General features: G+C 38.4%; 5 protein-coding genes across 10 annotated transcripts; 2 read left to right on the forward strand and 3 right to left on the reverse strand.

Moving 5' to 3' along the window:
- Positions 1 to 439: 439 nt before the first annotated feature.
- LOC140232415 (DCN1-like protein 3) lies at positions 440 to 50,985 on the reverse strand. 2 transcript variants are annotated; one of them, XM_072312546.1, is made up of 3 exons: positions 50,868 to 50,985; positions 36,181 to 36,273; positions 440 to 2,436 (listed from the first exon to the last, which is right to left on the reverse strand). In XM_072312546.1, the coding sequence occupies exon 3, from the start codon at positions 2,274 to 2,276 to the stop codon at positions 1,329 to 1,331; it is 948 nt and encodes a 315-aa protein (XP_072168647.1). In that variant the 5' UTR covers positions 2,277 to 2,436; positions 36,181 to 36,273; positions 50,868 to 50,985; the 3' UTR covers positions 440 to 1,328. The 2 variants fall into 2 exon arrangements, with proteins under 2 accessions (XP_072168647.1, XP_072168648.1); XM_072312547.1 differs by lacking the exon at positions 50,868 to 50,985 and adding an exon at positions 50,567 to 50,786.
- A 12,167-nt stretch (positions 50,986 to 63,152) lies between these two features.
- LOC140232224 (uncharacterized) lies at positions 63,153 to 69,744 on the forward strand. The gene is made up of 2 exons (XM_072312358.1): positions 63,153 to 64,217; positions 69,595 to 69,744. The coding sequence occupies exons 1-2, from the start codon at positions 63,153 to 63,155 to the stop codon at positions 69,742 to 69,744; spliced, it is 1,215 nt and encodes a 404-aa protein (XP_072168459.1).
- A 631-nt stretch (positions 69,745 to 70,375) lies between these two features.
- Positions 70,376 to 78,224, reverse strand: LOC140232416 (oxidized purine nucleoside triphosphate hydrolase-like). Its single transcript, XM_072312549.1, has 5 exons — positions 78,129 to 78,224; positions 75,868 to 76,043; positions 74,509 to 74,654; positions 73,237 to 73,420; positions 70,376 to 71,103 (listed from the first exon to the last, which is right to left on the reverse strand). The coding sequence occupies exons 2-5, from the start codon at positions 76,020 to 76,022 to the stop codon at positions 71,097 to 71,099; spliced, it is 492 nt and encodes a 163-aa protein (XP_072168650.1). The 5' UTR covers positions 76,023 to 76,043; positions 78,129 to 78,224; the 3' UTR covers positions 70,376 to 71,096.
- A 2,324-nt stretch (positions 78,225 to 80,548) lies between these two features.
- On the reverse strand, positions 80,549 to 103,196 carry LOC140232412 (uncharacterized). Of its 5 annotated transcripts, none has more exons than XM_072312543.1 (19): positions 103,038 to 103,196; positions 102,123 to 102,228; positions 100,314 to 100,471; positions 99,635 to 99,846; positions 98,973 to 99,139; positions 97,213 to 97,335; positions 96,580 to 96,756; positions 95,619 to 95,753; positions 94,628 to 94,735; positions 93,929 to 94,025; positions 93,299 to 93,365; positions 92,791 to 92,874; positions 89,601 to 89,719; positions 88,643 to 88,847; positions 87,745 to 87,820; positions 86,935 to 87,001; positions 84,177 to 84,257; positions 83,347 to 83,426; positions 80,549 to 82,067 (listed from the first exon to the last, which is right to left on the reverse strand). In XM_072312543.1, the coding sequence occupies exons 3-19, from the start codon at positions 100,429 to 100,431 to the stop codon at positions 81,950 to 81,952; spliced, it is 2,034 nt and encodes a 677-aa protein (XP_072168644.1). In that variant the 5' UTR covers positions 100,432 to 100,471; positions 102,123 to 102,228; positions 103,038 to 103,196; the 3' UTR covers positions 80,549 to 81,949. The 5 variants fall into 5 exon arrangements, 4 of the variants coding, with proteins under 4 accessions (XP_072168644.1, XP_072168645.1, XP_072168643.1 ...); XM_072312544.1 differs by having other exon boundaries at positions 102,965 to 103,196; XM_072312542.1 differs by lacking the exon at positions 103,038 to 103,196 and adding an exon at positions 102,375 to 102,444.
- Positions 103,197 to 110,817: 7,621 nt separating this feature from the next.
- Positions 110,818 to 137,550, forward strand: LOC140232414 (splicing factor U2AF 50 kDa subunit-like). Its single transcript, XM_072312545.1, has 12 exons — positions 110,818 to 110,898; positions 122,396 to 122,546; positions 123,105 to 123,211; positions 123,799 to 123,992; positions 126,520 to 126,636; positions 127,319 to 127,457; positions 127,903 to 127,982; positions 132,830 to 132,952; positions 133,877 to 133,966; positions 134,905 to 135,031; positions 135,845 to 135,948; positions 136,627 to 137,550. Exons 1-12 carry the CDS (start codon positions 110,874 to 110,876, stop codon positions 136,756 to 136,758), a joined length of 1,389 nt encoding a protein of 462 aa, XP_072168646.1. The 5' UTR covers positions 110,818 to 110,873; the 3' UTR covers positions 136,759 to 137,550.
- The last annotated feature ends 575 nt before the right edge of the window (positions 137,551 to 138,125 follow it).

Below are 138,125 nucleotides of genomic sequence, written 5' to 3' on the forward strand. Positions count from 1 at the left end.
CACATCAAGTACCATTTTCCTCGCTTGTTTCACATTTCTCATTCAGTTCTCAAAGATGATGACTTCACTGAAAAAATGTTTAAACTAAATGCATTACGGATACAAACTATCCTACATCAGGTTCAGTACTGACATTCCAACAATGCAGAGTGGTCACAAAGCATCCCTGAGGGACAGAACTACACCGCTCCTTTTACTCACTAAAGAGTCTCATAACTACAAAAGGGTCTACAAGGTTATCAATATTTTCTTGACCTCAATGAGAAGCTATGTAGGTCAAGGAAGGTCAATATAGAAACAGGTCACCAGCAAGGACAAGAGTGATTGTGATTTGTGTGTATGTGTGTGTGTGTGTGTGTGTGTGTGTGTATGTGTGTGTGTGTGTGTGTATGTGTGTATGTGTGTGTGTGTATGATCTTGTCCAACACAAAGCCTCAGAATGTGATGGCGCTATTGGTCCCATATGATTTGCACACCAAACTCCCGTTTTATAGAAGCACTGATCAGAGCCGTTGAAGGTGACACCAAATCTCGCTGGGAGACGGATGGTGCACATTGATGAAGGCCACCAGAATATATAATCATACACGGCAGGGCTATGACATTTCAGCTGATGCAGTTTCAAGATAATACAAGAGCAACACACGACTATGTGCTATGTGACACAGGCCTAAAGTACAAGTTACTGATTCAATTTACAGAATAACACTGACTTTTATTCATTGTGTGCTTTCTATACTTTTGTGTTTTCACATGGCAATGTCATATGTTGCCTAGATTGGCATTTATTTGAAATTCAGCACTTTAGTACAAGATGAAAATTGAATTGAGGTCAATAAAATTGTCCATGTGGTGTAGGATTCCAATAGTCAACCACAACTCATTTCAAGGCAGCATAGTTCTCCATCCCTAGAGTTCCAGTTTTGAGATGGACAAATATACCAATCAGGAAAATGAGACATCTGGGAAATAACAACAAATGGTTGATCATTTAGCCTTTAGTATAAATCAGGAAATAATTGTCAAAATACTACAAATGTGAAAAATGACAAAATGTTTTAGGGTAATCTATTCACCTGTAACAGAAATCCATTGCCCAAATAGAAATCAAAAGGAGAAAAAAATTGTAATGAAAGAAACATGGAAATGATTAGTTTTGTGAAGTTGTACCATCGTTCCGAATCAGCTACGGCATCTCTACATGACTGCTCTCACACATTCTGTAATAAATAGTAATGAAACGGGTAAGTGCTACTGTAGAGACAACATCGACACCTCTGTCAAAAGAACAGATCAAACACTGACTAAAAGTCGTCCCTACACTTGTCCTACACTAGATGAGATTCTTCTGGGTTTTCTTCTGAACCTGCCGGTTCCTCCGCGCCTTTCAACCTGTCGTTCTCGTACTCCACAAAGTCATCAAAGAGGCTCGGCCAGGCTTCGTTGTCATCGTAGTTGCTAAGATTGTCCCCAATTACTTCCACAAAGTGCAGAAACATCTGCCACGTGTCCCGTGATATGCCCTTCACTTGATTCTCTGTCAAAAAATTGCACCAGCGGTGTAGAATCGGCGGCTGCCGGTAGTGGAAGACGAGCTCCCAAAGCGGTATTGCAATTTCACACGGTAAAGTCCGCTGTCCGCCTTCCATGTCCAGTCCAAAGCCGAATGTGTAGCGATAGAGATCTTTGAACATGGCATCGTTATTTTGAACTTCGGAACGCAATTCGGGAAACTTTGATTTGATTCCGCTGATAGAGTCAGCACGAAGAGTGCGACATCCCTGAACAAATTCGCTGCGTGTGAAGCGGCACATGGTTGCCGCCTGGAATTTCCAAGCGATCACTAGTACTATGAAATCATCCGGGCTCACCTGTAGATCCTGGCAGAAGCGCTCTGTGCCCTCCGCTAGGATAGCGTCCTCTGCACTGTCGCGATATTTCTCAAAGAGTTTGTTGGCTTTCTTCTCAGAGAAGTCCGACTTCATGGCGGCCGTCGTCTCTACTCCGTTATGATGGGGAAACTGTCTGGAGTTCTCGGCACTGGGTCTGCTCTGCGACCCGTTGTTCACGTCACCCGCGGGCTGGTGGCGGTGGGTGATGCTTCCTCGCAAGCTGGAGGTGTCGATGCGCTGCGCGTAGTGGGGATGCTGGCCCAGCGGTCCAGGGCTTATCTCTTGCTGCACCGTTTTGGGTGGAAGTTGCGATGTGCTCTTCTTGCCATTATGCGGTTCGTCACTGGTTGAACTTGTGCGGCACGCAGAGAAGCACTTTCCCATTAGTGTTGATTTTGTGGGTGGCGCCGGGCAGGAGAGCCTGGATACCGGAGGTGAAGCAGCGGGGGGTAGTATGGGTGGACCTGAGAGGTCACGGCAAAGAGCTTCTCCTTATGGCACCAGCATTGAGAAGGGAACGTGGAGCACTCTCTCAAGATGGACCCTGCACAAACATAAGAGAGAGAAAGAACGTAGAAATGCTCATTTCTCAACACCTTCAAGCACTGAAAACATCAAAATTAAGTTCATGCCTGTATAGTACATGGCGCTTTGAATCAACATCATGATATTCTAAATAAGGGTGTGATTTAACAGACTTAATGCAATATAGTGCAACCTGAAAACAATGGCAGGATGACCTCAAACTTGGTGGCAATTCTGTCATGCTAATTAGTCATTTCCAAACTCATGTACACAATTAGCATGCTGGCCACACACACACATGCACATGCACACGCACACACACACCTTCCCCCCCCCCCCCCCCCCCCCCCCCCCCCCCGCACGCACACATACAGTGACACATACGCGTGAAAGCAACCGAGAGAACCCATCCAATCCACATTGGCAGGCTCATCACCATTCGCACGAAATTTCAATTCACGAAACTGGCCGCTGCCACCACGACACAACGCAACATGACAGCCCCTCCTTATCCTGGTAGCACATGCATGACACGCTTCTGTTCTACGAGAGCATCCATCGCCCCATTGACATTCATTTTGGCTTGCGTATGACTCGTGCGTGCGGCTCCAGCATTTCTGCAAATAGCCGACCTTGCGTCACTGTCATTCATTATCCCTGAATGTGCACCTCGGGAGCGGGAAACGTCCCCGCGATAGCCTGTGCTGAACTAAATATTTTCCAACAGTATTCTCACAGAGTGTGGGAGAGTGATGATAATAATACTCCTCTGTATTGGGATAAAGCAGTGAGGTGATATGAATACACACAAACACACAAACATGATACACACAAAGTGTTTCTACAGGAAAAGTTTACAATAACAACCCTTGATCCATAACATGTTCAAATCACCTATCAACTAGTGACTATGTATGTTCATCAAACATTCTGCGCGGTTTCAGCACAGCACACACTAATATTCGCATCGTGGCTAGAATCTCTTCCGTTCTCAACAAGCAAATTGACTCATCCAATATATAAGCACAAGCATACATTTTGTCATGATGCCAGCGTGCAGTGCTAATAATGTAAACCACACAGGCATGCGGTAAGGTCAGGTGCGATTGTTCAAAAGATATTTATAGTTTTGCTGCAAAATAATTCTATACATCAAAGAGGTCCAGTGCCAGATATAGGGTAATGACGTTTGAGAGATCGAAAACACAGCATCTAAGGTATGCCAATAGCACATCTGGAAAACATGACTGAAGCTTTTGGCTGGATGATTACATTTTCTGGAAACAAAGTGACCTATGACCTCTCATCCTATCATTTTTAAGAATATACATTGTAATTTTCTCTTTTTTTATCTTCCTCCCTACAGGCATCATAGGACCAGTACACAATCCACAATGTTTGCTGTGGCTGGGAAGTGACATTTAAAGGACATGTCCACCTCATGTGGATTGAGTGAATGCAGCAATATCAATGGAACACATTGGTGAAAGTTTGGGGAAAATCAGACAATCCGTTCAAAAGTTATAAATTTTTAAAGTATCTGCTCAGTCACTGCTGGATGAGAAGACTACTCCAGTGTAGACATCACATGCATAGAACAATATAAAGAAAATGTACAGGGAATTTCAAAAAAAAAAATTTTTTTTTGAAAAAAAAAATGCAAATTTCCTCCTCTTGTCACTATACATACAATGTATGTTAAGAGTATTTATTCCCGCCTGCCTTCTGAAAGAGGCAAGTCAAGCATTCTTTTATCATGCGAGAAAAGTGATGAAAATATGTTGAATTTTCTTATATTTTCTTTATATTGTTCTACACAAGTGACATCACAAGCTGTAGTATTCTTCTTATCCAGCAGTGACTGAGCATAATCTTCAAAAATTCATCACTTTTGAATGGATTGTCTGATTTTCTTCAAACTTCAAAGGTGGACTTGTCCTTAAGCTAAAGATCTGTGACCTTTGACTTTGAGGTGTATGTGTGTGTGGAAATTCAAGGCACAAAGGCCTTGTAAAAGGTGCTGTCCTCATCCTTAAGTTGTAGTCAATTTCACACCAAAATCCAAGCTCTGTAAACAGCCAGTTGTTGCTTTAAGCTGGCTTTCTGCTCTTCGATCTCTGTGGTGTTAATTTCTCGGTCATTGTTTTTGGTAAGGTTTTTTATTGACTTGCTCAGTAGAGGGTCCATTGTAATTATTGTGTAGATTGCCTAACCAAGGTGTGAGCACACATACATTGTAGATCAATGCACTGCATGATCAACAAGAAACTGATGCTACATCCATGTACAATCTATATCGACTGCACTGCTGTAATCCTGTAGATGTGATGTACGTGCGTTTGATACCAGAATACCTGTGGCGCCTTGAACACGGCATGCCTGCCTGAATGTCAAGGTGAGAGATGGCAGAATTTAACAATTGAGTCTACATCGCTGGTACATCAGGCTGATCTACTACAGGCTACCATACATGAAGCAGAGATAAAACGATGCATAATTAAATGATTTAATGTGTCATGATAATGTATGCATACAATGCATTGTACCATACCGGTACTGTACATGCATCATATTGTAGATGTACAAGTGCATGTTTGAATGAACACTACAAGTACTGCCAGTTTCCATTCAATATTTCAGGTGTGATATCTATCAACGGCATGCTTAAAACATGAAACACAAGTTGTTTGTTGCGTCAACAGAGATTCCAGGTAAAATAAGTGCAATACGGAAACACTGTGCAAACCCTTGGTTAAGATACCGGTATTTTGGCTTTATTGCTATTTGCAAACAAACAATCAAAAAAGCCTTGCTGGTCCCCTGAAATTGGATGATAGTGAACCACATTTTGTGTTCAATCAAACACCAGAAAACCCCTGCAGTAGTGCAATGGATTCATTGCAGGGTTGGTGTTCAATAAAAAACCAGAAATAAATTGCAATGGACTGGTACAGTGATGCCACGTTCAAAAAATTTTTATGAGTGAGATTTTCATGACTCGGCTTCTCGGCGCTCGCACGCATGCACGCGCGAATTAGGGGGTGTCTCCCTCCTATGGTAGGGAGCTTCTTTTTTTTTCTTCAATTATTAGCTCTTAAAGATTTCATTTCATTTCATTTCATTTCATTTCATTTATTTCCATATCCAATTTAATAATACAAATTTATTTATGATGTGATGCGATCTGGTGCATACTTAAGTAACTTTTTCCTACTTTTTTTGAAAGACAAAAGGGAAATATACCTTCAATTGCAACTATCACTTTAATCCTTTTAGCTATGCTCCTTATTTTTGGCCCAAGTTGCAGACTTCACCCGATACGTGAGAAAAATGGGTGCCATACGTGAGATCGTGAGACAGACCGTAAATGCTTGAGTCTCACGCAAAATGTGTGAGACTTGGTAGCTCTGCTAGTACCGGTAGTGTTTGGTGTTCAAAAAAACACCAGAAACCCCCTGCAGTGGACTGGTAGTGTTTTGCATTCAATCAAACTCCAGACATCCCTTGCCATTTATGGGTTCATGGTGTTTAGTGTTCAATCAAACACCAGAAATCCCCTGCACTGGGCTAGCAGTCTTTGGTGTTCAACCAAACACCAGATTTTCCCTGCAATGGGCTTGTAGTATTTTGTGTTCAATCAAACACCAAAAATCCCCCCAGATTTGTAACTTTTAAGCTTTTTCGACAGGCTTTTCTGGTCAGTGTGGTTTGTCCAGCTCCAGACCATGGCAATTGTACTGTTCTTAAAGTTGGCTCAAATTCAAAAGCCAGCCATGACGAAAAATAATGATGATAATGCCAACAAATGACACTGCACAATGTACATCTGTGGATTTGATTCATCAATAAATCAATTTTAGCGTGGGGGGGGGGGGCAGTTGTTTGCGATTCATGCACACAAGCAGTGCCATTGCATGAATGCAGGCAATTATTCATAAACATTATACACATAGTATATATGTAGGCCTACTCTCCTGCCTGTTTCTTGTGGAAACATATGGCAAGCATGTGAACAAGTGCATACAAGTCAACACTCCCATCTGTACAAACATGAGACGCTCTGCCGAATGCACTGAATTGATCTAATGGAGGCAAATTGCCACTAAACAATCAGGTGCCTCCCTCTCTCATAGTCTGAAAAAATAACATAGGTAGTATGCTAGGTCTCTCCCCCCTTCAACAGACTTTTCAGTCTCCAACTGCGGCAAGAATCCTCAGGTCAATTGAGTATTATGCAATCTTCTTGTTCAAGAATTAATGGTTCCTCATTATCGCTGTTGTGAATAACAGCATAACATGGTGTTTTCAAGTCCATTTCGATACAACTGCGAAAACAGAAGATCTATAAATGCCACTTCTAAAGCGCAGTTACCAATAGGTGGGTTGACGGGGATGAGTCACAGAGCTAAATAGGTTCTTTGGGTGAGATAAAGGGAGACAAAACTTGAAATCAACTGCAGCTATCCACCCACAAGTCTGCAAACCCATTTCATCTATCACTAGCTCCTGCACAGTGAATCCATATTCATGGTACAACAGAAATATGGGCACGCTCCCCTACAGCTACTTAGCCATTTCTTTTATAAATCTATAATAAAAGAATGCAAAACACCAAGCCGTCATTCGAGCTACCCTTTACTGGATCTGAAGCAGACATGTGGGTAAGAAAAGCTCAAATTAATGCCTAAGACTGCTGAAACATGATAAATGCTGGTTGGTACACAGCTAAAAAATCAATCTCGCTCGACTGCACAGCGCACAAACACACATGTACGCAGACGTTGCCATTCACTGGAACGGAAACACTAGCAGCTGGTTTTGACCTGCCGTGCAGTACTGCACACAAAAGGAGCTTGTCGTAACGCACCAGAACCGTTTTCAGATCTGCAGACCGGAATTGAAAACTGCTGTCCAAGGAGTATGGGGAGCGACGTGACCTCATGTGCACACCGTTGCCATGGTACCCGTCTCTCTCATCAGCTGAGCAATTCTGAGGCGTGATGATAATGTCTTGTGCAAGACTGACAGCTAACCAACAAGGACGCAGTCAATTAAAATCTGCATTATCTCTGAGTTCAAAAGGAGGGGGGGGGGGGAATCATAGCTCAAGAGGCCAGCAAATGAAGTTCATCAAATAATGCTCTATGCACTGACAATGTGATGTAACCATTCAAATTCCTCTTTCCTTTCCAGGCAAAACAGACAGGTAACGGGTTTCTTACCATTTTTGTGCAAATGGCAATGCACATACTACTTGCTACCTGGACCTACATTGCCTATCAATGTAACAAACCTTTTTTTTTTTCTTATCACGTTATTTCTAGACAGTAAAAGAGGAAGCAAAGCGCATGTTTTCTGAAAGGTATCAGACATCAGTCATTGTGAGAATGGAAAAGGAAGAGGGGGATAGGGCCTATCATAGAAAGGAGTCTACATTAAATGTGACATAATGGTAGAAACTGCAGAGATTTCATGAGCAATCACTAGATGTCAACAAATCACATATATGACAAGTAAATTTATTTGTGTTAAACTGAGAGAAAGGCAATCAGAAGTATAGATACACTGTGCACTGTGTCCACGAAGACTACAAACACACTGGCGTGCTGTATAAGTGCAGGCGCACGAAGGAAGTGTAGGATGAACGAGTTCACGTTCAAACAAAGAAATATAAAACCAGTGATTTGTTATCCCCATGATACCTGCCAATCCATCAACTCCAATTACTGGTCAGACGTAAGATTCAGAGCTGAACCGGCAACTGTTATTTTGTTCTCAATGACAGGCAACATGCTTGGCATTACACCCATTCCATGTAGGAAAAGAAATTCAGTGACATCTTGATAGATTATGTGACAGGTTAAACTGTCATCACAGAGGCATCAACTCTCCATGGCAGATGAAAAAAAAAAAGTAGGACAAAACTGTGGATCTACATCAAGATTCTGAAGCAAAAGCCAAGAGGTTGGACACACTGTGTCTTTGCGTGTAACTTCAGACGACATGTCCTTCTCGATCCCTTTGGTCACTGCGGAAATCGCATCCCTCTCGCCAACATTTCCCATCCGATCAGATGGAGAGTCACTCGCTATCCTCATCCGAGTAACAGGATACCTGTCTCCAGGCTCCAGCACCGGCCTTCATCTGCCTTCTCCTGACAAACATAGGTGGCTGCATCCAAGGTTTAAAGGTGCCTGTCTTCAGCATAATGAAATTAGGATGTGTAGGAATCCAGCAGTCGATACGGCTAGGAATGGCCATGTCAGCCTTGAGGCACGTGAAGTGCTAAGTTCCAAAGTTTCGGAGGCGACTATTCATATCAATCCTTGGTATCCTCTGAGTTCTACGTTCGAGCGCCAAATACATGTTAATGATGCTGGCTCATTAGTGGCCGGGGGAAAGGTGAATCAGAGGTACACTGTGTGGAGTAAAACGATATAAACTGCACAGAAAGGGGCCCCCATGTGATGCTATCAGTGATGTTCATACCACTATGTTGACCAGCACACTGTTGGCCTTCAGTGATCATAACAAGGCTAAATAAAAAAAAGAATGTTGCATTGGCGCAACCCGCCCAACTCTAAAAATTCCCCCGACCCTATGTTTTTGGGGTTTTGGGGGTTTTTTTTTTTGTTTTTTTGTTTTGTTTTTTTTTTGGGGGGGGGAGGGGGGGGTTTAAAAGAGAAGAGAACTTGATAAGACCTTTGACTTAGGCGATTATTCGACTTATGCAAGTTCGATTTGAAGGCAAGGTTCACTGTACTAGTTTTTTTTTTGGGGGGGGGGTGGGGTTGGGGGGCAGTCGCCGACAAAAAGGGGGGTACTCAAGCCGGGGGAGATTTTGGGAGGGATTTATTTAAAAATAAAAAAGATTTAAAAAATCCCTACCTACCTACCATATTTTTCAGAGACCCGTTACTCCAATGCAACATTTTTTTTTTTTTTTTTTTTGCCTAAGCAGGTCACTTGGTAATGCGATGATATCATCATAATATCATTACTACTACTACTGCTGCTACATACAACTACTACTACTATGACTAATAATAATAATTATAACAATAATAATAAGTGATAACAAATGGTTTTGATTCATCCATGGAAGTTTAATCAGTGTTACTCACACTCAACTTCCCATGATGCATCAGAGAGAGTGCTATGATTTCCCAAGCATAGACTGGTACACGTACATGAACTTCTATGGCTGAATCAGGAGGGGATATTGCAGGTACAGTCAATACATACAACAGCTTCCCCACGGATGCACACACCGAACAGCAAGTGAACTCTGGATCCACAGTCTTGCCCATCAAAGCATGGGTGTATGCAAGGGGGGGGTCGGGAGGGTCGTACAACCCCCCCCCCCCCCCAAATTTTCAAAAGGTCCACTTTTTGTAAAAGACATTTTTGTTTCTCGAGGGATTTTTACCCTATAGATCTATACAACAGGAAAAAAAGTCACTTTTGTATGCACCAAATGGCCCCATTTTAAGATATAAAATTAAAAAACTCCCTACCGTCAAGGTGGGAGGGGGGGACACCCCTTCCCACACCCTTCCCCCGCTCGGTCGCTCCGCTCCCTCGCAAAGGTAAAGGTCCAAAAATTGTGATTACGACCCCCCCAGAAAAAATCCTGGATACACCCCTGCAAAGTTCAGATAAAATTCACTCTCATGTTCACACAATATTGAATGGAAGTCGGACGCACAACCAAAAGGAGTCTGAAGCCCTGTTTTAACAGGTCTGACCAGGACAATGTCGCGACAACGTCCAGAGAACAAGATTCCTTGCCCCTCACGCAATAAAACCGCACGAGAGAGTGAGGGGTACCGTTTTAACAGACAAACACTGAAAACCTTACTTTTGGGTAGGTTTCCACAAAGGGGGGTGTGTCCACTGATGCGACTACCCCACCCACCAGCCAGCACTGCTTATTGTTAGATTGTGCACATCTAGGTAGGCATCATGTTAGGAAACGAAACATGGTTACATTTAGTTAAATCTCAACTACCTAGAAATCAGTCTTGTTACAATCCATGCATGTGATCAGCCCGTGGCGTGTCAATCGTTCTCTGTCTGCAATGTTGCACATATGCGTATTGAGTACAGTTCGACCTCGATTACGCGGCCTCCTTTTATCTGGAAATCTCTATTATCCAGACGCGTTCACTTTTTTTTTCATCCAAAAATTGAGAAAAAACAGTGACTTTAATAGATCTATTTCACTAATTTCATAAGATGTGCATGATAGGTTTCTCAATATCTAATGAGGTAAAACACCTAAGATGATTTTCACAAAAAGATATACTTTATTTTTGTGAAGAAGGGACTACAATTTTGCGCAGGTTAGCATAGATTACACCATCGTTTCAGGGTAGGCTACCTGCCTACAATTGTAGCTGCCAGTGCAATGGGACGGCAGCTTGGACGGCAGCTATATACATTAACATTGTGTCTCCCATATCCGTCCAATTCCCTTATCCGGATGAGCGCCAGTCCCGACATGGCCAGATAATCGAGGTTTAACTATATATCAAAGGAAAGTTACCAAAGTTGCATTCTAATACAAGAGTTGTTGGGATAATGTCACAGTTATGTCAGGGTGATGTTACGGTAATTACTCAAGCTGCTTCGGGGTAGAATTTGGCAAAAGTTAGTGCGACAGCATCAGAGCACCATTTTGCAGGAACCATTTTAATTTATAACAGGTAGGGTAAAAAAATTATTACCCAGACATTACCTGGACATTGTCGTGGTAACTCTGGTTTGAAAGGCTCTGCTTTACGGGGCTTTAAAATGGTTGATCCCTGATTAAAATACATTGTATATATTTGCTGGCATTACAGTAAATAGCACAGCAGGGTGAATAACCTAGTGCACCACCAGGACAAGCTATGTTTGTCTCTACAAATCCTCATGATTATTAAACCGAGATGTCATATGAAGGGCAAACCACTATACAGTATGCCTGCTAAAAGAAGAGTACCCCAGTAATATGTGGCTACATTTAACTAATGCTATATGTGCATTACTTCTGGAACATTACAAGTGCAGTACCTCTGGGAGTCATGTGTTGGATATTGCTCTGGGTGAATCTTACGGGATTGGGTTGTTACCCTACTTTGTGGGGCAAAATTAGTCTCTGTAGGAGACAGAGGCTCCATATGCATTTCTTTTTCATTCTCTCTTCAAAGAGCTCAGCTACATGTTCAGTTACAAAATCTCTATACACCAGCACAGAATATATGGCCTATGCCTACTTTTCAATATTATTTTTGAGACATTGGTTGTGTCCTTTCAAAAGTTATTCACTTTATGTATGTATGTTTCTACTTTGGGTCTGATTCTTTCTTGAGCTTTTATTTGAATTCATATTGTTCTACACACTGTACTTCTATTCTGCCCAATATGATAGATTACAAAATATCATGAAATAGTTAATACTCACTTGAAAAAGTGAAATTTGGGGAGCCTTTTTTTATATATACAGAAAATTACATGCATAATTTCCTGAAAGCGATTTCCTTTCAAAGTAAAAAGGATACAAGTGGGTACCTTTAAAAGACATAAACTGCACCCACAGATTCTATACATCCTATATTGCAGTAGCACTCTCAGAGTCTATATGCCTTGCTCATAAGCATGAATTATGGCACTCTGTCCCTATTTTGACAAGCCAATTACACAAATAACTTGCAGAGGAACCAAAGGGGGGGGGGGGGGGGGCTGAAACAAAAATATCTTGCTTGTACATGTAGGTCATGGAAAGGAATAGACTATTCAAAGAGGAAAGAACCCCCCCCCCCCCCACACACACACACACACATACATACATGTAGGCCCTGATTTCTATATCATACATAGGGCCTATAAACTATAATACTCTGTCTAAATATTCTGTCGCTCTTTTATGGCTGGAAGAAAAAGCTCCAAAATGTTTATTTATGCATAACATGCTCAAAGTTTATGTATATGATCACATCTATACAGACTTGAAAGGAAACTCTCAAATGACTTCTCAATTGCACACACAGAATGGTCAATTTTGGCAAAGGTTTGTTGACTGAGAGGAAAAACCAAACAAAACAACAAAATTCTTCTGCTCAATTTGTGTGTGTGTATGCAACTATGGAACATTTAGTCACAAATTCGGTTCTGCTTGTAACATATACATTGTACGTATAATTCTCTTGAAACTTATCAGATCTAAGGAACCACATCTCCCTAGCTTCACTATTCACTGTTAGTAGTTCGTAGGGATGAATTACAACTTCTCTTTGGTTTGAGCATTCTACTGTAAATGTTGATACGTCCGTGCAATTAATTTCTAGCGCTGAGGAGCACGAAAACATAATCTTGGGTTCTTGAATTTGCACTGCGCAATTGCCAACACATTCAATCTGTGCTGAATAAAAAAAAAAAAAAAATTGTAAGGATATTTTTGCAGGTTTTAGAATTTGTGCTAGCCTCTAATAAAAGAAGCGCAAAATACGCAGAGATTAATGTACCGCGAAATTTCCGCATTTAATACAGTATCATTGTTTATTTCACTTGCAGAATTATTAAAGGCCTCAACAACACTAAATGTCAAACTACCATAGTATTAAAGCCTTAAATTGACAACACGCATTACAAGATTTAAGTTCATGTTTGTCTAATTGTGACAAATATTTGTTGATTTTTTTTTTCTGATTTTGTGCATATTTAATGATTCTAAGTAGCTCCATCTAATCTTTTTGTAATATACGACACTAGTAATATTCAGAGTTGCAAGTTCAATGAAGACCAGGGGAAGCTTTCAGCAGAAAAATGACCCCATGACTTGGTAGGATCAAGCACATCCCTCCTACTTAGAAGCTTTAAGATCTTCATTTCTGGGTGACGTACAGAGGCAGGATGATTACGTAAATGTAATACTTTAAAGGTAGGGAATCCCATTTGCATGCCTTATTGAAGAGTTGTATAAATACAGTGGCATGTTGAAGAGAGTATCATAATAGAAACTCCCATAAAGTATTGAAAGTGGAAGGTAATATTTAGTACATTTTTATTGACCGTTAGATTTTGAATTGAATTTTTTTTCGGGGCTCACCGTAAATTCCAGTACATTACTAGGCTACCTTTGCAGACCCGTGCACTGCATGTGTGTCCATCATGTATATTTTGTGAAGAAAGTTCATCAAAACTTACAAACATTTCTATATACATTCTTGCCACACACTCTATATGTTATTACATCAGCTCTTATACTTTTAGATTTGTTCATAGATAAAAAACAATACAGAAGACTGCAACAAAAAGGCTTACAGTTCCTGTAAGTGTGGCTGACACACAGAACTACTGAGTAGTTGAGTTTTGTGCATTATTCCAATTGTAGATAACTGTTGACTACCAAATTTCTCAGCAGTGGCTTAAACAAGTCCCCTGAGGTTCATATTTAATGTTTTGCTGCATTTTGGGAGGTCTGTAAAAGGTATCCCCTACCTTTAAATCCTTTCACACTGACAGTGAAATTTTAAAAAGAAAAATGTGACAGGAGGAAAATGGCAACCATGTGGGGGTGGTTGCAAAGCATCTGTGCCAAAAGCCACCAGAGAAATCACACACTAGAGTGCAATTTTTTCAATTTCGTTTGAAGTCTCCTGTCACAGTTCACATTGTGAACTGTAGTCTTGGAAAACTCTAATAACATTTCAATTGTATGTGTGTCTTCCACTCTTTAGATTACTCCCTCCCCATGGTCACATTTTTGTGTGTAGCCAACCTGCCTGGCTTTATGTTCATGTCACAGCATTAAATCAACGTGGCAGACTGCCCAGCCAACTGCACGTATGCACATTGCGCCTGCAAAACTCATGACTTTTCCCCATGCATAGTGAATGGAAAGATCTATTGTTGCTGTTCATGTCGCTATGTTTACCTCGATGAGACATACAAGCACCATTTAATTTTTCAGTCTTTTATTGGGATGCACGTGTCCATTCATGTTGCAGCTCTTACGAGCGAAACCCAGCGGCAAATCACTGACACTGCTATCTGTACATACAGTGTAGTTGCGAATGGTGAGGTCAGACCACGGTCACCTGGAACATGGCTGAGATGGAACAACGGCGCATGATCAGAAGGTATTGAAGACCCTGAATCTGCAGAAATTGTTCATTAGCAGTAAAAACATGAGCAGTTGATTACTCACTGATAATTCTCATAATGATCACTGATACCACAGGCTGATTGGTCCTGAGCTAGTCAAAATTATGGATTCTCAGATGGACCAAGTAGTACTTTTTTCCCACCTAAGGGGTTAATGGACAGGGGGCAAAGCAAAAATAACAACAACAAATATTAGAATCCAAGCAGAAAATTCAAGCCAGTACAGAAATACCTTGCAAAGAAAGAAAAATGTTCACCCTCATATTTTTTACTCAATAGTTTTTCACAAATCATACAGAAATAAAGCAGGAAAATTTTACTGCCTAATGCACAGAAATTGCTAATGGAGCTGCTGGATAATATATGGATATTGGCTGATGTCATTATTCATGAAAGAAAAGATCAAAGATTATGACAACAGACGTATCTGCTATTAACGGATGGCGAACTGTTATTACTCCCCATGTGAGCCGAATTCCTTGGCTGATCCTTGCACCGGAAATTTTCAATGAGGGATATAAAATGACTTTATGATGGCAAAGTTATGACTACAGTTTAAATGAACATCAGAATGAACCTGTAGAGAAAATATGCAGGCTATTTTAAATGGTTATCTGGGCTGTATCACATTGGCACATTAAACTGGTTTCATTCGTCTCTTCTGGCACACAGATACATACATAAAACTGGTCTGTCTTGCATTTTATTGCAAACATCAAACTCTTTTCCTGTCTGGGACTGTGTCGAAACTTTAAAGGGATGGTATAGTTCTGTTTGAGATGGGGATACAGGTGTCAACGTTTTGCGAAATAATTCTGAACCACTTAAATATGAAATATCAAAGAGCATACAATTCTATGAGGAATTAAAGTTTACTTGATGAAAATCGATTAGAAATGACAGAGGTAGATCCAAAAGCAAGGCAAAACAAAATGGTCCTAATAAAAGGTGGGTTCAACCTTTTACTAGGACCTCTTTGTTTTTGGACATCTCAGCAAATTTCAAAACTAATTTTCATCAACCTTTAATTCCTCTTAGAGTTGTACGCTCTTTAATAGTTCATATAAATGGTTTTTGAATATTTTGCAAAAAAAAATCAAAGCCCAATTCCCCATCTCAATCACAACTATACCATCCATTTTATGCAGTCAATAGGTCAATTCTAATCAAGGTTATGTCTACAGTTTGAAATAATGTATCTCTCTTGATAGGCAACATGTGAAGTTGGTGATATCTTCAATAAGCAACATATCACAGAATACACATTTACTCTGGTTGGGTCTTTTTTTTTAAGGTGTTCATAAAATTTGCAACAGGTATGCAGTAGTTCAAAAGGTCAATACTATCAAGTTATATCATGCCATTAAAAAGATGTTTACAACATTTACTTCTGTAAAATTCAGTGTAATTCTCTCATGAAAGCAACAATAATAGACTAAAGTTTTGATAACATGCTCAGAGAGTCCTAGTCAGCAAATTTCTAGCATTCTGAAATATAGAATATTCTGTGTGAATTATGTGGTATTAGTGAATCTGCATCCTCATAAATGATAAATGTGTGACCGATAAAGTAACTAAATGAAACTACAAAATCTTTAAAATATGTGTTGAAAAAAGTGCACACCGTTCAATTCTTTATGTGGCATTTAAGAGAGATGTACATATAATTGTGTTCACTGCACATTATCATTTTCAGAAACTTATTTCTCAGTGTACAATACACGACATGATATCACCTAGCCCTAAAGAAAGTGCTACAGTAGGTGTATGAGAAACATACACTTGTAGATGTATTGACTGGTGCATTAATAGTCTACACATCCCAAATAAGCTGTCTTAGTACTGTAGGACTTGAACTTTATTTATAGAATTGTAAAGAGCTACACAATGTGTGCACCAGCCACAATAGATACAATAGGAGCCAGCTGTTCTACAGGCAATGAAAATGAAAGGCTTTTAGCTGGGATCTAATGAAGCTTCCTGGTTTGAGCACGTCCTTGATAACGCCTCCTTTCCAGGAAAAACCCCATTGGCCTGTCTGAGTGGAAGGGGGCACGTAAGGTCGTATTGTGACTGAGAATGCTGTCGAGGCTCCCAGACATTTCCCCTTTTTGTGCACTCTCTCACATAAAAGCCGATAAGGCAAGGGTGTGCTTCATTCACAGCACCACTTATTTGAACCTCTCGTCTTGGCTGGGGACAAGTTTACATCACAATGCCTTCCTGTGTTTGGGTGAACACGGGGCATGGCTTTCGCTATGGGAAACACACACATTATTGTACATGTACATCGCAATGTATACAGCCTCTGCTGCTGCCATGTGCCTCATTACTAGGCATCTCTTTATGGCTACCTGTAATTTCAAGTTGTTCAAATCATGCGGTTACAAAATGTAGTACTCCATATCACTTTAATATCAAGCGGCAGCATTTCTGGGATTAGAAACCTATCTTCTAATAATAAGATGGGATACTCTTTCACTGTTGCTATGCGTCCAACTCAAAGTACATGGCACATTAATTGGCCAAGAGTTAAAACTGATTGAAAAAAAAAAAAAAAAAAAAATCACATTAGGGCACTTGTGAGAATTGAACTTTGACCTCTTGGGAAGTGCAGGCTGAGAATGAAATGCGTCCATACTGAGTCCAGATGTTTTCATACTGTGGCCTCATTGCTATGACTTGGTATTGGACTGACGCAGCCTGTAGGGCCTATACTGTAACTTTGGATTTTCGGCTCGGGTGCAATATTTCTTTTTCTTCTTTTTTTCACCTCTACCATATTTTTGTCTGACTGTATCCTGTTAGCCAATATCAAAGGCAACTTGAGTATGGTGTGGGAATTGCCTACTGTATCAAACCTGTCCCAGATCAAGAATGGACCTGTTCACATCAGGAGGTGAGCCACATTGGAACCCAGCCCCATACTAAAAAAGACTCCATCATCAATAACACTACAAAGTGGGCAGCATGATGTTACATGTACCTGTTGATTCATCACAAGGCCAGCATGAACAGCTATATATGGGACTAGGAAGATTGCCTTGTATGAAATGCTCAAGTACCAACGGTATGGCTGACTATACTACAAACAACTGCACTTCATGAAGCAGCATTCTGATCCACCAAACCTCATTATGTCCACCGTCCCTGTCTTGCGGGACTTGCTGGGCATGACAAATCCGTACACACCCAGAGGGACAAGCTACCCATGGCATGTCGTAGTCTGTACGTTTAGCACCAAACTGTAATACAGCCATTTTTACATGCGGTGTACCAGTAAATTGAATGGCATGATTGTCCTGTTTACAGCAACATTTGGCTCCAGTGCGAGGAAGCCATACCATGAGTATGATGGAGGCCTTCACAGAGACTCCAACCCAAAGCACCTTCTGATCTTGAGATTCTCCCGCCTGAAATCCCTAGCAAACGGGAGACTCCAAGTTGATGTGTGCGAAGTTCCTAGGGTTCTACCATGGAGCTACTAACAAAGTAGCTCCATGGTTCTACATGCTCCCTGGTGCTATCTAAGGCTTATTTTTTCAACATACAATAGCAATAAGTAAGAAATCCTTTCCAACGGGAGACACAGAGCCAGGGCGGGAGAAATTAAATCTCAAGCGGGAGAACGGGAGATTTTGCAAAAATGGATTTTCGGCGGGAGATATCCCGTCGAAAACGGGAGAGTTGGAGTCTCTGCCTTCAATTACTGTTACTTCTCAGCACATCTTGCTTGAACTACAACTACAATGTGAATCTCACGTTCAAGAAACCCAACTCTAATATTACCACACAAGCCAAATGGTGCATACATTGAAAGCTGCATTTCCAATGCAGCATACAACTAGTTATGAGTAGTATCTCTTTCTGTCCTTAATAAGCCATATTTTTGTGGCTCACATTGTTGTTGTTTTTTTTTTTTCCATTTTTACAGGAGATGTTACATCTGTGACTATTCTGGAGATCTGGCAAACATAAAGGAAGATTTGAATTCCCTCACACAAAATAGACAGAAAACGATCATACAACGTAGGCCTACATGCATTTAATGTACAACACAGAGCAATGTAAAACAAAAAACTACCATATACACATCACCACAGTTTATGGATTTGACCATGATGGGTACATTTATATCAGATCTATCCGCTGTATTTTAAAAGTGACATACTGTACAGCTCATGGTGAATTTCAACATACCTACTTGCTGGATTATGCACCACAAACTTTCCCTGACTGTCTGCTTTAAATTTCACAATTAAATCATTTTTCTATAATATTGAAATAAACTCTTGTATTGGTCGAGGTTTATCTCTCTCTTTTTGTTTTCTTCAAATTCCATATCTTCTGAGCAAGCATCTAATTAGAACCAGAGAAGCACAATGCCAAAGATGAAAAAACAAAAACAATAACAATAACAGATCTATTCCTTTCATTTCATTTCATTTATTTCCACTTTCATAATCGGTTTACAAACTTTGCATTAAAAACAAACAGACAGACAAACAAACAAACAAACAAACAAAAATACATGGTGTCAAATAATGATAGTGGCGGAATCACGACAAGCACAAAGTAGGCTTATTGAAAATGATCCCTTAAGAAATATTGTGATGTAAATATGTGTAATCATTTATAATCATTTGTAATTGAATTGAAACATCTGTTCTAGCTGTTTGTCTTCACACAATGCAAACACTCGACAAACTCAGTTTTCTTGTACACTTGTGATGCAAATAATACAATGTACTCTGAAATCATTCCCTTGCCATTGGCTTTGGTACAGAGCAGTCCTCCCAAATTTGCATTCAGAGCAGTGGCCCAGTCTCATCAGAGAAGTTTCAGCAAAACAAAACAAAAACAAAACAAAACAAAACAAAACAAAACAAAACAAAGCAAAACAAGCATTAGAAGAAAATAAAGAGAGAGAGAAATTTGATCTAGAAGGCAGCTGACTGGAGGAGGTATGTACTTTGTACTAAGCCTACGCAACAGGAATCAGCACAGCTACTAAAATGGGCAATTAGTGGCTAATCTACGTCCCCCATGAAATGGGAGTGACCTGCTCCCTAAAGAAGAGGTCAAAGTTACTGCCAGCTCTCAAATTCCATTTCACATTTTTCATTTTCATCTGTTGTGGGGGAGGATTTCATATTCACCATGAATTTTCCCCCATCTGATAATCGTAGCATGCTTTGCAGCTTTTTATTTACCCGATTCTAGTTAGTTTGTTTAGTTTGTTTGTTTGTTTGTTTTTTTACTAGAATGTTTTGCTCACTTGGACAACATTGAAGTCAATATTATCATTTCATTTTTTTTTTTTTTTTTGGGGGGGGGGGAGGCTAGGGGGAAGGGAGTAAAATGATACCTGATATTCTTAGGGTTGTGAATTGTTTTTCTTGTGTGTATGTGTGTGTGTCAGCAGAGAACATGATGACATCAAGCCTTGTGTGACAGTATCATAAATATAGCTTCTACATCGTGAAATTTATTGCGCCTTCTGATCTGTTCAGGAATACAGCCCTGCTGCACCGGCTCGGGCAATTACGCAGAATGTGGCATCCCATGCGTCATTTTCATAGCTGATGTTGGATTGCTTGAACAGGCTTACAGGTCAAATGCTTCCATCAGTTTGCAGTTAGTTCTTGGGTTGGTAATGGCCTTTGCTCAGCATATACCCTCACCCCAATAACTGACCCCAATCACAGAATCCACAGCATCACTGCCTTATTGAGGTTAATGAATACATTGTATAAGGCCAGCAGCCACTCACCAGTATCATAATTTCAGGGATACAGCTAGGAGAGCTTGGAATATATACTCGTTCCTCTTCAACATAAAAGAGGAAGCAAACTTTCTAATTTCATTTGCCCTTATCAAATCATCTTTTTACATTCTCGAATAGCTAGTCGGAGATCAGGGGCTCGCAGGACCTAAAATTTCAAAATTTCAAATATCTACTTCATAGAATACTTGTTTAATAGTAAATTCCATAAAGTTTGGAGAAACAGAGGCAAATGATATTTCAAAAGCAGAAAAAAATTACCCACGATTAGTGAGCGGGTTGCCTCGATCAATTGTGGCACACATGCAATGTAGGCATGAAGGGATGTATTGCACTAATTTCTTGAGACAAATTTACATTATCAAATAGTGCGCTAGTTCGCAAATTATCCTGTTTTTTCAGAAATTTCCTGAGTTTGGGTCAAGAAATTTTTTTGAGCTTAGCTTTCAAATTAGCATGCTATTCATAGTTTGAATTCACACTTTCAAATAACACACCATTTTGTCACTGGGTTTTGAAAATCCAAGCTTGAGATTCTCAAAATAGTGTGCTATTTCAAAATATCGGGCAAGTGAAAACACCTATAGATATTTCATAACAAATTCATATTCATTTGAATTAACAATCAGTATGCTTCATCAACATGATAACGAAGAGAACGAAACCGGTTTAACTCTTGCAAGGAATGGATGATTTTGACAATTACACATGTAGCTCCATGGAAGGAGGTAGAAGTACATGTACTACTAGATCCAATGGTAAAAGTACCTGGAATATTGAAATGATGGTAAACATTACAATGAAATGCGTAACTTCCTATATAATCTGAATTCACCATTGATATTTGTATAAACTTTAGAAGCATCTCCCTCTACCTACACTGTAAGGCAAGAAATTTAAGCTACAAGACAGTCATTAATTGGTAAACATAATACTAAGTTTCACATCCAAATACAATGTTTTTAAAAGCATAACATTTCCTTCTGGGCAATAAGACTTTTGTAATGTGAGAAATTGGCAGCACTTCACTGTAAAAAGTGTAAGCTGAGGAGACACTTCCTCCTGTAAACAGATATCACTTTATTTATGAAAATATTGGCTTTCTTGGTTTCGTGGGTACTTTCAACATGCAAAACATCAATGAAACTCTGACTGCAGTGTGACATACCGTATACGTAAATGGACATAAAATAAATGTACAAAATGTACATGTACATCAATATACCCGTGCACGATGCAGAAATGTACAAAAAACACAAGCTGCTGCCCAAGCAGTCCTCTGTGCTCACACAGGCAACATCCCGACGATGCGTTCTTGCCAACAATAACCCCAGGGAGTCCGGGGGAAAAACATTGTTTGCTGTGTGGCCAAAGTTCAAATGCAAACGGTGACATACGCATGCACGCATTCGAGATTTTTTCTTTTTTTTTCGATCTAGCATTTCATGAGATGATTTGAGCAAAAGCGAGAAAAAGAGGGTATGTTTCTTGATGTACGGCACCTGCACACTCCCCACTGCAAGTTCAATGAGACTACATTTGCTGAAGTCACACAGTAAATACAAGGATTGCTTATAGACCAAGGTACTGCATAAACAGAGGGGGGGGGGGGGGGAGAGCAGAGAAAGAGGGAGATGAGAGAGAGAGAGAACAAATACAGCTTAGATTATATATTTTCCCTCTCACTTTAAAGACAGGAATCTTCATCATGATCTTGGGCCTGTGTTGGCAAAAAAAGCAAGTTCCACTCACTATTACAGAAGAGACTTTGCATGCTTGTGTGTCTGCGGAAATATGGCATCATGAATTGCAATATCTCTTTGTGTACTCGCATTACAGTACTTTGCTTTTTTACATGTAGCCAGTGTTGAATTTAAAGGGATCGTATAGTTTTGGTTGAGACCTAATTTCAGGTTTCTAACATTTTTTGGTGAGATAATGAGAAATCTCTTATGAAATATGAAAGAACATGTAATTCCATGAGGAATTCAACGTTTATTTGATGAAAATTGGTTTTGAAATGGCTGAGATTTCTAAAACAGAGCGATTCTAATAAGTGTGGGACCCACACTTTTTTTTTTTTACGATCGCTTTGTTTTACTTTGTTTTTGGATGTTCCAGTCATTCCAAACCTGATTTTCATCAAATAAACTTTGAATTCCTCTTAAAATTGTATGATCTGTACTATTTCATAAGTGTTTTCTTGGTATCTCGCAAAAAATTAAAAGCCCAATTCTCATCTCCACCAATACTGTACCATCCCTTTAAGGCAAAACAATGTGGCATTAATGCTCCTTCTTTTCCTTATTTTATTTTTGTCAGTTGAACACATAGAGAGCTGAAAATCATAATTGATGACTAGAACTCCTCCCCCCCAAAAAAAATAAATAAAATGACTGTCACTGTCAAAGCGAACTATAATTCACTAAAAGGAGAAAAGAATTTGTTCGTTTTTTCAGCTGCAATGAATTCCGACATTACTGTCACATACATTTTGTACAACATTGCATCTGCGATCTGATACTCATCAAAAAAGAGAGACTTTATGTGGGGGGAAAAAATCAATTATTTTGCATTAAAATGACTTTAAAGAATGCAATCTCCCTTTTGGACATAGATGTTGGAATACCTGTTAAAAGACAGTTGAGTCATTTCAGTGCCATTCTTTTTTTAATGCTTCAAGTACTCCTTGACATAATTCTCAGAAAAAAAAAAAAAAATGTCTTTACATGTAATAGCATACAATGTAATTGGGCATTTCCGTGAGTTGTGCGACATGACCACCAAAATTTTACCCGCATATTTCAGGACAACTGATAATCTTACTTTGTTAGCCATAGTTTGAAGTGTGTGAAACCAACTTTACCTTTAAGAAAAGTTCCCTTTTGTGCATTTTTATACCTTTTGAAACCAGAAAGCATTTTTTGACCTAAAAATACCTAAAAATGCATTTTTGTTGCTCTTTGTGATTATTTTTTATATTTGAGGCTCATTTTAAACTTTGTTTGGTTTTACAAATCAAAAATATATTAATCTAGCAGTAAATAAAGTGGAGACCTCGATATAAGATATTACTTCGGACACCAGCGTGCTCTTACATAGCTCGAGAAGCTGCTGTAACGTGAGTTACCGAAACATGAACTTTTTAACCTAGCAATTTTACTATGCCCAACTGAGACATGGTATTTTGGATTATCAAATAACTATGCAGCACACATCCAAGAAATATGATGGGACTTATAGTCGTTGCTTCAAATTCTCATAACAGAGGTCTTAAAATTGTAACGTGAGTTACCATGTAACGTGAGTTACCACAATGTAACGTGAGTTACCGACATGATTTTTCTTTAATACCAAGAAATGATATGAAGGTTGTGATTGTAAGTAACCAATGAGTACATGATTACTGAACTCTTGTATTAAGATTCTATTTCCAGTAGATTGTTATTCTCTTGGTCTCTCTCTATCACCAAACCAACTGGTCTACATGTACAATGTATTAATTACACATGTTCATCACATGTTAACTTCTGAAAGAAACTGTTCCATATTTACTATTTAATATTGCAGTGCATGTATACTGATCTGTTACGAAAGTTGTTAAAAGACATTTCTTCTAAAGCTGCATGGACCCTGTTCCAGCAAATTATCAAAATTTTGTGATAACTATTAATAGCCTCCTGATTGGGATAATCACTGCATGATTACTCTTGAAAAGTTCTTGTTTTTGTAATTCAAGTGATTACTATTTGACATTTCATAGTTTATACCTACCTGTATAGACCAAAGCCATTGTTTATGAGGCTGAAACATTTACATGTATGAACAGAATTTTAAGATTGGAGCTCGCTTCCTGCTGTTTTTTCTGAGATTTTTGAGAACTGAACATTGTGAATTTGACACGCTTATGTGTTTTATACTATTCTACTCTGAGGTTTTAGCTATATTGTTGCAAAATCCTACAATGAAACTTTTCCATGTTTACTGTAAATTACTTTACATGCTGATCTATTACCAAAAACTTGTTGAATGTGAACCTCATTATCAGACATTTTCTTTAAGAGCTGGACAGTCATGTACCTTAAAGCAAACTATCAACATTTTGTGATATTAATAGTTAGCCTTCTGATCACAAAATATTTACTATTCATGTTTTTCATTGGGAAGTACTGCTTCAGTCTGCTTGATTACTCTAGAAAATACTGGTATACTTTTTACATGTATGTACAATTTAAATAATGGCTACTTGACATTTCATAGACCAAAGCCATTGTTTTTTAAGGCTTAAACATTTATGAACATGTTTTATTAAACTGATCAATACTGGTAGCAGATAACTAAAATTTATCTGCAGTTTATGTAATTCAATTCTAATTTCTGTACCAGTTTAGTATAAGAATTTGTAAACAAATCAAACATACAAACAATTGATTATTGAGTTATTCAAACAATTATCAAATAATTGGAATATAAATTGCTTTGTTTAAAAGTTAAAAGATTTATTGAAATATTCATTTCTGAACCTTTAAACTCTCCACAGACTGGTATTGTACAGGTCTCTAGTCTTGTGACTCAGTGTATTAAATGGAATAGTTTATGGATGACTTGTTTTATCTAGATAGCCTTAAATCCATTTAAATCTAGTAAAATAAAAAAACAATCAAATCAAATTCTCAATTAAATCCTCAATTTCTGATGCATTTGTTAACTGGAAAAGAGTGTAATTTAATGAAATAGACTCTGTTTCATATCATTTTGTTGAATACAATTTTTGTCTCAGTACAAATGAAAGCTTGGAAAACGACTCAATAAAAAATGAAATTTATCTTCAAGTTGGTATTCTAAATGTAAAGTTTCCTGCCTTTTGGTAATCTCATGGATAAAATGGGATTAATTACTGTCAGATCAATGTTCAAATCAATTTAGATTCTTTATTCATGGAGTTTGTTTGTGAAAAAAAGTTGTCTTGGTAAGTTTTCTTTGGATTATTAAGACCAAAAAATCGTCTTGTGATCATGTGGACAAAGTGTAACGTGAGTTACCGTAACGTGAGTTACCGCTTCACATGACGATACCTGGAGAATGTAAGACAATTTGAATTTTTACCATACTCGGTGATGTATGCTTTTAGTCCATGACTTTGACACAATAGACTTTAAAGTCCCTCTGTTTCTTGTTTGAGGAAACTTTTGAATATAAGACATGCCAAATTTTTGCATGTCCAAATTATGTAACGTGAGTTACCGACATTTGTAGTATTTTTTCTCATAGTTCTCATAAGAGTTTGTGGATGTAATGTTGCTGTGAGGTAGGATGGAGGTGCATGATACTCATTCACATATAATAACTCATATCACTAATTAGGTTTTAAGGATATTGATCTCAACGACCTAATTCTGAGTTCAAAATGTAACGTGAGTTACCGTGGAAATGCCCAATTACAGGCCAACGTAACTCCAGTTCTTTTGTGTAGATATTCCCAGGTACGCCACACTAAACATCATTATGTCAGCCAGCCTTACAGAAAAGTTGTTTATTAAAAGTGTGGAAAAGAAAAAGGCATCATATTGATGCGTGCTACCAATTAAAATGTGTATGTTGCAAAGAAAACAACCATACAAAAGGAGTATTAAATTTGACACATCCCTGGCAAAGAGTTTTCACAAAGGGTTTTGTAAGGGTAGCGCACAGCACTACTTAAGCTGGAAGATGACTTCTAGGGACAAAATCATGTCTCTTCATGTTATTTGATACATGTTGTGTATGTTCACTGGATACCCTGTCTATAATTTGTTCAGGAGGAATACAATCCTGCTTCAAAGAAATTCACCATTCAGCTGTCTTCTAATGGAAGGAATAATGGGATGTTATTCCAAGGCCACTATTCTCTCTTAGCAACTCCTGAAGCTGGCTGGGGTAAAGGGGAATTTGCAATTCGCACTAAAAAGGAGTTACAGGTCATTGACTTGTCATACTTGGAGTGGCCTTTGAAGCTTGAGAGCTCAACTCCTACTGTACATTAGTCTCCTACACACAGACCCATTTTACCAAAAGTCAGGGCATCAGATAGCATACAGATGCCAGGCAAGTGGATGCCATGTTCAAGATTCAAGTAGGCGGTGTGCCTGTGGAATTCGGCATGTAAGCACCACATGAGTGTGGAAATAAAAAGAGAAGATTCAAATGTCTGTATCTATCAGCCAACCTCTGAGATTTTGATTTCTTGGTACCGACTATCCGCATAAAGTGGTTCTCAATGATACAGCTCCAATGGCAAAAGTGGGCTTTACAAAAGTTAAAAAACAAATTCCCTAGGTTTAACTAGATTTTATGAAGAGAAAAAATATTTAATATTATGCAGATGACAGATATAGGGCCTATTTATTCTGTATCGGGTACTCTCAACAAGTTTAGTTTAAAGTGGCAGTCACTCCAACATTTGTTTTCGTAAATGTTAACGAGAGAAATGCTAAGAAAAAAAAAATGAGATTATGGTTGAATATTTTGACTTGTACTATGTTGACATTAAGACAATGAAATAGTCCATGGAGGGCTAATAAATTTTGAAAAAAAAAAAGTGGGCTGCATGTCTTTAGACTAGGCGCCCAGCACAGTCCGCACAGAATTAACGTAGTCATACAATGTAAGTACAGCTCTGTAAGTGGAAAATAAATGTGGCAGACAAGGTAATTTGCTTGGTGCACCAAAGCCATTGCAGGAGAAGCACTGATTGATTGTAATTTTGATCTGCGTAATCAACGGCACCAGCACAAAAAGTACATGCTGAAAGCAAGGAGAAGCCCCGTAATCAGGAAGCCAAATTCAGCTGTACTCTTGGCTCTAATCACTAATCTCGGGCAACTGCCAAATTGTTTTGATCCTTTCGCACTTTCGAGGAAGCTGCGCCTTCACGACAGAACCAGCAAACAAGCAGGCGAAAAAAAGAAGAAGAAACAAACAAACAAGTAGGGCCTACATAATCGGTATATGGGGGGGGGGGGGGGGTGTTGGAAGGAAATGTACAATGTAGGCTTGTTTGGCAACATTCAGTTGGTAGCCCAGCTTAGGGCTTATGAGTATTTTCACCCCCTTCCCCTTCCAATGTATCCCTCTCTGGAACAATGAGCTCAGATCTCATTAACATTGTACGTACAGTAAGGCTGAGTTTATCTCAACTTGAGAGAGAGAATCACGTTTCAAAACATGTTTGGAATGGTGTTTGCGAATGTGGTTTAAAATGCAATTCTCACGGTGCAGCATTTGTCTAACCATCATACAATTGCAATTCAAGTGTTGTCACTGCACAGCTACTTTGGGCCATTCAACCCGGGAAGTAAAGGCCAACTGTGCACCACCAAACATGCCTCATCATTCACACACAAATAATGGGTAGAAAAAACAACCGGAAACAGCTGGAAGTGTCTGACCTTGAGATATTCATGCATGCGTTTCAGAACAGCATTGCGTTTATCTACTCGCAGAAAGGTGAACGTATTCTCAAATGTGTTTCAAAACGCCCCTTGAATGGCGTCTCAAAACGGCGTTTCTAAACGTGTTTAAAAACACGGTTGCAGACTAACCCCTGAAAATGCCTCAAATGCGTTTTGGATATCTGCCTCAGAAATTTTTAGATAATCACAGCCAAAACATATTGCCCACGGACTGAATGACTTTAAAACCTCCACTTGCAACATTCATCCGTCTCATTCATACTGTCACAGAGAAAGGCTGTACCATAAAAATTAATTACTCTTAAAAAGAAATACAAGTGTACGGTAGTCTCAACTCTTTTCATTGCATGTACATGTACATGTTCCCATGTTTGACCTGCAAAACAAACCAGCAACATGCACGATCACTGAGCATGGGGAAACCCCCTTTTAAGAGAAAGAAAGAAAAACCATTCTGATTCTTTTTGGAGTCCTTGGGTATCAACGACTGATTGCAATTTCGGCAGAAATGGGTCAAGTCCGTATGGCAACCTACCCCACCACAGAAACAAGAATTCCTGCTGCTAGCTGCTCTGGATACTTCTTTTAACTGCATAAAAGGAACTACGAAACAGCCTCTGTTTCTGGAAATCTCCCTGATATCTGTATGTAGATTGTGCATGGGCACCGCATCAAGTCGCCAAATCAAGGAGTTCCTGGAAAGGCTGATATTCATCCGACACGCTTTCTAGTTTCGAGGGAAAAGAGCAATGTTCCGGAAATTGACACAACAAAATGCTGTATACTGAACAGACCGTTGTTTTTGTCTGCGAATCTTTCCAGACTTCCAGACATGATACGGATGTATTACCGTCCCCTTCATGTACAGTTGTATGCATGCGCAGTGTATGTATGTATTTCACAGTTGGGAAGTGCTAATAATATGTATAAATCAGGAAGTGAATAGTGTTGTGTTTGGGGTATCATGCAAAGGGGGGGGGGTTACTTACATTTGTGCATACTGTGGCACAGTTTATAATAAACATGAAATGACATCATAATGCTAGTACAATGCCATCTTTTTTGTCAAGAAAGACTTTATCCTGGAGAATCATAGATACATGTAGAATGTGTAGAAGTCTGTGAGGCACAAATATCGACTTCAATGTATAAATTGTAGTTTCTACCAGACAATGAGAATACATTGCACATGTGTACAAATACTAAAGTTGTACATGCGGTGCACCAGAGGACACTGTTGTGTGGCTTCTTCAAGCTCAAACCATAAATTATCATACTCCCACATTCTAAAGGGTGTCTTTAGGCAAATTACGACTTTGGATAGGAACTTATGTCTGTCTAGAGCAAGTCTGGATTTTTGCTTTCATTACCAAATTCAACATACAGTTTGTAGCACCCACACCAGGTTTTCTTTGGACTGGATAAAAGGTAATGAATACAACATGTAATGGTGTATTTTACAAGGTACAAGTTGTAGCTTCTGGGCAAAATTTTACAGAGGTCAACATCTATCATAGCGGAATGAAAAAAAAAAAGAATTGGAAAACCAGTAACTAATCATAATGCCATATTACTTGTGAAAACGTGTGAAATGTTGCCCCAATATTTCATTGGGCCAGTATCCAGTTTCAGTATGATTCCCACCTGGAAACATGAAAAACGTGGGCCCGTGATACCAACTGCTGCATGCTGCCACCACCTGGAAATCAACATCCATTGGGATTTTCCTGGAATCCCCTGTCCACTCGTCTTCCTTGGCCCCTGATTCCTGTAAGTTCCTCTAGACGTATATTTACATCCTCTTTCTAATCAAACCCATAACACCTGTCATAGAAACTCTGGGTAAACATCCTCCTGTCATAACTCCACTTACAATGTACATTTGAACACTTTATCTCAAGTGACAGATAAAAAAGTGTTGATGCTGAAAGATACACAGTAAAATGACACATTCTTGGAACAAACCCATCAATACTTTTGAATTTGAAGACTTCTTAGTCTTCAGCAGAAAAAAGTCCATAGTATGTAGATTTTATTACCAGTATACAAATTATTTTGCCTACAGGACACACAATTGATGGAATCAAAATGAACAACAGAAATAACAACTGCAATGTATCTTTATAGAACTACATATTAAACAACTTGATACATTTATGCAATGCAATACAATGTGTATCATTAAAGGGAAGGTAAACCCAAAGAGCAATGTGGATTGAGTGAAAGCAGCAACATTAGTAGAACACATCAGTGAAAGTTTGAGAAAAATCGGACAATCGATGCAAAAGTTATGAATTTTTAAAGTTTTGGTGTTGGAACCGCTGGATGAGGAGACTACTAGAGGATATGACGTATGAGTGGACAACAATACAAAGAAAATATAAAGGATATTCAACAAAAATTCACTTTTCTAGAATTATGAAAGAGCAGTGGACCAACCGCTTTCAGAAAGCAGGGGGAATAATTGCTACCCTTAACATATGTCAATATCAAGTTGATGGAATTTGTAATTTTCATGAAAAATGGATTTTTGTAGTATTTTCTTTATATTTTCTTGATATTGTAGTCCACTCATACGTCATAACCTCTAGTAGTCTCCTCATCCAGCGGTTCCAACACCAAAACTTTAAAAATTCATAACTTTTGCATCGATTATCCGATTTTCTTCAAACTTTCACTGATGTGTTCTACTAATGTTGCTGCTTTCACTCAATCCACATTGTTCTTGGGGTTTATCTTCCCTTTTAGCTGTTTTGAATGAGAACAGTTTACATGCAGACTGGGAAATCTGTACAAACTGAATATTTTCATGTTAAATATAGGCCAGTAGAGAAGCTAGATGCATGCCATGGTGACAAACTTTTCCGAGAGAATCTTTATTGGGCAATACAGTAGGTCCTACACATAACGGTGTATGTATACACTAAGTTTCAAGAAAATACCTTTTGGCATTGCAAAGATATGGAGGAAATAGTGAAATTTTCAGAATCTGGCCATGATTTTTGACATTTGACCTTGAGAATGTACACCCAAAGTCGATAGGCACAACTTCATCCACTCGTACATACACGTACGTCTGCCAAGTTTCATAAGGATACCTCAAACGGTTTTAACTTACGCTGTCCACAAAATTGATTATGGACGGATGGAAGGGCAGCCGGACGGCCGGACAGTCGAAAGGACAGATGGACGGACAACACAAAACAGACCTTCGTCAACACTATGTGACAGAGGCATAAAAATCAAAATCAGGCTAGACCGATTTTGGCACTTGCAATGTGGCAATCACCGGAGTCCACCGTTTGTTTGTTTGTTTGTTTTTTTATCCAAATGCAAAAATTAACTGTTTTTGCATTTCAAGGTTGCAAATCTTACAGGTTGCAAAAATTGATCTTCAAAATCTGTTAATTTTGGGTACATGTGAACAGAACTTGTGTGCAATTGAAAATTTTCAGTTGATCAAGCATATTTCCAGAGGAGTCTATGGGCCAGAGGGGGTGGCATACTCTCTATTCCTGGAAAATCACAGAACCTGAGTTGAGGTCATCCAGACAAGGATATTGCTAAAACTGTATTCTTGGCAGTACATTATGCATTCAACTGTCCTGGACTTTATTCAACCATTGACAGTTTGGTATTCACTTTCACTTGTTAGTTCCTCTGTGCATACAATATTAGCATACAAGTATGTGTTTATTTATTTTTTAGTATCAATGTTTCGCCTTCATGTATTGCATTATCTAAACTTCCTTGGAACCACTCATTTGATTTCTGTGTAACACTGGACATGTATGAAATGTCTGATTAAATTTCCGTTGTGTGCATTCAGATTGAAAAAAAAAAATATCTACTTTTGTTCAATTGAACAAAAGGTTTCGTAAGGAAAAAAGAGTGCATGAGTGTACATGTATGTGTGTGCATGAAAGCATGCTTGAAGGAAAATGTACATTGCAGTAGTCCTAGTTTTTAGAATTTTTTACTCACTTTTTGGGTGTTTGAAGAGAAAGAAGTTAGATACACTGCTTCAGTCAGTAATTATCAAATTAAATGTAGTGAAGAGTGGAATTCTCATCAAATTGATGGTACATGTACAAAATGTATGTGGCACGGGTATGTTCTTGTCACAATGTACTGGGTAGAAGAGAAATAAACTTCACTGCTTACTTCAATAAGTAATAACAAACACAATTCCACACAAGTTTGTGGCATAAAGGGTGTATCCATTTTTGCATGTTCAGAACACAATGTGCCTGAATACATCATTGTTTGATAGTCACCACACCCAATCCACTGAACATTGACTTCATTAGAAATACATTGCTTGTCATTTTTGGATGGACTGCATTTTGGATGGACTAGATCACACAAAACTGAACAGACTGTGAAGTGTGTTGCAGAACATTACCTACAGTGTTACTATGACGAAAGGGGGAGACACAAAACATCACTAGGTTATGGTATGGCTCTATTTGTGATTGGACAATATTCCATCTCAAGGACATTGGCCTTTGCCCGTGAATAATGGAACACTAAGTCCACACAGACCGCTGTATTATTTTTCGCCATCCACACCACTTTGGCAAATACACCTTTTTCTTTTCCTTGTCGAGCAACGCAATGCAAATTATTGCAATGCGCAAACATACATGCTCAGATGCTCACATGATCAGCAAGTATAGCGTATAATGTGCACTTTGCCATTGCCTAAGTTCATACATGTATGTATGCCAGGCAAAGACATTTGCAGATGGCTGGTAATATGAGCAAGACCAAAAAGAGCAGCTGATGTCTGGATCATCTCATCCAAAAATCAGAAGAATTTGCCAAAATATCTCAACCACTAAAGACCAATTTCAAAATTGATATACAGCGTGATCCAGCAAAGTAATACTCCGCAAAAGTGAAAACACAAACCAGCCCACTAAACAAAACTCGACAAACGCCTCCCCCTCCCCTACACCACCACAGTTACTAAACCCTCCCCACACATTCTCAGTACGAACACTCACACACACATTTATGTACAGTTGACACTGGCACTAACACTAAACACACCTACAACTCTTATACACTCATAATGTGAACTAGACTCGGAATTTGTCAACACTGACAAATTAGGTGATCCGATCTACTGGGAAATCAATGATTTGAGTCCTGATCCCAATAGGCATAATCATACAGGTTTCATCTGTGTTGAGGGGACATTGGCCATGTGATGTTTGGAGTCTCATTTAGAAAAGGGAGTCAGACCTGCCATCTTTGGTACCGAACTCCGTATGCACTAACGAAGATACAGAATGAAGTATATTTGACCTTTGACCCCATTTTGCACACCAAAGATGGCATCTGAGCAAAAAGTAGTTATTTTGTGAAATGATTCTTGTAACATGGTCTTTGCGTGTGCAAAATATGGGAAAGATAGGACAAGTATTCACCAAGATACATGATGAAACATTTATGACCTTTGACCCTAATTTACATACCCAAGATGGTGTCCGATCAAGTAGTTGTTATTTTATGAAATAATGTACGTGACATGAACTAAACATGTGCAAAATATGTGGATGATAGAGGCTGTTTTTCTTGAGTTATTGCAAAGAAAGCTGCAGAAAGAAAGAAATATCTCAATACATCGAAGATAAGCTTTAATTTCAACCAAGTTTTTTTTAGCATGATCCAGACATCGTATGAAAAAACAAAAGGCACATTACTGATAGCACAAAGTCTCAGCTACAACATATTAAAATCTGGGAGAAATTCACCGAAGAGTAAGTGAGCTAGTGCTCGATAAAGACCGTCATGTCAATTTTTGTTTCCAGAAAAATTCCCTCCCATAGAGATAACACGTAAACTGGTTAAATTTGACAAGGTTACATTATATCCATTTTCACGAGGTGAAGACATCATCCGATTAAATCTTTGATGAACAAAACTTAAAGAGTATTAAATTGGCTACAACATACTAAAATCTGGAAGAAATTCACCGAAGGGTAAGTGAACTAGTCGTCGATAAAGACAATCATGTCAATTTTCACATCTAGAAAAATTCCCTCCCATAGAGATAACACGTCATAACGAAGATACAGGAAGAAGTACATATGACCTTTGACCCCACTTTGCACAGACAAGATGGCATCTGAGCAAAAAGTTGTTATTTTGTGAAATGATCCTTGTAACATGGTCTTTACGTGTGCAAAATATGGTAAACATAGGACATGTATTCAGTAAGATACAGGATAAAACATTTATGACCTTTGACCCTAATTTACATAGCCAAGATGGTGTCTGATCAAGTAGTTGTTATTTTGTGAAATAATGTACGTGACATGAACTAAATATGTGCAAAATATGGTGGTGATAGGGTATGTTTTTCTTGAGTTATTGCAAAGAAAGTTGCAGAAACAAAGACATATTTCAATACATTGAAGATAAGCTTTAATTTCAACCAAGTTTTTGGACGTGATGCCGACTCCGTATGAAAAAACAAAGAGCACACTTACGATAGCCCACGGTCTCAGCTACAACATACTAAAATCTGGGAGAAATTCACCGAAGCATAAGTGAGCTAGTGCAAAATAAAGATAGTCATGTCAGTTTTCATTTCCAGAAAAACTGCACTCCCATAGAGATAACACGTAAACTGGTCAAATTTGACAATGTTACTTTTAATCCCTTTTTAAGAGGTGATCCCGTCATCCAATCAAAATGTTGTTATTATATGACTGAAAGACCATTTAATAAGCTACAACATATTGAAATTTGGATGAAAATCAACAAAAGAATAGGTGAGATATGCTTGAGTGAACTTAAAATTCGATGACGTCATTTTGAAAATTTACTTTTTTTAGTTTATTAAGAAATTTGATATCTTTTCATCATTTTTCCAGCATCGCCAACCCATGAAATGACATGTACAGCTCATCAGCTTTCAGATTATGTAAAAAAAATGGGGGGTCACCGTCCATCTTGACGAGTAAAATCGGATTCAAAATTGGCGGTTTTTTGGCATTGTTGCACTGTATATCGCCATTAACGCGCGCGCGGAATTTCAACTTTGACGGGCCCGTATGACGTCATATTGAATCGGATTGACTTGAAACTTGGTAGAAATATTCCTTGACATTTCAGGCATCCGATAAGTGTAAAAAAATGGGAAATTTCTATTGCATAAGAGCTGTGCGTACGTATATGTGCGCGCGCGTACGCGTCCGTCCAATTTTTTCAATTTTTCAAAAAATGCTCCGATTGGTCTGAAACGTGTGCAAAAAAAATTTGAGCTCGATTTGAGCATACAAATATTTCAACGCGCGCGTACGCGTACGTTTTAAGAGAAAATATGAATTTTGATTATATGAGTAGAATGCGCTTGACTTGAACTATATGTGACGTAAATTTCATTGAAAAATTCCATTCCATTAATGAGATAGGAGTGAAAATGTGTTTTCATATAATGACGTCATAGTGACGTCACGGTCGACTGATCACTATGATTTTATAAAATTTTTCGTCTTTGGGACATGATACATATATGGTATGAGTTTGAAGTTGATACTCTGAGTACTTTCTGAGTACGTAGATACACAACTTTTGTCCAGAAATAAAGAAAGAAGAAGAAGAAGAAGAACAAAGAATCCGTACAGATACAGAAGGTGATCCGAGAGGATACTCGGATCACCTAATGATGGGTAGTGCTGGTCTCCCTCGATCCTTTGGTCTACACCTTGTACTTGTAAGTGAATCACCATAACACTTACACACTGATACTGACACTGACAAAGACACTGACACTAAAACAGACACAAACACTGGAAACTGTACGTGTACACACTCATACCTATGCAAGAAGGTTGGTGTGGTCTTCCACAGTCCTTGGGTGCGTTCGAACGCTCTCCTAAAGCAAACTGTACCGTACCGTACCCGCGCCAGAGGAGCGCTCGAACGCTCCTAAAGTGTATCGTACCGTACTGTACCGAGCCAAAAGTGGACCACTTCCCAATGTTCTCCAAAAGTGTACCAAAAGTTCGCTGTAAAGCATGCGTGTATCATGCGCATGTCACAATGCAAAGACACCATTCTCTTTGTTCGGGACAGCTGTAAGTAGTTCAAGCGCCAGGTGAATGACATTCTTGCTACAAACAAGCGTGACCTTTTCTAAAAATAACTTGTGAGGTACACTTTCTCCACAGAGCGCTCAAACGCTCCAAAACTGGCACAGTTCGGTACGGTACGCTTTGGTTCGCTTTAGAGCGCTCGAATGCACCCTTTGTTTCTCTACAAGTGTATCATCATGGTGCCCCCCCCCCCCACACACTCACACACTCTGACACTGACACTAACACTAACACTAAACACGAATCCAATTCTTATACACTCATACCTATGCAAGATGGTTGGTGTTGGTCTCCCTCAGTCCTTGTTTCCCTACAAGTGTATCACCATGGCACCCATACGATATCATCCATGTTGTAATCTGTGCCAAGAAGATAAACAGATGGAAAACACACAAAACATTACGAAAGATGCCAAAACGAACTTATTTTCAAATCCTGCATGTGGCTTTCATGCAAACATATGATTCAGTGTTATGAAAATAAGATGATTACCGGTACCAAGGTACACTGTAACTGTGACGCATCTGCTACACAACTGCCATGCCAGAATAAAATATGTCACGCAAACATCAAACTCTTATAATGGACATACAATGCACATTTTACGGGTTTCCAGCTTATTTCAAACTATTAAATATCAAAAGCAAACAAAGGGAAAATGAAATACTATGTATATAATCTATAAGTGAATCATTGAGCAAAGAAAATCTGACTCCATCGGATGGAATTCTGTTTTCTTTGCTCAATTATTCCCACATTATGTGTACACTGCAAATGTATGAAGTTTTACAATCAAGTATAAATCTGCATATACCACACAGAAAAACATCATAACCAAATCTTTCTTCCAGTGCACACTGTTAATGTTTGCAAATGATCATCCAGAATAGCTTCACTGGAAGTGAAAAACAATACATTTAAATGCACATAAAACATACTGTACTACATGTACGTACATATTGTATAGAGTTCAAGTTCATCTATTTTCAAATTCTCATAAAAATGAGTAGGTTTGCACAAAGAAAGAGAAAAAAAAATCATGATATTCTAAAAGCAATGCATTGAAGGAGCAATGGAATGGCAACATTCAGCATCATTGACATCTGATGAGTAACTGAACATATCGAAAAAAACATAGCTGTTGATAGAATTCGAATACAGTGTAATCCAGACCAGTCAGAAACATCTGTAAATGTAAGCAAAGGCAAACTTCACAAAAAGGGAGGTTATGAAATGGTATTAAAAATAAAACCCACCCCCAACAACAGCAACAACAAAAATTACAAAATGCAGAATAGGAATACTGAGTCAAAGTGTTTTCACAATAATGATAATGATAATAATAATAATAATAATAATAATAATAATAATAATAATAATAATAATAATAATAATAATAATAATAATAATAATAATAATATTTTATCATATTATTATTATCATCATCATCATCATAATCATGATAATTATAGCACTTATACATGTATGAGCACTTAATACTGATGTTTCTAAGCGCACAACAGTTTTTTGCTAGCTTAATTTCAACATTCTTTTCAAATGGTGAAAGTGATGATATGTATTGTTTCACGTGTGTGAATCTAAATCATTCCATATCTCACGTCAACTAAAAAACAGAGCTCTGTGGTTATCTGTAGTGAGAATCACCAGAGAAAGTTTGTCTCAGTTTTCTGGTCTGATAATACTACAATATAGAGAATAAACATAATTATAATCAGTGAATGTCACATCCAATTTTATCAATACCACAAGTTTATTTCCCTCCCCAGGACTTCTAAAATATGCTCTATATTTATATAATTCTTTGGTCTTTTGATACGTTTTGTGGCTCCAAGACAGGTTCTACCTGATTTCCCATCTCTAATCAATTTGGGCCATATGATATGTCCCAGCACATTCTGTCCAGATTCATTCCTATCATAAACTTGGAGCACATACTGAGCAGTCTTGAATGCATGGATATTACTGGGCAATATTCATGCACTATGCTACCTACAATGTATATTGCTGATTATCCAGGAACATCAAAATCAATTTTTACGAACTTCACCCAGCTTCCTCTGCCAATTTTTTGCTGTTACACTGAGATGTTATAACAATAATTTCTCCCTCTCCTCAATGTGTTCCTCATCATGATCATCTCTCTTCTTTTTTTTTTTTTTTTTTTTTTTTTGGGGGGGGGGGGGGGATGAGATTCTGTATTTTCTATCACAATCGCAATACATAAGCTGACTTCAGATTAAAATTACATGAGATGGAAGTCAGCACACCTACTCAATTAAAATCAGTTCACTCAATTAAATTCAATTATCATCTAAATGTGGAATGTCTTTTGACAGACATGATTACCTTATTTGAGAAATCATGTTTAATGCACATATCACTGGTATAGCCTTGCCTTTAAAGCAGAAGTGAATTCTAACAAAATCTGTGGGCTAAAAATAATAACAATGCTCAAGTTTGGAAATCTGGTTTAGCAAATGTCAACATCCCATGAATACCTTTGACCTTATGTATTATACCTTTGACCTTCACTTTCAATTTTAGCCTGTCATTTTAGGCCTGTGATTGTTGATCACTGAGTCTTACCCAGGAATATTATTAACGGATATTCCCAGATAAATGATACCCTGCCTACCAAAGTATACCATCACAAGACATTCTCAGATGAAATTACAGCTAAAAAATATATTTTCAGCCTAAGTCTGGCATCCTTGAGGAATTTTGCCAAAATCTAATTATCAACTCCTCAAGTGGTATAAATGGGTAAGACAATCAAAATTCATTATGATACAGTACTTGGGGCTGACAGACAGATGGATGGACATCCTAAAAATACAATGGCCTTCACATGAAATATATAATTAAAATGTTCTGTTGCAATAACCTCCGAGTTTAAGGGACTGTACAGTGCTGGTTGAGGTGGGGATTCAGGTTTATAACATTTCTAAGTGAGATAATGAGAAACCTCTTATGAAATAGGGAAAGAGCATCCACCAATTTTAAGAAGGATTCAACATTTATTTGATGAAAATTGGTTTGCAAATGGCTGAGATATCCAAAAAAGTGATAATAATAAAAGGCGACAGGCCACGCCTTTTATTAGGATCTCTTTGTTTCACCTTGTTTTTGGATATCTCAGCTCTCAGCCATTTCAAAACCAATTTTCATCAAATAAACTTTTGATACCCCTTAGAATTGCACGCCCTTTGAGTGGTTTCTGAACATCTCGCAAAAAGTTAAAAGCTAAATCCTCACCTCAATCAGTACTGTACAGTCCCTTTAATTATGACTTTTGATGGGGGTAAAGGATGTAGGCCTACACTAAAACTGTAGTTGCTTGCAACCCAAACATGACCTGTATAAATTTTCGTTGCACAATCTATTCAAATGGGTGAGTTATGAGTTCATGAAATCATTATCTCAGCTATTACCATAATCTGCATTGTGGTTTCGACTAATACCAACATAATAGTAAAAACCTCAAAAAGTTTGGAATTCATCAACTTTCTTTAATACGTCTTAATATGTGCAATTCTAATGATACTTGTACCATTCTGTGCATCTGATTTCAATGCATTCATAGAATCTATTTTGAACTTGGTCTGAAATTGCACTTCAATAGTATAATTTAGCTTTTTTTTTCTTCTCAATATTATGCCTCACTGATTCTTTCAACACTGATCATCATCATCATCATCATCATCATCATTATCCTTCTCATGATGGGGAAACAAATGTTCACAAGTCAGAAGAGAGTTAATTGATGAATCTGTTGGTAACTGATTAGTCAGCTTGCTGACTTCATTGCAAGGAATTATCTTTCAAAAAGCCTGTGACAAGGTATGTGGTTTCTCATGCCTTGCACATAGGCCTACATGTACAGTACACCCCAATTCCAGCTCGAACATAATCTTTAAGTGTACTGAACTGCCTGTGCTCTCGGTATACGGAAGAAAGGTTTACGACTATCGATGCTAATTTCTTGGTCGCTGCTGATATGTCTATCAATTTTCAAAGAATCAGTTTAATGAGTATGCACTCAGCAAGGTATGACCGCTCCTACTGCTGTGAGCATCAGCATTCTGACCCATCAGCATTCCCTACCACCTCTCCTCCCCTCCCGCTCCCCCTCCCTCCCTCCCCCCCCCCCTCCATCCCTTCCCCTCCTCTGCAGAGTGAGTGATCAGCGCCTAGAGCGGGGCATTCACAGCAGCCCAGTAAAAACAACTGAGACATGACTCATCTACCTCAGACTATTGAATATGACAGCATCGTAGGGTCAGGCTCTGACAGTACAACACAACGCCAGCCATTCCTTGCTCTCCCCTCAGGCGGCTTACGATTTAACGGTTGTCGCCCCCACTTCTGAAACGTTGTTCGGGTCTCTTTCGAACACACACACACACACACACACACAAAAATGCCCTCAATGTAGCATAAAATGGCTGCTTATCTGGTCAACACACCATAACAGTCCATTCATAGCCAGATTAGCATTACTCATTACCTTTAGTACGACCTGCCTTCTGAAGATAATTGTCCATGTTACACTGAAATTCACCCAATAATCACTGTAATTTAAACACACCAATTCTCCCTCACTGTGTCACAGAAGGCAGCTTGATCTAAACTTTCATTTAAATGTGTATCAGTAGGAAAGCAATTAAAAACAAAGAAATTAAAAGAAGAACGAAACAAACAAATTTGCATATATCTGAACACAAATATCTCTAAAAAGTGTGATCAGCATTGGGCACCAAATCACAAGAAATCCAGCGATTATTTCAAAATTATCGCAACTCTGAGTTGAGAAATAGCGTGATAATTTTTATATAATCTGCCGATCCATACCAACTCTACCCTAATAACACCCCCAGAACACACACACACACACCACACACACATTAAAAAAAGGCATGTTCCATAGACAGATAATATTGCAATGATTAGAGAATAATGCTCCATTCAATAAAAGAATCAGTGAGATGTGGTCCTACGACTTGACACAAAAGAAATCCTCTCAGTTTCACTACTTTATACAATGAAAGTGGTATATTGTGCCTACATGCCCTGTAAATTATAGATCTACAAAGTAGGCCTACTGGTAATCTACAAGTACCTGGTATTGGAGGCTTTCCCAACACAGGAAGGTATGTGCTCTGCACACTAAGAAAAACCTGTGGCCACTTACTCACCAGCTCTGTGGCTTTACCAGCCTCCATGGAAGTCATTCCGAGATAAAAAGCCATTGTTGGTTTCCCCAGAAAGCCTTCCGCTCATGAGAAATTTAAAATGCATACAAAGAAGGCTCTGGGTATCTAGGATACAGAACATACATTGTCCATGTACCACCCAACATATTGCTTTGTGCCCTTATCACAAAAAACAGAAATTCTTCCTCTCAGAATTTAAATGTGTTGACCCATCACATCCTGGCGTTATTTTGCTGCAGAATTATAATCATCTTTTCCTCTTCAAATTGGCAATTCTTAATTTTATTGCAGAAGACTGTAAAAGTGGAAATTGTAGTGTGAGGAATTTTTTTGCACTCAGCCAGAGAAAATTAATTTCATGTGTTTTTAATTCCCCAGAATGAAAGAGATTCACACCATTATTACAAATCACAAACGAACATATTTGTGCACTTTTCTTTTCGCGGTAGTTTCACATTGCACAGAATGCATGAAAATTTCCACTTTTACAACTTATACCTATAATCGTTTTATGTTTATGATTGGAGAATGATGACATAGAACTGGCTATTGACATGCATATTGAATCTGTACAAAATGAGAAAACTATCTAGAATTTGTGACTTTTGCAGAGAAGCAGGGACTTAAATCTTCTATAAAATACGTTGTCAATTAAAGACTCCAAAACATATTTGGGAAATCAGAAGAAAGGTTTTGAAAATTTTGAAAATGAACAACAAAGGACGAGATGACAGGAAGTACTATCACAGTTCAATATACCTAGCCTGAGAGGTTCTGGTTGAAACTATAGTGAATGTGCATGAGGTGACGTCAATAGTACATTGTACTAAATTTGGAGGGGAAGTTCGCTGAGCACTCTTTACATGGTGTCAGTAACACAGCGTTTCAGTATTCTTGGAAATTGTGGAAGAAAGACACTCAACACCATGTTTGGTAAATGTTATTCCAGTTAGGTCCCTTGTATAAATATTTCCCATGATGTGTTTTATTTGCACAAAGTCTTCTCTTTGTTTGCATCGTTCAAGGATAGTTCACAATAATTCACAAGTTTTGATCTGATTAAGCCTTGCCTTGAGAGAAAAAAATAGAAGGCCTAAAGGTTCCTCCAATACCCCCCCCCCCCTTTCATGGTTTTTATTGACTTACAACATGCTGTACTTCACAATGGCTAGCAGCGCTGTAAACTCTTGATAGTGGGCAAAAAATGAAGTGTACTATTGGTTTCCATGCATGACTTCTACAGTAAAGATATCAATGATACATTCGGCAAGCACAATAACAGACATTACAAAATATGGTTTCAAATCACAAAATTGTGCTAGTGTGGATATTTTACAATGTATACGGTTCTTCAAGCCAGTATAAAATAGTATAATTCTGAACTAGCATTAGCAATTTCTGCATTAAAATACTAACTCCACACCAAAGTATACATTGTACAGAACCAACATCATAAAACTTTTGTTTTTGTCTCTTTGTCTCCCATCCAGACTGTACAGAGTTGTGTATGCTGCTAACAAGGCTGTTTATATAATGACTCATACCACAGGGATACGTCACACAGTTGTCTGCCTTTTTTCTGTCCACTTGTGACTTCAGAGAGGTGCAACAAAGAGCAAAGAGCAGGAAGAAAGAATAGAAAGTAACCCATTGTGTTTTCTAATGAGTGAACCGCAGAAGGTCATGTCAACACACCAAAATCCCTCAAAGCACACACACAAAACCATCCTGCCAACTTTGATAACATTACCATATGAAAAACTTTCCTTAAAGATACTGTTGGATATGCGTAAATCTTAAAAGGCAACCGAAATCCAAAGATAAATGTGGATTGGTTGAAGGCAGCAATATTAGTACAACACATCAGTGAAAGTTTGAGGTGAATCAGACTTACATAATCAATTCAAAAGTTGTGAATTTCAGAAGTTTCGGTGTCGTCATCACTGGATAAAGGAGACTACCTAACAACAGTTCATTCAAGATTCAAGATTCAAGATTCAAGATAATTTATTGTCATGTATAAAATATACATAAAATTTGTTTTCGGACATACATAAAGATAGAGGTGCATAAATGAAGAATATAAATCATGAAATAAGTTAACATGATGTCATTATGCACAACATATAGAAAAAAAAAATCAACATGTTTTCACTATTCTAGCAATATACTGAAGAGCACTTGACCTTACATAATGTACCCCTTTCAGAAAGCAGGGGGAATTATATTACCCTTTACATAAACATATGTCAGTACCAAAGTCGATGGAATGTGTACTTTTCATGGAAAATGAAATTTTGTGGAATTTTCCTTTTATGGACAATACCACTAATAATATTCATACTGACAAAGAGCGATACAGGTTTTTTTTTTCTTAAATACATGTTTGTCGATGGAATGTGTACTTTTCATGGAAAATGAAATTTTGTGGAATTTTCCTTTTATGGACAATACCACTAATAATATTCATACTGACAAAGAGCGATACAGGTTTTTTTTTATTCTTAAAGGGGAAGGCTAGTAACTGATCAGTGGGAATCAGTGGAAATGCTGGGAGATGATTATTCCAATCCTTATGGGATTCATTCAAGAGTTCATTGTATATCTATTGTTGTTTGACAATGATTTGCTTCAGAACGGTCTCATATTCAAGTAATGTGCATATTAATGCTCCGTCACTGACCAGGGACGCTAACCTGGAAGCATTAAACTGCACATTACTTGAATATGAGACTATTCTGAAGCAAATAATTTTCACACAACAATAGCTTTACATTGAACTCTTTAATGAATCCCATAAGGATTGGAACAATCATCTCCCAGCATTTCCACTGATTCCCACTGATCAGTTACTAGTCTTCCCCTTTAAATACATGTTTGGATAATAAAAGCTTTATTTAAAGAAATGCACAGTATGAACTGCTCCAGTTACCCACAGATATACCTGTATATGGGACTGTAAGACTAGTACATGGGTCGCAGTACAAAGGTTACCAGAGATTATGCCCACTCAGACCTCTTCTCTCTATCTACAGTAACTGAGATAGTTTGTGTTTGTGTGGTTTACATTAATCATTTTTTTTTCTACTTCCAAAGGTATTTTTAGAAATGATCACACATTTTTTTTTCTTTATTTCTCTTCTGCTTGTCAGTCAGGTGCGATGAATCAGGAAAAATCAATGACTGTGCAGCATTAATTTCATTATGTGCACACACGGTTTGGCAACGACATCCTCAGCATTGCAATGGGATGCATTATATTGTCCAACTTATTCATGTGGCACATTTCATACACCACATTTTCCTAAGCACAAATTGTGGGTGAGATTTTACATTCACCTGCCTACTGCACCGACTGTACTGCTGAGAGTAATATACACTGAGGAGTAACATGAGTGCCCCCTAAGATGTGGCAATTGTTATTTCTGTCTAATCTCCACATGCTTTAACTTGGAGCTGACTTTATCATGCTCCTGCTCTCTAATGCTCATATTACTTCCCATCAAATACCTCTGGAGGTACGATGTCATTTGCACGGTTCACATGAAGTTCAGAAGTATTGGCATCGCACTTGTATGGGCATAAACTTCATATTCATGCCTAGCTTAAATAAGCGAACAAGATACTGTCAATGAGCCTACAGTGACTGTTTTGAATTCAACATGAACTCACCGCTAAAAGATCCAAGCGCAGCCTTTAAAAGCCAGCGTATTGTTGTGATTCAAGAGCCCATGGATTCCGCTCCCTATAACGTGGTCTATTCAGCTGATCTGTATTCGGTGAGCGAAAATTGGACGCGAGCGAAATGCCATTTGCCAACCTAATGTTCTCTTTCGGCTTGCCCTCACATATACCAGAAGGGGACTCCTTACCAAGGTACATTGTCCATGCATGTCTGCTGACGAGTCATGGAAGTGTCTGAAATTCCCAAACAGGGCCAGAGTCGGGCTCATGAATCATGACAAGATTCCGGCTATAAAGTAGCAAGGATTACGGTCTCAAATGTCCATATGATTACCGCTCCTACACAGTGTGTGCTTATCAATATAACATATTACATGTACTGTATACTGAGTTTCCACAATGGAATGATTTGCACAGATTCCTACATCTGTACTGTACAGGTCTACACACAGCTTTCAGAATACTGCATTCAACATACAGTGTCAGCAAAGTGGCAGAGGAAGATAAACAAGGTTTTAGGGTTTGTTTTGGTGTGTAAATAAAGCACAGACGTACGTTTCCAAATTCTAGCTCAGTGCATCATTGTGCAAAATTTCAATTCTACACTGCGCATTTACTATGACTCTTGCAGAGATTGTATCAAGTACAATGTACTTCATATTGAAACATGCCAGTTCAGATAAAGTACTGGTAGTTTTGTGTGCAAAAGCATGCAAAGTTTAAAGAAAAGTACATGTGTAACATTTGCTCAGCATAAATATCATTGAGCTGTTCAACATTGTATCCTATGGAAGGTACAACATAACTCAAAACATTATGAAACTTGTATAGAATTTGCTCATTCCTACTTTGTACAAATTGTACAGTGTATTGTAGACAAAGTACTTTTTCAGACTACCCATTTGGCAGGACCTCAACAACCAAGATGACCATTAACACACACTCCCACTGAATGTTATACATGTACCCAGTAACTTTCAATGACATTCAACTGGTCATAGCATTCTTGATGTGCTTACATTGTACAAACAATATCTTTGCACTGTAATCTTTGCTTTTCCACTGGACTGTCAAACAATAAGGCAATTTTTCCCATGAGACTTACTCAGAGAGCTGTAATTAAGCTCCACTATTTGCCTGTGCATTTATATTTATAGCATAGCACCTTCTAATTTTCCTTACCTCAATTAGGTTATAGAATAATGGCAAGGGGACAGTCTTGCCCCCTGATTTGATACTCTACTAATTAGTTATTTTTGGAGCAGCCACACTCGCCAATCAATAATTTGGGGAGTTCCCTAGCCCTCCGATCTCTTGGGTTATAAACAATCAGCTGATAAATGATTTAAGGGGTGAGCCAACTTTGAACACCACCTTTCGACAGAGTACACCTGCACTAGTACTGTATGTGTGTATCTTTGGGCATACATGTATCAAAGGGCTATAATATCTCACAATTATGGTAAAGGGGTACATGAGCGCAAGCACAGGCCAGAAACTCATTATGTGTAATGTCAGAACGTGCACAAGATATTAGGCAAAGATTAAAAAAGTTGGCAGATGAAACTAAGTCATCAACAGTAGACAAGCAACAGAAGCTCAGAAAAAAGCATTTATAATATAATGTATCGCTTTTGTAAAGTTCATATGGTAGTATAATTTGCGATATACTTCACAGTCATTTTTTATACATTGTAAACTACACTGTAGTTCATGTGAGTCAATAGAGCTTTTCTTTATGTATGAAAATTCATGGAAGTTTGTTTTCCTACAGTCTAGTCAATGAACCACTCTATTTACCTGCCACCTCCATTTAAGTTTCATAAACAGGAATTCACTTTAGTATTCATTAGTTGTTGCTATATGGGGCAAGCCTTCGGCAAGCTTTGTGGTTGTTATGGCAATCTTCGGTAAACAAAGCCTGCATAGAATTTGAATACACTGCAAAAATGGTCGAAATTCATCTTTGAGAAATTCACAACACGACGACGACGCATTGCCTTCTGGCACATGAGGGCAATGTGTGTTTCACACATGAGTAGTTACCAACACCTGCACAAAGTGCCTCCACATTGCAGGCAGATCTCATCACTTGCACACAATCCGCAGGGACCTACTGACAAACGAGATTCACACACTGCGTAATGTTCCAGTGTAGAGCATATCCGTTTCAATCCGCACAAGGAAAGAAAAATAAACATTGTACATGTATCTCATGAAGGAAAGTTTCTCGCAGACGTGGTAAAGTGTACACTAATGGCAATTCTGGGTGAATAGGTACAATCTGTATCAAACATGGTTTTTATCAATATTACACACAGCGGGCACATGAAACCCAGACCTGCCACCATGTAAAATGTGTCCTGCACAATCAACATTTTACCAACTAACATAATTATCTTATACAACATTGTATACAGCACACTTGCATGCACTGATGCCTGCCACTGACCCACAGCTGCACGGTGCAAATGCACTACAAACTTTGCACTGTCATGTACTCGTACATGGTGCTTGTATCAACAATGGCTTCTTTTGCTTGGTCTTGAAATGATTTAAAAGAATTTATAAACCATCTTTGCAGCTGAATATCAAAGCACACAACTTTGCTTGCTTCCTGAGAAAGAAAAATCTCATGTTTCAATCCTTGGATGTGAGTGGTTCACATTTACAAATTTAACCACTTGTGAAATTCCTGATTTGCAGCCTTGAAATATGCAAAATATACAACACATGTACAATACAGCCTTTATACTGCAACCCCTTTTCTCCCATGCTATCATCACTTGCTTGTTAACGCGTAGGTAAAAGGGGGAAAAATGAGAAATAGCTGAGTAATAGCTCCATATAGGGTGATCCCATGCCAATAGACAATGGGTGTTTTTGTGAGTTTTGTTCTCTCTCTCTCCCTCACATGATATACATCACAACTTCCAGGAAAAGGCAGAGGAGGCACTATGCCTTAAAGGGATGGTATAGTTTTGGTTGAGATGGAGATTCAGGTTTTAACTTTTTGTGAGATAATTAGGAAACTGCCTAATGGAAATCGGTTTTGAAATGACTGAGATGTAAGCAAAACAAAGTGGTTCTAATAACAGTGGGATAAACCTTTCATTAGGACCTCTGTTTTACTTTGTTTTTGGATCTCTCAGCCATTTCAAAACAGAATAAACTTTTAATTCCTCTTAGAATTGTACATGCTCTTTAATATTTCATATGAGTGGTTTCTAATCATCTCACAAAAAGTTAAAACTTGAATCCCCATTTAAACAAAAACTATATCATCCCTTTAAAACCGTATCTTTTGCTTTGTCTCTGCAACTCAACATTTACACAATTGATATGAGAGCAAGTTGCATTGTAGTCACGAACAATAATAACATGGCTTTGTGTGCATTCATCACATAAAAAATCTCCCTAGAAAAACACAATTGAAATATCAGTAACAGTCTGAGTAAAATCATTGGGTGCATTTATCAACTCACTGCTGGTTTTAAAACAACTTCACAGAGATTTGGGCAGTTTATTAACACAAAACTGTTTTGACTATAGGGTTAGAAACACGATTCTGAAATGGCCAAAAAAAAAGTGCAATTGCAAACACATTTGAACCAGACATACATTTCTGTATATTGTAGAGTTGATGCAAAGTCATTTTGAAATGTGTTTTACGGCTGTAGCTCGGACCTGCCGACTAATCATTAATAACTCACCCTTGGTAAATTTTGGCTCCTCAAATAGTCCTTTACTGTCCATATATTGATAATTTTTTGTTGATTTGGTCACAATATTGGTTTCGATGTAAACTGCCATGAAATCCCTAAACTTTGATTGTGTGAAATTCAAGCAATTTGAAACATATCCATATATGCACATGCACTAGCTGGGTCATCACCTGTACATGAGCATCGAAGACATAAACCACAGGGCTCTCTGTTGTGAATTGTGGAAAGAGGATGAACGAAGAAAGCGTCTTTTCAAGACCGTGGGAACAGTCTGGATTACATGTGCATGTTTACCATGGGGTATAAGCTGCAATTGTAGATGTAAAAATTTGTATGGTATAAATGCCAGCCTATTGCTGGTGAAGTTATGTTGTTTCTCAACAATGCAATAGGATGCTACTCATTCAGTCCCCCTCCCACAGAGCAGACACTGAGTTTGTAAATCTACACTTTTAATGGCACTAGTAAATTGACCAGTGTCATTATTTTCTTGGAGTTTGACTCCAGTCATTTTGCAAAATATTCTAAAGCGATAAATTATTCTGTTCAATAGTGAACTGATATGATAATTGATATACTCACCAGGGGTGTGTTTGTGGGTAATGTCAATGGCAGCTTGCGTTGTTACAGTGTGCTTCTGTAGTGTGTGTGCTAATATGTGTCAATTATAGTTTACAGAAAGAAAAGACACTGTCTTGGGGTTATTAAAAGAAAGCCCATTGGGAATTGCCTTCTCACTATAAACCCCTTCTTCATTTAACAGCTTTGTTTTATAACCAATGTCACATTGTCATGATGCATACTATTTTGTTCGTATTATTGTCACACGCATTCATGTTTTATTAAAACCTCTTCCTTCTGCAATCATCTTAGAACCTTCAAGGCCCCCAAACAAGATTCTTTGTCGAATATTCTGTGATGCTCAACGAATGAAGATTAATTCAATCGGGCCAATCATGTCTCCTCAGATTAATAATATTAAATAAAGTTTGCAATGTGAATAATAATAGAGAGACTCTTAGAAAGCACTCATTCTACCTAAAAAGATACTAATCAGGGGGGCGTTTCATCAACGAGTTCGTCGGAGATTTCACCGACAAATTTGCTATCAGCCAATCAGACCAAGGATTTTATTAGCTTTTAACAGTTGTCAGTGTAAATCCTTGCGTCTGATTGGCTGATAGCAAATTCGTCGGTGAAAACCTCCGACGAACTCGTTGATGAAACGCCCCCCAGGGGGGCATTTCATGAAGCATTTTGGTCGAATATTTTTCTGACAAACTGTTACAAGCTACTGAAATCCTTGCATCAGATTCGCTGAGAGCAAATTTCTCCGACAACTTTGTCGGACAAAATGCTTCAATGCCCCCCCCCCCCCCCCCCCCCCCCCCCCGGGGGCATTTCATGAAGGAACTTGTCAGATAAAATATCTGACAAGTCAATTGTATATCCGACAAGTTCAGAGAAATCAGCCAATCAGACTAAAGAATTTCTCAAAACTTGTCGGATATAATTGAATTGTCAGATATTTTATCCGACAAGTTCCTTCATGAAACGCCCCCAGGTCTTTCAAAGTCCATACATTTCCAGTTCATGTAACATTGATGTAGGCCTAAGTCATAAATTTATTTAAAGTAAACGACCACAAAAGCATTTACGAGAAGAGCCAATTATCCATTTCTTCATGCCTCTTCAGCTCAGGACTACACAGAGTAGTAGGCCTAACCCTCAGCAGCACCAGATTGTCATCAACAAATGCAACAAATAACAATTATTGTCCAGCATGGTCGCAGACTAAAACCAGGATCCTGTAAAGATAAAGCTACCATGATGATGAAGAAGGGGGAAAAAATGCAAGTGGGTCAAGTTTGACTCGGGCCAGGCCAGACCGAGTTTCTAACAGTAACAGTAACACTGAACAGTATTGAACTTTGAAGGTTTTGGTCGATCTGAGATCAATGCTAATGATTTAACCTAAGCACAACCATACAATGCTGCAATTTCATTACCTCCAGTAGGGCCTACTGAGAATATATAATCACCACGATTCGTTCCAGGAACGACAAGCAGCACCATGCCCAAGCGCGTTTAGCGTACAGGTCACCGACTATGCAGCCAGACGATTCGGCACGATCGCGAACAATGAACGTATGGCAGCACAGGGGTCAAACGCTACACCCGAATGAATGAAGGCGATCCGGCGAGTGATTTCCATCACAATCAACAGACGTTTTCTGTTACCATTCGAAACAATTGTACACACGATATTCATTTGACATACCACACACTGCTCAAACACAAGTTACTCACCCTTTCATGACAGTCAATTCGAAAATTTCCACAATATCTTACTTTAGTGGCTCTCCACAGTGTCTCGATGGCAACTGCATTGCTCAGAACAATTCCCCATACATTACTACCAACTTTTGTTGCGCCCGACCCGTACCGACCGCGGTGAGGCAGTTACGTGCCACGATCGAATCGTGTGTATGATTCGCGTGCATCATATCGCTGGCGTGCATACATGTACACATACAGGAAGTTAAGTGACGTTTAAATCACGTGACAGGCAATGAGTACCCGGGTCGCGAGGGTCGGATACAAGGTAAAAAATACGATTATGCTGATAAATAAGTGGTGAAATGAAGTTCATAATTAAAGAAGATGAGATGACAAGTGAAAAATAACGATGACCAAATTCCGAACGAAGATGAATGTAGGTAATAAGGCGTTATCACGGAAGTGAGCGCATTCGTCAGTTAGGCAGCACATTTCGCAACTGGCAGAGCATGAAACGCATGTAGGCATACTGGGGATAGGCAGTGTAGCCTGTAGGCCCTAATCTTGATTTTGCTCACTATGTTGAAAACTTTAAAAGTATAAACCGAGCGCCAGTGTATCATACCTGTATATAAAGAGAATTTATCACATATAGGTCCTATAGGCCTACGTATCATAATTTTATGAAGAGTTTAATTGCGAAAGCCGATACATCAATTTTTATCAACTTGAAACATTTGGGATTGAAACTGCTGAATATCCAAGAAAATAATCAAAATGTATCTGATTTTTTTTTAAATGCACATTCCTTCACCTTGTTACTGCAATGACGTATTATTCCCCCTCTTTTTTCATGCACGAAAAGTGAAAGTATGTTGAATTTTCTGTATACTTCTGTTCTACACATGCATGATATTATCACAAGCTGTAGTAGTTTTCTCATCAAGTGATGGCGGCAGAACTTACAGAACTTCAGAACTTCAAAACCTCAAAACTTCAGAACTTCAAAGATTCATAACTTCTAAACGGTAGAACTTACAGAACTATATACAGAACTTCAAAAATTCATAATCTAAACGGATTTTCTGATTTTCCTCAAACTTTCACGCATGATATTGCTGCATTTTCTCAATACACGTGTAGAAGTGAAGGTGTATGAACTTGTCCTTTAACATAGAAAGTGGAAGGCAGTAAATGAAAACTCAGATAAACGGGAAACACTGCAGCTATAATGACGAAAGTAAGAACACGACAGGGCCGGCGGAACTAAACGGGGGCCGACGTGTGGGGCTCACCCTCTGCCCCCCCCCCTTCTTCTTTCACAATACATAGGAATACATGGGATATATACACATAGGGGTGTAACCACTTGCCCCCCCCCCCCACTTTGTTACCTCTGAAGTGGCACCCAAAAGAGAGAGAGAGAGAGAGAGAGAGAGGGACAGAATGTGGTTAAAGTTTCGCCGATTGCAAGAGTCGTATTTGTCAGCTGAAAAAAAAACAACAACTCGGAAGTGTAGTTGATGAATCTCGGAAATGGCACTAGAAATATAAATTGCCCCCTCCCCACACTTTTGAAATCATGGTACCGGCCGTGCAGGAATGTTAGGACATGTGATCGATCTTATTGGAAGTTATGAGATATAGACAGATCTTTCGGTCAAAAGAAAACAATGTTTTGACCTAAATTTCAGTTTCACGCGTCTCTAACACGCCATCAGACTAGTTGTAAGATGACGGTAAGTAACTATTCCCCTCCACTCTTTGCCAGTCTACAGTCTGTTGGAAACACACTGTGAACTAGAGTTCTGTGATTAGAAATGAATGCCAGAGGCTCACCCTCACCTCTTATCCTCTTCATGAAGTACAGTTAACACATAGTGTACGCATAATCAGCTTTAAAAATAGATTTATAGATTTCATAACTGAAGGGTTGAAATGCAAAAGCAGATATATCATTTTATCAACATTTGAGACATAAGAAATAGATAAAATAAACAATACAAAATATTTATGAGAGAAAATAATCTGGCGGCATTTTCGCAAATATTTCATGTTGTATAACGAGTGCGGTATCATTTTAAGATATTCCATTTCTCTATTTGACTATGATCTTACTTTGAAGTTTTGATTAATTCCAACTCTTCAGTTATTTCTCTCCTAGATATTTTTCTTTCTTTTTCTTCGTCAGAGCTAAAAACTAGGGGGCACCTTTTCAGACCATGTCAAATACTATTGAGAGCACCTTTCAAGGTGCAACTTTGCACGTTTCTGGCATGAAAGGTGCAAAGTTGCACCTGTTAGGGTGTTCCCAGTGTGACACTGGTGAAGGCGCAAAGTTGAGCCTAGATTAAGAAGAGTCCGGGAAAAGGATTCTTAAGGGAATACTTCCCTCAACTTTCTACGGATATTTGGTGATTAGGGAGTCATGGACATTACTTTTAGAAGATGTCCGTCTAAAGTTTTGGATAATTCCAAGTGTCACTGTCTCTGTACAATAGTACAACGATGTTAACAATCATGTATCATAACATTTCACAAATTACATTCTTTTTTAAGGAATTCATAAAGAGTACTTTAACAAGCTCATTCAGAAGGCATGGAAAATAAAACCAAAGAGGGAATGTTAACCTTTAAACAAATTTGAACAAATTTCTGGAAATGGTGTAAACAATCAGTATCCTATTCTGATTATTGTCTCTTTTTTTTTCTTCAGATTCTGTGTTTTATCTTGTCGTGTCTATCAGAACTTCGTTCTTATTGTATGTTGTTGTTGTGCTTTTTCATCAGCAGAGAAATTCAACTGTGTCTACATTGTTTGCATCCTCAGCTCGCAATATTTTGTTTGGCTGAGTAATGATTTTGTTGCTGTGTATAATAATCAGTTGGATAAATGAACAATTTCGGCTTTTCTTCATAGTCTATTCTCGATGAATTTAGCACTAATCATTTTTAAGTCCATATTAGTTCCTTTGCTGTTGCAGTGGAATATAAACGAAAACAAATGAAATGAAAACAAGAACATCAAAGAGGCCTTTAGGGGAAGTGCGTTGAGAATTTGAACGAGAAGAATTTTCACTTACATCGATACATTCTCATTGCCTATAAAGAAGATGCAAACTCCTTTCTAAAAAATAAAAAAAAAGTATGCTTGATCCTCAGCATCTTGTGAAAGTATATCGGTGTTATTTTCTTTTTCTTTTCATTCTTTTAAGGCCAGTCAGTTATCTACATAATAAAGACATCTAATTTACATTAGTTCGCATTATCAACGTCATGTAAGAAAACAATTTATCAATAAGCAGCTTTGACTTATGAATTCCACCCAAGCAGTCATGAATCTTTAGGCCCTATCACATTAAAAACAGTGCACAAACGAAATACACGTAGAATGAATCAACCAGCTCAGTCATGCTTAAAATTAATAGCGCCCTCTATAGCCTGCAACATTATGGAAGTTTAGAGCCTGCAACATTGGAAGTGGTTTAGACTGTTTACACATTATGTGACATTATGGCAGTAATATTTTGTAGTGATATACAGCTGCTACAAGTAACTTGCTGTGGAAATCAATAACTGTTTGGAATGGAATGGACTTTTTTTTTTTTTTTTGCTATTCGTGCCACTGAACCGTTGCTAAGGAACATCAAGCGAGACTGAATAATAGACGATAGTCAATCAAAAGCTACATCTGAAGAAGACGAAGAAAAAGAAGATACGAAGAATTATGAAGAAGGAGAAGAAGAAGAAGAAAAAGAAGAAGAAAAAGAAGAAGAAAAAGAAGAAGAAGGAGAAGGAGAAGGAGAAGAAGAAGAAGAGGAAGAAGAAGAAGAGGAAGAAGAAGAAGAAGAAGAAGAATGAAGAAGAAGCAAAGCACTAGATTATCAATATCAACATCTACGTTGCGGTATGAGTGGAAAGGCTTGCTGTCTGCCTGTCTGTTCTTGTATGTTTGTCTGTCAGCTCGCGCTCCCTCTTTATCTCTCCCTCCGTTTCCCTAACTACATCATTAACCTGATTTTCCTTTTGCTCAATCACCTTGGGTCGTCATTCTCCAACTACCTTACCACCCATGCTACAACGCAAACAAACAATAGACCCCCTACTCTAACTGATGGTATATGGGCGTCAAATCGAGAGGGACATGTTCCATAGAGATGTTTTGATTCATTCTTCGAATCCTTACCATGTTATTAATTCAGCAAGGTCACGACGTCACTCAGGCACGGCGAATCGATACTTTTTTTTTCCTTTCTCTTTTCAGCTTGAGTCAATCACTACCGAGCACAACAGCTTCACGTGGTCCGTCAAAAACAAAAAAGCCTCCACTGTCCACGAAATGCATGGCCCATACAGGTTTAGACAAAGGGTGACGTATACGTATGCTCCGCATTTACTAGTACACTCACGTGTGATGCGTTTAGGATAATTAGGATTATGATACTGTAGGTGTTCATTGTTGCGTGGGCAGGAGTTACCACAGCTACTCAATAGAGCATAACTCCCGTTGTCTTTGTTTCAAAGAGATAAAGAGCGTGGATTAACTCGTTAACAATATGATATGAAAAATTAAAGGTGACTTCTTTTGCCATTGTGATATGGGTTTGTAATGATTACATCACGTTCATACATTCTGCAATTAAATCTTTCTCGGAGAGACAAAGCGTGCAATAAGCAAATTATTCGTCGCCCAGACGACCGTAACCTTCATGTGGATAGACAGTAAGTCTCGGTTTTTGACAATCACCAAACAAAAGATCAAAGTCAGCATGTATAAAAACGACTGGGCTACTTCAATATTACCAAAAGCAAGCAAGCAAACAAAACAAAAACCTGCGGGAAATCTTCTGTGTCATATTCGCGCGATATAAGTTGCTGGAGAGAGAGAGAGAGGTAGGATAGTTGTTTCTGTGTACCGATATTTCCACTGAGCACTTGGATGGAATCCGATTCATTTATCCGAATGACTTCTAAACACATTGTGGACACAATGTACACACTCGGAAATGTGCAGCTGTTAATTTACTGTCTTTTACAAATACCAACTTCTCTCAACACACTTTATACGTACATCAAAAATGGCTTTCGCGGCAATTCAATTACATGGCATATTTTCATAGCAGCTCACATGATATGATACTTCACTGGTATTCATTTTGTAATGATTGACATTAATAAATTGTCATTTTTAGCGATTATGTATTATGTAACATTGACTCCACGTTTTCCATACGAGAAAGATATAAAGTTGAATTTGCGGAAAGCAAGTACTGTTCATGTATAACCGCGGTATGAACCAATGGAATGCCACTCTAAAAAAATGACCTGTATTCCTCTATATCGTTGATTTGCATCAATGCTCCTCTCCTCCCTTAAAAGAAGAAGCGTAACCATGGCATTGAGAATGGTGTAAACATATATACACACGGATGAAATACAGTTCTGGTTGAGGTGAGGATTTAGCTTTTAACGTTTTGCGAGATAGTCAAAAACCACTCTATACATGAGATGTCAAAGAGCATGCAATTCTAAGGGGTATCAAAAGTTTATTTGATGAAAATCGGTTTTGAAATGGATGAGATATCCAAAAGCAAGTTGAAAAAAAGAGATCCTAATAAAAGGCGTGGCCTGTCGCCTTTTATTATCATCACTTTTTTTTTTGATATCTCAGCCATTTGAAAACCAATTTTCATCAAATAGACGTTGAATCCTTTTTAAAATTACATGCTCTTTCATATTTCATAAGAGGTTTCTCATTATCTCTCTTAGGAATGTTATAAACCTGAATCCCCACCTCAACCAGTACTGTACAGTCCCTTTAATGTACAGCCCCGCTTAGTGTATGAAACGTCACCTAAAAACTTGGTTGGTTGTATCTCATTGGATTCGATCCGACAACTCTACATTTTTATTTCGGTAGTGTTCTAAAAAGTCGTTAATATATAAGATTATACATTTTTTTTTAATTCCATTTTCTATAGCCTGAACTGAAAAGAATGTAAATTGTTCATATTGCCCGTGTCTTCGTGGTTAACAATAATAATGGGGTGTTTGTGCCCCGACACATTTTTGTTAAATTGAGGAAGCAAAGCCATGGGGCTGCAAAACAAACCGTACATTGTTTCTTAAAAAGTAACTAAAATGCCGGAGGGTACACAGATCATGATCTGTCTATACTCGTAGAGACAGCAGGCTGCATATACCACGTTGTCTCCAATTTTTTTTTTTTTTTTCTGGAGTGCATACTCGAAAATCAATAAACGCGATATCGACTATGGGACAAATTGTACACAAAAAGTCCTAACGGATGACACGGCACGCCACAACGAAGAACGGGGTCATTACGTAATGGTCTCAGCAGCGAACAAAAGGAGATCCTCCCCAGCCCACTGAATTGGAAGCCAGCGATGAAAGCCGCATCACTTCGACTACGCTCACATTTTCTTTCACCGTTCTCGAGAAAGCGGGACCGAACGTCAATATCTGCCGTGTATTTGGCCATTGTTCCCCGGTTGACTTCGATCGATTGATTACAAGTTGTGTGAAAAGCAGATGCCCCCTATATACAACGTTCACTGTGTTCAAGTGCGAGTGCAACATACCGTGAGCTCTGGCGAATGAGCCCATAAATTGTTTGGAAACACTCGCAAATAACATATCTACGGAGTACATTTTTCACAGTGTACACAATAACGAACCTGCGACAAAGTCGGTGAGTATGATAATTTTTATTAGTGCCCCGTCGGTTTAACACTATTCTGATCAGAATGCGAATTCAACGCGAATTAACACAGACATGAAGTCTAAATGAATGAAAACGTGAATATTTGTGAACCACTGTGTGTATACTGACGAAACATGTTTGTATCAAGTGAAGACAGCATACTACTTTTGTATTTCCCAAACGGTGCCAGTGTTTGCATTACTATAAGAGGAGGGCAATGATGTTGTGAACTGTACACTGCAAAAAGTCCGGTGTTAAATGGTGAACACCGAGCTGGTGTTAAATTTTCGGTGCTCATTTATGGTGTTAAATTAACACCTCCGGGTGTCATTTCCAAATTCTAAACTGTTTTTTGAAGAGTTTCTTAGTAACTGCACTTCTTGTTGATTTTTGATTTAAACAAGACAATCAAGAATTTTACACTAAAATACTAGATTTTTGAAAAAATGTGAAAATAAATTTACACCAAAGTAACACCAGCTGGTGTGGTCTCTTATTGAAGCTGGACGGGTGTTAAACCATTGATATTAACACCAACAAATATCAAATCAACACCATGTGGTGTCATTTTTGAATTAACACCAGTACAGTGTCAAAATAACACCAGGTACAGTGTCAAATTAACACCACGAAGTGTCAGGTGAACACTTTTCAACACCATCACAGTGCATTTTTAACACCTGTGGGTGTGGTCCTTTATTGAAGTTTGATCGGTGTTAGATTTAACACCCGTGGTGTTAAATCTAACACCGATGTTTTTACAGTGTAAGTATACTTGAAGAGAGATACCAAAGAGCTCGATCTTCATAGCTGTATCACCCAGTGCTCGTTTTCAAATGTCGTTTGGTTAAACAAAGAGACAATAATATTATGAATACATCTGTCTCTGTCTGTCTGTCTCTCCATTACCGGTGTGTGTGTTTGTGCATACGTGTGGTTGTATGTGTGCGTGCTTCTTTATTTTAACTGACTTTGTCGGTATGTTTCTATATGTAATTTGGTTAACACTGAACTGGTTGTGTCCACAGGTATTGTTATTTCATGGTTGTCATTATTTTGTACGTTTCTTCTTCTTCATCTCCTTCTTCATGTCATATTTTATCATCATCATCATCATCGTCATCACCATCATCAATGTTATTCAAATTCATGAAATTCTTCCGTCGAGATGTTTTCATTGCAACTGATTAACAAATTGCCCTACATCGACGTATGAATTGATCAGTGTTTTTAGTAGTAGCCATGATAAAAAATCATGGGCGTACATACTCGAGCAGGATTCGAACCTAAGACATCCTGATATTTATCATGGCTACTTCTAAACCACTGATCAATTCAGTGCTTATTTACGTCGATGTAGCGCAATTTGTCAATCAGTTGCTATCATCAATGTTGTTGGTATGCAGTGATTACTGTGTCTGACGAGTCGCTCTTATCGCTTCGTCTAATCTCTGTAAGTCTATAAGGATTTTTGTGACGACTCTTCCCTGTTAGATTTTCATAAACTTTCAATATACAATGTACACCAGCGAAGCAATTCCTGATAGCTTTTAATTTCTAACTATTTTAAAGGGAGTAAATACTTCCAGGCACGAAATAACATCCCCAATCTAGAAAGACCTTAGTTTTGGACTCGTATCATTATAGTGGTATATTATTCAAGTGACGGGTCTTGCGCTCTGATCTGTCACAGTGGCAGTGTGGCACCAAATTGTCTGGCTGTACACGGACGGGTACTGGACTCTCCTTGAATTTCATACCAGAATCGAATTCGTGATGGCTGAATGCAGCTCGGAATATTGACTTTCCTCTCCGATCAAACAGAAAATGGAGGAAAATCTATTTTTACTCCTCTTCCAAAAAGCGAGGAAAGAAAGAAAAGGGTCATCGTGCATGACCTAGGCCTCGTCAGGCTTCCCTTGACGACGAGCGGGTTGTCATCCGATTAGATCCAGAGTGAAATCCGAGTAGTAAACTAAAAAATCTTTACAAATACAATGTATTTTGTGCGGAAAGTTTTTCGAGAAAACCTCTGGCTCATAGAATGTGTAGTCTCGTCGGGAATTATAGAGAGATAATCATATTGAGATCCGACATGCAAAATTTCAACGAATCTGCAAAATGCCAGGCATAAACATAGTCATAATACTGTCACTTAATATTACTTCGTTCGATTTCATTGTTGTCATACAGTTGGCATGTTTATCTCGTCATGGCGGGTGAGAGTGACAACGAAAACAATAGCTGAAACATGATGTAAAATATATTCAAGACTCATAAAATGAAGAAAGGAATTGCGCGTCATCACAGTACACAGCAAGCATGCACGAAAACAACAGAATTCACTATATCATAACTATAGGACTAAACGATACAGAAATGTGCTGTAGATTAGAGGAGAAATGAAGAGAATTGATATAGGCAAGTAACTTCTGTGATGAGATCCTGTTAAACAATGTAACTTACAACTGTTTTGGTGGAGTTGTTGTCATTGACGCTGACTTCAAACTCATCATTGTGTGTGTGTGTGTGTGTGTGTGTGTGTGTGTGTTGTGTGTTTGCTTATTCGTGTTTTTGAAGTTCGAACCGCAAAATGTGAAAAAACAACAACCGAAACTATCATTACGGAAGACAGTAGCTATATCAGGTTTATTGGTTTTAATATTTGGTGTCAATTTAGCACTGAGTTGGAGTTCAAGACTGTAAATAGTATTTTTTTTTTTACTTCGTCCGTTTAAAACAAACTGGACTAAGAAAGACAAAATCTAGCGAAATGCGCAGTACCGAATTTTGTATTAACAGTTATTATATTGCATTCATATATTTACAAAATAGAATGCTAATTAGTATACCTAGGTTACATATAATTAGTAGGACCTACTGTATTCGATGCTTCAGTATTAGGAGCTTTACTTCTAAATGAATATATGACTTTTTAATTGCAGTTTACTCAAAGTGTTCAATGGTTACCCGGGTAATATTCTGGTATAATCAGACGCCTGTTAGTGTTGGTGGCTTACAAACGTATCACCAGTGAGTTAATTGTGACAACTCCATAGTATCACCGACGATATAATTCAAATACACACAGACATAACTCGGAACACGCCACAAAAAAAAAAACAGGTACCTAGATGTATGATAATAGGAACAATGGCACTGAATGGGAAGACATAACAAGAATGAACATTAACGTCTTCGCTCCATTCCACGTATTGTGTTGAGAGTTGAAGAAAGCGTGTATCTATGTAAGGTTTCTTTACTCAATAGAAACACCAGCAGGTATCAATAATGCTCTTTGTTCCGCCTTTTAGCACGCTACATGTAGAATCAATGAGCTAGAACCCCGTCTTGGAATTCCAGTACATTACCGGATAATGTGTTGACTTAGTGCAGCTGTTGCAGTCCTTTTGTATATTCGCACTTCTACAAGATCCCAGTAAACTGAAATGTATGATATACATTGTAACAATATGCGCGCTGGTGAGGCCACTGAAATCATTTTCGACTTCAACGATTTTGTATGGAAATTTGGTCTCCTACAAATTATTTCGCCGTATTTTTGTCGGTCAAAAGTCATTAAAGCATTACATCCTCCTCCATGACAATAAGAATTCGATGATGAATAGTAGATCTGCCCATAACAGAAGAGACCAGGGGGTCTCGCGCTCACCCGAGCATCACAAGTCTTCCTTCCACGCATTCTTACCGACTATTACCTAAGAAGAACGTACGGCAAATATGGGGAGCTTTGTATGGGCGAGGAGGTATATACTAGACCTAGCAACCCCTTGGTATGGAGACCTCCATTAGGAGGACGTGGTGACTATATATATATTTTTTGTAAGTTGCGCTCATTGTAATGTTTGTATGTATTTTTATTTACCCTGTGGAAATAAATGAATGAATGAATGAGTGAATGAATGAACATTGGCAATAATACCTGCCAAGTTTGTAGAAAATTTAACGATGCGTTTTTAGAAGAAGATCAAAATGTAAAAGTGACCCCAAATATGGTCCCGGTCCCAAGGGGACCACCTCTGAATCTGTCATAATTGTGCTTCCACTAAATATAGGGGTGCCTATACAGTGTACATTTCCTCAGAATATTTCTGGTGTCATAGAAGAACATTTTTTGCTTTAAAGTAATTCAAGGATATACTTATTCGGGGGCAAGTAGGGCATGGTGCCTACTTGTACAAAATCATGCCAGCAAAAATACCTGCCAAGTTTGGTGAAAATTTGACCCTTTCATTTTCAAAAAGAAGATGATAAAGTGAAAATTGGGCCTCAGATTGGTCACCCCTCCCCCACCTCTCCCTGCTGATGGCATTGTTTCTGTTATGATAAACTGTGCGTGTATCAACAATCGTCAAAAAATGATCTACCGTCGCAACAAGATACGAAATGCCGAGACATTACAAGTATTTTTGAACAATCAGAATATTTTGGAATATGGGAATTACTGCTCCTGTTCTAATATTTCTTTGTCTTTTCAAATAATTTTCATAACATCAGCCCCGTGAGATCTACGAAAAATATACTCTGTAAAGTTTGAGGATGAAGTTAAATTCAAGTATCGGTTTTCAGGGAAGTAGTATTTTGCTTTTAACTATAACGGCAACTCTGTGAACTTTCGTTCATTATCAATATGATTCTGTTCTGTTCAGTCCTATTCTATTCAGTTTTGCATTGATGTGAGATCAGCACGAAAGGGTATGATGTGTTTTTAGACAAAGCATACTGTGTATTGTAAATGTGGTGCATTGTGTGCTTGCGTGCCAATTGCAGTTTAAAGAAAAAACAAAACAAAAACAAAACCCGAAACATTGTAAGTACTTTCCCAGAGTTTTGAGAGGTTTCATTCCCTTCATTTAATAACTTTGTTTTCTCTGTAATATTGTCGTGTAATATCGTATATCATCGTCACATTTCTACGTATGCATGCTTTATTATGTGAAAATAAATGAATACTGAATGTTCTTATTAGAAACACCTGCTTGCACCATTTGCGTCTATTAGACACTATTACAGGCAAGACGGCAAGGTTATTGATTAAACGCTTTGATCGGAATTATTTATCATCTACGCTCGATGAGAGCTGACGCATGAACAATATTTTCCTAACATCTCACCGCTCTACCAGTCTACGATGTGAGATAAATGATTTTCCACTTGAGGTAAAGTATTCAATCTTTGTCCTCACGTGGTTGCGCAAACGTCTAGATAATTATGTACATGATAACTGGTGCACCTTTGATACCCTCATTCGACGAAATCAGAATTATGATTTCTTTATCTTTGCAGGCCCGACCGAGCCGACCTAAACCTATCGCCTATGCCAGCGGAGCCGATCACGCATTCGCCATAAACGTCTCCTCTAGAGCGAACACCTGTGATTGCACATTAATACCAATGATGCAGTAATTCTGTCAGCATCATGTGACTTTACAATATGACTTGCAGAAATAGCTCGACTCAAAACAGTGCAGACGTATTCGTCGGACCTGACCTAACTACATGTATAGTGAGAAGAAAGGGCCCCGGACAGAGTTTGGGATAGCTAGTGTTCGTTTAAAGTGAAGTACGAGATGGGTTTCAACGTGAAATTCGTAAGCGGACCTGTGTCCCGAGATTTGATCTGTCCGTTATGTCGCGGAGTCTTCGTGGATCCCGTGGTTCTCCATCCATGCGAGCACGTCGTCTGCACAGCGTGTCTGAAGGCCTGCACGTCCCGCGTACAACTCCTGCAGTCATGTCCTCACTGCCGGAACCCACTCTTTGAGAAGCCAACCCTGGCGCCTCATCATTTCATCGCTCGTCTGCTCAAGCTGATCGTGAAGTGCCATCGCGAGTGCGGCCACAAGTGCGAACTGAGCGCCTTGCCCGAGCACGTCCTCAACGAATGCATTCTGGGAGTCGTGTCGTGCCCGAACAAGGTCAGGGGTTGTCACAAGGAACTCAAGCGGAAGATGCTCGACGCGCATGTAAAAGAATGCGACTTCCGGTTGGTGACGTGCGAGGGATGTGGGGCGGAGATGGTGTACTCGAGACTCGCGCTTCACCAAAAGCGACGTCGGTGCGTGGAGGGGAAGTTGTTGGGTCAGCGGGTACGGAGCGCGGCGGCGGCCATGCGACAGGTCCGAGAGCACCAGGAACTCTTGCGTAAGGAGGTCATCACGCTGGAAGGACAGCTGATGAGACTCCGCTCAAGCAAACTCGAAGCCCGCGGCAGGTTGAAGTCAGCACCTCCAAGGCTTCCAGGAGGATCGACGTCATCATCGACCTCAACGTCGAGACCAGAGTCTTCAAGGAGTACGGTCAGTATAGCGTCGCAAATGTCAACGAAGAAGAACAGAGGACCACCAAAAGCACCAACAATATTTCTAACCGATGCTACATCGTCTTTCGATGTATTACCTTTCAACGCGACGTCTACATCCTCTTCCAGATCATCTCCTCGCCAAGCCTCGTCCGACCATGAGGAAGATGAGGACTCAATGGCCGTTGCGATGATCGTAGACGGAGAGACGTCATCGGATGAGAGGAGTAGTAGTTATGGCAACCAAGGTGAAAGCATGCTCACTTGCAAAAGATGCAGAAAGACCTTTCATCCGGACACGAACCATGACAGGGCTTGTCGATGGCATCGTGGGGTGAGTAGACTGCTATTTCCCTTTGTGTATTTTTTTTGATCGTTCATCTTGGTGTTAGTTTGCTCACCTTACATTCTAGTTATTTATCATATTTTTTATGACGTGATGAAACCGCTAACGGAGCAATGAACCAATCACCGTGAGTCCTCCCTGCCAAGAAATATTCTGATCTTACGGGATATGGTGGGTCTCACCTTTATAATTATGACCACTTTGTTTTGCTTTGTTTTTGGATATCTCTGCCATTGCAAAACCGATTTGTATCGTTATAAGCTTTTAATTCCCCTATAATAGTATGCCTTTAAATATTTCATACAGTTAAAATCTCAATCCCCATCTCAACCAAAACTATACCAGCCTTTTGAACGATATCTATTTCTTTTTCTATGTACCACTCAACCAAATCGCCTGAATTTTGCTACATTTGTATCAAACTGCGTGGTATGCTTTGCCTACATGAACGCTATATCCAAAACAGTATCAATACCTATCCATTTTTCTCCCCCACCCCTACAGTGACACAATCTTTCTCTCTTTTCTTTTATCATTTTACCCAATTTCCGGTTGTTTCTTGCTCGGTCCATCCTTCGACTTGTGGACTTGGAACATAATGCCCGACTTTCGCTTATGACATCACCGTACAGCCGGTAAGCTAATGTTTTGTTCACCTATGTGAACATAAAGGGGTCTGGAAACAAAATTGTGCCTCCATTTTGAAATGCAAAGGGCAGAAGAGATTTATTTTTAAAAAAAGTAGAAGAAAGAGCAAAACTTTATTTGTTACTGTTATTGTAAAAAAACCAGAAGTCATCACTTTGCAGTTTAGATTGCATCATAATGGTGAGTAGACCTACAATGCCTTATCTGATATTATTTGAACATGATTTCTAGGTGACAGTCAAAGCCAATGTTATCAAAGCGTGTGCATCCAATACAATTCCAATTTAAGTTTGATAGAGCAACCTAAAATGAGGCCAAATCAAACTCCGACATGTAAAAGGCCTCTGAGCACACCCGGCACTTCAGTAGTGCAGGCTGGCCTGTTAATTTGACCACTTTCATTGACAGATCTCATCCATTCAGTGAGACATTCAATTGTTCCATCAAGATAACACTCAAACTTGGAAAAGTGCAATTTGTCAGTGTCTTTAAAGTTTATGTGCTCAGTCATGCATGGCATCTATCAACATGATCAGGTATCAATGAAAAGAGAACGAGTTCCCCTTTCCTCACAACCAATATTGCGCTCTCCATAGCTGACAATTATGAAATAGTAGCCCTCCAAAGTTGGATTACTATTTTTTTTTCTTCTTTAAATACATACTGTAGTTTAGGCGTGATATTTGAGACTGGAGATTTCCGTTGAAGAGTCTTATCTCTTATGTTTATATACATTGTATCTCTTTAACATGTGACATATACCTACCGGATAAACGTTTTGAATTTTCTGTTTTGTTCTTTTGAATTCCATTCCATATTCCTGGATATTCTTTCACCAATGCGGCTTCCACTATTACGTGTCCAACCTTCAATATTTAGATCGTAAGTATCGAATCACACAATTTCAATTGTTCTGCATGGATACATGTATAGTAAAAACGTATTTGATTCAGTGGGATAGATGACAGTCTTAAATGTTTGAATTCAACTTCATTTCGTACACAGGATTGTATAAGAATTCCATAAAATTTACAAGGCGCAAGTCCCGACAGATGGGAAATTAAATCTTAGAATTGGTAGTTAAAACGTCTTTAACGACTGCCTAGCATGGTTATCGCAACTTAACCATAACACAAGACACTAAAACGATACCTACACATGGAATGTTAGGAAATCTTAGTATTCAGTTCTTTTTAAGATGATTTCTAGGTTCCTTAGCTGGAACTTTGACGACCAACCACTAGTAGACACACACCCACGCACGCAAGGACACCTCCTCACAATACCTTATCACTTGAACATTTTTATACTGTACGGTGAAAGAAAAAAAAAATGAAATGATAGTTTGTGTTGCATTGCAAAGATGAATATTGACTTTAATGTAAAATGCTAATTTCTTCTTTCCTTCACTTCTCTCACACCTATGTGCCTAATCCGGCAGCTGAATTTATTTGTAAGTATGCCCTCACTTTTATAAGCAGTATACAGTGTATAACTACAGACTGTAGACATATCGTTTTGCACTCATCTTGTATGTTGCTTTTTATCGTTTGATTCAAGTTTGTGAGAAACAGTTAACTTGTTGCTTTTCAATTTCAGTCACAGGTTTAAAAAAAAAAATATTTGCATTGAGCAATAAACATGTTGGTATGGAACTTGGAGAGTTTATCCAAAAAAAAAAAAAATACATACATGTATGTACCAACTTTTAGCTCTATTGCAGCTGTAGAAAATATATACATTGTACGTACCTCCTGTAGTTCATGGGACCCTCTACATTTAAATGTAACACTATATCTATAGAGAAACTTGCATTATACGTTTCTGCTATTGAAGGTGCTGTTTTCAAGTTTGATGGTGATCTATTAAAGGTGACACGAGGATGACAAATAAAATACAAAAGAAACGTCTAAGTACTGAAAATGTAAACATAAAGCATGAATCTTTTATTTAATTAGTGGTATGTCTCTTTCAGCAACTACATGTATACTACATTGTATTCAAGCAATAAAAATAGATGATATACACCTGTATTTGTATCCTACCATAATACACCGGTATGCATATACTAGTATATCCCTGCTTCAAGGGTGTGTCATTCTGACAAATCACATCTATTGGAAAGATTTGATATATCACACCTTTACCTTTTCAAAATGATTCTTGTCAGTTTCAAGCCATTAACCCAACAATTTCTGTTTTGCTTCTCTTTTGAATTCTTCAACCCTGGACTGACATGGCAGGGGGTAAGTTATAAAGTGGCATAATCTTGCTCAAGTTTGCTGCCTGTGTGTATAAACTTGGCCTCACATTCATCTCAGCAAATCCTCATTTAATCCACACATTTTCACTTCGTAATCGAGTGAACAACACTTCCTAAAACCATCAGATTTGGGGGAAGTCATCCCAAAAATATATAAAGTTTATTTGCTAGAGAAAAGAACAATACACTGTATTTGTGATCAAAATACTGTGTACTCCCGTTTCAACGAACATGATTACAACAAAGTTTCATATACAGCATAAAAATTCAGGTCCCCAAATTATCATCACTAGATTTTTCTGCACATTAGTTGATCAGCTGTAATAAAATCTGGGTAAAATGAAAGAAAACTGCCAGCTCCGAGGACTTCATTATATGTAAATGGGTGTTGCATGTGGTGTGTGTTCACACACTTCTTTTTAGCTGCAGCTTGCACTGGAAGACTCATGACACACAAATGGGGGAATAAAAAGGGACAACATTATCAAAGATGAGGAAGATATACTGACTCTAAAAACTTCGTCTGGTTTCCAGACCCTTTGCCAGCTGGACTCTGTTGCCGCCTTTGCCGAAAAACCACCTTAAACTATGCAAGTTTTCGACGTTGAGGGCGTCAATATTCTGTATTGCAAAATAGTATGAGCAGAGGGTCTGGAAGCCAGACTACTAAAAACTATAATTTTTTTAAATTTTTTTTTATAGAAAGATTAATTGAGACCTTCCACGTTTTCACAAAGTCTTTGATAAGCACATCAATTTGAGGCTGTAGAAAACATTTTGTATATTTTAAAATATCATGTACACAAATTTGAACTAAACCTACATATAAATCTTATGTATAAAGGAATTACATTTTTTATATTCTCATGTAATCTGTTTAAGGTATAAATTCATAAGATCTCTTCAACACAACATACATTTGTATTTTTGTATGGTAATTGTCAATGGTATTCTCAGACTTCTACATGTTTTATGTATCTTGAGCTACCTGAGTTGCATTACTTGCAGACAGCCCCTTCCTCAAATGTGTTAGGCAGCACCATCTATACACATCACAACTACTGCATAAATCATCCTACAACTTGTAGATGTCATAACTAAGCATTATGCTTATACCTCAGTTTACCTCTGCAATGGTTTAATACTACTTTTTAATCTTCTTATCCTGCTTTCATTCTGTACTTGCTGCCTTGTGACTGCTTCATCACATAACAGGGGGTGAGTAGAAAATCTTTTTTGATTTATGAACTATGAGTATTTTATAAGTGGAATGGTGGGCATAAGGAGATAATAAAAGATATACATTGTAGCTGATGAAAGGCTTGGCACTTCTGGAAAGAACAGAAGATACTGGTGTAGTCAGGAAAGCATTTGTACCTTTTGTATAAACACAATTTTGTGAAGATGAAACAGCCAATGATTTTATACTTTTATGTTTGTTTGTTTTTGTTTTTTATAACATGAGACATTTGTCAAACAACGACAGTTATTGCATAGCTTGAGCTGTATCCAGGTTCACACCTACAACTACAATCTTCGAAAGGCACATAAAAAGTCTTTAGTCTCCATAGCAATTTGGATGTGAATTTGAATACATTTTACCACCTGATCAAAAATTGTTGAGGCAATAACGTCAATGAGAATAACATTACATGTACAAACTACATGCTGTACATAAACACATAGCATGTATGAGGGAGAGGAACTACAATGTACTACCGGTAGCTTGGAGAAACAAACAGAGTCCACTCTGTATAATTGATGTTGGGAGTCAAAGTAAAGATGAAAAATGTATGATCAATGATATCAGCTTCTTTTCTTTCAAGGATATACATGTACTGGCTTTTCAGTTACATGTACAGTGGAAACTCGATATAAAGAGATCTGATATAACAAAATGCCTGATGTAACAGACTAATTTCTCTGGACCCAATGAATTTATTTCCTTTGCTTCGTATTGATTATTGACTACTGATATAACAAAATATGATATAAAGAACAAATTATCTTGGTCCCAAGGATCTCGTCATACTGGGTTTCCACTGCATCTCACTGGGCAAAAATAGTTCCCAAATCAGAGAGATTTGTATATCCTCGTATCCAGATGTGGAGAGATATTGACATTTTCAGGAAGCCTCCTACAGAACAAGGGGACTTGGAAAATCTGTTAATTGCCAAATCTCCATTGAGAAATCTCCATAATTCTATCATGGTGTGTCTCATAATGTCAAAATTCTGTAGGTAGAGGAATACCACTAATTCTACTGTGATATCAAGAAAGTGTGTAAACCGAAAATCAATATCTTCACATTCTCTGCCCATTCATGCATGAGGTGTTGACTTTCAGCTACCTATAATTCATGCAGAGTTTCTTAATGCATTGCAATAAGTGTAGTGTATGATTTGCTAAATTTATCAACTAAAAGATAAAATCCGTACATCTTCTCTTTCCAGACGTGCATGATTTGTGGCCAGCTGAACTTCAAGCGAGGCTGTGTTGTGGGATACCACCTTGCGGCTGACCCAAGCAAGACCGTCACCTTTGCACTTCCCGACAAGGAACACATCATGGCGAATTCTGGCTCGATTGAAGTCCAATCTTAACAAACTGCAACACTGTACCTGCCTTATCACCAGACCTTGATCTCAAAGGGCTCATGCTTGAAACCAATTGTCCTTGGATTTTAATTCTCTAATTACACACAAGTACCACACTGGATGTATTTGTGAAAACTGGTCTGGAAATCAATACTGTACTTCGAAGTTCGCTGACAATCAAGTCATGCCCTGACATGTCAAATTTCTGGAGGACCTTGATCTCAAAGGGCTCATGCTTGAAACCAATTGTCCTTGGATTTTAATTCTCTAATTACACACAAGTACTACACTGGATGTATTTGTGAAAACTGGTCTGGAAATCAATACTGTACTTCGAAGTTCGTTGACAATCAAGTCATGCCCTGACATGTCAAATTTCTGGAGGAAGTAGAGTGGACTCCCGTTATTACGAAGTCCTTGGGACTGGCCATTTCTTTCGTTATAACTGAACAAATAAACAATAAAAGACATAGAGTGGATGACATTGCGGCTTGGATTTTTACTTCGTTGTAATCAGAATTTCGTTATAACTATGTTCGTTGTAATGGGAGTGCACTGTACCAGTGCATTTTATGGTAGAAGCAAAAGTGCAATTATGTGTACCTGCATCGCATCTATCATTGCACTCCCGTCATAAAGAACATGGTTATAATGAAATTCCTGTTACGAGATCAAAATTTAGGTCCCAAAATCATCAGTGATACATGTATATGTTTATACATTATACTGTTTGGTTAGAACAAAATTTTATAACGAAAGAAAACCATAGGTCCTGAGGACTTCGTTTTAACAGGAGTACACAGTACTTGGTATATCATAACAAATAATGTCATTCTATCAAGTCAAACAACAAATCAGTATTGCACAATCTGGTGAAAAACGTACTCTATGCAGGAATGTGCTCTACCAGATACAAATAGTATGTATTTCAGTTAATAAGGTCACTCATAGTATAAGTCATCATCATTTTTTTTTTTTTTTTCTGAGCAGCTTATCAGAACAAAACAGCAGCTACAATCAGCATAGCTTACAATTACTTAACATAACAAATCAGCAGTACAGGTACATCATGCTACAAATTAGTCAAAGCTGTATCCTAAAATAAACAAAAGACTTTACATTTGTAGGCTACTGTACACCGACATACAATACATGCATATATGCTACTTAAGGAGAGAAATCCACTTTCTTTTCACATGTATATATTCAGCAGCTGCATTTCTTACAGGAAATCATAATTTGCAGGATGTTAAAGGTCCTGCATTTTTTTTTTTTTTTTTTTTTTTTACAGTTAAAAAGCAACACTGTGATCATACAAGAATACCTTTGCTATCCAGCTCTCGTTTCTTCAGGAGTTGTCACGAGCTGCAAGAAAACAAACATACAAATATGATATTGTAAATATGCTGCAAGCAGAATGTGAGTACAACACACTCGGATTGAAATGGCATCACTTACTTGACCCTTCTCATGAAACATCACAAATAATAAATAAATATAAAAATGATCAAATTTTTGCCACAGCACTATACAGAAAAGATAAAGACATTATTAATGTCCAATTATAGTTTCGCTCTTTGAAAGAAAGAACTCAACTACTTCGGTATAATATCAAATTTCACTATCTATCATTGCTGAGCAAACAGAAGAATTTCAGAAAAAATTGAAATGTATGCATCTTTATTAACATGTACCGGTAGTCTACTGCAAGAAGAGGAAAGTTCATATCAAGTTTCTTTCCAAAGACAAAGGGTTTTGTGATTATAGCATCAAAAGAAGTCGTACATTCTGTGTTGAAAATTCTTTCACATATCTCAACAAACAAATGTTATGTCACAGTCAGTAGAGTTAAAATCTATTTTGATGGCTGTGAATGTGCACACTTGTAATACAGAAAGTATCTGTGTGAAAACATTTTCATACTTCTCTATTCTTCATTTATTCCATACACATCTCTTGCACTTATCTTTCACTTTGCTTATATTTTCTAAATCATTACATCAACACTCCTTCATATTGTATGTCTAAATTCTAAATCTGAATAAAGCACATCTATGTACAGAACACTTGTATTTTCTTTTCATTTAAAAGTCGAATTTTAAAAAAAAAAAATGGGAATCTAAAAATGTTGAATCTAAATATGTTATGTATTCAAGTACATGTATTCTTATTCATTTCAGTTAATATGTTTATCTATGCATTCAGTTGCTCAGGTGTATTATTGTGTTGGTAGCAGTTCAGTGGCAATAGATAGTGTGTGTCGAATCAAAATGATGTAATCTGTAATAGATAAAATATACTGTATTTATATTTTTGTTAAAATATGATGATTGCACTGCCTGTCAATCAAGATTGCAATGATTTCTTGAAAGTACAAAATTAAATATATTTATCAACTAATTTTCTGTACATATGTGTATTATTTTTTTCTATGAAAACGTGGGAGAAAACAAAACAACAAACAAATAAGCAAACAGACCTAATAACAGAAATGCTTCACCGAGGTGGTATTTCCACATTTATCAGTTGACACACACAAATGATCTAGTTGCTGCATTCTGGCACTGCAGTCTGAAAGGGACTGTACAGTACTGGTTGAGGTAGGGATTCATGCTTTGAACATTCCTAAGTGAGATAATGAAAAGCCTCTTATGAAATATGAAAGAGCACGTAATTTTAAGAAGGATTCAACATTTATTTGATGAAAATTAGTTTTCAAATGGCCGAGATATCCAAAAAAGTGCTAATAATAAAAGGCAACATGCCACAACTTTATTAGGATCTCTTTGTTTCACCTTGTTTTTTGATATCTCAGCCATTTCAAAACCGATTTTCATCGAATAAACTTTTGATACCCCTTAGAACTGCATGCTCTTTGACATCTCATAGAGTGGTTTCTGAATATCTCGCAAAACGTTGAAAGCTAAATCCTCACCTCGACCAGAACTGTACACACCCTTTAATAGCACTTGTGCTACCTTACTATGATAGTTATATTGTGTACATTTGGTTTGACAGAAGACATAATATCTCACTAGTTTTATTTCTCCATCATATCAGTAAAACATGTAATGTTTCATCCAAATATGAATTACTCCCCACTAACATAAAAAAAACCCAAACATTCAAATTTGCAAGGAAAGGCTAGAATGATATAATGTACATTGTACAATGCATCTACGATAATCAAATCAGTTTTGGCATAGGCCTACAGTACTCAAATGATGCCAGTTTGACCAAATGCATAATTTAAGTAACAATAATAATAATCATGATGGGGAAATTAATAACAACGATACCAATAATAACATTGGTAACAGAAGAAACATAGTACAGTGTATCAACACTTCCACAGCTCAACATATTATTTCATATCACTGTATGATTCAAGGTGAGACACATTCCATTATAATTTTGCATCCATATTTTGATGAGGGTAAGTGAAATTATTACTATGTATTGACAGCCGGACTTTCATTGATGTTGTGTATGTGTTACCTCTCTATCACTGCACTCTTGTCAAGCTCATCCAGAGTGTAATTGAGAATCTTGTCGTGACCCTCAAACTTGAAGTAACCCTTGAACTTTGAACCCTGGAGCATCATGGGAAACCAGAGGTGGTCATCTGGCCACATGGACTGGAATGGTATGGCATCCACCTCAAACCACTGGGGTCTCATTTCTAGGGAGCAAGATGGAAACAATGACCAACAGGTGAGGGAGACGGTCAAATTGTTACTGATAGTTAAGTGGGTTTGATATTTTGATCTTACAAATTTTGTGACACAAGTAAAAAGTGAAAATACAGGCAACCCTCAACATCATTTGGAATGACATTTTTCTTTGTTATGTCCAAATTCTGTTACAGCTGATCACTAAAATAAATAAAGTTATAAACATAAAAATTTCGGGGACCTGAATTTTAACTTGTTCTAACAAGAATTCTGTTTAAATAACTGTGTTTGTTATAATGGGAGTGCATTACAGGAAACCCAAACCAAAGAGAAATGTGGATTGAGTGAAAGCAGCATCATTAATAGAACATTATCAGTGAAAGTTTGAGGAAAAATCAGACAATCGATGCAAAAGTTATGAATTTTTAAAGTTTTGGTGTTGGAACCGCCGGATGAGGAGACTTCTAGAGGTTATGACGTATGTGTGGACAACAATATAAAGAAAATATAAAGGGAATTCCACAAAAATTCACTTTTCATGAAAATTACGCATTCCATCAACTTGATACTGACATATGTTAAGGGTAGCAATTATTCCCCCTGCTTTCTGAAAGCAGTTAGTCAAGTGCTCTTTCATTATGCTAAAAAAGTGAATTTTTGTGGAATTTTCACAGATGTGTACTAATGTTGCTGCTTTCACTCAATCCACATTGCTCTTTGGGTTTGGGTTCCCTTTAACTGCATACATCAGCCCAAGACTTGACCAGATAGAGTGAATTCTCAGGGAAGTTTTCAGACCTAAAGTGGTGATCATACAGTAAATCCCCTCGAGTGTGACAAATCTCCACGAACTCACTCACAACTGCGCATTATTTGTACACTGGACTCCCATTATCACGAAGTCTGAGGGACAGGCAGTTTTCTTTCATTATATCAAAATTGTGTTTTATGTGAACAAAAAACAAACAAACAATGAGAGGATAAAATTGCAGCCTGAATTTTTACTTCTTTGTAACCGGAATTTTGTTACTTTATAACCGTGTTTGTTATAGTGGGAGTGCACTGTATAGCAAACATTATTTCACCATCCACCTACCCTCTGTCTCCTGTGGTTCCCCTTCATACTGTGAGCCCTTGAATACATGCACTTCCAGGATCTGTGGATCTCCCACAAACTCAAAGTCTATTCTCCCCACATGGTTCAGTGTCTGTACTTCCAGACAACTCTCTTCCAGTAGTTCTCTGAAAATCAATAAAAGACAAAGTCAAAGGTCAAAAAGTAATTTGTTATCTTCGTCATCAAAATAAGAATCACACCTTTTATCAGAAAACAAATGAAGAGTTTTATTGCAAAATGAGCTAAGCGCCATTTTTTAAACATTTCAAAGTAAGTCCATCATCGGATAGAGCAAAATTAAACCTTTCCAGTAATACCTCACTTGTAACATATCATGAAATATTCTAGAAGTTATAATTACAAATATCCTGTATTTTCTTATCATTTGCTTTGTTTTTTAGCAGCTTTAATCACAAATATCTCAACTTAACAAGAATGGAGTTAGCTCACTTTGTGAAAAAACTCTTCAAATGCAAATTGCAATTCAAGTTCTAATGTGTTTTTGTATAGATATAACATTCATAATTTTAGAGAATTTAGCTTTCAAATCTACCTCCACATTACATACATATTAATGTTTTAGGATGGTGGCGAATTGCTCCTAGAATGGGAGAAAATCACCATTCCAAGCAGTGTGTGATCGATAGTCACAGAGGGGGTTCACTGGTCTCACTGCATAACATGCCATACATGTACATTCAACACTTGTGTTGATTGAATTTCACACAAAATAACCAATGAGCCAAGGCATTGCTACCTGTAACTCATTGCAATAAAGGATTTCTTCTCTTTTTTTTTTTCACCTCAAAGGTGTGAAATTACTAAGTTGCTTCTTGAAATAGATTTCATTTTCATTTCACTTATTTCCATATTCTCATTAAATGCAAAGAACGAAAGTGAAAACATAACATTACATTGGATTACAATACACAAACAAAAAAAAAAAAAAAAAAAAAAAAAAAATAAAAATAAAAGAGATACTATATATTGAGGGAGAGAGGGAGAAAAAAAAAGTCTAGAGAGAATATGGAGGAGCCAGCAGAGGCCATTGGCCTTTCCATGGCTGGGCTCCCACTTGACATTTTATATGCGACATTTTAAAATACATTTAAAAGGGGGGTAATTCTCTTATCTATCATGAAGCCAGTTCTTGATCACAGATTCAACCACTCACAAAATTGACTAACATGAAATTCTAGTTTCCCAAACTTTTATTCATGTGAAATATACTACTGTACATAATTAATTCATATTACATTTGAAAAGAATATGTGTGCACAAATATTCCACACTCCCACCCTTTGACCTACAGGAGCTGTATCGAAACAAATCACATACCTCTTAGCTCCTTCCTCGATGGTCTCTCCTGGCTGAACCTTCCCTCCAAAGCCATTCCATCTTCCGGCTCCAAAGCCCCGCTTCTTCATTCCCAGGAGCAGCCTGGAATTCTGGTGGATCATAACCAGTGTTAGAAGTTTGTTTGGTACCCCCATCTCAAGCTGCTAGCTGGTACTCTGAAAGAAGCATTGAAGAAGAACATCATCAAAACAAAGAATCAAACAAGAATGCATGTCTATCAACAAAAACTATATAATGGTAAAACTGCTGTGATTCGTAATGTCTACATGATGATCCGTGCATTTAATGTGTGCTATCAGAATTTCATTGTAAGGTAAATCTACAGTATCAATGCCACAAGAATCACAAGCTTTGTGTACAGTGGACTCCCGTTATAACAAAGTCCTCGGGACCGGCAGTTTTCTTTCGCTATATCGAAATTTCGTTATAACCGAATGAATAAACAATAAAAATACATAGAGTTGACAATGTTACGGCCCTAAATTTTACTTCGTTGTAACTGGAATTTCGTTATAACCGTGTTCGTTATAACGGGAGTGCACTGTATTGACATATTAATATTTGTTAAATACACTTACATGTCAATTGGATGGGGGAAGACAGTGTTACGTGCACTGCATTGTATACAGTAAATCATGGTTCATTCCTGTCATCCATATTTAATAGCATAATACAAGTATCTTTATGTCAACATGGTGTAAAATTTGTAGAAATGCTTTTCTACTAATTAGTAAACTGAACCATGTACTAACGTTAGAGCCTATCAATGGAAAATGCACAAAAAGAAAAAAAAATGATTTACTTTGTGTCTTTGGAGAGCACCAAGTTGATAACACAAAAAAATATTAGGCCTAAAATGCATAAACTTTCAATGGAATGGGATTGGGAGCTAAATTTTTTTTTTTTTTTTTTTTTTTTTTTTAAATCGTAATACTGCAACTGGTAGCTGGAATCTAAATTCTAGATGTGAGGAAATGTGCTGCATGCTGTATGAAATTGAAAGGCTGGCCAAAGAATAGCCCGACCAGACGCTGTTACGCTATGCGAAAACAGCGTCTGACGAGCGCGGCATGCAGCCTCAAAGTGAGGAACCTCAACACAACTACAAAACTTAGGAAAATGTATACTTTTCTCCTTTAAACAGAATACTTTACTCACGTTAAATGCATGTTTCTATTAGTATTACAGAAGAATAGTTCGCCACACTGGGTCCATGGAGACCACTTGCGATAAGTCCGTGGAACAAATAAAATGACACTTTCTGGCGCAATTCCATGGTACGTCGACGTACCATGTACATCGACTGTGCTGTGTTCAAGTGTATAGTTAGGCCTGGCGTGAAAGATTGTGTACCGTGTGGACATGCTGGATATGATGATCAATTTCGGTAAGTTTCATTGCGTACATTTGAATACTGATAGCATCAGATGTAGAGTAAATATTGAAGAGTATACTCGATGAGTTTGAGGTGACAAAAATGATGTTAAGTATCAAAATTCAAAGCTATCGTGATACGATTACGTCGCTCTCCTAGTGGTTGGTGGTCGCGCGCGTACAGCCCTGTCGCGACGTACCATGTACAGCGACTGGGCTGTGTATAGTTAGCCAAAGAAGTGAAGCCCATTTCCTTTTATATTCACACATACCCCCACCATAAATTAATGTACACAATTAGAAGTTATAAAACTCTATAATCTATGCTGCCGTCGAATATAGAGAGATTAGAGCATGTGTCCAGAGTCTGAAGATGTGCCAAATTAACAATTGGATGCCCATATCATATGGTCCGTTAACTGCGACCAGCAGCCCCAACGTACAACGTACAGTGTTGCAGGCGGCGGGTCTCCGGGGCTAATGGTCCGTACGTTTCGTTGCATGCAGCTATTAATTTATGCAGCCTTCTTGTCTGGCTAGCCATCTGGCACAGAGAGTGGAGGTATCCCTGTAGAGTAGGAAGCATGGGTCATACTACACGACACAATTAAGTTTGCTCACGAACTATCTGTAAAAATTATAGTGATACTTCTAATAGAAATCTAGATACTGCAGCATGCAGCTGCATGCATCCGGCCTCTGTAACCACCCACGATTTAAAGTATGTGGGACTACGAGAAGTAACGGACTTCACACGAAGGGCAATAATCATATCTAATTTACTGATCTACTGCACGGATGAGGCTGGCCTGTTTCCGTTAGAATTTACTCTTTTCTATTTTGCAAAGTTAACTTCGTGTGCTCACCACGAAAATTCGTTCCAACCAAAGGGATTTGATAGCTTCTTCTCGCAACGTAGCACGACTTCAATCGTACGTGGCACGTGCGTTTTGATCCAGAGCTCGCGAACTTTTGTTTTTATTTTGGATCGTGGGTAAAGAAACGTTACCGCACCGTACCGTATACCATTCGCGCTCGATTAGCATGTGTTTAGAGTAGCCTTTTTCAAGGCGCTGTCGTTGTTGAAGAGGAGAAATCTGAGCTCTATCTGCTAACGCTCATAAAGATGTCATGTTTACCCCTGGCTTCTACGTTCTTATTGAGTCACGCCTTTCCACCATCATCACCACCAAAACATCCTCACAACACAATCCTACCTCTCACACCATGAGCTTTGTGCAGACTGAAAGAAGAGATTGTGGAAATGGGGTTAACCCTAAAAGGGCCGGGGGGGGGGGGGGGCGGAATCCGCCCACCTCGACGTTTCGCGCTATAATTCTGTAACGCGAGAAGGCCTCATCGCGAGGCTTCTTGACTTTCTTCGTTCAAGTCTCGCGCAACTTTTGAGACCAAATTTGCAACGTCCGCGCATACTTTTGCGAAGCCACGCCCATTTTTGTAACGGAATGTCGCTCCAAAACGGGCACAATTTTGTGATTTTGTGTACATTTCCTATGGAAAACAGTGCTCTGTCATGAAAGGCATAAAAACCTGATTATTTTTTACAATTAATCACTTTCATTGATTAACTTTGTGCTAATTATGGTAGAAAAGTGGTCAGTGACAATTTCCAATGAAAAAACAAAGAAAAAACAAAAGTTGAAAAACGAAGAAATACATAAGAAATTCTGAAAACAATAAAATACATAAGAATTGAAATGAGTTTTGAAAGTTTTTGTGATGTACAATTGTTGAATATGCTAAAACATATTTACAGATCCAAAATGAGACTCTCAATGCTTTTAATTAAGCTAAAATATCACCTTGAGCTTAATTTGCATAATTAATAAATTAAAATTAGAAATTGATTGTTTCAAAAAATCTTATGACACAATCTTGTAGATTATGAGGCGGGTCTCACGCATGCAAAATTTCATTGCGATCGCACCCCCGATGGCCGAGATCTCGGGGGGGGGGGGGGGCCCCCCCTGGTCTGAGCATAGCCAAAAAAGCCCGGCCCCTTTAGGGTTAAAGGGATTGTATGGTTTTGGTTGAGACCTAAATTCAGGTTTCTAACATTTTTTGGTGAGATAATGAGAAACCTCTTATGAAATATGAAAGAGCATGTAATTTTATGAGGAATTCAATGTTTATTTGATGAAAATTGGTTTTGAAATGGCTGAGATATCCAAAAAGAGAGCGAGTCTAATAAAGTGTGGGACCCACACTTTATTACGATCGCTTTGTTTTACTTAGTTTTTGGATGTTTCAGTCATTCCAAACCGATTTTCATCAAATAAATTTTGAATTCCTCTTAAAATGGTATGTTCTGTACTATATCATAAGTGTTTTCTTGGTATCTCGCAAAAAGTTAAAAGCCCAATTCTCATCTCCACCAATACTGTACCATCCCTTTAAATTAAGAATAGCCACACAAGTTGTTCTGTGAAATGAAATAAGAACAGACAGCCTAGCTGGTATTCATGGTGGCAAACCACATTCTGTAACATTTCTGTATTTGTATCAGTTCCGGATTTCTCTGTCTTTCTGCTTGTATGTACATCAGTATAATGAAATGTCCCCACCATCCAACATTTACATGATCAAAAAAGGACAAAAAAAAAGAAAAAAAAAAGTGAATTGTTGAAAATGATCACCATCAGGCTATTGAATATATATATTCTTGTCATTATTCTGCAACGCAGGCAAGTGGAGTATGGAAAAAAAAAATGAATCAGAGTGTTGTAATGACATACTTGCGGTAATTAAGTGAAATATTTGCACATTTCTATTTGGGGTTGTATGACATACATCACAAGAACTGTGTGCAAAATGTTCAAACCTCAAGATATTTCATGCTTAGAGTAGCAGTCAGTGGTCCCCTGCCGGCTATTCCTTACATGAAAACACACTGGTACAAACACAACATGCGCGTGCGCATGCACACACACACACACACACACACACACAACACACACACACACACACACACACACACACACACACACACACACTAATCTAGTCATACTCCCTTGCTGATTACTTTGTCCTATGGAACAACAAAGAAAGGTTCTTGATTTTGTGCAGGTGTTGTAGCTGAATAGAAGTTACATAATTAGACTGTATATGTGATCAGTCTATGGTACGGTCCAACCTCTATTCAAGTGGGTAGTCTGTTGTGAAGTTTATACAAGAAAAGAAAAACACAAAAAACCCAAACAAACAAAAATCTACATAATGAATAAAAGCTCACAACCAAGTACGAAGTATGCCATTACCCAAATTCACCACATACATTGTATTTGTCAATTTAATATGATGTATCAGTCACAATACAATAGAACGTGGTATAACAATTATGACATTTATGAAGAAATCATACTTATATATCCACTTGATTCTTTATCATGATAAGGAACACTAGATACACGTATGATAAAGCAAGATGATTTTAAACATACACCCTGTATATTTAAACACTGCTATACACCACAGCATTGTGCATCAGAGAGTAGCACCAAGGAAATCAAATACAAGTGTCCCAAGATCTGGATTCATTAACTCTCCAGCATGGAACTTTCACAAAAATTATTGCATCGCTTCAAAATAGCTGCACAACCTCCGTTTCATGCAAATCTGTTACACTGTCACATGCGTTCACGCCAATGTTGTGTCATGTCACATGCAATATACCTTGCTTACAGGGAGAAAGCTGTAATATGTTGTTTTAGAAGGGTTTGCCTGTTTAAAGATCAACAGTTATCCTTCATAAGGTAGAAGAAGAAATATACAAGACCCTGTAAAGCCCAAATGCAGTTGCAAGCACCAGGAAAAGTTTAATTTCACATGCTTTCCACATGGAAATCTTCCGCTTGGCCACAAGATAAAGAAAGAAAAGTTCCACAGTTTATTGGCAATGCATTTAATTCTGCATTACTAAATCATGTTTTATCACCATCCCAAGACATTTGACATGATAATTGTTAAATCTTACCTTTTATTTTTTTCTAGGAAGAAAGGGTTGACAAATTGCCAACAAAATATGCTGATTTCATATGACATCATGTACAGCGTATCAAGTATTACTTATCTGCACACAATATGTCCTTAACACAGTCATATAGCAAAATTAACTGATGCAAAACTTAATCATGATTGTCTGACATTCACCTAATTTGCTCATTAATGAAAGATACTTGGGATGACCACAGAAAAAAACTGATGCTGTTGTTGTCATACATCAAGAGTTAGCTTTATCAGCTGGATCATCATGACAAAAAGATGTGTGAGACTTGAAAGTAAAAAGTCAGCCAGCTGTGCAGTAAAAAAAAATTTGCACGGTGGAATCGTGGAAAATGTCAAGGGGGGTCGATTCAACATCCCCGCCCCCGACCATTTTAGGTTTAAGAAAGGGGTTAAAAAAGCAGTGAATGCTTGTAGGCAAGCAACCACAGGACCGGCAGCTTTGAGTCCCATCTGAAGGATTAGACAATGATGATAAAGTTCCTTTCCCCCAAGGGAAAAACTGCTGCTTCCACAGCACTCCAGCCACAACAGCTCCTCAGGGAATTCATACGAGCTGAGAGTCCATTTGATCAAGTTTCGTTCTGCCAGCAGAACTCAGACCTGGTGACCGAAGGCATGATAGATACACACATTGCAAAGTATCTATCTAGGCTCAGCTGCATCAAGATAAGCCGTAGGTTCTCAACAGAGGCTCCACTTCCGGGTCGCGACCTCTGAACTCCCTAAAGACATCTGAGGGGTGAGTTCCACCTCCCATGCCAAGTACTGTGTCTCTGAATCTGATGACAAAATACATCATAAACAAAGTATAAATAAGTACAATCACTACAAGACATCTAAAAGTAGGGACATAATGATTTTTTATTTTTATTTTAATGGAAAGAAGAGAGGAAAGAATATATGTGACCTGCTCCAACAAAAGGATCCTAAAGTCGCTGACGGCTGAGCCAAGAAAATTGAGTTTGAAGTCGCATCATCAAAATTGGTCAAAACAATCTGATTTCTGTTTTTGGCATAATTTTGTAGCCTAATGTTTTGTTTATCATCTGCCGAAATTTCGAAGCTAAATTATCAAAGGAAAGGCAAGAAATCAGCGTTTTTCTGGGCCATGATTTTCCGACTTTCAAAGTAACAGAAATGTGCCCGAAGATTTGGATTTAGCGCCGCAGCTAGACTCCGCCCCTAGCAACGAGGGAGTGATCTTATTGGTCAGTGCGTGGCATCCTGATTACTGATTGGTCGTGCGTAGACCGCTGGCGCTAAGCTTGAATGAACATCGCTAGGAGCGTGCCTTCTATTGTCAAGTGGTGAAAACTGTCTCGCCTCCCCTTGTCGGAAGGAAAACTTTGAAGGCGCTTTCCACGAAACTCTGATTTCCTCAACCACTTGACATGCGTTAGTAAAATCACTGATATCTCCGCAACCGAGTACTTTTGTGAGTTGTGCTATATATGAAATGAAAGTAGAAGAGTAAGGGAATAATGTCATGCCATTTTCCGAAAATTGTCCTCCCCGACTTTTGGATCCTTTTGTTGTAGCGGGTCACATATGATAAAATGAAGAAATGGGTATGTAGGAAACAATTGGTGTTTTAGCTTTGTTATTTTAACTTATTGCATAAAATTTTTTATATTCTGTCAGTCCAATATGACATGTAACTTGACTAAATTGCATTTCATACTGGCATCTCTTGCTCGAGTGTGTAATGCCAAATACTTTATAGATCTACACAATGTTCTGACACAAATGACTGACTTGGAGCTGAAGAACACACCTTAGATACATTCTGAACGGACATTTCTCATGACAATAACTCTTAATATATCGTCGGTCTTATGCCACAAGGGCCTTAAACCACTTCCACTGTTCTGCCAAAAGGCCCTTCTTGCTATAGACTTTATACATGATTAGTGCCCTTTTGGCATAACAGGGGAAGTTCTTTAAGGCCCTTTTGGCATAAGGCCGACGATATATTCAATTGCCTTAAATGGAGCACTCTTTAGAATAACTTGTAATACAGATAAATTTGTCATCAAAGATTGGAAAACACACACCCACCTTAACCCAACGTTAGCCACCTCCTTCCTGTTGCTAAGACCAACATCCTCAAAGGCACTGAAGGCATCAGCAGCCATCACCTGGTAGGTAGGAGATGAATCAAAGAAGAGATGACAAAGGCAAAAGTAATTACAGTAGAACTAAATTGTAATACTACCTGACAACATACATGTACAACATATAATCGCCCATGGAGCTTTCATGTTGAACTTGTATGTGAGTAGTACACCTTTCCTATTTGAAACACATGACTGCAAGAATTATCTGATAACATCATGGTCGACTATCTAAAAAAAAAAAAAAAATCTTTATGCACTATCTAACAAAATCAACAGCCAAAACATGATTCATAGCAAGAGTAAACTGATATTTTTTTTTTCTTGGCTACATAGTGGGCAGTCACTGTAATTACTCAAGAAAAAAATATTATTCTAATAAATACAATTTTGCTTTGGTTTAGTTTTTGTTGTTGCACCGCAAATCAAAATATCTTGGTATTGTCATTACAAAACACTGCAATGTAGCATTTAAGAAAGAAAGAACAAAAGGTATTGGTATTCCAATGACCACTTGAGTTAAATGCACCACTTTTAAAGTGGTCTGATGATGAAATAAAAGCATATTACATAAAAACAAAAATTAAATCAATATTCACTTGCAGATGCTATTAACAGCATTCATTTTTGGACTAAAAGAAAAAGAAAAAGAAAAAGAAAAAGAAAAAGAAAAAGAAAAAGAAGAAAACAAAATAACAAACAAACATCAGAAATGTAATGCCGCCATCACATGGCAGAAAATTGAAAACAAGAGTCTTGATTTTTTTTTCTCACCTCTGCCCACTTGTAGGAGTAGTAACCAGCAGCATATGCTGAGGAGAAGATGTGCAGGAAGGAACATGGGAATCTATCCTCCTACACAACACAGAAACACATAGAGATATGAGAGATAGAGATGAGTGTGAGAGATCAAGTTAGAGAGTATGAGAGATAGAGATGAGTGTGAGAGATCAAGATAGGGAGTATGAGAGATAGAGATGAGTGTGAGAGATCAAGATAGAGAGTATGAGAGGGAGAGAGGAGTGTGAGAGATCAAGATAGAGATGAGTGTGAGAGATCAAGATAGAGAGTATGAGAGATAGAGATGAGTGTGAGAGATCAAGTTTGAGAGTATGAGAGATAGAGATGAGTGCGAGAGATCAAGATAGAGAGTATGAGAGAGAGAGAGATGAGTGTGAGAGATCAAGATAGAGAGTATGAGAGAGAGAGATGAGTGTGAGAGATCAAGACAGAGAGTGATGAGTGTGAGAGATAGAGAGATGAGTGTGACAGATAGACAGAGAGTGTGAGAGATAGACAGAGAGTGTCAGATTGAGATCAAAAATGAGAAAAAGAAAGCGGGGAAGAGAAGGAAAATGTCATCAACACTGCTTACATGACACTGTGTATTGGCCTGCTATTCTATTTATGATGACAAAAACAACAACAACAACAAACATTTTAGGACTAATAAGCCATTTCGCTATCTCAGCGCCGTGGTGCATTGTGGGATAGACTCGCGGATCGCTGGAGATAAATAAAGAGCGTTGCCATGCGTAACGGAGTGCAATACACACTGACCGAGTGTACCGAGTCACGCTGCCCTGATTGTTTTGCTCATTAAACTCACAAAATATTGGATATTAGACCCCTTTATATGACTCAAAATGGCTGGAGACGATGTTCAGTTTAGTCTTGAACAAATTCAACAGTTCACTGTGAAGGAATTACAGATATTTCTTCGCGAAAGAGGACTGAAAACCGTGGGTAGAAAAGCCGAACTACAGGCTCTCGTATTCAGTGCTGTATGATTGAGGGTACCACCTATCGTCACCCTAAGGACTAAGTTGTAGCTTGTTTATTCCAAAAATATAAAACAAATTTGCCTAATTCTTACCTCAAATATGCCATAAATACTGCAGTTTTGAATGTCGTGACCGTCTCGTTGATTATGAATCTCCGTTATAAAATAGCGCAATTTTAGTGCATGCTGTCCGCTTTCTTCGCGCAGCTTAAAAGGGTACCTAGCGATCGGCACCCTCTCCCTCCATAGGTATAATACACGTGCATTTCAGAGCCGTCGTTACTGAGCGGATGTGTAATTGAAACTGTTTAGTTTGGTTTTTTAGTTGTTTATGAGTTTGATTTTCGTTTCTTCGTTTTTATTGTTTTCATAGCTACTACTATACGCAAACAGCCATGATACGCAGGGGGTGCCGATGCCAAGGTACCCTGCCGATAGGTGGTACCCTTACCATATAACTTGGATTCAAAGTGAAACAGACAGAAGTGGAAGAAGACAGATTGAGATCGGAGCAGTACGCAGAACTTTTGAACATTGGAGGGGAAAAAATCCAGATCCCCTTGTTGAGATTGATAACTGGATTTCAGAAAAAGAAGGTGTACGATTTTGGCTGCCAGTGAGCTATTTTGAGATTGTTGAATGGCTATACTGAACGATGCTCCATGTACCAGCGTACCAAGCTCAAGACAGGATTACGAGCAGAGAGCAAAATTACAAGATTTGTGTTTTTTTCATTTTGAACAATTTTTCATTAAAATTGAATGACATTTTCCCGTTAAAAATTTGTCTGCACTACCTACTTAGCTCGGATGGTAAATATGGAATAAGATTTCGGTATTTCAATCACGATTTCAGTTGTGTTTTGTCACACGGCACGGCTCGGAAATATTCTAATCGTAGTTATATCACAGTCCCACTTGTGATAAAATGTGTTATGTTTTAACTAACTGGTGGAATTTCGTTGAAAGCAACGTAGGAAAAATACATTTTAAACGAGACTAACAATACATATTAGGGCTTAGATATTTGCCAATGAAACTACTGACATTCGTTAGTAACGAAATAGCGATAGAAATGAAGGAAATCCAGCGATTCTAGTAGTACGGAGTACGAGTACGAGTGAAGATGCACAATCCGCACGGTCAGGTCGCCTCGCTCAGGCTTGTTTATCTCCAAAAAATTGGGAGACAAGAAAATGTCGCGCATGCGCAGTCGAGACTGCGAAAAGGCTTATATCCATTACAATGTACATGAATAGGCAGATACTCTTGTTAAATGTACATTTGATGGGCAGTGGGATATTATGTGGAACTTTAACTTCCACTCTCATTTGAGAGAAAAATATATCTAATATACTTCAGAAAATTGACCCTTGAGAATATCTATGATTGACATTACAAGTGACCCATCCAATATTGTACCTTGACACAAACTGGTATCCTTCATTTCTACAGTGACTAGCTGGGCATAAACGCTTGCCGGCATGGAAGTGGTTGCTATAATGACATTGTGTGAAGAAATCATCTCAACAGACAGAATGTGTAGGCATTCCCGCATTGCAAATTTTGTGTTTTGACGTGAAGCACTAAAATGAATGGTTTTGCATAAAGTTTTGTACACATATGCACTTGCGTCAAAAGAGTGCCGTTTGAGAAAGCAAAGTTATGAAAGAGTTATGAAATGCAGAAGCTGAGTGTGTTCCACCAGCTCATTGCAACTACCAGCTGGTTTTTATGCGAGCTTACGTACCGGAAGTGGTTTCAGGATTGTGTATTCATCTGCTATTCTCGACATCACATCCAGCCATGGCTCTGAGCTGCCAAATAAACACAATGTGACAACGAACATCACAGCTGCTGACAGCGCAACAATTACGTACATACAGGCCACACTCACCAGTAGTTTTGTCTATCCCTATGCTTGAAAGGGGTTTTCGTCCGGGCTTAGTGTCCCTTGGCGCTGGTGGCTTCTCACATTCACACAGCCGTCATAAAATGAAAATTGTACAAACTTTTGAACAAAGGGCTGTATAACTGGGCCCCTAAACTTATGATAGAAATCAACTATCGGCATATAATCAATTATATCTCTTCATAAAACTGAGTCCAGGTGAACCCACCATACATGGTCTTGAACAAGGAATCAGTCATTTTTTCTTTCGTGTCTCCTTCTCAGTCTTTGAAATTCTTGTAACAAGTCCCATTTGTTTTTAACTTCCAAAAGATGCCTCGCTTGTAATTATCAATCTACTAATTTCAAACCACAAAACATGTTTTTTACTCACACTTTAGAAATGTGTGTCTTTTTGTGTTTGGGGGAAGCAAAACGACAACATCCGCTTCTCCTGTTTGTGCTCCTTTATGTGAGCATAAGCACTTTCATCTCACATATTTCAGTGTCCTGTAATACAGCCAACCTTTCATATCATATAATTTACATAATCTGAAATAACCGACTGACATATGGGCCTACATGCCTCATCATAGCAAAGAATGCCTTCATGTCATAATATGCATTGTTTGGACTGGATCTGACAAAGGTGCCAAAAGGGATGCTTACCTTGTGTGGAGCTCAAGGTCAAGGGCGGAGAAATAAAGCTGCCTCAGCATGTGGGATCCTGCCATGTACTTGCGAGCTGCATAGAGTGGAAAGAATAGCAGTAGAATTTAAAGCACAAGTTCTCTCTAAACTTCCCTCTCAACGTCACTTACTTTAACTCAAATATGACCACAGTCTCTACGTGATGATCAATTCATTAACAGAAATCATCTGATGGTATGATGCCACAATTTAAAATAATCATAATATTCCTATGGGTATCAGGATGAAGTATCAATTCCTATTATTTAAACAAATTATGGTAATAAGTCTAAATCTACATATTGTACTTCACTTCGCAAAATGATCTTCTACATTTTCATTCTAATACAGTAAGCGGTAGGTGAGATGAGAAATAGCTCTCAATATCTATTATGAAGCCTACTGTGTAAGTTTACTTCATGCTTCTAAACTGCTTCTGAGTTAGAGTCTGTCAAGTAAGCTACAATTTCTTCCAGTTATGACCAATAGAGTACACCTGACACTTGCCGAGAAGGGCATTGAATCACTATGTACCAGCTTATTTTGCTCTAACACATTTTCCACAGACACCTGCCCAAATATACTTGGGACAAGTCTCCAGTGGGTTAACAATGTCTTCTCTGCAATTAACTATCCTTTGCTTCTGAAGTGACAAAGGGCAAGTGGTGAGTTCTACTACGGCTCAAACTAACACAATGAGAGCCAAATCCTTTCAACAGCTGGACCACCAGGTTCTATAGGAAATTGTAACTGGTAAGAATATGACCACTGATCACCTCAATGGTCAGCGGTTTGAATGATCAATGCATTATTAGCGCATCGTTACTGTTCCAATTGCTATCAATGGACATCAACACTGTCCACTAAAAGCTAATACCTTTCAGGACCTGCTGGAACAAGTTCTCTGGGAGTCTCTCCCCAGTCTGATAGTGACCACTGACCACCCCAATGGTCTGGGGGTCATACAGCCAGTTCTCCATGAACTGGGACGGCAGCTCCACAGCATCCCACTCCACATTGTTGATGCCTGCAGCAGATGCGTAGGGAACGCGGGTCAGCATGTGCTGAAGGCCGTGACCAAACTGTGAAGTGAGAGAGAAAAAGAAATCCTGATCCATGCGATATAATTTTCCAACATGAAGACATCATTGAAATCTCTGCTTCTCAACCAGTGGGCTATGATGTTGGCTAAAAAGAAAATAAAAAAAGATTCATATTTGATCTTACTGGGCCTCAACCATATTTGTAGAAGACAAACTGGGCCTCCAGTTAGAAAAGGTTGAGAAGAGCAGATCTAGATCAAATTTATGACAATTCAAATGGAGATTTCCTAAAATAGTAACAGTGATTTTGAGTTTAACATGTCATTTAGTCAATTCAGCGGCTTTGCTCCTTTCATGTCATGATGAATACTGTATAAGATTAAGCAATTTAGATGAAGTGATGATGTCATTGAATAACAAGTCTAAAAATCTCCAATGTGTTGATTAAAAAAAAATATTATCACATTTCTAGATATGTTTTCCCTTCATAACCACGAGGCACTTTAAACAGTCTTGCAATAATCTCATGCAAACGATAAAAATTTGTTATTTTGTTTTAAATCATTCATCAATGAAGAAAATTAGTGCAGATAATTAAGGGCATGCAAATCTCAAAAGTTTCAATTTTTTCTTTTTTTTTTTGTCAAATTTATGTTGGATTCTCATGAAACTGCTACTGCCTCATTTGTTTGATTGTAATCCCATCAACAAAATCAATTCGCATGGAATGTTGGTTTGGGGGCATGATTCAATGATCAGTGCTTTAGCTGTGATGTCACTCCCTTCACTCACCTCATGGAACAAGGTCTCCACCTCCCTGAATGTCATGAGGGAGGGTCGGTCCTTCTGGGGCGGGGTCTGGTTGCAAATGAGGTATGCCACTGGCTTGGTTCCCAGCAGTTCACTCCTTCCTATCATGGAGAGTTTAAAGCGGGGGAGGGGATGTAATACTTCAACATCAGTTTTCCTATTTACAATTATTATTTTTTTTTAATACCTTAATATCTGCATATATATATATATATATATCTATATATCTATATATATCTATATATATATATATACAGTTGAACCTCTCTTATCCGGCCTCCCTTTATCCGGATCTCTCTATTATACGGACGCAATCTCGCCGTGATTTTTTGTTGTTGTAATAATTACGGGAGGAAAGGGGGATTCCCAACTCCTTGAGAACTCCTACACAAACACACATGAATTACATATTAATTCCAACATTAACATACACCTCTATTTTGGGGTCTGTTACTGAGTGTAACAATGAAAAGGTTGCAGTATACACATTACTACATGTGGTACTACAATGGGCTTCATCAGTACATGTGTATGTATATGTACATGCATAAAGCATTGAGTCCCCGTATCTGGCCAAATCCCTTATCCGGATGAGCCCCGGTCCCGACTTGTCCGGATATGAGAGGTTCAACTGTGTGTGTGTGTGTGTGTGTGTGTGTGTGCGTGCGTGTATATATATATATATATATATATATATATATACTCCTAGATGGGTCATTTGGAAGACATTTCCATTTGTTTTATATGCAAATTTTAAAATACATGTTCAATGGCAATTTACGCAATGGAGACACGAAAATTGTCTCCTTAATGACCAGTTGTCTCCCTAATGAAGACACTTCCCCCCAATATGTCTCCCTAAGGTGCCAACTAGGGATATATATATATATATATATATATATATATATATATATATACATATATATATATATATATATATATATATATATATATATATATATATATACATATATATATATATATATACATATATATACATATATATATATATATATATATATATATATATATATATATATATATATATATATATATATATATATATATATATATATATATATATATATATATATATATATATATACAGTGTGAAAAGAAGAGCCAGGTGGACGTAGCTAGGTCAACGTGTCTGTTTATTGCCGCCGAGCTTTCGGCCCCAAACGGACCTTCATCAGGGCTGTAACGATACAAAAATGACTCACTCGTATGGCTACACTAATAAATATATATTCATATATGTGTACTAATATAAATCTAACTGGCGTGAGTCTATAATGACTGTGTAATCATAGCATAGTAATCATGTAATCATAGACTGTGTAATATTAGCATTATTTACCTCATTATACGATAGCCAGAAGATGACGCGTGACTGTTGTACTGTATTATATAGCCACTTACGTCTTGCAATGCTGCCACATGCTGTATTATCGTCGACAACATAAAAATGTCTAGTTTGATATTATTACAGTCGTCTGTCACACAACACATAAGATGAGGATACTGAATTGGTGTCTTTGTTATATACCTTCACCTCAATGAATAACACGAGTGTGATATGAAATGTATTCAATAATATGCAATTGATTATGTATATGATTATTGGAATATGTTACATACAGCTGTAATTACGGATTGATTGATTACACAGTCATTATAGACTCACGCCAGTTAGATTTATATTAGTACACATATATGAATATATATTTATTTAGTGTAGCCATACGAGTGAGTCATTTTTGTATCGTTACAGCCCTGATGAAGGTCCGTTTGGGACCGAAAGCTCGGCAGCAATAAACAGACACGTTGACCTAGCTACGTCCACCTGGCTCTTCTTTTCACACTGAATGCAAATAATGAAGGCCACACACTGGTACTGTAAATGGTCGAGACCCCTTCTCACACTCTCTCTCTCTCTCTCTCTCTCTCTCTCTCTCTCTCTCTCTATATATATATATATATATATATATAGATATATATATATATATATATATAGATATATATATATATATATATATATATGTATATATATATATATATATACATATATATATAAAATGGAGCATGAGAGGAATTAAATTTTATCTTTTTCACATCGTCAGCTGAGAACCAGAAGGGCACTAAATGAAAGGATCAATTTTCATGAAAGAAAAAGGTTATTTAATCAAAAGTGGGAGTAGATTAATAAGCGTTGTTCCAAATACAGGATAAAATAGCACGCTTGTGGTTTTGATTTTTTATTATTTTACTGAAAATGACAATAATTTCATATTGACATCATAATGTTGAGGTGATCCGAGCTCTACAACATGATACCAATAACTCAATTCCCCAAAAATTGCAATAAAGCCCTTCTAATTCTAAGCTGATAACATTCATTATCATTTTTTTTTTTAAATTCTATCTACATGTAAAAATCTATCATCCATGATGTGACAAGGAAAAAAAAAAACAGGAAAGACAGATGGAAAGAGGGGCAGGGAAAGAAAATGGATGTTTTGGATGACCAATCTAAATGAATGGATAACAGAGAGAGAGGTATAAGACATCTAAGAAGTGGAGCTGATTGAGAAGACTAGAAATGAGATTTGTAGCATACCATGATTACCTACGCCTCTAGATTCGGCACCAAGAGAAAGATAGACATGTAATCATAAGACAGACATAAGGGAATTAAGGACATGTTAAGTTCCAGGACCATGCCTCATATGTTATACTTTTCTTCACCCATGATAGCACATATCGTCGCTTAGGTGAAAAGACCTTGTATTTACAAAATGTTAAATGTGCAAGAGAGCAAAAAACAAACAAACAAACAAAACATAGCCGCCAAAGCGCTATATCAAATGGGATTCCCTTTCCTTTGATATGCCATGGTGGCTTCATTTTTGGGGTAAGACAGCTAGGATTTGGATAGGACATATAACTGATTATCTGACCATTAATAAAAAAGGTTATTTTTTGAGATACAAGGTATTGTCATCCAAGCAACGATATATACTTCTGGAGTTAGTGGTACTTGGCAAACTGACCGAGCAATTCACCATTATATTCACCATCTCCACCCTGTGTTATCAGATTTGAGGGGCAAACTGGGGGTTCTCTATCGTGGTATGCTCTCAGCATACGTGAGGCAATGGGCGACACCTACCTTGGCACTGCCCCATCCATGCCCCGCCCCTCTTCTCGGCTGGTCTGGAGTACGGGTCCAAGTAGAAGGAGGCCATATGCTCTCCTGTAGGAAAAGTTTGAGAAGTTTTATGCACATTGATATTTCTTTCATAAGATGAGACAATGGAAACTTCATGGCACTATCAGCTGTAAAGAAAGGACACTTTCACCTGTTATTGTTGTTGTTATTATTCCTAGTAGTAGTAGTAGTGCTATTATTATAATCATAAATATCGTAAAATTATATTGAACATCATTCAGCATTGACATACTATGCTCAGCCCTCAATTTTTCAATTTATCCTCCCAGTAAAGTAGAATGGTGCTGCAATGCGCTTTTGTTTCTGACACAATTAACTGAGTTAACCTACTGTCTATGGAAAAATATTGGGTTATGTTCAAAGTCTATAGAAATCAAAGAATTTCTTTATTAGGCAATGGCATAGTGAACAAAACAGAGTAACTTAATGTACGTGTGATGCCTTCTACCTTCTTTGTTGAAAATCTTGTAGAATCTCACATCCTCATGCCATGTTTCAGCTTCACCATCAGCTGCCTGCAGAGGAAGAAGGTACTGGCGAATTCATTTCAAGTGTGAACACTACTCTGTACTATGTATGTGCAAACTGCCTTTCTCACAGCAGTCAGACATATACCTGTACATACAATGTACTCTTGCATGTGTCTGCATTGAAAGTTGCGTGTTTCACTGACAAGCCATGAAGTTAGAGACACTGCTCTTATACGCAAGTTGTGCAGAATGCTTTTGGCAACTACTGTATGTGCCCAGTTGCACGACTCATTTTGATGTCTGCACATCAGTGACTAAAATGTGTTCAGAAATGCATTTTAAAACCATGACAAACTAGCTACTGTATACACTGAATATTTCATAAGGTTTGGGTGCTCTTTGCAAATCTAAAAAACACCTGAAAATATTAACACTGATCCTGACATGAATGTAACGTGCATACATTCATTCTCCATTTAGTCCTGTACTCCACAATCGCGAATTTAATCACTCATGAAATTGTTGGTAAGTCCTAATTCATGAAAAATTGAAGTTGCTGAATATATGACGAATACAGTATTTGTAAGCCTGAAACGCCTCTGACTCACCTTTATCTTGACAGAGAAGAGGAATGACGTCAGGTTGAAGAGTCCCTCCATGACCTTGGGAAGGGGGAAGTATGGTCGCAGATCTTCATCATTGAAGCTGGCGGCAAGAAAATAAATGATTATGACAAACCAATATTTCCAAAAATACCAGGTACACACTTCTCTGTTCAAACAAAGATATATCAATAACACAAAACAAATATTTCTAATATCTGCTCAGCATACTGTGAGTCATAAGAAATATCTAGAAAATACATGTAGGTTATGTACAGTCACTGAAAATGATGAAAAAAGGTTATAATTTGCCAAAATCATAAATTTGGTATGTAATCTACTACTTGCTCAAATGTCAGAATCTACGAATACTTTAAAATTAGCAAGTTTTTGTAGTTCCGGTAGCATGATGATGGTGTTTTAGCCATTGCTTTTCATTGACTAATCTTTTGCATACTTATATGCATTTAATTTCAAAGCTGTGTGTATCTGGTGACCATCTTTTTTGCCTCTTTTCTTTGGTAGCTTAAAAGATAAAAAAATAAAATGGGACAAATTCCACATCAGTGAACACGGTCTGGAGAAAGTACCACTCAAATCGAAAAATTATTGTTGGCAACTCTATTATGCAGGCTTTTGTGGGGAAGGGACACATAAATTACACTCATTCAAGCAGTAATCCTTGACAACAGGCCCAGAAAATACCTAAAGAGGTGTTCCCTCTGTCGCTCAGACCAGAAAGACATGTCCCACAGGCTGAGGTCTCCAGAGAATCCCTGGGAGGCAGCATAGGACTGAAGCTGGTCCAGTTCTCTGGGGATGAGAAATGAATATAATATTATACAGAGTTTTTATCTCCAAAGCTTGACTATCAGCGAGTATGACTGCATAACCCACATGGGGACCCACAACATTTCTTTAATTTGTATGTATAATATGATACTCTCTTGAATGTGCCAACAGTTTTCAATACATGTTATAATAATTTTCTGCTCTAAAAACTTATGTGCTGTCAATGCTCTGAAAGTCGAGCTAACTGGCTTTTGATTCCATTTAGTTTGCAGTGCTCCAGGCAGATTCTTTCACAGTATATTGTGGCAAAAGGGACCAACTCATTTGAAGTTGGACAAACACTCTAATACAGTGCACTCCCATAATAACGAACATGATTATAACTAAATCCCGGTTACAATGAAAAGAAAATTCAGTCCGCAACGTCATTATCCGCTCTGTATTTTTTATCGTTTATTTGTTCGGTTATAATGAAATGTCGATATAACAAAAGAAAACTGTTGGTCCCGAGGACTTATGTTATAACGGGAGTCCACTACATTTTGGTGAAACATTGAATGGTTGGGTCCTTTTTAAGCATCACACTCGTCTATTAAAAATCTTTACAGTGCATTGCAAACCTACTGAGCTAGAGCCTCTCAGCATAAAAATCTTCAGAGAACACCTAACTAGCTATTGCCAGCCAAAAGTACTTTGACAGTGCTCCCACTGTATCCTCTCTACAGAAGAGAGCAATGTGGCTCCTATAATTTGTTTGGATACTTTTTTTCTTCCTCTATGTACTCCCCAGGACACCAAAAAATAAATGTGGCTCCCTCGTGCATGCTGCCTTTTCAATGAAGATAGCAAAATGCTATTACTCTAGAACCAAGGACGTACGCAAGCATAAAGAGTCGTAACAAACCTCCTGGCAGCTTCTTTGCTCTTGTCTCGTAGATCATGGACGAGTCTCCACACGTTTCCCGCTTCCCCGGCCATTTTGGATTCCAGGGACAGGGCAGCGAAATCCTTGTAACCAAGCAAGGCAGATAACTCCTGTCTGAAAGTGGAATAAATAATAGGAAAAAAAATAACAATAAAAACAAAATAAGCACAAACAACTAAAACTAAAACAGTTGTATAAAAAACAACAGATATAAATGAAATACATGGCTTGATTTTGCACAAGAAATGCCATAATACTGACAATATCTTATACTTAATATACAACCATTCCCATTACGAAGTGTCCAACCTTACACTTGCTGAAATTCTTGCAGTCTTGAATGAAGGAGAAACAATTAGAGGCTACTGCCTAAGGGTCTACAATTCACCGAGATTCAGTCAGTGAAAAAATGTGTGATATGAATATTTTCCAGGATACTTTTATTTAAACAGTTTATTTATGATATCTATTGATCAAACTTTTGAGATCCAAGTCTTGGTAGCCTCAGGCCTATCATTACCCAGAGCAACATTTCAATTAGGTAGCAATTTTGTGGTCAGGGAAACACAGCCGAACATTACAAAACTGCATGATTTCCATAAGCCCATCAGTATTCTGCTCATAAAAGATGAGTCCAAGATTACGCATCTGCACTTTGCATCCTTTCCAGATTGAGTAAATTGGTTCTCCCACGAAATATTTGCCACTGAAGCTCCAGCTAATACTTGAAATAAGAGCTTCCTGTTGGGCATGCTTTTACTTTAGTGAAGAGAGATGAAAAATAAGTAAGATAATTAGGTGGTTAATTTGTGAACTTGTCAAATAGATGGGTAATTTCCTTCAACGCACAATATTTCGACATCAGGCTAATTTTCAAACTACAAATCAACTGATAAGTTTGAAACATTGTTCCAATGAAGACAGGCCAGTTACAGCATACCTCAATGTTCGGATCTCTTCAATGATGCCTGTGTTGTCATGGTTACCACTGGAGGCTCTTGTGACGTAAGCCCTGTAGACCACCTCCCTCAGGTCGGGCCGTCTACTGTGCTTCATAAACGGCTCAAAACAGGGGAAGTCCAGTGTTACCTTCCAGGGTCCCCTTTCTGGATCCACCCTGGAAAATAGGATCAAAACAAGCAATTATTGCAACATGGTAAACAAAAAAAAATCTAAAAAAAGAAATGAAAAGAAAAACTAAATACTGCAAAATAAACATGCAGTACATGTACAATAGACCGAGAAATGTATGCTTGCACGTCACATTCATGTCAAGATCAGAAGTGATATTTTCAGGTGCAGTTAAATTTTTGAAGTGCACCTGACGTGCCAATTTTGCAAAAATAAAAACCTCACGAAATATATGGCGTAGACAGTATGCCTACAGAGGAAGAGGGTTTGTTCCCAAGACTAGGTGGTTGGAAATCTTAGCTGAGTTAATGGCAAGCCAGGTTCGTAAGGGATGAGGTTGTTGGTTCTTATGGTGCATGAGGTTGATTTCTGTGGAGGTGTGGCGTGCTTTTTCGTGCAGGGCTGGGATCAGGTAATTTCCCTGGAAGTGAGGCAAACCTACTCCTTGGCCTCTGGTGATGCGGATGATGCCATTAGCTGGAGGAGTGATGCGGGCAGACCATCAACATCATCCCTGCTTCTCAGATCCATGGAGAAGGCTTTGGTGGAATCCAAGACATTGTTGCTGCAAGGGACACAACAGAACACCAGAATTCATAAATATTAACAGCTGTTGGATGTTGTTGTTGTTGATGTTTGTCCATCAGTATCAATAAGGACCATCACTTTTTTTTGTAACATAGGTCATTAAACACAACATGCCATTCCTTTTTTTTTTTGTTTTTTTGTCTGTGTTTCCTTAACCCACTACCAATGGGAACTTGATTTGTAGAGTACAAAGTAAATGGGGATTTCAACATATTGTGGGGCACAGGTTAACTTGAGACTTTGCACTATCAAACTGGTCACATTGGCTAATGACATTCCTGTGTAACTCTTTGGTCCAGAGGAGGTATTGTGGAATTACTGTAAAACCAGAAGTTTTTGCGAACATGATACTTTTGTGAATTTTGCGAGAACGAAAAATGCGAAAGTAAAATACACCTGAAACATTTTGCTCGCTTACACAATGCGTTAAATGCTAGTGGCAATTTGGGAAAGTTTCCTGCCGCGAAAGAGGCCATGGACTCTCATTCGTAAAAGTTTTATGCTGCAAATATTTCTGGTTTTACACGTATGTTGAGAGACATGACTAGTAAAGCAAAATTAAAAAGAAAGAAGTAGGCAATACATTTTAAAGCCACTGTCTCATTTCTTTTGAAAAAGAACATGCAAACTATACACATAACCATATTAGCACTTGATATGAAGCATGAATCAGCACAGTAAATATTCTTGTCCGATACAAATTCTTTGAAGGAGAAGGGGAGGGGGAGGAGAGTGAGAGGGGAAGAGGTGAAGGGGGAGAAGAAGAAAAGGGGGCAGCATGAGGCAGAGGTAAGGCCGATAATCTAGGCCGAGGATGTAGGCACTGTCTTTGCTGTATCACTGAACGTCTTATGCCGCAGGACTATGAACAGTGGAGGTATCCACCACCTATGTTCACTCGTCTTGCTTTAGTCATTGTTTTTTATGCTGACTATGAATTGGTGGCAGATTTTCATACGAAAACTGCCACAGATTCATAGTTGATAATAGGAAAATAATGACTACAGCAAGACAAGTGGATATAGGCAGCCCATCAATTTGACATGTTTGCAAATTAGCCATCAACTTATTTGAGCGTACTTATTTTTTATTCTTCACCTGAGCAACATTTTTCAAATGGCATCATGCTCGCCAGGAAGCTCTTATTTCCAGTAGGAGCTGGAGCTTCAATGGCAAATATTGCGTGAGAAAAACCAATTCATTCAATCTTCAAATGATGCAAAAAGCAGATGCGTTACTTTAGGGGCTAATTTCGTATGAGCAGAATACTGATGGGCTTCATAGAGATCATGCAGTTTTGTAATGTTTGGCTCCGTTTCCCAGACTGCAAAATTGCTACGGTACGTTTCAACTATGAATTTGTGGCAGTTTTTCATACGAAAACTGCCACCGATTCATAGCTGGTAATAGGAAAACAATGACTAAAGCAAGACAAGTGGATATAGGCAGTGGATGCTTCCACTGTTCGTAGTCTCGCCACATCAGACGTATCACTTAGCAAAGACAATAGTCTCACTGCATCAGACGCTTAGCGTAACAGCAAAGACAATAGCTGCATCCTCCACCTAGATTACAGGCTAAGGTGGGACAGACATTTGAAACATGTAATCGCACCTGAAGTCATTGCCGAGTTTTCCCAGCTGCAGCTGAATATCATTGAAGCGATCTTTGTCCTTGCCCGTTAACTCCACCCCTCCGTGTTTGGCCTGGCGCACGGCTGAAGCTAGGATCCGCTGCTGGGGTCCGTCGAGTTTCACATTGTTAGCGGTCAAGAGTAGGCCCTGTGAGATTCAAACCACAAGGATTACAGTCATACTGTACTACTACTGCTGGAAGAAATAAACTTCAGAAGATTCTAAAATTGCATTCTTTTTACCTCTCAATTGAGCCTATCTATTAGTTCTCTCCTCTTTTTATGCATTTTAATTTTGCAAATTTGGCAAGATCTAAGATTTGCCAAAGAAAAATGCACATGAAAGTTCTTGTCTACACTAGATGCATTTAATGCAAGTGGCAATTTGTGAAAATTTCATGCCGCAAAAATTGTTTGATTCTCAGTAACTCATACTCAAAGCATACAGATATTTTCACTAAGTACTAATTTTGCTAAGATGCTCTAGTAGAAAGCAACCAACCATATCAAATAGAATAGAATAGAATAACACGAGTATAGTCATTTGGGTGTATTCACATTGGCCATGTTCACATTTGCCTTACTGTGAAGAAAATCAGACCACAGTTCACATCTACAGTATGCAGAAGCACCACGTTAATACCTTCATGGCATTGTAGACGGGAAGGCTCTGGGAGAGTTTGCTGCTGACCATGATGACGGCTGGTTGGGCCGCCTGGTAGGCTTCACGCAGGGCGGGGCTGTTCCGCACCCCATTGAGGTGGCTGATCATACCCCAGCCAAACTCCAGGGGCACACCCAGTCTCTCCAAGGGGTCCGACACCTTTGGCCAGCTGAGGTCGCTGCCTCTGTAAGCTGAGGTAGGGAGAAAATGAAGAAACCCATAATAAAATATTAATTCCCCTTCCCCACACGATACATCAAGGATCAGAGGAATGTTTTTCTGGCCTGCAAATAATTGTGGGAGTACCCGTACCATCATTTTCCAAAGCCACCTGGTCCAGTAATCACATGTTTTCTTCACACCTAATTTATTTAATGTTTTTGCAAAACATGGGTTTGTCATTTACAACAGGAGCTTCAACTGATTTTTTTTTCCAAAGCCTGTCACTGCTACAAATATACATGCTGAAAAGGAAAACACACAAACTGGCAAAAATTGGTAAGTCAAAGCTTTTATTGGCAAAATATACATAATGGGTTTGCAAAGCAGCTTATAGAATCACATGGAGATTTTACTAACAAAGACTACCAATAATCGTTTTCTTTTTCGTGAGGGAAAAAGTAATTACACTGCAAATACATTTGTACATATTGCTTACCACTGTACAACTGTTCAATCTCTCCCAAGCCTCTCTCAAAGTTTGTCACAAGCTTGCGCATCCCTGGGCCAACGTGGCTGGCATCAAATGACTGGAACTTCGGCAGGCCTCCCTGCATAAGCAGGGAGTTCTCAGAGTCGGGGACACTGCTGCAGAACCTACCAGATGACAGGCAAATCAAATCATTGAATTAACAGCGGATGAATAATACCCACTCAAAAAAAAAAAAATTAAAATTTATTTACATCGATGTAGGGTGATTTGTTAAACAGTTGCACAAAAATTTCTGGTTTTATAGTACTAGATAGTCTTGAGTCGTTAGGATATTGGTGTGAAGGTGTATTGTGCATCAGCATCTTGCAGTGTATCGGTGTAGAGGAGCATGGAACGGAGCCTGCCACACGCAAGCATCATCGCTCCATAGCGCCCTCTACAGTGGGTTCTCATGTCATGACCCATCAGTACCCCTGCGTTGTCATCACTTGCACAGTCACCTCCACATGATTTGGTCATTCCCTCAGAACTTCATTTGTAAGTTTCTTTGCTTGTGTTAATACCTCTTTCCCTCTCTGCACTTGGATCCGGGATTACTTGTAGGTCTTCATAACTCGTGCCTTAGGACTCTTAGGAGTTCCAGTGGATGAATCATGTACAATGTATCTCCCATTTGCTACACACGCCTCACACTTCATGCCATCAAAGCAATAATTTGGTAATATCCTTTTAATTGGAAGACTTCTTTTTTCAAATAACAGGAACAAAATCACCAGGCTACAGGTTTGTTTCATGCTTGGTTTTCTGCAGTGATACTTGCATACATGTATGCAAGTCAAGAAGTAAGAAGAATTAAGAATCTAGGATGTTATATCAGATATGGTTACTGGGTAGACTTTAGTATGCGATGTACCTTTCTACGTAATGTCCACTGCCTTTGCAGTAAAGAGAATGCATCAAAGAGATTCCTGACCAAACCAGTATGACTATACTCAACAGCAGAATGATTGTTTTCCTGTAGCAAAATAATGAAAGGAGGAAAACAAAATCACTTACCGACCAACTAACCACATCAATAACCATGCATGAGGCTTTCATCCACAGGTCAATCTTGATACTAGTACAGGTACAGTATTTGATTGACTATCAATTGATGATTCCAAAACCCAGAGTGCAAGAAGCGTTTTTTTTTTTCTTTTTCCAACCTTGTAAATACTAATTATGCCATACTATACAGCATATTTCTGAATATTTCTGTGTTCTTATTGTTGTGGTTGTTTCACTGAAGTTTTACTTGATGATGAACAGGAAGAACCTATGTACAGCAGTTTCTGTCAGTTTGCATGCTATTTTAATCTAAACTGCACAGCCTACACAATACAGGATTCGCAGATTATCATACAACAGCTAACCGTTAGATTCTATCTTGCTGGGGCTATGGTTGGAGATATGACATGGACAGGTATCACAAGTCCATAAGAATGGCCACTCATCATATGATTTCTATCTCTGCATTAGAATAATCTTGAATCATTCACTTAATTTACTAAGATTAAATCCTTTTTCTCTTTCTTTTTTTTTTTTTGGGGGGGGGGTGGGGGGCAATGTGGTAGGTTTGTTGGTTTATTTGATGAACAATGATGAATGATGTTTTTTAATTAAAAACATTGATCTACCGGGAATTTACAAAAATTGTAACGTTAGGCCTAACCACGTTCGAGTTTTTGATCTGACCAAGACAACATTACTCTAGTCTGTTAGTATTTATATATCCATTCTTGCCCTGCCCCTGCCCTGGTAGTAGTGGATGCTTACCACGAGGTTCTCCCTGCTCTGGAGGGACAGATAGGTCGACATCTACGCCGGAGCTTCGGGGGACATGAATGGTGGCGTACGATCCGTTGCACACGTGATGCAGCAGCTAATAACGAGTGATAACGCGCCATTTTTCATCAAACCGGAAATCTCTAACAGTAAGAAGTCAGCTAAAAATTTCAAGGAATGAAAACAAATCCTACATATTAATGATGATGCGCGATAAGAGACTGAAATAATTGATGTTCTTACAGTACACCAACAAAGTCACTTGGCCTGGCTGGCTATTCTAGCTCTCTTCAGCTTGTAATTATCTTGTAATACAAAATTGTAATCATCAGCGTTGGTGGAGCGGAGGCGCTGTGCTAATTAGAGCGCCGCGCGCTCGCTGTGATCAAACTATTCCCCAGTGACTGCGGAGATCGAGAGATGTCTATGGGGTGCGTTCGTATACAAATGATGCACAGGATAGAGTGCATTAGTGTAGGCGTAGTGCACTCGAGGGTATTTACAATTGTGAAACATGCACGAGGCGAAGCCGAGTGCATGTTGCACTACATTGTAAATACCCGAGAGTGAGCTACGCCTACACTAACGCCACGAAATAATCCTGTGCATCATTTGTTTTATAAAATGGGTCGAAACTTCGAAAACTAACATCATTTTTCAGCGTTTTTCACGTACCTTTGTGGGTCAAGACGTCCGAAGATGTTCGTCCCAAACTTTTACGCACGTCGCACTCGCGGAAGTCCCGCACATACAGTATAAGTATAATGGGGGGTTGGGTTTCCGGACACCCGCATGAAAACTTACTTATTTTACATAGAATATGCACCCTTTACCTTAAAGACTTGATATAGACTCCTCATATAGGCCTACTAGACAACATACTCTGAAAACGGCGTGAGAATTAACCTGCTAAATCGTTGGATTTGCTCTTCAAAGTGACTCCATGTACGCGTCCGGTCCCATAGCGCTTGGTCTACTGTACTGTACAAAGTGTACGTATATGTATAGTATAGTACAGTATACGTACGTACGTACGCCACATATGTTATGCACAAGGGAAGACAGGCCGGCCGGCCGGCAGCCCGAACTAGAAGTTGTTTACAGGATTGACAGCGCGTACGCGTATGCATGCAATTCATCAAAGGAGCCGCCGCGCGCACAGACGATCGGCAATCTACCATAGGATTACAGGCAGTGCAATAGTACTGAAGTAAAGGAAGGAGGTGTGTCTCATTTCAGAGCTTCCTATTGGCTACATTCTTGAACCCATTTTATAAAACGCTCTAAAGCGAACCAAAGCGAACTGAACTAAAGCGTACCGTACCGTACTGTGCTAGTTTGGGAGCGTTCGAATGCTCTGTTGAGAAAGCGTACCTCTCGAGTTATTTTTAGAAAAGGTCACGCTTGTTTGTAGCAAGAAGGTCATTCACCTTGCGCTTGACCTACTTACAGCTGTCCCGAACAAAGAGAATGATGTTTTTGCATTGTGACGTATGCGCATAATACGCGCATGCTTTACAACGAACTTTTGGTACGCTTTGGTACGCTTTTGGAGCACATCGGGAAGTGGTCCACTTTTGGCTCGGTACAGTACGGTACGGTACACTTTAGGAGCGTTCGAACGCTCCCCTGGCGCGGTACGGTACGGTACAGTTCACTTTAGGAGAGCGCTCGAACGCACCCATGTTTTGCGAATGTTTGCAACTGTTAGCGAAAATACAAATTCGCAAAGGTTCGCAAAGAAATTTTGAACATGTTCAAAATTTCTTTGCGACAAGAAAAACTGTTTGCGACAATAAAAACCGTTTGCGAACTTTCTTGCGAATGTTAACGAACCTTTTGCAACCGTTTACGAACCCTGGCGAATTCCCAAATTCGCTACGTTCGCAAACGTTCGCCGCTCAGTGAGATTTGCAAAATTGTCGCTAACATTTGCTAACATTCGCTAATAGTCGCCACCTGTGTTCGCAAACACTTTCGCAAACATTTGCTAAAGTGTTGCTAATTGTCGCTAAATATCGCTAAAAGTCGCTAACTGTCGCTAATGGCAGAAGCGAACTTTGATTTTTCGCAGACATTCGTCAGAAAAGTTGGCGAATCTCAAATTCGCTACGTTCGCAAACGTTCGCCGCTCAGTGAGATACCAGCTTTTTGCATCTTTGATATTACATGTAATAAACTACGTACTTATTAAACAAAAAGTATACAGTCCTGCGATGATGCCAGTCCAAGCGGAGGCTCATTGTAGGCCTACCAAGCAGAAGGGCAAACAAACAGAAAGGGCAAACAAACAAAGAAAACAACAGCAACAATACAACAACTGTGGAAAGTCGCGCAGCACAAGGCATGTTTATTTGATGATGTACAAAATTCTTAATGAAATGGCACCTACTTATTTATAAGATAAATTTATTTACAAAGAAATCGGTTATTCTTTAAGACATTATGAGAATTTGGTTTTACCGAAGCCTAATTCTCAAAATTGCAAACGTACATTTCTATATCGTGGCAGTAAATTGTATAATAATCTGCCTTTATTAGACAGTCCAGCAGCCTTACTGATTTCAACAGAGAAATCAACAAATTGTATATGTAGATTTTGAACCGTAAAGTAGTAGAATTATTAAAAATGAATTGATGAATATAATGTTTTATGGATGTATATGTATTTATATGTATATTACCCTATAACATCAGAGATTTAAGATGAGTACGGGGGGGGGGGGGAAGGGAGGGGTTGTTTTGAGGGATTGTTTTGTGATATGATTTCTGATAATGTTTGGTATGACTTAAAGACATGTTAGTTACTATATTATAGGTTTATAAATCTTGGACCCCATGGAAGAACAGATCTATCATGCTGATAGATCTGAAATGGGCTATCCACCGTTACATGTTATCATCATTGTCACATGTCAACTTAATTGTTTTCATGGTGTTTTGATACTTCAATTTTGATTCATGTTTCAGTTATATCATGTTCAACACTGTTTATCTTGTATATGATTTTTATTGTTTCGGAAATAAAAACAAACAAAACAAAACAAGGGTAAGTGATTAGGAAACATTTTGTTCTTTTTCATTTTGGGTGATTTTAAGGCTGGTTTTATGTTATTTAAACAGCTGTTTACAATATGAAATTTTTGTCATTTTCTTATATGAAATAAATTTGAAATTGTGACAACATGATATCCTGTCAACTTGCTGATTTGAATATTCATAACTTCTGGTCAAGAAGTTTTTTTCCATTAAAAAAAAAAAAATCAATTTCAGAATGTCATAACTTCCTTACTTCTTATCCGACTTTGATCATTTTTTTGCGCTGTTATTCTGCAAGAAATTGATTCTCTTTGTTCTGAAATTGAAACAATTTTGGAGTAAATTTCTTCTTTAAAAGATGATTGATTTCAAGCTTGTATGGCAGGTCACATTTCTACGTTTGTTGATTTTGTTTTCTTTTTCCTTTTATCTAAGTTAGACCAGCTGTACGTTCAAATAGCTTTAACTAAATTTATTTTTTAATCCATTGTTGTCAAATTTGCAATGTCTTTGCCTTCACTGTAGGCCGAAGTGTCGTCAAGCCAAATTCTCTCTCTCCCCCCCCCCCATCCCCTTTGGTAGTTGTTGCTGTCCCAGTCAGTGTTGCCAGATGGTGATTTCGGGAACCAAAAAGGAAGGGTGAAATTTGGTGATTTTTGAAGTTGTTTGGGGACAAAATTTTAGCCTGGTAACCAAATCAAAATTTGGTGATTTTTGGTAACTTTTTGGTGATTTTTAGACCAATGAAAAATAATCACACTGTTAAAATTGAAAACGAAAATGCACTTGGCAAAAAGTTTCCCCCTTATTTCTTGTAGAAACATAACATGTGCGCGCCCCTTTTTGTCAATCGACACACACAAACACTCATACATCCATACACATCGTACACATTTTGCATTTAGTGTGTGTGACTATTATACGGCGCGCCGAAAATTGCACCGAGACTCGCGCAAAGTGCTTGATTAAGGTTTTTCTATTGACATCGTATATTGTCTTGAAATTGAAGCCTTTATACCTACGCCTTTCCAATTTTGGTGAATTTTTATGGCTTTTGGTGATTTTTTACAAGCCTTTTAGTAATTTTGCTCTGTTGGGACCTGGCAACGCTGGTCCCAGTCATGTTTGTTAGTTTGTTGTTGTATTGGGTGTATCTGGTCCGTCTGTCTCAGCTTGTCTCTCAGTTGGCTGCCAAACTTTTTGTGTTGTTTTTGTTGCTGTTTTCAAACCTTTTTTTGCATTGATATTTTTTTTTTCCAAGAGGGGCCCACACTCTACAAGCATTGTCTCTGCAGTGGGTCCCTTCGTTTTTGTTTTTGTTTTTCCACACGGTGCATAATATTGATATTTCACATTCATTACCTCAGCACGCATGCATTGCAATGTATCGTTTACTGTAAAGTTTCAGTTGATTACTCTGTACAAATTTACATCCATTGTTCCAGTTACTGGAGAACGTGAGATGTACTTAAGTATTTGTATAATTATGTTACTGTACGTGGAAAAACGAAATAAATTTGAACTTGAACTTGTTCCAGTCAATGATTGTTATTGCACTTCTCTCATGTAATTATGATTATGTATTTAATTCGATCATTTAGGACTCTTTTCTATAGAAATTAAAATCTCCCTAAAATTTCCAAAGTGCTGTAAGACCTCATTTCTTTCTCATTTGTGTCGCACACATGAAAGAAGGGGCATTGATAGAATGAAATTACCGACTATATTGAAAATATTGTGATTTTCTGTTTTAATTTACGCAGCTTGGTCTGAGAAGACCACTAAAGATAGGCATAATCAAAAAGAAAATACATGTAGGCGTAACCATTCCATTTCTCTTTGAAATAAAACCCAAAATGAATCAATGAGTTAGGCCTGATTAATTAAATGGATAATTCGACCTTCAATAATGTTAAGAAAAAGTAAAAAATCAGGGCTCATGTAAATAATTTCGAGTCGAATGGCACATGCTATTTAAGTGGACGATTTGGTATGATGGGACCTCATATAGGCAAACATGGTACATGTATTGATTGCGACACGATCATTATAAATGCTGAGTTGACAGGATAACGTAAATGCTACGTTGCTTGTTCAAAGCAACTTTACATTATTGAGAGTCTAAATGCAATGGTTTATTATACAGTGCACATTGTACTGGCCTTCATGTTGTATTTATTATTATTTTTTTAAGGTTCTGAACAAACGTCAACATGTAGAAATCACGTTTAGATCTTTCAATAATTGAAGGGGTCGGTGCATTATAGTGCTAACCCACACAATGTTCATTTTGAGATAATCGCTTTTGAAAGTTTGAAAAAATCCATAAATCAGGTTAATGACTCGAGAAGGCCAATTTTTTCGTACATGAACCCTTACATACTCAAGATTGAATAGTGTCTTCGGGAAATTTACTACGCTGATATTTTGGCGGATTTAAGACAATTTTTCAAGTCACATTTTGAATTTGTGGCTTAGCACTTTATTGCAGCCAAATCCGTCGTGTATACAAATACTCTTTATTTTTTGAAAACTCACAAAATATCAATATCTCTTCGCTTAAAATGGAAAATTAATGTAATATTTGAGTTTCCCTCCTTTGTGAAGTGAAATTAAAATAAGATATACTTGTTTTTAATTGTCTGTATATTATTGTATAATCTGTGTGAATTATGAAGACAAACTTTGCATATATTTCAGATGCACACACATGCAGAGAATCAATCATATACGCATAAAGACATCTTGAAATGTGGATATTAAACAATTTCAACAATTCAAGTTTTAAAAGACAAAGCATTCAGTGTCATACAAATAATATGATTTGTTTGGGGGGTTACATTTCATTGAGGATTTTACATCTTTCATGTACCTAAAAGCAGGGAAAGAGTCCCTTCTTCAGCATTATAACGCATTTTAAATTTAGAGTATCTACATCAGAGAAAATAAAGTAAAATGGTACATATCAACATATTTCAGAGATTATTATGTCTTTTGTTAAAGGGAATAAAATACCACAAAGTAGACATCAAGGCCTTGTTTAGCTACATTGGTTTTCTTGTTTAGGGTATCAAAATCACCAATAGTACTGTAAAATCCTTCTTTGTATGGCAACGAATTTACCAAAAAAAATAGTGTTGCATCAGAACTATGACCACTGTACATGCCTCAATGAATCCTCCTCCTCCATGTTCGTTGGTAAATGCAGGCTGTGTGAAATTATGCAGGAAAATTCTTATCACAAAATGAATGACTAACTCTTAATGGCCAAAAAATCCATGAAAAGAACATTTTTAAAAATTGGGAAAAAATCTCTTTGGAAGTCTGAACACTTATTTATTTCGTATATTCGGATAGACCATACAAGCAATGTGCCGAATAAAACCAAAATAGCCTACGTATTATACCAAGTTGGTGTGTTTATATACATATATTTTACCCCATATGCACGTTTTCAGACTACATTTGGATCATGAAGATCATTTAGGAACAAGAAAAAAATGTTCTCATGTCAACGCTGTTACGGTGACAAAAACGTACACGAAAAAATGAAAAATCTATATGCTTTCAATTAGTTTTATCAATCACAAATCTCCAAATTAATTTGAAGGAAACTGTCTTTTTTGTAAATTAATCTTGAAAACAACCCTGTGAAAAAAAAAAAACTGAAATTTGTAACAGAATACAGCAAATACATTTTCTTTCTAACATGGAGACTTCTTCATAAAAATGCATGATAAATACCGAGTTTAAAGGGTAAATTCAGAAGTGGAAAAAAAGGGAGCTATTGACTCACAATTAAATTACGTTAAAAAAACACTATACTATCAGCATTGATGCTTTAAATTCCGCTTTGATTGCTTTCAACGTTTATTGATTTAAATTGAGAAACCGTATAGAGGTATCAACAACATGGAACTATGAATTTTATACGACAGCGTTAGATTTGAAAAATAATGTTTGCAGTTATATAATAAATGTAACATCCTTTCAAAGGATGTTAAACATGTAAGTATCGTGTCTCGGTTATGTAAGAAACTACAGGGAAGCACAGCTGTATTGACAGCGGCAGGAATTTTTTTGAAAACTTGAGGTAAATAAATCGATATTAAAAGGCATTTTGTTTTCATCCATTTTCTACTGTCTATAGCTAATCCCCCTAAATATGGCTGTGAAAGCATAACAAAATTGCATTTTATTCAAAAGAAGTTACAAATTAATCAATGACAATTTCAAATGTTGTTACACTAGTGATCTAACTCTGTAAGAATTACTAACAGATAAGGCACATTTTCAATCATCCAGCTTTCCATATATTTTTTTTTACCCATATGAACGTTTTCAGATCACACTTGCATCGGAAAAAATAATAAATTTAGAGACAATACACGTATTACAATAAGTCATTTCGATGAAAAAACCACACATAACAAATGAAGATTTATATTTTGAATATATTTCATCAGTTATTTAACTACTGATTAATTTTGAGGAAGCTTTCCTTTTGAAGCGAAATGTCAGCATGAATAAAGTGCTAACCCACTAATGAAATTTTAAGGTGCTGGGACAGACCATGAACGTTGATTACTTTTCTTATAGGTCATAATGCACAATGCTAAAATACTCCTAAAACCAGTGATTGTGGTATTTTGGTGATAAGTTCAACAAAAATACAAAAACTGGCGAAAAATGTCATGATCAGTAGAATTAGCATGAAAATAGTGCTAACCCCAACAGTACAAAAATTAACAAAAAATACTCATTAAATGCTTAAAATTTCATTAATGTTTATCTCATCTCCATTTTCATAACTGGCAGAAGAGTACAAGTTATGTTATGAATCAGAATCACTCATTTTTGCAGATAAAAAAGTTTCCTCACTGTTCAGATTTAGATATTTTTATGACACCCTTCTGTCTGCTACCATGGAGGTCGCCATCTTGAAAAGTGTGGCTTAGCATTATATTCCTGCCTATAAGATGTGATTAATTTTCGGGGCAAAAACATGACTGCATTAAAAACCCATTTATTGCTTAAATTTCAAGATGACATTTTTAGGGATTATAGAGCTGTGATTCAGGATGGTGTAAATGCATGTAACTCATTTTTCACCAAAGTGTGGGTTAACACTATAATGCACCGACCCCTTCAATTACACATGTACATAAATGAAAGCAGCGCTGCACAATATACCAGGCAGGTCCTCAGTTTAGTTTAGTTTTGTTTAGTTTATTAAAACTTAATCACCCTCCTGGGGTAGACCTATGCGAGTACAACGTAACATCTTTGGTGCAAACTGGATAAAATAACAACATACTAGGAGTAACAAAACATGGTACGGTAATGGTAATTCGTAATGATTCATGAAATGGTGAGATGAACAGGAAGATAAAACATAATCAATTTTACAACGTAGTAAAATAATTATGTTTCAGCTATCTGTTCAATGTTAGGTGGAAAAAGAAATCCTGGGATGGGCCACCAGCTAGTCTTACCTGAGACCAATAACATAATTTCTTTAACACCAAGGGGTAAGCGTCCAGGATTCGCCGTATGCAATAGTATGTGTGGTACATTGTGTGTCTTTTCGCAAACGATACATGACGCCTTGAAATTAGCCTAAATGCCACACGAGCGGCGCTTCTTCCTTTGTCGACACGCCGTGTTTCGGCCTCAAATTTTTGTCGATTATCTCTGTTCAGAATGGATGAAGAAGAGAGGAGATCAGGTAAGATCTGGTTTAATGTTTTGTGGTGATGCAGTTGAAAGTTCTGTCGTTTAGCAGTGGTTGAAAAAAAATCGAGAAAATGGTAATAAAGGACGAACTGTCTGGAGAAATCTTTGGCTTGCTGTGCGTTTGCGTTGTATTGGTACACTGGACGTTGAGGACGCGCGTTCAATTGCGTTAGCGGGTGGGTGCGGGTGTGTGGATCCGGGCTAACTCGGCCCACGGGACAACTCGTCCCACCCGTCGAGGGTGGGCCGAGTTGTCCCACCCGTTGGTATCGATAGTGATCGTGAGCGCTTGTCTGTGTTTGAGGTTATTTTGTCTTTGTGACGTCTTTTTTAACCGTAACTTTTATGGAATTGTGCTCAGTGGTTTCTGTAAAGAATATTTGCCAACTTTTAGGGGATACAACGACGTAAAAATGAAATTTCAGACGTTTTTACCGCGGTTCGCGATCCCCATAGGTTCACGTTCATTTCGCGCGGTGGGCTAACTCGGCCCAGCTAAGTTTTAGCTGTTGTTTTGTCAGTAAATCTCCGTAAAAATATCAATTTTATCATGTATGAAGGTGTATTCAGGGTTCCTTCAACTAATTTCATCTTCGAGGGAATTTAATTTTGCACATGTTTGGTGAAATGTTGGATATTTGTTCGCATGATTTCATCTTTGCCGTATCCGCACCGCACCGGTCTCGCCACCAGCAGCTCGCTCACGCATCGATCACTGCAGTGGCAGAGCTGAGCAGCGCCATGCCCATGCCCACTCTCGGCGAGGCACGGGGCGGCGCGGGGCACCCGCGCGAACTGCACAGAGGGAGCAGCCAGCCACTCCGTAAACGTCGCTACGGATACGGGCGGTGGTTGAAATTGGAGGAAAAGGCGTCATTTGCTGCACTTCCCAATTTTCTCGCGTGAGTACTAAATTCTATGCAGTAGTCAGTTGGCATTTTCCTATCCATTAACCTGTCTTGAACTTTGAGCTGAGAGCTAGAGAGGGAGCAACTTGTTTCAACTCAACTGTGTTTTGCTGCAACGTCGCGTGAATTGGGCTGAGCTGGTGTGCTACCGCCAGCCAATGCCAAGGTGAAAGGGCAAGGGTTTCTGCTAAAGGCTGGGCATATAGGGGGTTGCTTGACTCTTTTTTTTTTTTTTTTTTTTTGATTTTTTTTTTTTGTCTTTTATTTTTTTCTGATATTTTTTTTCCAGGATGACTCAATAATATGTATTCCAACCTCATGCAGTTTGCAGTTGTCATTTTGCTGTTTTTCTGTCTATCCCCCAGCATCAGCGTTATTATTATTATTAAATGATTGATACTGAATTAAAAACACACACACACACACACACAACACACACATAAAATAACGATTTGGATGCATGCTGTATTGTTGGCAATTATCACGTGACTCGGATGACACTACTCGCTATGTTGGGACACTGCTCCTTAATTTACGAATATGTAACATTTGTGAAATAATACGAGTTTTAATATGTGAAAATGTCACTTTTTTGTGTCTGAAATGATTTACTAGTACTATGGTGAAGTCTGTTTTCAAAGTGATATTTATTCAATGTACTATAATTGCTAACAGAAATACTGTTGTTACTGCTAATGATTGACAAATTGCCCTACACGTACATCGATATAAATGTTTATGTAAATATGATTTATAGAGATAATTATTACATCGATGTAGGGCAATTTGTCAATCACTTGCATTAAAAAAACATCTCGACGGAAGAATTTCATGAATTTGAAGAAATACTGTTATACCAGTACTGAAATGAATGGAATATATAACCTTGTAACGAAAGCAGCAGATAAAGCAATAGTAAATTACATTGTGATCGAAGTACATCTATGTAGCAACCTAACTTATCACTTTATCATTGAATTGTCATATAGACTGCACCTTGCTACTAACAATGAATACTATTGGCCCTGAAATTAATTTTACGTTAGTACATGTATGTTCTTTCTTTCTTTTACGCCCAAGTACCAGGTATTACTTCTCTGGCAGGATAGACCAGTAAACTCTGTGGTATTGAATTGCATGCAGACTTGTGCAGGATGGATACTGCAAGTAGTAGTAGGGCCTGGTAGGGGAAAATATGACCAGGTAAGCTCTGAGATTGTAATGTAGTACTAGTTTTGGAACTACATTGCATTAAAGATCAAAAGTGGGATTTTTTTTTTTTTTGTAACACCTATAACTTTCGACAAAGCTTAACATTTGCTAATATTTTACATTTTTTCTTACCTGCGCCTAAAATTGTATTATGATGGCCTGCTATTAGGCCCACGGTAAGACAGCAAACTTGAATTTGTTGAGCTTCTTGGCTATTTCATTCTTTTCAATCTCAGATCATTATATTTTGTTCAGTTTGTAATTGTATAGGTTCATAGGTTTATACACACATTCTCATTGACCTGTATGCTGTTTCTTTTTATCGCCCTCATTCCTTTCCCATTCATGTGTTCATCCCTTTCACACCACACCTACTCTTTTGCTTAACATTCCATATTAAGTTCGGTAGTCCGAACTTAACTTCCCTTGTCCAGTCGGCCACCACATTGGGATGTTCGACAGTGACATAGAAAAAGAAGAAATAAGTTCTCACCTCAGCTTGTTGACACCTTCGTCCAGTTTATTTTCATTTGTAGTCATAGTGAGTTGGGTTTTTACATTTTAGTTGGTCTCTTCTATTCCTGTTACTCTCAATTTCAATTTCAATTTACATGTATTTTCATATTTCTCATGAAAATAGTACAGACAAAATAAAAATGTACAGCAGTCTGTCTCAGCATGAAGTCAAAGGTGAGTTTAGAATTGGGCTATGGTACTAGAAATATGATGGGGCCTATACATACCAACAAGTTTGTTCAGCTGCAACTTATACATGGAGAATAAGCTCATCAGGAGTCACATTCCAGCAGGGCTCCTACTGAGAACCAGACTGTGTGACCATGGTAACCTGCAAGCTGCCACGTACAAGAATTCTGAAATCAGGTACAATAATGAAGGACTTGTGGAATGTAACAGGCAGGCTGATCAATACCTGCATTCCTGGTTAGGATCCCTCCGGAGTAGAAGAATAGACAAGGAAAAAAAGCAACAAGTTTACTACCAGATACCCGGTATGCACTTGCGTGCCGTAGCTGCTAATAAGATGTTGCTTTAAGGCTGCGTTCACATACAAGTATACTATTCGGGTATTCGGGCTCGTTTTTCGAGGGCACGCGAATAGCTTGAATCAAACGATAGGATTTCCTCACACCGGTTCACATAGGAGGGCACTATTCGAAAGTACCGAATAGCTGCGAAAAGTATAGCAAAGTGGGAATCGAGCTTGTTCGATTTTCTTGCAGCGTATACCGTCTCTCGTTTATGAAATAATGACACTTTTGGTCTGGATTTGCCCTTTAGCAAAAATAAGCATGTAGACTGACATTCTGATGCAGTTTAGAAATTGTTAATAAGATTTGCTTGGATGTAGGAGGAAGAAATCCTCACTGCATGGGATGGTGAGTTGACGGTGCGGGTGATGGTGTACTCGGTGCCGGAATAGCGAATAGCGAATAGCGAATACTGAATACTTCTATGTGAACGCAGCCTAAGGCTGCATTCACATAGAAGTATTCGCTATTCGCTATGCGCCGTCAAGTCGACCCAGTACACCATCACCTGCACGAAGGAGCATTACTCTAACCCTACTCCTATCACAATCCTAACCTTGATCCCAAGTCCTTGGAGAAAATGATACACCAGAGCAATTGTTACAAGGTCACAGGAACAAATGTTGTATTACCGTTATAACACACTATAAAATGTGGTGGAATTGAATTCACATTTTATGAATGCACACTATTCACTGATGATGAAGTGTGATGACTCTAAAAAAAAATGTTTTTGTCACATATGTTTTTTAATCCATAGTACAGCGCTACTTGAGACTTTCTTTTTTATTAAAGATATCAAATTTGTCTACATTGAACATCAGTGTAGATATGCACACACTAGTTGTTCTATGTAAATATGAATTCGGAAAAAAAAAATACTGGTGTGCAATTCACATGAAGTATGCAGTGTTTCAAATCAAATCTCATTTGACACTTGACAAACACATTGATCACGCATAAGAAAAGAATGGGTTGATGGAAGAGTGAAAGAGAGATGGGGAAAGGAAGCGGAAATATTGGCAGTAGGCGATCTATAGAGCCAGACGAAGAATCATTAAAAAATACAGAACTTTACAATGCAGTTGTGGAAAGAAAGCTTTGTACACAGATGATACTTGGTAATGTGATAATTAAAAATGAAAGTATTATTTCAAGTCAAATGAGAATGTTCTGTTATTCAAGAAAAAAAAAAAATAGAGAGGAAATAAAGTAATAGATGTTAAAATGACAAAACAAAACAAAACAAAACATACTTTACATGCTCACATTAATATTATTCAACATTTGCTGTGATCTTGCAGTCTTGGAAAGAGCAGTACCAGTACATTGTAATCAAGGGCAGGCAGGGCAACAGTCGAAAGGATGCAATGGCCACAAAACAACAGATTCTTTTGTGAAGGAAGATGAGAGCTTATATGCGTGACCTTACGTATGCCTACCACTGCATGTTGTAATGTTTCTTTTGTGACCCTGCATGACTGCAAATTATGTAACACTTTGAGTACCGTGCTTGAGAAGGAAGACCATTTGAGAAGCTATTCATCTTTGCTGCTTGTTTAAAAAAAAAAAAAAAAAAAGTGCATGAATTCAACAGTATGAGTGCAGGACAAGCAAGGATTTGAGAATTTTAAAATCAGCCTTGTTTTGTACAAATAAATGAAAATGTAAAAGATTAACACATATAATAGGGATAAGGCATGGAAAAGATTTAAGATATGAAGTCCAAGTTTGGTTCAATAGATCATCACAGTATACATAACATAGATACAGTAAAGCCAAGGGAGAGAGATTTACACTGTACAGTATATACAGTACATATATAAAAAGGAAATTACAAAAAAGAAAAAGAACTTGACGGTTGGCCATTATCGTGCAGGTACAGGTGGCAGAGGATTTTTCTCTTGAATTAGGGTAAGGATTCCCATGGCAAAAATGGCAATGTCATCAAAACAAAAACAATTCCTTTTTATTTTTGAAAGTACACACAAAAGGTACGTAGGCCCTACAATCATTTAACATGGCCAATCTACACAGTGTAGCTAGCACTACATTTCATTACCGGTTTCATGATATCAACCATTCAACCAAACCATCCATATCTACAGGTCAAATAACTGACCACTGAATATCAAACAATTTATTAATTTCCACGGTAATGCCCACAAACAGACTCACCCCTTTTGACTTTTGCTTGTTTGTTTTTATTAAGAAAAAAGGTAACATAAATTGGACAGAAATAACTTTTGAGTAGAACGCAGATCTATACATAAAATCAGCAACAACAACAGCAACAACAAAACATTTAACAGTTAAAATCAAATGCATATAATGACCTTCATGTAGTTCACATCGAATGATCTGCTACATAATTTGATTTCTTCTCTACTGTGGATACGGGTACGGAGTGGCTGGCTGCTCCCTCTGTGCAGTTCGCGCGGGTGCCCCGCGCCGCCCCGTGCCTCGCCGAGAGTGGGCATGGGCATGGCGCTGCTCAGCTCTGCCACTGCAGTGATCGATGCGTGAGCGAGCTGCTGGTGGCGAGACCGGTGCAGTGCGGATACGGCAAAGATGAAATCATGCGAACAAATATCCAACATTTCACCAAACATGTGCAAAATTAAATTCCCTCGAAGATGAAATTAGTTGAAGGAACCCTGAATACACCTTCATACATGATAAAATTGATATTTTTACGGAGATTTACTGACAAAACAACAGCTAAAACTTGGCTGGGCCGAGTTAGCCCACCGCGCGAAATGAACGTGAACCTATGGGGATCGCGAACCGCGATAAAAACGTCTGAAATTTCATTTTTACGTCGTTGTATCCCCCAAAAGTTGGCAAATATTCTTTACAGAAACCACTGAGCACAATTCCATGAAAATTACGGTTAGAAAAGACGTCATAAAGACGAAATAAACTCAAAGACAGACGAGCGCTCACGATCACTATCGATACCAACGAGTGGGACAACTCGGCCCACCCTCGACGGGTGGGACGAGATGTCCCGTGGGCCGAGTTAGCCCGACCCCGGGTGTGTGTATGTATTACAACGAACGGTGATTTGTATAACGTTAGATCTAGGCCTACTAGAAAACGCCTAACATTTGTTAGAGATCTTCTTCAATTATTTTTACTAAGTTGTTGAAGGCCCTAACATGTACATGGTATGGTTAATTGTAGCCTGACCAGACACTGTGCTGCGCACAGGGTCTGACATGTGTTAGCCCGACCAGACACTGTTTAATACGCTATGCGAAAACAGCGTCTGACGAGCACGGCATGCAGCCTCGAAGTGAGGAACCTCAACACAGCTACAAAACTTAGGAACATGTATACTTTTCTGCTTTAAACAGAATACTTTACTCACGTTAAATGCATGTTTCTATTATAGAAGAATAGTTCGCCACACTGGGTCCATGGAGACCACTTGCGATAAGTCCGTGGAACAAATTATAAATGACACTTTCTGGTGCAATTCCTGACCGTCGGGCTTCGTCGTTGCAGAATTCAAAATGGCGCCTTGACTTATGCGCATGCGTGACCGGATGTGCTCCAGAGCGAGCGCGTGTGCGTTGAAAGTGTCGAGCAAACCTTGGCGTCTGCTACACAATAAGCGTGGTATGGAGCTCAATGTTACTCGCCCGACCAGACGCCAGCCGCCGCCAAGCCCAGTACAGTTTATAGCTGTATACTAGTAACCGTGCGTACGCTGCTTGAGTGTAGCAGCACGGTCGACAGCGCGACCTTTTGAAAGGGCATTCACATCACGTGACCACCCGATATCGAAACTTGGCCTGGCGTGAAAGATTGTGTACCGTGTGGACATGCTGGATATGATGATCAATTTCGGTAAGTTTCATTGCGTACATTTGAATACTAATATCATCAGATGTAGAGTAAATATTGAAGAGTATACTCGATGAGTTTGAGGTGACAAAAATGATCGTAAGTATCAAAAGTCAAAGCTATCGTGATACGATTACGTCGCTCTCCTAGTGGTTGGTGGTCGTGCGAGTACAGCCCTGTCGCGACGTACATGTACCATGTACACAGCGACTGGGCTGTGTATAGTTAGACATGTGTTAGTGTTTCAACGTTGTAAACGACCGTCACTATTGACGGCAAAATCACATAAAATACCTTTTATTTTGTATGATTTTAAGAGTAATATAATTGCAACACTTACCTACAGCATATTTTCCTGATTGTTGAGTTGAATTCGGCGTTTTGTTGGTATCCAGACCTTATTGTTGAATTTTTCGGAGTATAGATCGTGCGGTGGCATCTTTTCCTTCGAGAGCTTCAAAAAATCAACAAACTACCACGCATGCGCATTCAGAAGTGGTTGCTTTTTACCTACGCCCGTGCGCCCGTGCGTTTCATGTGTTACGTAAAACTTGTAGTAGATCCGCGCGTGCTGCACCGGCAATGATTTGACCTTTTTTAGTCGGGGTCATGCGACTACCTACGTTGTAGTATACGAGAGTGAATGCCATTCATATAACACGCAGATGAGGAGTGAAGCAGTAAGGACGTTTACAGACCTGATTTCAGCCATAGATTTCGGTAAGTTTTAGACGTAATTAAACAAAAAATCGCATACCGGTTATTGAATGATGGTCATAGATTACGATAATTCCTTATATTTTAGTTTTCCTCGATTAATAAAGATACTCATGGAGGAAACAGTGAATGATAACAACGTCCGCGAAGGAATAGAGGTGCAGCGCTGTCGCGATTCGCGACAGCGGCTGCGTGTAGTTAGGTTAATTGTTGAGAATGAGTGTCTAAATACATCGATACCCTAATGTTTTTCCATCAGTAGAAACTTAAAATATTTCACAATTTGCCCGAAATTTCCCCGCATGTAACGTTAAACGTAAACATGTCATAGAGTAACTGCATCAGTAAGCGGCCGTGCAGCCGTCCGCGGCAGGTACAACATACACGGTAATATACAGCTAAACACAGCATTGCACTGTTACATGCACACTACACATATACTAACACACTAGCAATCAACAAAAACCAACCGATAAAATGGGCACGATCTCTGACGAAAGTGAAATTTTCTCACCTAAATGACAACATATCGCATCCAAAATGAAATTTTCGGTACTTCTTAACATACAGTTAAGAAACAATGGTCCAAGAAACTGGATTTTTTTTTGTTTTCTCGATGTTCATAGATTTTGAAAACATATCCTCACGTAAAATAGAATTTTCGCGAGCCGATGTGGGCCGCCATTTTTTTCAGAAAGTGGATGTTACCATCGAAAAAAATGAGAAAAACACGAGAAAGACATCAACAACACCACCAGAAGTGCTATCTTGTTTGCGGCCAATGCATGTGCGCACGCTATTTTCACGTGCTTTCGCAATGGGAATTGGCGCTTACGCAATGTTCGCGAGACATGTGAAGGCGTTCAGCTAAAGATCGCGGAGCACGCGCGTATTGCATAGGGATTGTACATCATGCCGCAAGCAGAAATACTACGTCGCATATCGCCCTTATCGGCGAAAATTGTGCCGGGTTTTGCCATGGTAAATCATGAAAACTGCGTTGGTCAATGGTAAATTTCTTTCATGAAAACAATTGCGTTAATGAATAATCTTGTCTATGATATATGAAATGGTTTGCCTGATTTGTTTACAAGTTGGAAAAACTCTTAACAATGCTTAAACTGCCGCAAACGGGATATTTTACTCTAGTCATACTCATGGGAAAGAAAATGCTCTAACCTGCTAACAGTTAGCAGTTTAACTGTTAGGCCCTAAATTTACTACAAGTATACACCACTTGACTTTCAAGTGGGCATAAAACAGTGAGAGTGTCTGTCTGTTTTGCGTCGGCTGGCTGTCCAACAAGGAAAACAATATTGAATGCATGATCTGAATAGTCAGTAACGTTAGGCCTAACGTTAGAGCCAGCTCTGGCAGAGCAGAGGTGAGTGTGTGTGTGAAAGTGAGGTTATAATAAGTCATGCATGCAGTGGCGGATCCAGGGAGGTCCGCACCGGGCGTGCCCCCCCTTTATTCATTTTTTTTTTTGAAAAAAGAAAAAAAAAATATGGGGAGCGTGGTAGGGCCTAGGGGTGCATGCGCCCGCGCCCCCCTTTAATTTTGTAAAGGCGCCCCCTCTTTACATTATTCGTGGATCTGCTCCTGTGCATGTCCTTGTTTTTGACCTTGCGCCATTGTTATGCACTTGTCAATGTAATGACTCACCCCACTACCCCCGGACATGGGTGCGTCATTTCCTCGTTTGGTCCGTCAAATTTGTGACCCAGGTGTTCGTCATTTTACCAGCTTTGTCCGTCAAATTTTTGACCGAGTGGTGCGTCAAAATCCCATCATTGTCGGTCAAATTTTTGACCGAGGGGTGCGTCATGGTACGTCACTTGGCTATGGAAAATAACACGCATTATTCTGAACCGAGGGGTGCGTCACTTGCTATGGAAAACTGCACGCATTTTTGCACGCTACCAGTACCGTATACACGTACCGCGAGTGAAATCACAGTGAGCGTTTTCCCGCGGCAAGTGAAAGTCGGGAAGCCAATGTGGAAGCGTTTTGGAATAAGAGGGGAAAATGCTTGCCAGAATCTGGCAAGCAAATAATGTAAAAGCCACCCTTTCTCCTCACATTATGATTTTCTAAATAATGTTCTGTAGTGACAAAGGTGAATTTTTGACAGTAAAAGAAGCGGCAGCAGAAGAAACTGCCTGCCGCATGCCATTTTCTGCTCGCGGGATTAGCCCGACGAGACGTGCGACGCTGATACATGTAGTACGCTGTGCGAATCTCTACGTACAGCGACTGGGCTGTGTGTACTCGCGGGACTGGCGTGGTGTGTACCTGCACTGCAGTATGCATCCACCGGACTAGCAATGGCCGCGCACACACAGCGCATCTGCACACATGTGATTGTCATGTATGGATTGCATGCACAGAATACACACTACAAATGTACGGAATACTTAGTATCGTAGCATGCAGCAGCGTGATGTACAGTGAATGACAGTACGGTGATTACAGGGCCAGGGTAAGGGAAACTTGCCGAAACTTTTACAAATTATGTTTACGAACCAAAAGAAAATGAAATTGCTTGAATAAAACGTATGCAAAAATCGTTTCAGTATTTTCGGGGGTGCGTCAAATGTACCGAGGATGTCCGTCAAAAAAGTGACCGAGGTGTGTGTCACTTTCAACGTGTTGTCCGTCAAAAAAGTGACTGTGGTGTTCGTCACTTGCAGCGTTTTGTCCGTCAAAAAAGTGATTGTGGTGTCCGTCAAAAACCCTGTGTGGTCAGTCAAAAAATGACCATGACGCACCCATGTCCGGGGGTAGTGGGGTGCGTCATTACATTGACAAGTGCATTATTGTCAACCTTCCACTTTTTAGTTATTACACAACAGCATCATCATTCCCTTGCTAGAATTGCCTTCTCTTCCCTGAATAGTGAAACCAATTCTCTAAAAAGTGATCCAACCAAGTGCTTGAAGTAATGTCATGATTAATCACCCGCTCCCTCCCTGTCAGGTAGTCATTTTAGATTTTGTGACTTGCACATATGTCTATTTGTTGTGCTGCTTACACTTGATGTTCTGTTCATGTATATTTGCACACAAATTTTCTAAGTACAGTTGAACCTCTCGTATCCGGACAAGTCGGGACCGGGGCTCATCCGGATAAGGGATTTGGCCGGATACGGGAGACTCAGATGCTTTATACATGTACAATGGTACATATACATACACACGTACTGATGTAGCCCATTGTAGTACCACATGTAGTAATGTGTATACTGCAACCTTTTAATTGTTACACTCAGTAACAGACCCCAAAATAGAGGTGTATGTTAATGTTGGAAGTAATATGTAATTCATGTGTGTTTGTGTAGGAGTTCTCAAGGAGTTGGGAATCCCCCTTTCCTCCCGTAATTATTAAAAAAAAAAAATCACGGCGAGATTACGTCCATATAATAGAGAGATCCGGATAAAGGGAGGCCGGATAAGAGAGGTTCCACTGTAGTTTGATGTTTCTCAAATTTTGCACATGTTTTTCACATGTTTGAATAGAATCTAGATCTACTTGTAGATGGTAGATTCCATTGATCCATATTTAAATTTACAATTTATTTTGAGCGTGTTGCGAAATCTTGAGGATGTTACATACAATGTAGCATGTTACTGGCCTTTGAGCATGTTGCATGCAGTGACGTCCTCATTCTCAAACCCTGCGGGGACCACCTGGCTATGTTACCATCACAAGGCATATAATTTTTGTGTGCAACTTCATTGTCCATCTTCAGATCGGCGGCGAAGGAGCCGTAGCAGGGACCGTCGGAGCAGGAGTAGGGACAGGCGAAGCAGGAGCAGAGAAAGAAGGAGGAGGAGTCGCAGCAGAAGTCGCTCCCGATCTGGAAGTAGGGGCAGGGATAGAGAGAACCGAAGGAGAAGGAGGTACAAGATGTGATTTTTTTTTTTGGCAGTCACTGTTGACTACAATGTACCTTTATTGAGATCTGTTTCCCTGACCAGCTACAAAATAAAAGCTATTGAAAGATACAGAACTACTGCTGTAAGCAAATTAAGACTTATAATTGTCCTACTACACGTAAACGGGGTAATCTGTAAGTGTCAAACATGGAAAACAAATATGAAATACACGATTGTAGCTTGCATTGTCAGTTTTGCAATATGTCAGGGATTTTTAAATCTTTTGTTAAATGAGGTATCTAGATTGACAATATTTCATGATCATGTATTTTGGATTGCACCTTGGTGTCTGATTATTACAGACGTGATGCCTGATTAAATTTACCACCATTTTATGCAGTACCGTAGTGGTGTTGAATAGTGTTAATTTGTTGCGCCTCGACTTAATAACAATCTCATTCATTTGGATCCATTCAAAAAGTAATGGTACCATTCCCTCTCCCCTTTCAAAGTGACCGAGTGGAAAATATGTTCATGCATATACGCCTTCCTTAATGTTGACACTGCTCTCTTTCTTTGCAGCCGCTCCCGTGAACCAAGGAAGAGGCGCCGCAAGCCCTACAAGTACTGGGACGTACCCCCTCCAGGCTTTGAACATGTATCACCCATGCAGTACAAAGCCATGCAAGGTATACCATGTGTGCTAAAATACTTGCAAGTAGCTTGAAAACTAAATGATTATAATGTATTAGCAAATCCAATGAATTTTTGTGTTATTGCATTCAAGCGACTATAGTTTTTCAAACTTCGTGAACTTTGCGTATTCATGTTTAATATGTGCTGATCTGTAGATTTATGTAGGCAGTGAATTTACCCAATCTCAAAGTGAAACATGTCAGGCTTACTTTTACGCAAATTGTTGGAGCTCTGCATCAGAGTGTGCTGTGGGCCTTATAATTCTACTAGATTATGCGCAGGTGTGTAATAGCTGTGCAATGGTGTTGTATGCTTTCATAGCCAATTACTCGGGTATCAAACTCATGTAGTATGCCTGAAGTCAAGCATCTTAAATTTATCTGTTAACAGTTGGTTAAAAGTTTGGTAGTGTGTCTGGCTGGAACTATAGTGGAGTGGAAACCTAGTCACATTTTTCATTCCTACACTAGAACAGGAAAAATTTCTGTCCAAAATTTTATCTTGAATGACACTCTTGATGTAATCGCATATCAAGTTAGGTTTATTTATTGTTCCTTGTTTGGACAACTTTACAATGCAGCTGGACAAATCCCCCCAGCTGTTGCACCCACACCCATCATCCCCGAGGCCCCAGTTCCCACAGCTCTGCCGCCTGTGGCTGCCGCAGCAGCAGCAGTGGCTGCAGCCACCCCGGCCGTCCCCGTGGTTGGCAGCCAGATGACACGTCAGGCCAGACGGCTGTACGTTGGGAACATTCCATTCGGAGTCACAGAGGTCAGTGACATGTCATTCCAGTGATGTAAGCTTGTTTCAGTTTGTGTGTTGGTCAGTGAAGTGCAATAATTTAAAGGCATAATATACCATTTGCAGATGAAACAAAAACTTAGCATTAGTGCTTCAAAATAGTTCTAAGATGTGAGTTAGAGATAGAAACAGCCAATGCGAAAATTTGAACCAGTATAATCGATGTTAAGTATTGTTAAATATACAAAATGTAAACAATAGTTGTAAAAAATGTTTCCAAACTAAACTGTCTACAGTTACGGTTTAATGAGAAAAATAGTGATATCTCCCTATATTTTAGGCTTTATTGCAAAAAAAATGTATGTGGTAGGATGTTTTGTGATATAATTGACCCACACAATGCATCAAAAGTGATATCTTGAATAATTTTGAAATCACTGCTCCCAAAGATAAACAGGACCTTTAAATGACGGAAGTGCATACTTGTGTACATGTGTATGTATGTTTGATGGGGGGGGGGGGGGGCATGTTTTTGTTTTCCTTTACATCCTCTTGAATGTTTCACAGATGAATGGTGCTAAAATCAATGCTGGTTATCATAATCATCCTATGTGAGTGAGCAATGCAGTATCTCTTTTTATGCCTCCGCCACGAAGTGGTGCCGGAGGCATGTTTTCGGGTTGTCCGTCCGTCCGCTTTCGTTTACGCAATAACTTGAGTAATATTTACTGGAATTTTACCAAACTTGGTCCAAGTATGAAGTATGATGGGGCAATTATTTGATTAGATTTTGGGTGACATCGGCTAGAGGTCAAAGGTCAAGGTTACATCATGAAATTGTATCCGTTTATGCGATAACTCAAGACTGAATGGAGCAAATTTCACCAAATTTTGTTGGAGGAGGATGTATGATGGGACAATTACTTGATTAGTTTTTCAGTGGAATCGGACAGAGGTCGAAGGTCAAAGATTAAGGTCAAATCCTAAAATTTATCTGTTTACGTGATAACTCAAAACTGGATGAAGCAGCTTTCACCAAACTTGGTCCAAGGATGATGTATGATGGGACAATTAGTTGAGTAGATTTTAGTGACATTGGCAAGAGGTCAAAGGTCAAAAGGTCAAGGTCAAATGCTACAAATGTTGCAATTTCCCCCATATCTATGCAATGCCCGAAGGTATTTTCTTGAAACTTGGTGTTGACATGTACTACAGCATAAAGATTCTCCACAGAGAGAGTTTAATGTCATAAGGTCAAAGGTCAAACGGTCAAAGGTTAGGTGAAAATGTTTCAATATTACTTTTCTCGCAAATGGTTCAATGCATCTTCCTGGAACTTGGTACATATGCATGTACTGTCTGGCAGGGATTATCTAGGGAATTTAGGGGTCATGGATCAATAGTCAGGGGTCAAAGGTCAAAGTCAACTCCTCAAAATGTTACTATTTCCCTCATATACTAATATATGCAATGCTTGCATTATTAGTTTCAAAACTTAATACATGCATTACCTAATGGAGATTCTCCGGGAAATTTCCAGCCAGAAGGTCAAAGGTTAAGGGTCAAAGGCCAGGTTTCAATATTACTTTTCTCGCAAATGGTTCAATGCATCTTCCTGGAACTTGGTACATATGCATGTACTGTCTGGCAGGGATTGTCTAGGGAATTTAGGGGTCATGGATCAATAGTCAGGGGTCAAAGGTCAAAGTCAACTCCTCAAAATGTTACTATTTCCCTCATATACTAATATATGCAATGCTTGCATTATTAGTTTCAAAACTTAATACATGCATTACCTAATGGAGATTCTCCGGGAAATTTCCAGCCAGAAGGTCAAAGGTTAAGGGTCAAAGGCCAGGTTTCAATGCCCCCCCCCCAAAAAAAAAAAAAAAATATATATATATTTTGTACCATCATCACACTCTTTCTTCTTACCTTGAAATTACTCAATGCATAAACTTCTCCAAAATTCCCCAAATATGTGTACCTGCACTCTTAGAAAATTATAGCAAACCCAGTTCAAGACATTTCTGACAAACCTGTCATTTCAATATTTTGCCAGTTATGTGAAACTGTCATGGATCACACATTGTGAAGACATTGTACTATACGCCTATTGGGAGAATCATGCATTATGGCGGAGGCATCAGTCGCCATAGCGACATTTCTAGTTTTCTTTTTCTTTTTTTTTGTAGGATAGATTTGATACTAATACAAGTGTGAATTCACATTGATGGCCACGTGGCCTGTTACCAGTGTATGCAATGCAGGAACATTACAGATTGTAAAGGGTCTTTTTTTTTTCTCTCTCTCTCTCTCTCTCTCTCTCTCTCTCTCTCTCAGAGAGCATCATACAGGCATGTTTGTTATTTTGTCCTCAAGATGCCTATTTCAAGAGATGTACCATGATGCTAAACATAGATTAGTTTTCTCGTCCAGAGTGTCCAAAGTAAGAGCAGAAAATGTTTTCTGTGAAAGTGTAAATGTATCTTCCAGCAGATGCACAACATAGCAAAGTTTTTATCCCCTCTACTCATGTTTCCTTTTACCTTTTCAGGAAGCCATGGTCGACTTCTTCAATTCAAAGATGCACAACGTTGGACTATCCCAGGCCCCTGGCCCACCGGTACTGGCCGTACAAGTCAACCACGACAAAAATTTTGCCTTTCTCGAGGTAAGCAGTGACAAGCAAAGTCAAATCTTTGCCTGCTTTATGTATAACACAATGCAGTGTTATCTGTTGACCTCCAGCAAAATTTCTGTTGAGCGGCAGTGAATTATATCTAACGAGGTTACACCGAGATAGGCATATATCGTGTCAAAATGTGTCTTTGATTGTGGCTCAAAGGAACGTTGTCACTGCCATGGCTGTGTCTGTGCTGAGGAGATTTTGTAAAAGATTAAACATCAAAATTTGAATTCTAGCTGAATTATTATTATTGTTATGCGACTTCATGCTTTATGTCCTTTGACCAAATTTCAATCTATTCGTCCATTATAAAAGAAATGAACAATATTGCTAACATTTTTATTTCATGCTTATCTTTATGACAAAGGTTGCTCCTGATAGGCAAAAAAGTTTGCCCAACGTAACTATACCCAATGCATGCAAAATGGATTCCAAGTGTTGATATGCGTGGTCAGGTCTATGTATAGGTGAATGGAATAGCTTGCTGCTAGTTCCTCAGATGAGAAATATCCATCCAGGTTAATACATTAGTATTGTAATCTGGCTCGTTGAGATGAATTCACAATGAGGATGTGTCCCCCTGTAGATTCTGCTGTCCTGTGTACATGTATATGCCAATTTCCTCAGTCAGATGTAAATATTTTCGGGTTTGGTGTAAACTTGTCAGTTCCGGTCAGTGGATGAGACGACCCAGGCCATGGCGTTTGACGGCATCGTGTTCCAGAACCAAGCCCTGAAGATCCGTCGCCCCAAGGACTACCAGCCCGTTCCGGGAATGGCAGAGACACCTACTGTCCATGTGGCAGGTATGTCGCAGAGTAGTCTCAGTCCAAGGACCCTAAAGCTCATTTTCATTAAAAGTCAAGGAGTCACTTTGCTGCCTTGAGCACACAGGAGGTATGATAAAACAGCAATGGAGTGAAATCTCAAAGGGTGAATTATTGAGGAAAATTGAGCAATGGATTAGGAAGTTACGTCATATGTGGCCAAATTATGGTGATTTGTTGTCCTCGGGAAACTTCAAGATGACTCTTTTTGAGGACCAAGAGGGATTTAATTGAAGAATAGATTTCAAATTATCTCTATGATAAAAGAATGATTAAAAAAGCACTTTGCACCCAATTGTGTCATGTTTATATATTTATGCCTGGAAAAAAAAATTGGAGAGGATTTGTTGAGAGAAAGAAATGAAATCCATTTTTTTTTGGCAAGCTTACAGAGAGTCCTCTTCTATTTGTATCTTTACACCAGGTGTGGTGTCTACTGTTGTCCAAGATTCACCCAACAAGATTTTCATCGGGGGCTTGCCCAATTACCTGAATGACGACCAGGTAAGGACTAGCTGACACTCGCACGTCTTCTTTCATTTTGTGCTTCTCTTCCCCACCCTTTGTATTTGTATCTCTCCCTCTCTCTCTCTATCTCTCTCTCTCCCTATTCAAGAAACCAGACTCGGAAAAGCTCAAGAAGGCTGAGTAAGGATCACATTTCTTGATGTGCTCCTCACTCCCAGTGTAGCCTCCAGGTTTGGTTTGGACTCTTGTTTTGCTTTCTTCCATGTGTATATCTTTTTCATCTTCCGCCCATTTTTTAAATTCTCTTTGCCAATCCAAGAGAAAGGGGAGATGAGGAACGGCAAGTTGCATGAGCACAGGCGGAGGTGGTCGCGAGCGACACCAGTTTTCTCTCCCTTTCTCTTCCCTCGTTCTCCCGACCAGCGAGTTCTCTCACAAGCCCCCAGGCGCCCACTGAGGGGACCGTTCTTGTAAGTGTGCGCTGTGCAGGAAAAAGGCACCCTGGTTTGTCTGCATTTAAGCGAGCGGCAGGATGGCACTCCGATTTTAATTCACAGGATGGTGTGATCCTTTCTTGACAGGTCCAAAATAAAACAGTTTACCTCCATTTTGTCTCCGCCTCCTTGACAATGTGACAGGTGATATGTGATGCCGTTTCCATTTTGTAGTGACCAGATGAGTTTAATATTTAGCCTCTTTCTGTAAAAGTGGTCCTGCTTGGTGGAGGATTATGAGAAAAGGATTTGTGAAATGTGTTGGTGCATTGTGTATGATCATTTTGTTTGTGTGAAGTATATGTACAGAGAACTGTTCAAGACTTGTCCAAGACTAGCCCTGGATGTGCTCTGCGTAATGGTTCGATAAAGGCATTTGCCATCTGTATCATAATATGGAATTAATTGGTTGTGTGGAAAAATAAGTGATTTATCGATGAATCTTTGAAGCAAAATTCTTTGTTCGTCCTTACCTCCTGGAAGCAAGCCATAATGGTGAGAATGGTGAGGTTTTTCTTAGCAGTTTGGTAGATGGCCCAAAATCCAGTTCACCAGGAATAGAATCTTATATCTAGCTGATGAGATCATTCTTTTTGAGAGGTGATAATGAGGTACTTGTTATTTGCTGATGTGCCAGTGTTGTAGCAATGAATTAAGGTACATGTACATGCAAGAATGATATCCAAGTTTTAAGACTTCAGAATTACATGAAAGTCTTAGAAAGAGGTTGTATAGCAAGAACAACAGATTTCTTCTTTTCTTTTTTTTTTTCTGAGGGGGGGGGGGGGAGGGGGTTAAAGTTCACTCTCGATGATGTTTTTGTTAGGCTTGTCATTGGATGACCCATGTTTTTAGTTGAAAGAACATATATTTCTTGTTAGTTTTCTCTCTTTCATTTCTGATTGGCTGCAAGAAGTTTCCATTCACCCATATCATAACAGTAAGTCACTAAGGACTGTTTTTAAAGCAGTGTTCTTTAACTATTGACGCAATAAAACTTGGCTATAGTAATCCCAGAAAGCTTGTTGAGAGGTGTAAAATCACATAAGGAGGAAAGTTGCTTACAATGATGAAATATGTGCTAGTCACCACTGCTTTTCTGTCATGTTGACCTTTACTATAAGGGCTATAATTAAAACATGAAGTACTTTGAAGTTCATGCACAGTCTATCTTAAGAATTATATCTGTTACATGTGCTTTGTGAATAGTGCTCCATGTATTCATGTTCAAAAAGATAACGTAAGGGAATTATTAGTAGATTCTATAACTAAATCCAACTAAAGTAAACTCCAGCATCCTATTCGCATGCATGTACCAGTGGGAGCATAATTTCATTATGAAAAGTCATCTGACATGAACGTCATGTTAAAATATACATTTAAGTGCATTTACAAAACATGGCACCTCTGTGTTGAGAAAAAGGTGTAAGGCTAGAATCGAAGCCAAACGTGGACAAAAGGTTTCAACCCAGGCCAGTGTTTTGTGCTTTTGTCAGGGATCTCGGTGGAATATTCGATACATGTATGTACACTTATTCTAAGGAGCATCATTGGGATAGCATACGAGATTGCACCGGGAGGGAAAATTCTTTGGAATGATTGATCTTTTGCAGAAATGTTAGCATCTTTTTATCACAAGCCTTCAGCGAGCAGCTTAGCGTCAAGCCAGTGAGTGAATCCAAAGCAGCAGATTTTTTTCCTCTTTTTATTCCATTTCTTCTTTTTTATTATTCTCTTCCCACATTGGCAGCATTTCCCCCATTTTTTTTTTATCATCCTTTTTCTTGAACACAGGAAAAATAACGTCTCTCCCAATTTTCCCCTCCGAAATGATGATGTAATTCAATCCATTTATTGAGGAATTTCATGTTATCTCATTCGTGCACTTAAAACATCTCTCCAGAGACAGGGTAGGATCTTCTTTGCATTGTTTTGGAGTATTTTGTTGCTAAAAAAAAAGGCAGAAGTGATGTTTTAAGAGATTGAATGCATTGCTTATCCTTGTGTATGAGAAGTTTGTTTCAAACTATTTAAATAACAGAGCCTACTTTATTTTTGAAATGTGTTCTGCTTACAAGGCAGAGGCTGCCTGGTAGTCATTAACTGATGAAGAAACAGGAATAGTGTGAAAGTTATTTTCTCCACCTATATGGATCAGTTAATTTGGAGATGAGACGTTATTGTATTCAGTAGCTAAAGTATTTGAATTTATCTGCAAGATATGATTCATTGAGCTGTCTTTTTTTTTTCTTAAACTATTTAGAACATAAAAGATATAATTAAACATTGTATTGTAGGATGCTTTACATTGAAACGTACTTACCAAGTCTTTCTTTCGTTTCTTCCCATTTCTTCCATTTTTCTCCATTTTCTCTCCTTTAAATTTAAACAAAAAAAAAAAAACTTTTTTTGAATAAAACAAAACAAAACACAAACCAAAAGATCATTGGGGGATAGTGGTGGAAAGCTTTCAGAATGTGATTTGATCGAGCAAACACCCTGATAGCTGTACACGTATACTAATTGTGTTCTTGTGATTGGGGGATTTGAGCAAAGTTGGAATTACGTTCAGCGATTGGTCAGTCAAGTCATCCGCAACTTGATGGTACATGATGTTGTCATCTCCTCAGCTGAGACATGCTAGTCGTATTATTAGTGGCGCCACCGCTCTCGCAGGTAACTATGGTTCACGATTAGCTTACGGGAAATCTTTACCCAACCAGACGGGATCTCGTGTCCAGAGTGGTTTGGGTTTAAATGGTGCTGCTGGTTTTATTGCACCAGCTTTAATGCAACGTGAACGCTTTCACCAAGGCTGTTGGTATACAGCACACATGGAAAAGTTGCTCTAAAAACGTTGTAAGGCATTGGTGCAAATGTTGACATGATTTTCCTGTACTTGCACCTTTGTGCCACCTGGTTGTCTAGAGATGGTGTTTTTATCAATGTTTAATTTCTTCTGCAGTATACAGAAACTTGTACATGAACTGTTCTACATAGTCGCATACATACATTGTATATGTTGTTGGAGCTTGCTGTGTCAAGAATTATGAACCATGTTTGACACTGTTTGTTGTGGCTCGCATGTTGCTACAACATTTAAAGTGTGTGTCTACTTCAACCCTCCACAAGTTCGCGCTCCACAAATGTCTCTAAATAATTTTCTTTTGCATAGAAGACTAATAAAAGAAATCTATCTAAAGAAAAATAAAAGATTCCATGATATTAAATTACCACACTTTTCATGTTCATGGATTCAGTATTCATGATTGTAACTGTCCTTGATACACACAATCAGATCAGAATGTCATTTTGTGCAGAACAAGGAAACAAGGGTGCAAGTACTTGTATCAACCCAACAAACACCTATACTGTGATTGCTGTGTGAAGCGTGAGTTATGGAGTAGCGCGTCTCAACATTCTTGCTGTGTGAGAGGGGATGATGAAATTAACTTCCAAATCAAATATGAAATTAGTGGCATGACCACTAAGTTTAAGATCAATCAAAAATATATTTTTGAGATAGAAGGTTTAAAGATTGGGCTGCAAGCCAAAAGTGGCTATCATTATCAGATGGCACCTGCATTTTTTTTTGGTAAAAATACAGTGATTTCATGCATAACTTGTGAGCTGTGAGACAAAGTAATATGGATGCATTATGAAATTCTGGTGAGTATGCATGCATGATAATATTTCATGTACATGTAGGTGTAGAGTGTAGCAGACTTTATTACAAATTACATACATATAATTACTGAAGGAAATCAAGTCGAATTGTGCATAGTTGAAAGATTGTGTGCATGCTAGTGTAAACAAAAGTGAGATACTAATTTGTCTTAGAATTCTAGTCATCAAGGTTATGCAGATTACATTATGAAGCACTTAAATGCTTTTGTTCATTCTTAATAGACATCTTATCAGTGGTGTCTCATGATATGACAATAATATCTCACTGTAATTTTTTTTTCTTGAGAAAGTATTGATATAAAAACTAATGCATGCACAATTGTTATATTTGTGGTATTGGTAAGGTTAAATAGTACATCCCATTTTTGCTAGAAACCTGCCAAATGTCACTGTAAGTCACTAAATTAAAGAGCTGCTTGTCTGTATATCCTATTAATACAGAATTCATGGATATGAAGTTGGTGTGACATTTTGCCCTTTAAATAACATAGGAAGAGAAGGAATGTAAATTCTTACTTGCAGAACACAAAATGGTGATAATGTGTCATGTGATCAAACAATGAAGCACCATTCTTCATGGTAGTGTGTGGAGAAAGTTGTGATTGCAAGTTCCTGTCAGGCTTATTGCAGGAGTTGTGCCATATTTTTCTCCCCTCTCGCTCGGGAATGCCCCCGCTCCCCGTGGATGATCGCCACTCTCAGGTCAAGGAGCTGCTGTCTTCTTTCGGCCCTCTGAAAGCTTTCAACCTTGTCAAGGACAGCGCCACCTCCCTGTCCAAGGGATATGCGTTCTGCGAGTACGTCGACAAGGCTGTCACCGACCTGGTAAGTATGAGTCCAACCTCGAGCCGTGTATGGTCTACCATGTTTTATTTCGTGTTGGTTTTCTTCATCATCCATTTATGAGTGGACTGGTGTAGTTGCAAAATGAAGATCACGTGGAAATAATATTTCCTTCTGTGACACAGGTGGAACATCGTCAACTATGTTGCCTAAAAAGGGGTAAAACATATGATTTCTCTTTGTATCACTGTGGGTTTCTGATTAGGAATTCAGCTACCATCAAAAGTACCTTCTAAGTTCCTATTTTTGAAACATTATGATGATGATATATAATTTGTGGGGTTACTGTAGGTCAAAGGTCAATTTCATATAGCCAAATAATGTGCTCTCAAAAACAGAATATTTCATGTGGATATAAGCTCATCAACATATTTCTGATGAGAGCATGAAGATGCTACAAATGTCCATCTTATGTATATTTCCTTATGATGGAGGAATCTGGCTGCAATGGTTTATAAATTACGTATGATAAAAGGCATACATCATACAAAGTGTGCACATATGATTCACAAGACAATAGCAAGTGCAAGTGTTTGCAAGCACAGAATGTTCAAAGGTAAAGTTCATTAAAAGGAAATGTATGAGTTAGAATAAACAGGAGGGATTTTTCTTTTTTCACAAAAGCATGGTAATTTTGTTTGAGGAAATATTGAGAGGAAAGATGCATTTCAGATGCCTATCCAGAGATCAACCAAAGTGCAGCATATATCTGCTGAAGTGTACAAGCAACTGAATTGCATTTAGAATGTTCTTGGAAATTAAGAGTAAAACGCCTCTTGGCTTGCCTAGTTCTGATTGTCAATTACATGTGTTCAGAAGAGCAAATTGTTGGCCAAGATGTAAATGCGGTCATGTGAATGCTAATGAGCGCTGGTTTTTCAAGTTGATATGACTGTTCCACTGCAGGCTATTGCTGGACTGAATGGTATGCAGCTTGGTGAGAAGAAGCTGATTGTCCAGAGAGCCAGTGTTGGAGCAAAGAACGCCCTCAACCAGGTAAGCAATCTTATGCAATGGCAGCTCAAAAGTGAACCAAAGCGAACCATACCATACCATACCATACTGGAAGCAGTTGTGCACTTGAATGAGTATGTCATGAATGATTTTGGACTCAAGTCAGAGGAATCAGAGCGTTCTTGAAGTGACAGGGTCATACACTGGCACGCTTATGCTCCGTATAGATGTCCCTTACAATGAGAATAAAATCTTTGTATTGTTGACATAGTGGCAAGTGTGTGGTACAGGATTCCTCTCATGCCACTTTTGCCTCAGTATGATGTGGTACGGTACATTTTGAGAGCTTTCAAACATTGCTCTGGCACAGGGATGGTACAGTATGGTACGCTTTAGTACAGCACTCAAACACATTCCATATTTTGGAGCAAGTTTGTGTCCTGAAGTAGGCGGGACTTTATTCAGGGTTGCCGTGATCAAAGCAGTTTTCATACTGGTTGTGAAAGACTACTGATTCGTCTGTACAGCTGCACTAAAGAGTACCAAAGTGTGATGTCATAGCCATTCATCACCATGGAAACTAGTTCTAAACAACCTCATCTGGCCCAAATATCTGTGACCTCTCTTGTCGCTAACCATGCTTGCATTTTGTTCCAACCTGAGCTATAACAAAAGACTGTGACATCATCATTTTGGTACATGATTATGATTATGTAACACACTATTAATCCACTTATAGTTGCAAGAGCACTATAAAGAATTGTAATTATTGTAATTACTGTGATTAATTTGTTATCATTATTTACGAAGAAATCACAGACTTTCTCACTTGGTTTCTTTCATTATCCATTGGGAATGTAATCCTGAAGAATTATCTTACAAGTCCTGATTCGCAAAGTGTGTAGGACAAATACAAACTGCTGTATACAGAATGTGTACTCTAGTCATTGCATTTCTCATTACTTTTTGTGGAATTTCAGGGTCAACAAGTCCAAATCAACATCCCTGGTTTGAGTCTGCCGGGCACCACGGGGCCAAACACCGAGATCCTCTGCCTCATGAATATGGTCACCACAGACGAACTCAAGGACGATGAGGAGTACGATGGTGAGTCAGTGACCGCCTAACTATCAAAGGAGGCATTTCATTGAAAGAGTGATAGAAGCTTCTTTTACGAGAAAAGGTCCCAAGCTGGAAAGCCCTGAACTATGCAGCTGTCTGGGGAAAGTAGGGAGACTTGAAAATTGGTGTGAATTACACATTTGGGAAAGAATCAATCTGATTTTGCATACTTCATACATGTAGTGATGTATATCTGCTTTAATGACAAAGGGTAATAATCTTGTAAGTGATAATTATAGGATGTTCACTGATAAGAAATTACTCATAATTTTGTGGGTGATTGAGAACGTGGATTGATATCTTTTCATAACATAGTCTTGGGCTGTTGCCTTTAACTAAAATGTATTGAAATTTACACTGTCCCAGTGTAATTTTCAATATGTGAATTGTTCCTGTGTGTGAAAGTCCCAAAGAGAAAGTTGCTTAAAAAAATATAAACCTGGACAGGGGAAGGAGGGGAAGGGGGGTCAAAAGATTGTAATGCTGAAGGAGTGCTGTAAATATGAAATTGCTTTCCTTTATGAAAATTTAGCTCTTTGGTTGATAAAAAACAATAACTTTTGCATGCCATAATATTGTTGTACTGTCATCTCATTACACATACTTGTGTGAATTCTTGTGCTCAAAGTGAAGATAACTTAGTTTTGCCAGAATATGTTTTTGTGCTGGCATGGCATCATGAAACTTCTACACTGCAAAAAGTGCCACATTTAGGCAGTTACTTCATACCAGTTTTACAGAACCTTCATTCCCCCTAGTTTTTGGAAATATGTTTATCCCCCAACATTTTCTCTTCAGATATCGTGGAGGATGTTCGTGAGGAGTGTCAGAAGTACGGGCAGGTACGCAGCTTGGAAATTCCCCGCCCCATCAACGGAATAGATGTGCCTGGTTGTGGCAAGGTGAGGCATTTTGTACATTGAGAAAGCCTGTGAGATGGCTGTGTAATTTTCAAATTTGGACATTGGTAAATTCTTCAGAATTTTGTGGGAGATGTGACTTGGGCAATTTGATACAAGAAGATAACCTATCACAGCAGCATTAAGAATATAGAAGAAGAATACAGTTATGATAGAATCACCTCTGAAGCTGAGATAGTATAAAGTGTTCACATGTTGAGGCATTTCAACAGAGTGGGTCGTATTCAGACATTATAGTAATATGCCCCATTAAATCCTGGAAGTTGCATATTTCGAAACATTCCAAGACTTTTAAATGTAGACAGAAGGTTGTATGAATTTCAAATTGTTAATGTTCAAACATATAACTAATTACTTACTCTTCTGCTCAATCACTTTATGATTTCATGGCTCTAATGTGTGCAGCTTTATCAGGGTAGTAAAGTGAAAGGTCACATATTTGGAAACCATACTGGACATTGTGTCTACCTACCTGTTACTTAGGTGGTGTTGTGTTAACATTTTGTATTCCATTTCTAACATCCTTTGATCTTGTTCAGAATTGTTCATATATATGTTTCCCTTGAGGAACAATAAAAGCTGTCACATTTACCTAAATGTAAGTTGTAAGTGGCAGTAAACAAAAAAGGTATTGTCTTCTTTGTATTGCCGCTGAAACAGATCTTTGTGGAATTCATGACCGTTCTGGATGCCCAGGCTGCGCAGAGAGCCCTCGCTGGGCGGAAGTTTGCCAACCGCACTGTCGTGACGTCCTTCTATGACGTGGACAAGTACCACAGAAGAGAGTTTTAGAGTCCGTCGTATCTCTCTGTTGCGATAGGCGCCTGTAGTGTCTACGGAAGACGCAGGTCTCAGTTGCATAAGTTCTGTCTCTACTTCCGTCGTTTTCACACCCTGTCGATAAATTCTGTCATTTTAGACATTGAATGAAGTCTGATAAATTGACCTTGTATTAGGGCTTTGTCTGCCCTGCATTTGAATTGATAAAAGAAATTTCACTGTACTGTGGCTGTGTCATACTGTTGTGCACTCTGTCATAGGAATGTCGACAAAATTGTGCATCACATCCTCATTTATTGAATTTTTTTATTATGGAAGTCCCACCTTGATCTGTAGTCTAATCTCAGATCAGGTGTGAGTAAGCAATACTGTCAGTTTCCGGTTGCTCTGTGACTGTGAGACAATTGACTGTCTTCATGGTATATTTAAATTTTATGCATCCCAGTATGACTAGAGTTTTTTGTGAGGCATTAATTGTGTTTTTTAAAAGTTTTCCACAGATGTTCATCTAATATGGTAACAATTTACACATTACCTACATACTGGTGGGTTGAAATTCAAATCTTTGTATATAACTGGTTTGTAGATTGCTGTTAGAAAATCTGGACAGAAAGTGTGATACATTTGAATGTATCGTGAAGGGACTTCTTACCCTTCCATCCACTGCTAGGACATTTGCACAAAAATGGAAAAAGAAATTTCATTTGAAGATGCAGGTGACAACTACTGCTTAGAAGTGCATTTTTTGTTTGTGTGTAATACGTGGAATATTCTTGAAGGATGGATACTAGCAAACAATGTATTTGACTGAGAAACTATTTCACCTTATACTGTTCTCATTTTTGAATGAAAAGAAACATATATTAGAGCAGCATCTATCTGCATGTGAGTTGATTGTCAGTTGATCTGAAATTGTTGAACTGATTTTTGCTTTATTACATCACTCACGCTCACAGAAACGTTCATTACAATTGTAGATTACAACCATTGATATAGTAATGGTGTCATTTCAAATGCGCACACCTGTGCACACACTTAGGAACAAACTTACAAACATATTCATGATATCTGCTCTTGAAAAGCCTTTAGCCACATATGAAGACTGCATGAATACTGGAATTCTAGCACCCAGATTATCATTTCCTTCATATCGAGTATAGTCAAAAGTTTGTGGAAATTTATACCACTATCATACGTGTGGCCAGTATCAATCATATTTAGGAATGTTTGATAGATGCAGTTTGCCGATTGATACACAGTTCAAGTGCGAGCTTGATATAAAGAGGTTCTTGTGACTGGCAATGTTTGTTTCTGGTATCAGATGTCTTGTTATGCCAGCAACTAGGAGCACTTAAAGACCAAAGGACTTTGTTTGATCA

The sequence above is a fragment of the Diadema setosum genome, chromosome 8 (genome assembly GCF_964275005.1).
Source record: "Diadema setosum chromosome 8, eeDiaSeto1, whole genome shotgun sequence".
Taxonomy (NCBI): domain Eukaryota; kingdom Metazoa; phylum Echinodermata; class Echinoidea; order Diadematoida; family Diadematidae; genus Diadema; species Diadema setosum.

What these genes read in the sequence shown, in the direction of transcription:
- LOC140232416 (XM_072312549.1), bottom strand. Translation starts at nt 76,022, where the DNA reads ATGGGGGTACCAAACAAACTTCTAACACTGGTTATGATCCACCAGAAT. An exon ending in ATCGAGGAAGGAGCTAAGAG is followed by an intron (nt 74,655 to 75,867) that starts GTATGTGATTTG and finishes ATTGATTTTCAG; the next exon opens with AGAACTACTGGAAGAGAGTT. An exon ending in GGAACCACAGGAGACAGAGG is followed by an intron (nt 73,421 to 74,508) that starts GTAGGTGGATGG and finishes CTTGCTCCCTAG; the next exon opens with AAATGAGACCCCAGTGGTTT.
- LOC140232414 (XM_072312545.1), top strand. Translation starts at nt 110,874, where the DNA reads ATGGATGAAGAAGAGAGGAGATCAG. An exon ending in GAGAACCGAAGGAGAAGGAG is followed by an intron (nt 122,547 to 123,104) that starts GTACAAGATGTG and finishes CTTTCTTTGCAG; the next exon opens with CCGCTCCCGTGAACCAAGGA. An exon ending in ATTACCTGAATGACGACCAG is followed by an intron (nt 127,983 to 132,829) that starts GTAAGGACTAGC and finishes CGCCACTCTCAG; the next exon opens with GTCAAGGAGCTGCTGTCTTC.
- LOC140232415 (XM_072312546.1), bottom strand. Translation starts at nt 2,276, where the DNA reads ATGGGAAAGTGCTTCTCTGCGTGCCGCACAAGTTCAACCAGTGACGAA.
- LOC140232412 (XM_072312541.1), bottom strand. Translation starts at nt 102,253, where the DNA reads ATGGCGCGTTATCACTCGTTATTAGCTGCTGCATCACGTGTGCAACGG. An exon ending in GAAGAGATCCGAACATTGAG is followed by an intron (nt 95,754 to 96,579) that starts GTATGCTGTAAC and finishes TTCCACTTTCAG; the next exon opens with ACAGGAGTTATCTGCCTTGC. An exon ending in AGCAAAGAAGCTGCCAGGAG is followed by an intron (nt 94,736 to 95,618) that starts GTTTGTTACGAC and finishes TCTCATCCCCAG; the next exon opens with AGAACTGGACCAGCTTCAGT.
- LOC140232224 (XM_072312358.1), top strand. Translation starts at nt 63,153, where the DNA reads ATGGGTTTCAACGTGAAATTCGTAAGCGGACCTGTGTCCCGAGATTTG. An exon ending in CTTGTCGATGGCATCGTGGG is followed by an intron (nt 64,218 to 69,594) that starts GTGAGTAGACTG and finishes TTCTCTTTCCAG; the next exon opens with ACGTGCATGATTTGTGGCCA.